This window comes from Balaenoptera ricei, chromosome 7 (assembly GCF_028023285.1).
Source record: "Balaenoptera ricei isolate mBalRic1 chromosome 7, mBalRic1.hap2, whole genome shotgun sequence".
NCBI lineage: Eukaryota > Metazoa > Chordata > Mammalia > Artiodactyla > Balaenopteridae > Balaenoptera > Balaenoptera ricei.
Window position 1 is genome coordinate 119374195 of NC_082645.1, and position 141025 is coordinate 119515219.

Consider the following 141025-nt stretch of genomic DNA (forward strand, 5'->3'; position numbering starts at 1 on the left):
TTGAAGAGTGGGAAAGGCCTTTGGAAAAGGAGGGTTTTCTTTTTTTTTTAATTAATTTATTAATTTATTTATTTTTGGCTGTGTTGGGTCTTCGTTGCTGCACGTGGGCTTTCTCTAGTTGCGGCGAGCGGGGGCTACTCTTGGTTGCCGTGCACAGGCTTCTCGTTGCAGTGGCTTCTCTTTGCAGGGTACGGGCTCTAGGTGCACGGGCTCAGTAGTTGTGGCATGTGGGCTCTAGAGCGCAGGCTCAGTAGTTGTGGCGCAAGGGCTTAGTTGTTCGCGGCATGTGGGATCTTCCTGGACCAGGGCTCGAACCCGTGTCCCCTGCATTGGCAGGCGGATTCTTAACCACTGCACCACCAGGGAAGTCGAAGGAGGGTTTTCTGAAGGCGGAAGCCACAGAGACAAATGAGCCAGGTGTGGGCAGTTCTGGGAGAGAGCGCTGTACTCTGAGTACCTTGGCTGTGGGCATTTGTTCTTCAGTGAGCATTGTTTGTGGCATATGAAGCCCCAGCCTTCCGTCTAAAGTGTCAGGAGAGAGTAGAACTTCCTCTCAGACCAGGTAGAGGGCCAAGGCTTTCCCGTGGGACATGAAACAGCAGGCGGACTCCAAGGCAGGTCAGCTGCAGCGGGCTCTGAAACCGCAGGGTCTGATGGGGGAGGCGAGGCTGGTTAGGCTCCGAAGGGCTAAAGGGGCCTGTAGAATCTCCCTCCATTTGTCCATTCTTCTTCCTGGGCTTTCCTGGGGACGAAGGATGGGAGGGAGGGAAGAGTTATGATCTGGTGGCCTGCAACAAACCAAGCTGCTTGTTCCCAAAGCCAAAGGCACATTCAGGATTTCCTACGTGCAAGTCACTTCTTTCCCTCTCCTGGGCAAAGTGTGTGTGCAGCTTCATCACACACAGATGCAAAGCGGAGCAATGCCAAGTTCATTAGGACAATCCTTCCCACATAAGTCCTGGCAGGCCCACTGCGTGCCGCACACTCCTTGGTGAGAGCAGCCCCTCCTGTTCCTCTGACACTGACACCTTGACGACGTACTCCCCGCCCCCTCCCTAAATACACATACACAAACCCAAGCAAATCCAGGCCCAGCTGCACCCTGCACACACCCAGAGGCCTTTTGTTTCTTCACATACGTTGACAACAGTGATGAGCTCCATTGTCCTGGAAACGAGAGAAAACAGACAGATCACTCACATCACACAGAGATTCTCCTCCTGCTCAGCTTTTCTTTGGTCTTGCTCCCTATTCAGCCTTCAGCTTAACGTCACGTTTCCTCCTTAAATTTAGCCATTTGTATTTCCACCCATAAATCTGGTAAAAAGTGAAATCCATTATTTTAGAAATTATCAAACATTATGGACCTCGAGAACTCTTTGGAATTGAATCTATTTTCAATGTCTCACAGCCAGTTTCTTTATTCTTGTTTCTGGAAATTTTCATTCACTCCACAAATATTTGTTGACACCTGAGTATTGGGGGGTGTGGAAAAATGCCTCTCATTGGATCCTTTGCTTGTAAGGAGTTTGTAACATAGAAGGGGTGACGAGGCAGGTCCGAAGGCAATTTCATCTAAGATGGGTTGTAAGTCCCAGGAGAACTGCATAGACCTGGGCGGAAGCGTCCACCCCAGCTCCAATAGGGCGCAAACCCCTAGTACCAGGCCAAGTCCATGATGACATTCTCACTGAACCAAGATGGTGGGTGAGTGTGTGTGTGTGTGTGTGTGTGTATGAGAGATTGTGTGTGTGTGCACTCAGGTGCACACATTAGTGCTTTCAGGTTGGAGGGGCAGGGGGGCATATATCCTTTCCTGGTCAGTCTATGCTGACCTGGAAATGTGTTCAGATTAGCCGTCACCTCTAGCGCAGAGCTCTTGGCAGTGGAGGAGGCATGCTGGCGAGAAGGAAGTCTGGGTGCAGGGGTGGTGAGCCAGGGTCCCCAGGTGCCTGGGGAATGCTGCCTGTGGAAGGAGCTGGCCTCTGGTCTCAGCCTTCACCCCGCCTCCCAGCCAAGCTGCTCTGCCCGGACGCCCGGTCCATTCCCAGCAGCCCGCTTCTTCCAGGGGGCCTGGCCCAGGTCAGCCCTGCCCACTCCTGCTGGGCCCTGCCTGGAGGGCCCCTCTGCACCTGGGCCCCCGTGCCCTTGCCAGGGCTCTGGCTCTCTCGTTTGCTCCTGCACCCAGTCGGCCAGCTGTTTACTGGGCAACTACTGTGCGACAAGCGCGGTGCTGGCCACTGCTTCCTCGCCTCCTGGATCACGTGGTTTGTGAGTTGGCAAGCTGGGGCGCGAGCTGGGAAGGCAAAGGACGGGGGCCGGGAAGAGAATTAGGTCTGTAAATGGGGAGGGGGCTATCATGTCCTCTCTAGGGAGATGGAGGGGACACTGTGGATCTTTCTGGCTCTAGGGACATTGGAGATGAGAACGCCGGACCCTGACCCTCCGTCTCCAGCCTCCCTCATGCTGGGCACTGGGCACAGAGGCAGCTCCTGTCAGGGACACCCTCAGCCATCTCCCAGAGGTGGGTCCAAAGGCAGGGGCAGCTGTGTCCAGGGTCTGAAGACATGGGTGAGACAAGGCCTACCTGCGCCTCATGGTTGGGAAGTTTCCTGAACCAGGCAGTGACCAGAGGGCTGGTGCTCCTCTCTGGCTGTGAGGTGGTCTGGGGACCAGTGTAAAGAAGGTGTCTTTATTGTGCTAGCCATCTACTGAAAATGTTTTTTTTTTTTTAAACTAAATATAGATGCAGGGAAGGCTGTACTTTGTTTTGGGGAGACGTGTGTTTGTGTTGCACGTGCACGACACACGTGTGTGCGCATGTGTGTGTCCATAGCCCTCCCCCGGGAAGTCGTAGACCGAGCCATCAACAGTGAGTGTGCAGCCAACATCTTTCTTCACCTCACCCCGGAGAAGAGACTTTGAAAATGACTGAGCGAGTCTGTACAGCATTACCTGGCCAGGAGCGCTGGCCCCCGCATCCCCGTGGCCCCTTTGCAGGTGACATCCCCAGCATGACAGTCCTGATGGCACAGGCTAGGACCTCCAGTACGACATAGAATACAAGTGGTGATGGTGGACACCCGTGCCCAGTTCCCAACTGGAGAAAAAGTGCTCAATAGTTCTCCATGAAGTATGATGTGAGCCTTAGGTGTTTAGTGTTTTACACGTGTCCTTTGTCACATAGATAAAGTGTCCTTCTGTTATATTATTATTAATATAATCATGTTATCTACTATATTACTAATGTAAATATTATTCCCTATTAGTATAGTTTGCTGAGAGTATTTTTCTTTTCTCTTTTTTCTTTTTTTTTTCCTTTGGCCATGCTGCGCGGCGTGTGGGATCTTTGTTCCCAGACCAGGGATGGAACCCTGGCCCCTGGCAGCGGCAGTGCGGAGTCCTAACCACTGGACTGCTAGGCAAGTCCCTTTGAGAGTTTTTTTTTAAGCTCATACATTGGTTCAATGACTTTTAATCCATGGCAATTATTATTATTTTAAAAATCCCCCCCAAATAAATCTATTTTCTTAGATCTGCAAATAATTTAAATTACCATAACTTTTTAAAAAAATCACCATAACTTTGTCTTTACTATGCAACACTGTGTATAGACTTGCTTACTTCATAATTGTGTCTTAAAACAAAAAATATTAATGAATGAAAAAATTAGTGCCTAAGTCTCTGCCTTTTTCCTGTTGTCAGTTTCTTCTTTTCCTATCGGAACCCGATGATTAAATGCGTACCCAATGGAATTCTCTTATTATCAGTTTTGTAAATAAAAGTCATGGTTTTAAGGGAAGCCAAAAAACTGTTTGCTGTTCTGTCACTTGAGAAGGGATTAAAACGTCAAACTTCCTGATCACGAGGCCATTAAAAGGTAACCTGAGGGTTTCACTGAGGTGAAACCTGTGCCCTTTGGTGAGGGAGAGGGAGGTGGCAGTGGGGAGGTTGAGTCTGCTGGTCGGATTTTTGCCTCGCGACTTTGATGGCTGATTTATGGGTCAGATTTTCTGGTCTCTGGAAGCTTGAGCCCCTTCCTAGAGTTTCTGGGCCACTAATATCCCTCACTCTCCTGGAACGGCCCAAAGAAAGACAGCTTACCAACAAGGCCCCCCACGTCCAAGGTGACCCCCATGTCCGAGGTGCCCCTTTCTTCAGAGGGCAGAAGGTCTCTCATCGGCTGGCATGCCGTCCAGCTGGTCTTTGGGGCCCTGGACTGGACCGGGCAGGCCCCTGGGGCGGAGTCTCTCGCCCTGTCACACCCTGCCTGCTGTGTGTCCCCGAGGCTGGTCCTGCCAGCATTGCTGCGGTTGGTGCTGAAGGGTAGTCCAGCCGGTACCCCCGCAAACATCCACATCCTGGGCAGAGTCTGGAACTGGAAGGCTGCGTGCTTCGGGAGGCCAGAGGGGCCCTCCCGTCAGGGCGTGTGATTCTTCAGGAGGCTGAGTGAGCTCCACGTTCATGCCTGAACCTCAGGAGGCCTCTCACCCTGCGGACGAGCTATGACTTGGCACGTGCTCACCACTGGCAGCACTTTACGTGAATGCTCTTCCTTCATCCTCACAGCTCTGTGAGGCGCGTATCCAGATCCCCACGGTCCCTGCGCAAAAGACACCCTCGACGTCAGGACGCACTAAGGAATCGTGCAGAGCCGTGTCTCATGTCATCAAGGAGAGACGGTCTTTGTCTGCAGGACGATCTCGTGGCCGTCCTCACTGCTTGCTCCTGCAGAGCCTGGGAACAAGGCGACCAAAGTCCAAACTCCAATGTCTCTCTCGTCCCCAGAACATTAAGCCCACCCAAAATCTCCCTCTGTGATGTGGCTGGCCAGGTCCCTGCACCCTCCGCACCCGCCTTTAAATACATAGAGGCTCACGGTGGTGGGGAATGGGGGGCGGGAGTGGCTGGAGCTCAGGTCCCCCTCGTGGACCACCACCCACCGCTGGCCCTGCCACCCGCAGGGCCTCCCTCGATGGCAGGGCCCCTGCCTTCCGCCTGAACCTCTAAGTTTCCCCTCCAGTAAACTGCGGCGTGTCTCACCTGCGTCACCTGCCGTGTTGGTCCTTGCTCACCTGCTTCTCCTTGCTGCCCAGCGTGGAAAATATACCGCTTGTGCCCGGACCAAACCTTCTTGGAAGCAACAAAGGGGTTTGACTAGACCACTCGCAGGATGGGCAGCGCCGCCTCTGGGGATGGTGACGGGTCACCTGGCTGAGTTGCCAAGACAGGAGCCCAGGTGACTTAGCTGTGGAAGGCAGCAGCCTTGGGGCGCATGGTGGTCCCATTGTGAAAGAGACCCTTGGGGGGAGAAGGCCGCTGTGTGCCCATCCCCCCACTCCTCCTCAACAGATCAAGCCCTGCGAGGGAGGAGGCAGGGAAAATAGGAGACCCCCACCCCCATGGCACTACTGAAGCTTCTGGGGCCCCGTGGTGCAGGGAGAAGACCACGTGTTGGTGGGATATATGTGGGTGCTCATTAAAGAGATGGGCTCCCCCTGGCGTTGCTGCCACCAGCACTCTGGACTCTCAGGAAGCCTGGAGGGTTCGTCTGCACAATGAGAGCCAACAGTGGTGCTGCCGAGTGAAGCAAAGGGCAGGGGGCGGGGGCCAGTCCAGGACCCCTGCCTCGGAGTCTGCGGTCTGGAGACTGGCATTCCCACCTGCGTCTTGGAGTGGGTGCTCAAGGGCATCTGTCATACCCCCTCACTCTACCCGGGGGAGCTCCTGAGACCTTGGGATAAACTAGGACACCCCAATGAGGCCATGGGGTCACTGAGGGAACTCGTGGGAAACCAGGAAGAACCCCTGACTACAGTTTCTGGAGTCAGAAAATGCCAAGTGATTTAACGTTGTGAGGCCTCCAAGGGGGGATGTCCTTGGCTTTGCTCCTCCAGCCCCGAGGCAGTGCCAGGGATGGAATGGTCCTCCCAGATCTCTGCCTGAGATAGGAAAGGGGAGCAAAGCGGGGGAGGACCTGCCCCCCTCCCAAACGGTGTGGCTATGGCTTGGGAACAAAGGGTGCTGAGTAGGGAAATGGTGGCCTGCCTGACCCTACACCGTGGAAGGCTGGTAGATGAGGAAGAAGGACAAAGGGGCCCATGGCAAGAGTAGGGAAGGGACCGCTGGAAAGGAAGTGTGTGGACAGGGGTGGGGAGATGGTGATGAAAACTAGGAAGGGAGGGCAAGAGGAAGACTGGGGCTGGGGGGGTCCCTAGGAGAGAGGAGCCCATCACCCTCACCTCTGTGGTCCACCCTGCAGAGCTCCTGCGCCTCTGAAGGAATCGGGAGTGGAGCCGAAGAGCTGCCATGCCACATTCTGACAACATTGAAACGCATTCCTGAAGGGAAGGCTTGTGGCTGGAGGGTCCACCCAGCCAGACCAGCCCTGGTCGGACCTCCCTACACCCTGAGTCCTTCAAACCAGAAGAAGATGAGGACCGAGGCCCTGGCCCTCTGCTCCCTTGGGCCTGGGTGGGGATCGAAGACTCTGTGTCATATACGCTGGAAAGGGGAGGGATCCTAGGCCTGGGGTCCCCCATGGAGCCCAAGAAAGGTCACCGTGGTAACTGCTGTCCTGGTTGTTCCCATGTCCCTGGTGGGACTGTCGAGCCGGCCTCGCACTTCTCCAGTAAGAGGCAGGAGAGGGCCAGCTCACCAGTGCCTCACCCTTCGCCCTCCAGGGAGCAAAAATCCCAGCTGTTCCAGAGAAATTCATGGGCTGAGCGCGTGAACCTGCTAACTGTCTGGTGTGTCTCACGTGGTTCATTGGGAAGCAGAGGTGGCCACGGAAATGCTGCATCTCGCATTTTCTTCCCTATTCCTTCGCGCTCACTGCCCTGGGATCGCGCCTCCTGATAAAGTGTGAGTTCTTAAGCCTTTCCTCAGGCTCTGTTTTCCAGGGAATCTAAACTAAGACACTGGAGACTGAAAATGGTTTTAGAAAGCAGACCCTCAGGGTTTCATTCTGGAATTGAACTGCCCACTTGTCTTAAAGCCACAGCTTTATCCATTCCTAGGGGTAAGTGGGATTGTAACAACCAGGGTTTGGCCATGGCTTGTTTTGTATGGTCCTTGAGCTAAGAATGGTTTTTATTTTTAAATATTTATTTATTTGACTGTGCCGGGTCTTAGTTGTGGCATGCGGGACCTAGTTCCCTGACCGGGGATCGAACCTGGGCCCCCTGCATTGGGAGCATGGAGTCTTAACCCCTGGACCACCAGGGAAGTCCCAAGAATGGTTTTTATTTTTTAAAGGGAAAAAGGAGGAAAAAAAAAAGTCAAAGAATATGCTACAGAGATCACACTAGGCCCACAAAGCCTGGATTATTTACTATCTGGCCATTTGCAGAGAAAGTTTGCTGACCGCTGGTAGTAACTTGCCAGGCAGGAGCATTGCAGTTCCTTAGGTTTTCACGGGTGGTCAGTTATGATGGGGGGCAGGCAGAGAGCAAGGCACTAGGAGATCAAGCAGAGGTGGTACTTCATCGGAGGGGACGATGGTAATGATATTGATCGTGGAGAAGGGTGGTTCCTTACGCTGGTGCTGGAGACCTTGGAAAAAGAAAATGGTGGGCTTAGGACAGCTCACTGCCAACTTGACCAACTCTGTAAGCCTGAGGGCCCCTTTGCAGCCCAGCAGATTCACATCTCCCACGGACACTGGGTAGACTGGTGGAAATCAGGCCTAGACTCTGATTACGAGGTTCCCAGAGCTACAAAGGAGACCAAGTCACAGGCTTGACAGGTCCCTTATGTCAAGGTCAGGAGTCAGATAGGGAATGATCCTGGGTCATGGATGAGCTGAAATTTTCAAAGCCCCAAGTTCCCAGGAGTCTCCTCGTCGGCAGAAACAATCACTTCCCCCTTCCAGAGAACTGACTGTCCTTGCTGGATGCCTCACCTGGAGCAGGTGCCCTGAAAAATGATGCTTGCTCTGCTCAAGACCTCCTCTCAGCTTGCCTCTTTGATTCCAGCCCTATGAGGGGGATCGGATTTCAGCATAGCTGGAGCAGGGAAGATAAGCCCTGCCCTGGCAAGAAACAGCCCACACGCCGAAGGAATTGCAAGCCTGGTTGACATGTACCCCCAGGACCTGAAGTACCTGTGTGATGGTGGGTCTTCAGAGTGCTGCAGGGGGAGGACTGCTAGGCTAGGTTGGTGGCTGGAGAAGAATTCACTGGCGTGGGGCACTCTTCTGTGGTTTAGAACTTAACGTTTTGGCGAGAACACCGGGAACTGGCTCTAATCATTTCTTGGGGGTGACTCCCGTGGTGTGCTGGTAAAAGTTTAACACCTGGGTCTCTGGAGGGAAAAAATGTTTGTCATGGTGTAAATGTCCCCACTGTGGCCAATTTCCAGCTACCAATGTGACTCTCTTAGGAAAGTGGCAATGCCCACCAAGGCCAAACCGTGAAGAGAAAAGATCCACACCAGACGCAGTCCGGTACGGCTGACAGAAGCGTTTCTTTAGAAAACAGAGTGAATTCACTCAGTTGCAAGGAGAAATGGGTCTTCCAAAGTTCAAAACCTAAAAGACTCTTTTCACAACTCTTTGTTTAGAAGATTTAAAAAGAGGCAAGTGTTGCCAAATAATCTGAATAAAGTGTTCATTGTAAAAATATTTCTCAGGGTTATTGAGGCCTCTGGCCTCTTGTAGGAGGATTCTGCTGTAGGTCAGTTCCCGCTGGACTTGTAATCATGGCTCTTGAGACGCTGTTTGGGACAAGGACAGGCCAGTCCGCCGTCACGGCACTCCTGCCCTTCACGGCTGTGCAATCTACTGTAGGCCCAGAGGAGGCGGCCCAAGCGTCTGTCCTGAATGAGGGCCCAGGTACTGGTGTAAGTCATCAGGGCTCCAGTGAAGGACAAGTGGCTACCGGGCACCCTGTCTCACCCCCAGGGAATGACCCCTGCCCTCTGGGACGTTTCCTCCCGCCCCTGCCTCTCACATCTGAGCCAGCCCTCGGGGTCAAAGGTCAGGAGGAGGTCACCAGAAAGTCTCAGTGTCCCTGACAGATTGTTCCTCAGTGGTGGGGGGTAAGCATGGCCAGCAGGGGATGAACTGTGCCCAAGCCCCCCGCCCTTGATGTCGAATGTTGGCCTGAGAGAGCCAGACTTGCACTTTATTGAAAGAATATGGATTTACGTTCCAGATGAGGTGCACAATTAACAGCCTATGGTTTTTTTTGTGTTTTTTTTTAAATTTTTGGCTGTGTTGGGTCTTCGTTTCTGTGCGAGGGCTTTCTCTAGTTGCGGCGAGCGGGGGCCAGTCTTCATCACAGTGTGTGGGCCTCTCACTATCGCGGCCTCTCTTGTTGTGGAGCACAGGCTCCAGACGCGCAGGCTCAGTAGTTGTGGCTCACGGGCCCAGTTGCTCCGCGGCATGTGGGATCTTCCCAGACCAGGGCTCGAACCCGTGTCCCCTGCGTTGGCAGGCAGATTCTCAACCACTGCGCCACCAGGGAAGCCCCAACAGCCTATGTTTTTAGGGGCGTGTGTTTGTGTGACTGTGTACATAGAGGAAAACCAAAAAGGAACATCAAAACTCTTACAGTGATTTTTCCCTGAGTTGTGGAATATGGGTGACGTTAGTTTTCTTTTTTATACCATACTTTTCAGTGTCCTTCATATATTCTATAATAAGCATTCATTACATGTTCTATATATTTGTGTAAATTCTAGATAATCTACATTTATATATTATAATAAGAATTCTTATAATTAGAAAAATATAGTTTTAAATGTTATAAACTACTAAATATAAATCAAAAATTAATTTTGAGTTTTTACCATGAATGGATGGTGAATTTTATCAAGTACTTTTTCTGCATCTATTGAGATGATCATGGGGTTTTTGTCTTTTCTTTTGTTGATGTGGTGTAACACACTGATTTGCAGATGTTGAACTAAAAAATTAATGTTGAATAGGATGCTTAGTATCAGTTTAAAATGGCTGGCTTTGTAACCCCAACAGAGATGAAGAATTGGGACCAGAGCAGTAAAAAGCAAAGACACTGAATTCTTCATGTTGTGAAGTTACTATTTTTGTTTGACTTCTCTTCATTTCCCAGTTTTTGTCTTCAATAATTACATAAATATGAGTTTCATGGTGTTTTGAACAACCACTGCTAGAGATTTACCAAGCATATATTTATTGTCCAAACCTTTGCAGAAATGATAAACAAATAAAATATTCTACAGAGCCAAAGTCAGATGATAGAACAATAAACAAACCACAGAAAATAATGTGACAGGCATAGGTCAGGCACAGCCATGAGTGCAACAAACGAACAATGGAAATAAGAGCAGTGGGCTTTCAGGTGGGGCAGAAAACACCTAATATTTGGGGGCTTTTAAGAGTCAGGCCAAGACACAAATGCTACAGAAAGGTAAAAAAATAAAATAAATAAAATGATGAGCTTGGCTATATCTGTGAAACCAAAAAATGTAGATGTGGCAACATTGCAGAAAGGCAAAGCAAAATTTGTGCTTTTGGGTGTACGTATCTTGCATGTACAACCATATGAAGCATTTGTGCCAATGGGGAGTGCGGGGAGGGAAAATGTGAAAGCAATACGCTTCTGTCGGGTGGGTGGAGTGGAAGTGGCTTCCTCACTGGTTTTCCAAGCTCTGTTTTGCTTGTACAAACAAACAGGGGATGCTAATTCCTGTGCTTTCTCAGCTAGATTTTAAACAAAACAAAACAAAACCTTCTAAGCATGTTTGCTTAAAGACCATGCATCTAGCACAATTTATAATAGCCAAGACATGGACGCAACCTAAGTGTCCATCAACAGACGAATGGATAAAGAAGATGTGGTACATGTATACAATGGAATATTACTCAGCCACAAAAAGAATGAAATAATGCCATTTGCAGCAACATGGATGGACCTAGAGATGATCATACTAAGTGAAGTAAGTCAGACAGAGAAAGACAAATATCCTATGATGTCCCTTACATATGGAATCTAAAAAAATGATACAAATGAACTTATTAATAAAACAGAGACAGAGAAAACAAACTTATGGTTACCAAAAGGGAAAGGGGGAAAGGATAAATTAGGAGTTTGGGATTAACAGATACACACTACTATATACAAAATAGATACCCAATAAGGACCTACTGTGTAGCACAGTGAACTACATTCAATATCTTGTAATAACCTTTAATGGAAAAAAAACTGGAAAAGAATATATATATTCAGTTATGCATATATATATAAATATAAATTATATAAATATATATCACTTTGCTCTACACCTGAAACTAACACGACATTGTAAATCAACTCTACCTCAAAAAAAAAAAAAAAGACCAGGCATCTCTCATGAGTGGGATTTTGGGGAGCTAAGGCGGAGATGTGGCAAGAGGCTCTTCCTGGAGTGGGTCAGGGCAGTGCGGGGGAGCCCTGGGGGCGGGCGGGGGGTCCCCCTGCCGCTGCCCGCCGCCTGCTCACAGCTGGACCCCCGAGGCTTTAGCGCACCTCCAGGTCACTTTTCAGCCCCTTCCTCCTCCGACCCCCTGAGGCTCCGGGTTGGAACACGGGTTGCCTGCTCGTGCTTCTCCATCCATGAAGACTGGACGTGGCCCTGGGTGTCATCTGGGTGAAGACATCAGGCCCCGACACGACGGCGTCGGTCAGCGCTGGGTGAGGGCGGATTTGCATCCTGGAAGTCGCCCCGTGCAGAATCTGTCCCCGGCTCTCACCTTCCGCCGGCCCTGACGCGGGGGACACTGTGTGCCCATGCCTGCCACCTGTCCCCGACTTCCTCTCTGTCCTCACCCTCGGGACTCCAGCGTTCTTCTAACACTCGGAACTCCTCATCCAACTGCCGCTTTCAGGAAACATCTGATGGCGTCCCTGCCAGGGATCATGGAGCCTTTTTTATTCTGAGGGACTAAGTTCTCGCCACCCTGGCTCTAGGTTTAAGGGCGCTCTTCTCCAAATCTGTTTGGAACTCACTCTTCTTTCCAAGGACAAGCTTCACCTCATCCTATCCAAATGTTTTTGCCTTTTAAAAAATAATTAATTAATTAATTTTATTTTTGGCTGTGTTGGGTCTTTGTTGCTGCGCGCGGGCTCTGTCTACTTGCGGCGAGCGGGGGCTACTCTTCGTTGTGGATTCGCGGGCTTCTCATTGCGGTGGCTTCTCTTGTTGCGGAGCACGGGCTCTAGGCGGACAGGCTTCAGTAGTTGTGGCACGAGGGCTCAGTAGTTGAGGCACACGGGCTTAGTTGCTCCGCGGCATGTGGGATCTTCCCGGAGCAGGGCTCGAACCCATGTCCCCTGCCTTGGCAGGTGGATTCTTAACCACTGCGCCACCAGGGAAGTCCTTTGCCTTGTTTTTGTTTAACTCTTTTGTCCCCTACCTTGCCTTCAATATTCTCTTCCCTCCCCCTCGTTGTTCAGGTCCCCAAGATTTCAGGCCACATCTGTGTCACTCCAGAGATGAACTCTCCTCTGAGACACCCTTTGCCGGCCAGTAAAGGAGCTCCTGGCAGGCTTGTACGTGAAGCTCCTGACTGGGAATTGTCCCTCCAGGTCTTTGGAGGGTGCTCAGGCCAAGGCTGCGTGTGATACCTGGGAGAGCCATGTCTGTCCCTGGGGCCTCTGGGGCTCCGGCTGCATGGCCCAGTGAGGGGTGTGTGTGTGTGTGTGTGTGTGTGTGTGTGTGTGTGTGTGCACGCGTGCGCATGTGTGTGCGTGAATGCCTATCATCAGGGACTAGCGTCTTTCACCGGCATCAAAAGACTGACCCATTTTCTGCAGCCACCTTCTTGCAGCCGACGAAGCCTTTGTTCAGTTTGTATGGGAGAGCGGAAATGTGTCTCCAGTTGGGCCGGGTTGTTTTTAAGAGAAGTGGTAGGGGCTTAGCAGGTGGGAAGGAAGCCTGGCCATGGCTCTCCTGTGAAATCTCACCTCCTTTCTTTCTGGAAAATTTACAAGACTCTGGTTTCCTTTTGCTCAGTCATAATGGAAGCCTCTCTTTAGGCATAAGGTCAACGGGGCGCAATGGAAATACCCTGAAAACATCACCCCCTGTTGGTACCTGGGATTCAGGCCTGTGAAAGCCCCCATTCCCCGTGGTGATGGACGCCTCACGGGCACCAGGCTCGGCTCTGGCACACGGCTGAGCCCTGAGTTTGCAGAGAGCTTCAGTGAAAGGAAAGCCGAGTGCACTAAGCATTCGCTGAGAGCCTACTAAGTCCCAGCAAGTGGAATTGGTTTTGGTTTGTTTGTAAAATTTCATTGCACTTACAATAAAACCAATTGCTTTAACTCTTAAACTGTTCCATGCTCCTCCTGCGTGTGGACCTCCCAGGAGTCTCAGGGGTGGGCCTGGCCTCACTTAATGGCTCCGTACAATGATGCAGCCCTGCTTTCTTCTAGAAGCTGGCATTATGCCTAGTGTTAGCAGTCCTAAATTTGTAACAATTGATGGGCACATATAAAATTCATCTGTTTGGACTGCACAAAGTGAATGGACAAGACTAACGTTTAAATTGTTAGCCAAATTCTGCCTTTTGAAGAAACACATCACGCCTGGACCTCTGCCTCAGCTTTTTGTTTGCGTTCAGTGAACATTGTGGGAATTGATATAAATGTTATTTTCTTGTTTCTCTGGCTTGTGTTATTTTTGTTTTTACAATGTTGATTTGATTTGAAGGCGAGTGCATCAGAGGGAAATAAATATCAAATCTTGTTCAGATGGTGGTAAACAGGCTTGTTTGGGGGATCAGAGACCAACTTGATGGACAAAGTAAAGGAAAAGGAGAGGGGTCGGTGGGGAGGGGACAGTGCAGGCCTTGCGGGACATGGTAGGGGACGGTTGAAGGACATCTGGGGTCTGACCATCAAAATGATCCCCAGGACGTGGCCTGAGAAAGGGGTTGGGTGGATGGGCCCTGGGGACCAGCTGAGGTGGGAGTCGAAGGTCTCACAGGAGATGCAACCTTGGGCATCCTTTGGTTTGTTTTTATTTTTTAATCTTATCCAAAAAAAAATATGTTGTATATAGTGTGCAGAACAGAGGCTTGGGTTTCATAATTCATGTAGCCGGATTTACAGCTTATTTAGAAGGTTATTTAAAAACTCAACCACATTCCCATTTGTTTGTGCTTGAGGAGGTCTGACCTTACATTGGGACCCCACCTTCTGGTGGTGACTCCTTTTCCTGCCTGCCGGTCTCTGGGCACAAAGAGCCCGAAGTGACTGGTGACAGCCATGACTTACAGTTCAGTGGCACTCTTACTGGGTACCCTGGTGGAAGTGGTCTCCCTCTGGAAGAGAAGCACAAATTCTCCCAGTGAATGCCTGGAAGTGAAGGAAAGGGCACTGCTTCTAGTTTTACTCCTTGGTTCCCGGACCTATGCATTTTATCAATTGGAGACAGCAATTTATAATGATTTAGGGTGCATTCTGTGTCCTAAAGGATGGAGTCGCATCCTTATGGGGTATGTTCTCCCACCTGGGACCTCAGCTGAGCCTTCAAGAGGAGCGCTCCATCACTCACCTGGGCGCGCAGCTTCTGGGTGGAGAGGTGAACAAGAGACCCTGTGGACCCCACGCTCATGGGCCTAATGCCACACCCCCTTTGCTGTCAAGTGGGTCCTTTGGTCTGGAGCAGTATTATGTGCTGCTCTATACCTGACGATCGAACATTCTTATAAGCCCCAGAGAGTGACCATACAGGCAGGAAGAACAAATCCACACTTGGAATATGCGTTGATTCAGCCAACATGAATCAGCCAACATGAATCATTGCCCCTTTTAGGGTTTGAGGGTTTAGGTTTAGGGTTTTAGCCTTATGGCTAAAGGGAGTTTGCGGATGTCATTAAGTTGAGGATTCTTAGATGAGAAGGTGATCTTGGATTATCTGGGCAGGCTCAATTTAACTATAAATGTCCTTAAAAGTGAAAAAGGGCGGCAGGAGGGTCAGAGTCAGAGAGGGAGATGTGACGATAGAAGCAGATGTTGAAGTGATGTCATTGCTGGAAAGAAGTCACGAGCCAACGAACTCAGGTGGCTTCTAGAAGCTGGAAAAGTCAAGGAAGTGGATTCTCCCCAAGAATCTCCAGAAAGAACACAGCCCTGCCATCACCTTGATTTTAGCCCAGTGAGACCCATTTTGGATTTCTGACCTCCAGGATTATATGATATTAAATGTATATTGTTTTAAACTCCTAAGTTTGTGGCAATTTGTTGTAGCAGCAACAGTGAAACTAACACACCAAGTTTCTCCTCCCTGGGAGCTTGGGAAGATTTCATTTCACCTCTGCCTTTCAGGGACACCGAGTGAGGCTGTAGTGTAGCGCTGCTGTTTTTAGGCACATTTTGTGCCCCACCCTGAGCCAACCCATCCACATAGGAAGCTCAGCTCCCTTCTTCCTCTGTCGGCTGGTCACAAGTGCCACCCTAACCCAACACAGCAATAGGTGGAGGTGAGGGGCAGGCAACTGGGGCAACAGCAGCAGGTGATACGAGGGTCTGGGCTTACGAGGTTTGCTTTCGTCCTCTGGCCCTGCTCGTGCCCGATCCTGACGTACTACTTTCTTCTTCCAGTGGATCGCAGTTGGCTGTGCCTGTTCTTGCAACTTGGAGGGTCTGGTGGAACCCAGCTCTAGTGGCGTGGTGACCACTTGGTGTCTTGCGGTCAGGCACTCCTCTAGGACACAGAGGCGTGCCAGCAGCTACTGGTCTTTGCTGCAGGTAGTGTGTGGCCTTGCTCCAGAAACCTAGGGGTCTGTGTTGTGATTCTCCTCCTGGGGCTTGCCATAAAATTACCACAGGTTTAGTGGTTTAAAGGAATATGGCACCGTTTCCCAGCATAGGTACCTCTAGAACCACAGAATCTTCTAGATCATATGGTCTAAGTGGCAGGGATGCTTGTACCACAGCCTGCACCTGCTAGAGTTCTTTGCTGTTCTGGGACCTTTCCCAGAGCCACTTGGTAAGTACAGTGGGACATTATTCCCAAGTGTGGCCACTCTGCCACCAACATCCGAAGAAGCTACGAGGCGTTGTGGGTCTTTCTGAGTGGTGAGAAGTGCAAAATGCAGTATTTGTCCTTTCCTTTGGAGCAGATGTCCGTTATGCTCCAAACCACTGGACTCCTAAACATTGGTGCTGCAGGCCCCTGAGTCTTCATAGGGTTTCTCTCCCGCCCTCTGCAGCAGGTATATCTTTTTTTTTTAAAGAATAATTCCCATTATTATTATCATTTTAAAATTTATTTCTTTATTTTTGGCTGTGTTGGGTCTTCGTTTTTGTGCGGGGGCTTTCTCTATGTGGCAAGTGGGGGCCACTCTTCATCGCGGTGCGCGGGCCTCTCACTATCGCGGCCTCTCTTGTTGCGGAGCACAGGCTCCAGACGCGCAGGCTCAGTAGTTGTGGCTCACGGGCCTAGTTGCTCTGCGGCATGTGGGATCTTCCCAGACCAGGGCTCGAACCCGTGTCCCCTGCATTAGCAGGCAGATTCTCAACCACTGTGCCACCAGGAAAGCCCAGGTGTACCTTACCAAAGCCTCTGATGTGTTTTCCTCTTGTTCATCTAGTTTAATTAATATGATACCACTAATATGCTGGACCAATATGGTGTCATGCAGAGGTCCCAGACAGTCCAGACTATGTTAGGACAGAGGGAAAAGAGTTAACATAACCCTGGGGCAAGACCATCAATGTGTCCTCTGTCCATCCTAAATGAATGTAAACTGCCTCTGGTCCTCCTTTTTAGTAGGGATGGAAAAGAATGTATTGGCTGACTGCCACGGACTTGAGAATGTGTTGACCTGCTCTGGAAAAGATACAATAATTGGGACTACTACTTGTTTGGGTTTGCAGCACTCCACTGTCATTTTCCAGGATCCAACTGAATTTTATAGGAGTTAGACTGATGAATGAAATGGCTATATGATGGGGAAAACTATCCATCTTAAGAGTGGGGCAGATCCCATTCTTATAACTGCTGTCATTCTCACCAGTATACAGTATCGTTTTGGTTTATTCTCCTGGCCGAGGTTGAGCAGGGGCTCCCACACAGCCTTCCCCACTTCTATAGCTCTTATTCCACAGTCCAAGGACCTGGCCAACACGGGGCTTATCCCACCTGCTAGGTATGTCCATTTCAACTATGCGTTTAAGGGCTTGGGAAATGACCACCAGGTGGGTCCATAGACTCAGTGGACCTCACAAAATCTAAACAAACCTACAGCTAACTGAAGCAAATCTTGGCCAGGACTTTATTTATCACTCGGCCCTGAATGCCCTCCCTCTAACAGGGGCCATGATGACGTTTCAGGCCCCCAGGACCCTGCGTCCAATATTCCTTGAAATGGTTGTGTATACCCCGACCCCGTCCCCCCAGTGTAGGGCTACCTGGATGAGTGAACTTAGGTCCCTTTGGAGAAAGACTGGGCGAGATTATGGCTGTATTCAGTGGCAGTGATGTTGGGAATCTGGGCTTTCCTTCAGTCAGTGGGGTCCAGGTCTGAAAAGTGAGTAAGGGATAGAGGCATTTAATTGGGGACAGATACGCTCAGCCTCTGGATTATCTTTGATTTCTTTGGTTGCTTAACCCTCACTGGCTGCCTGTGCATCTGGCCCCTAGGAACACTGTGTTCTATCAACCATCTTCATAGCTGTCTGCATGTCGGCTCCTGCTGCTTACCACACCAGCCTTGCCACTCTTTACTGTAATTGTATCTACCCTGTTTCTGCTCATTAAGCACCGCTACTTGACCTCTATTATTCTGAGATCCTGTCGTCCCCATTGTTATCAGGGAGCTCAGACTCACAACACCATCTCCCTACCACGAGCCCCCGCCGAGTGCACTTCTCACCAGTCATTGCTTTGGTAAAAGAAGTGATCCACCAGGACTTCCCATGGAAGCAAGTTGGCTGGTGGGTTTGCTGGCGTTATATACTATATCTACTCTAGCAGGACTACTTCTCTGAGCCTTTTACCCTTTTCTCCACCATATCCCGTGGCAGGGATGGCAGTTTTCCTTCACTTAGTGAAGGCCACAGCGTTTTGCAGGCTTTCAAGAACCATACTAACAACTAACATGAATGGGACTGATATTTGAACAGGACATCTGGATTGATGTGCTCAAAAATCTAGAATCTCCACATTCCCCTGAATCTTCTGGGCTTACAGAAGTGGTCCACTCCTCCCCGTCCATTCCTAGTCCCGTCTCCCTGAGCCCTTGCCAGGGTTGTAAATCCTATACTGTATGGCAGAAGTCCTCCCATACTGACTAACTTTCTCTCATCCAACTTTTCATTCTATCCCCTGCTGATCTAGCATGTTGGGATGCCGTCCCAAATACGGTCTCCAGGCTCTGCTGGGTCCTGCAGCTCCTGTAGGGTCTAGTGCCTTCTTCCCTTAGCGGGCCCAGCAGGCCCAGACAGGTCATGTCGTGACTTGACCCTAGTGACAGCTCTGGGGCCAGGAGGAGGTTAATGGGGAAGATCCCGAGAAAGGCGCGTGTTGTCTTGCATGCAATGACCTCTATATTGTCTTCGAGAAGGGGGAATGATAGCCCTTTACGGGGAGGGGTGGACCACTTCTGGAAGCCCAGAAGATTCAGGGGAATGTGGGGATTCTAGATTTTTGAGCACATCAATCCAGATGTCCTGTTCAAATCTCGGTTCCATTCCTCCCCAATCAGATGTCTCATCTTGGCACAATAGACTTCCTGGAGTTGAGAAATAAACCTTCTCTGGAGCTCCACTGCCCTTAAAATTAATGTTGGACCCGATCCTCAGCTATTTCTGATCTTTGGCTGCAAGAGACAAGAGTTTCTTTACGACCTGCCAAGGAGGTCCTCTGACCCTCAGCCTCGGCCTTCATTGTCTTTATCCACTGCCCTGGCAACCCCACAGCCACCTACTGACCCCATGGTTCTTTCAGATGCTGAAGATAGCGCCCTCTTGCTGGACTTCCATCCCTCCAGCGCTGGGGAGATTTTTCACAGTTGCATCCCTACTGCACCAGATGCTCCGTTCTCCCACTCTTACATTAATCATGGGGATTTCAGTTCAGCTGCCCAGTGGGTGATTCCGCTTCAAAGTCTCAGGTTAGGGGCTGCTTCCCCAGACCACTCCTGATAGCAACTGTATTAGGTGGAGGGCCCTGAGAAAGTGGGTTTGTAGCCCCAACTCGAATGGGGACTCCCCGGGGGGAGGAGGGGGGACGTAAGCCGCTTTGGTTGAATTTCCCCAGAGAGGAACTTAGCTGGGAGCCAACAAGGACCAGTACTCTTTGTGGAGTGGGCTTTGGTCCGAGAAGCATCTGGGTGGCCGTCCACAGCATCTGTGACGGTGGTTTCAGACTTTGGCTCATTTAGCCAAGATGCACCGTGTGTACCGAGGAGACAGCAGAGCAGGCTCCTGTCTTCCTGGAGCTTGCGTTCTAGTGGGGAGGAGACACCGTACATCCCTTTATACAATTCTCGTTTAAGTGCAGCCCGGAGGAAGCCGATGGGCGGCCGTGGGCCACCCGGCGAGGCACCCGGAGGTGCAGGTCAGGGGAAGCTCCCCGAGGAATGACCCACAAGCCTACAGGGCTTGCAGGGGTGGTAGGCTGGCATAGTTTGGGTGGAAAACTCACAGACAGAAGCTGTACTCTTAAACTCCGCTCTGAGGCGTGGATGGTGTGGCTCACGCTGGTAGGCGCTCCGGAGGGGCTGGGCCCAGCGAGGCGGAGGGGCAGCGCTGAGCTTCCTCAGGCCTCGGCACCCGCCCGCCTGCCCTCCTGTGACACCTACTCTAGCAGAAAGCGCCACGTCCACGTGTGTGCCTTGTCCTCGTGCTTTCGGGCAAACCGTGGCTGACTTTGGACACTAGTTAACCAGGCTTTCCTGGAAAGGGCTTGCTTGGGTCTCTGACAGCAGATGATTCTTGCCCTTTGTTTGAGAACCAGCCCCCCTGTTCAAATAAGAGGAAAGCCATGGACGCCCCCCTCCTCCACTCCAGGAAGGTGCCCTAAACAATTATTCTGTCTGTGTTGTCATGGATGTAAGGGCCCTCCGTCAGATCTCTAGGTCCTGGGGGACCCCGGTTTAAGAAAATCCTGGTGGAATCTGGCTTGGCCCGGATTCTTCCGCGGGGCGTTGCTCCAAGGGCTTGTCATTAGGGATAATTATTGGAGGAGGCGTTTGAGCTTATCTATTTCAAATCCCTCACTTTCCCGGTGAAATAGATGAGGACCAAAAAGGCCAGAATTGACCAAAGTCACACAGCTGGTTACAGGTAAAGTGACAGCTGGTCGCTGCTAATTTGGGGAGCTCACCACAGTACCAGGTAAACTTCAGTCTCCTAAATGATCCTGTTAGATGCAGTTATATTTGAATGGGGTATAAATGGGCACCCAGAACATTCACCAACAAGGCATCAATACTGTGGTTTTTCCTAAGTGGGGGCTTCCTCTGACAACTTTTAACTTTTGTTTATGATTGAAAAGTTATTATTTATTGAGAAATAAATCTAAATTACAATGAGGTATAAAGAAGCAGAGAAATGTCCCATTATCCCAACTCCAAGATCATCTCTGAAACCTTGGGACTGCTGGACTTATTCACACACTCAAACACACTCACACAAGTACACATTTAACATGACTGAGATCATATTGTCCACATAACATCATAGTTTGATTTTTTCATTTAAACTTGCGGTATAAGTGAACCATGTTACTAAGAGCCCTTAGGAAAGAGCAGTTCTACTAAGTGCATAAGCTATTCAGCGTTTGGCAAATAGGTATCGAGTATTGTATGCATCTGACAATGTTGAAGGTATAGGGGATTCAGAGGTGAGCAAATCAACCTGTACTCATGGAACTCACTTTCTGGGGGGCATCTGGGGTGGGAGAGGAGACAGAAAATGAAAAGGCAGATATGAATTTTAAAAATTACTTCCAGAGAGTGATAAGTACTTTGAAGAAAATAAAGATAACAGGCTGGAGAGTTCAGATGTGGTTTACTTTTGACATCTCTGAGGATGTCACATGTGAGCTGAGACCCAAATGGCAAGGATGCAGCCATATGAAGACCTGGGGGACCAGTGTTATTCAGCTGAAAGGACCAGCAAGTTCAAAGGTCCTGGGGCAGAAATGATCTTAGCAAGTTTCGGAACAGATAGAAGGTTTTGTCTTCTAGGCTCACTTGGAGAGGAGGGGACAAAGCCTTCTAGGCAGACCCCTCAGGTTTCACAAAATGATGTCAGTTACCTTGTGGCCTAGATGATGGAGTATACAGCAAGGCACTTGACTGGCCATACAGACTGATACCTGCCCTTCTGAGGCTGTCCCCAGGCTCTGGCCACTTCTCCTTCTCCTGGTGCCTGCCTCCCAGCCCGTCCCTCTGGCTGACCTACATTCTGGGCTCTTCTCAGATGTGGAGCTCAGGATTGGGCCTCCCCAGCCTCTGTGGGCCTTTGTCTCTAGGAATGTTTGCCTCTCAGGCAAGGGAAGGTAGGGCCTGGAAGCGACCTTGCTTTGTGGACTTTCCCTCCTGGGGTGAGTCCTGGCCACAGTTACTTCATTCATTCATTCAGAAACTGCCGATTTCAAAAGCATCTCCTGCCAGGCTTTTATGTTTCAAACACTTTCTTTGCTGTGATTTTCTCTAGTTATTTAATCAATTATCTTTTCTTTATGAATGGCACTTTTTTTATGTTCTCTGCCTTTTTCTCGAATCCTTTCATGACTCTGAGGCGCTTAGGGGGAATTCAGGTTACAGATGACCCACTCCCTGCAGCCCCCAGAACTGGAGGCCCCAGGCTGGCACCCCCCTCCTCACGCCCCAACTCCTGAGGCCCTGGTTCCAGGTCTCTTTCCTGGAGTCAGGAATCCTTAGCTGCATCCACTAGCCCTGCTTTCCCAGGGCCCAGAATGCCGGCGCACCTGCCTTCCGGGTGGGAGGTGAGGACTCATGTAGGGACAGCGTTAAGGACGTGACCTATGGAGACGCATGTCCACTCAACGGTCACCTCCGCCCAGACAGGCCCTCCGTGTGGGGTGGTGACCCTGCTCCCTTGTCCCAGATCTCAGATCTCACACCCCCTCTCACGGTCCCCCAGGGAGGGGCCAGGCCTGTGCCCTCCGGCCTCCACAGGGCCTCCTCGGCCTAGATGTCCCCCTGCTCACCACAGCTGTGGGAGAAACACGATTCCTCCTCACGCGGCACTGGCTGGGGCCCTCGGTGGACCCTCGGGGCCAGAGGACTCTCCATAGCCATGCGCCCTCCCCCACCGCTCACAGACAAGCCGGTTACTGGCCACAGCTGCCCTGGCTGCTCCGGGCCCAGAGGAGGATTCTGCCCGGCGTGAACTTTCTGGGCAGGAGGCTGGGGAGGCTCTGTTGAGAAGGCAGGGCACTTGGGGTCAGAGGCCAAGGTCAGTGACCTCCCTGAGTTCCTCCTCTGCCCCTGCTCAGGCCAACCCCAGCCAGTGTTCAAAGCTCACAGGTGGGTGCTCCTGATGGGAGGCTCTGGGCTCCCCGCTTGGCTGCGGTGGGCAGGTGGAGGGAGGTCCGGGTGGGACGCGCCAGCTCTCAGACTCCACCGCATGTGCTGCATCTGGTGCAGCCCCGAGGGGCTCCACCTGGCCGCCGTGCCGGTGAGTTCCCCTTCCTTCTCGCCCTGACACCTGGAGGGCAGGAAGCGGGTGCATCCTCATCTAAGGGCTGAATCACCTCAGAGCTTTGGGCCAAGCTTCATGAACTAAGGGCCCAGCCATGGAGAAGTACGCAGTCCCATTATGGCCCCCCTTTTAATAGACTTCCAGGGGGCCTGAGGTGGGGTCGGTGGTGGACGGGGAGGGGGAAGGGAGTGAATACCATTCTCCATCGTGATGTGAAATACTAGCACCAGCGTGGGTGAGGATACTCAGAAATGATGAGGCAGTTGGGAAACTGGTTTATGCTTCTTTATGGCGTTTGATAGACTGTGTAAGAATGAATGTTTGGGCTTCCCTGGTGGCGCAGTGGTCGAGAGTCTGCCTGCCAATGCAGGGGACACGGGTTCGAGCCCTGGTCTGGGAAGATCCCACATGCCGCGGAGCAGCTGGGCCCGTGAGCCACAACTACTGAGCCTGCGCGTCTGGAGCCTGTGCTCCGCAACAAGAGAGGCTGCAACAGTGAGAGGCCCGCGCACCACGATGAAGAGTGACCCCCGCTCGCCGCAACTAGAGAAAGCCCTCGCACAGAAGCAAAGACCCAACACAGCCATAAATAAATAAATAAATAAAAATAAATAAACTTCTTTATTAAAAAAAAAAAAGAATGAATGTTTGTTCTTGGGAAACAGGACACATGTGTGATAAAGATAAGTGTGTGGACAGCAAGGAGAAAAACAGGAATGTGAGAGCCCTGGAAGGAGCCTGCTTCACAGTGTCCACCATCACCCAAGGGACCAAAGCGCCAAATGCCACAGGGGACTGTCCTACCAAGACCTTGGGTTGTGAGTCTGGACGGGAGAACCCAGACTCTGGGAAATGTACTGCTGGGAGAAAGGGAATGGATGGGAAGACAAAAGCTCCCATGGGTAGAGAGTGGGGTTTCCAGAAAGTCAGGAAGATTTGATAAGGCAGGGGTCAGAGGATGGAGGTGCTCTGGCCGAGGGGTGGACTTGGAAGTTGGGAAGCAGGGTTAATAACCGAGGGCCACCCGGGAGGGAACCTCTCTGAGAGCACGATGCTCTGGGGGCTTTCTTCCTCATGGACCGTGGAATAGCTCTACACAGGGAGTGTTATCAAATGCCTTCCCTCACAGCTTGTCACCTCTTAGGCTTCTCTCAACCTCTCAGTAAAGTCTCTTACAGCCAGCCCACCTGCATGGTGAAGTGTGGAAAGAAATGAGGTTGACACTGCCGGAGGGAGATGAGCTCTGGCTGTTCACCTGGCCTCTGGCTAGATAACCAATGCTCACATGGTCCTGGATGCAGTTAGCAGCAGAGAGGGCTATGGTCCTAGGAGCAGTGAACAACAGTGGATGTTGTGGAAATTGCTTACTAGAAGGTATGTAGTTCCACAGAAATCCCCAGCACCTAAACAATACTCAGCACCCAGCAGTGATTCAATAAATGCCTGAATGATACTCTGTAGGCTATCTTCACCAAATATATATGAACGTCCATGAAAATGAAAAGTGTACATGTACATGAAAAGTGCTTGAAATCAGTAATTACCAGAGAAATGCAAATTAAAACCATAATAAGATACTATTACATACCTATTAGAATGACTAAAATTAAAAAGACTGACACATCAGGTGTTGCCAGGGGATATGGAGCAACTGGGAATCCCATATGTTGCTAGTGGGAAAGAAAACTGATGCAGCCACTTTAAAAACAGTATGGTTGTATCTTGTAAAGTTAAGCATAGTCTTACCATATAATCCAGCAATCCTATTTCTAGGTATTTATCCAAGAGAAATGAAAACTTACGTTCATACAAAGACTTATATGTGAATGGTCTTAGTGTTATTCATAAATAATAAGAAACTAAAAGCAACTCAAATATCCATCAACTGTTGAACAGATAACCAAATTGTACTACGGAATACTACTCAGCTGCAAAAAGGGATGACATATGGATGAATCTCAAAACATTATAAAGGAAAGAATTAAACACAAAAGACTATGTACTGTATGATTCCATTTATATGCAACTCTAGGAAAGGCATGGTTATAATGACGGTTGCAGTTGCCTGGGGCTGGGGTGGGGGAGGAGATGAACTGCAAATGAGCAGGAGAAAATGTTTTAGGGTACAGGAACTGTTCTGTATCTTGATTGTGGTGATGGTAGCATAATTGTGTAAAATTACCAAAATGCATCAGGCTGTACACTTAAAATGGGTGAATTTTATTGAATGTCAATAATAATCAGGGACATCCCTGGTGGTCCAGTGGTAAAGAATCTGCCTTCCAATGCAGGGGACATGGGTGCAATCCCTGGTCGGGGAACTAAGATCCCACATGCCGCGGGTCAACTAAGCCTGAGCGCCACTACCGAGCTCTCGCGCCTCAATTAGAGAGCACGCGTGCCGCAAACTACAGAGCCCCTGCGCTCTGGAGCCCAGGCCACAAATAGAGAGGAGAAAACCCGCACGCACGCCACAACTAGAGAGAAGCCCGCGCGCCGCAAGGAGCGCCGCAACGATAGATGCCACATACCGCCAACGAAGATTCCGCGTGCTGCAACGAAGACCTGACGTAGCCAAATAAATAAATAAATAAATATTTTAAAAAATCAAATATAAATTTTAAGTTAAAAAACTCCACATCCAAATACATCTTGAGCAAAGAACACATAAAGAATGTAGCGCACTGAAAATGGTAAAAATGAATGTAAATAAAAATCATAAAGGTATCCAATAGAAGAACTAAAAACAGACTACAAAGCTTCAAAATTGATAGAAGGATCTGCAGTGAGCCTGTGCGTGGTGGATGGAAGACAGATGGGACAGAACCACAGACACCTGGTAGAACAACAAGGGAGCGGCTTCATCCTGGTTACAAAGCCCTGAAGCATCGTTTGGTCCTCATCTCCCTGGGAGTTAGGGAGTCGGGCACATATTATCCCTGCTTTATAGGAACAGAAACAGAGCCTCAGAGAAAAGGAGTTACTCTTCCAAGAAGCCATATTAAGTAACATACAGGATAAGGTATGTGTCTTTCGGGAAAACTAAGTCCAGTCCCCCTGAAATGAATCTTGGAAGCTGCGTTGCCGCTCTCCAGCCCTCGGGCGGTCTCCTCTAACGCGGGGCGAACAGCTTTTTCCCGAGGCTGCTGAGCGGTGGAGGGGTTCGGCGCTGTCACCGGGCAGGGACGCTGAGGCAGCCCCACCGCAGACGCCGCCCGCGTGCGCGCGCAGCCGGACAGGGGTCGGGGCGCCGCCGCGGGTCCGTTGCTAAGGCCGCGCCGCCCTGGCGACCGAGGGCCGCGGCCCCGCGCACGCGCCTTGGCGGATTCCGGTGCACTGTGGGATGGAAACTCGAGCGGCGCGTCCAGGCCGGACCTGGCGGCGGCGGCGGGGCCGGCGGCGGCCGCGGAGCGGGGCTTAGGCTCGGCGGCCGGCGAGACGCGGGCGGCGCCGCCATGAACGCGGCGGTGGTGAAGCGGACGCAGGAGGCTCTGGGGAAGGTGATTCGGAGGCCGCCGCTGACGGAGAAGCTGCTGAACAAGCCCCCGTTCCGCTACCTGCACGACATCATCACGGAGGTGAGCCCCGGGCCGGGGCGGGGGTCGGGGTGCCGGCCGGGGTTCATTGGGGTCGGGGCCGGGGTCCCGGTGCGCTGTCTGGCTGCGGGCCAGGGGTCAGGGCCCTTGTGGGGGTCGGGGTGAGGGCCGGGATGCGGGTCGGGGGTCACTGCCGGGTTGGGGGTCGGGACCAGGGCTGGCGTCAGGGTCGGACCTCTCGTCGCTGAGCGCGGCCCCTGCCCAAGGAGCCGGGCTTTGGCCGGATTCCGCGGCGCCTCTGCTCTCACCCCTGCGCTCCCCTTCGCGCCAACCCCCTGGGCCCCCTCTTCCGGGGAGACTCCCGGCCCCTTGGGGAGCATTCTTATTTCTTCCCATCCTACCCATGTATTTCTTAGAGCACATCTTCCACTCTACCTGGCAAAGCTGTTTCTGTGATTTTTTTTGCTGCGGTGTCTAGCATGTGGAGAGTGCTTACAAATCCCGGGAGAATGGAATCATTCTTTTTTTTTTTAATAAACCCCCTCTCCCCAAGTTTCCCTCCACCTGCTCCACTGTGGTCACTACATACTGGATGCTTAATCAGTACCTGTGGGTGAATTGATTGAAGGTGGTTTTAGGGGACCTGAAAAGAAGAAGCTATAAAAGAGCAGGTCAGTATTTGCTGATAAACGGCAGAGCATGTCTTGAGATTGGTTGTCTGTAAACTTTTCCCCACTGGCTGGTGAATTCCTGAGTGACGCGGACGGTAGCTTGTTTGTTGGCATATCCTGGGTACGGTACACAGAAGGTGCACGACAAACATTCATTGTTGAATGGAATCGGTCAAGGTTCCTGTAACTCAGGGTGGCAGCGCCCATTTCCGTGGTGCACCTGAGTGCAGTGTTGACCTTGGGAACTCGGGCATGCTCTTGGGGAGTTAGGAGTCAGCTCGAACTTGCAGGTGTCCAGGGGCTCGGGCTCCCACTCTTGCCCCATGTTTGTCCTTAAACTTCACTTCTCACTCTTTCCAGCAGGTGCGGCGTCTTACACAAACTTTGCTTTGCTCGTTTTTGCTATCTTACCTTAGCTTACAATGTGTGCCTCTCTCTGTTAAAAACCCTAATTGTGCTTACAGCTCTCTTGAAACCCACCCACATCCCAAGGGCTGCCTTGACTGGCCTCCCCCTCCTCCTAAGCTAGTGCAGCACTTAGACCTGCCCTGGACAGTGTTTGGGGAAGGGACGTGGCTGCGTGGAGAGGCTGGTGGGAGCCGGGCCTTGAGCTGCATCACCCCCGCCCTGTGGAGTAGGCAGGTAGCGTCCTCTAACCCAGGAGGGGTCAAGTCACTTAGCCAGGAGGTGAGTGGCCAACTACAGCGGTTGCCGCCCAGCTTCACACTTTCATTTTCTGCGTTAGTCCCATCTCCTCACTGAAGCAGAGCCAGGAAGGAGGCTGGGGGCCACACCTCGTCCTGTGGGTCTTGGTGTGGCCCTGGGCTCATGGTGGCTGCTGTCCCCACCTCCTGGAAGGTCGGAAGGAGGAGGAAGTTTCGGGCAGGAATCGACTTGGTTGGCCAGGTAGCCAGGGTGTGGGGAAGGAGTTCCGTGTTCCCAATCGGGACCCACTGGTCTGCTTTACTTCCTCAGGTTTTTCCTAATCTAAGGTCAAAATTAATTTCTCTACCTGTGTAAAGATAAATACGCTAATTGTCACCTACTCAATAAAGATGTTAGGACAATTGACATCTGGAAAGCATTTTCAGATAATATGTGCAGATCCTCGTACGAAAATTCTTCACTGCCCCTGAGTATTGTATTCAAATCTCCGTGTTAGTATTTTAGCTACTGCTAAACCAACTCTGCCTCTTTCATAAATTGAAGCACTGATCCTGCGAAATTCATGTCTCTTGTTGATTAAAATGATTGCTCACAAGTTTAACTGTGAGCACACTGGGAAAACCTCAAAAGGTTTTTCCTTTTGAGGATGCAAAAGTTCCAGGAATATTAAATGCAGGATACTCTTAATATTCCACCTGTCTTGTCAGGAAAAAAAATAGCACAGCTGTTCAGTAGTTTGAGGAATGAAAGCTAGCTTAATTAATAGCTAGCTAGTTGTAGCTTGGTCTCAGAGAAGGAGCCTAATATTAGTGTGGGACTGTCTTTTTTTTTTTTTTAAGGTAATAAATACTCTTTATATCTGACCCAGGACACACACACGTAGGCAATATTCATCCTTACTACATACAGTGCAGTCTGATATTTTCTTATCTGTTTTATTTAAAAAATGCTTATCGCTACCCATTACATTGACTTTATAGTGACCTGCCGCATTTTGAAAACCTCTGGTCTGAGAGAAGCCAGGGCCCTGGTGTGTCTGGAGGTGGGGAGGAACGGAAAGCATCACCACCCCCAAAGCCTGACTGAGGGGTAACTGGGAGGTCCAGGTTGACTGAGGAGAGGAAGAGGTGGGGGGAGAGCAAAAGTGATGTGGCACAGAGCAGCCCTCTGTCCCAGGAAGTGAGTGACACGGTGGTGAGGAGAAACCCAGCTGGGAAGTTCCTCTTCTTCCCAAAATCCATGCTCTCCACTGCCCTGAGCCGTCCTCGCAAGAGGCCGTTTCCTGTTTGTGGACCTCTCGGGGCCTCCTCGTGGTAGTGAGGCTAAGTCCATACTCCTGATGGCTTCGAAGGCCATCCGGTCAGGCCCCTGCTGACTCCCTGGCCTCAGGCTCCTCTTGTCAAACTTCTTCTGGCCCCTTGAACAGGACCTAGTTGGACCTTGTGGGACTGTTTCTTTTGCCTGGCACGTGCTTCCTCAATACCTGCTCCCCCAGTTCTTCTCCCGTAAGCTTCTGGTCTTAGTTTAGATATGATTTGCTCTGGGAAGTGTTCCCTGACTCCCCGGGGCCTCCTGCACTTGGATTAGGAGTGATCCTGTCCCCCCTTGTAGCCCCGCGGGTCCATCGTGTTTACCTGTTGTCACAGCCAGGCTGAGTTCTGTGAGGACCAGGCTGGCTTCTGCCTGGGACGAGGCCTTGCACGTGGCAGATGCTCAGTGCTCGTTGTGTCAGTGGGTGAGTGACATCCTGGGGCGTAGACAGATCCAGGCGGCCCTTAGCGTGGGCAGTGGGCGAGGCCAGGGCACGGGCCGTCCCGTGGGGTGCTGACCACAGCCTTGCTTTATCTTTTGCAGGTGATCAGGATGACTGGCTTCATGAAGGGCCTCTACACAGACGCCGAGATGAAGTCCGATAACGTTAAGGTAGGTTTGAGGCGCCGTCCCTGCTCGCCTTCGCGAACAGGGTTTTTGTGAGCGGCGCGCTGTGCTGGCCCCTCGCTCACTGCTGACCTGTGGCTGGCATGCGAGGCCGGTGGCTCTGGGAGTTGCCACGCGCCCTTCCTCACTTCGTGGTCTTTGCGGCAGCCGCCTAGCACGGTAACGTTATCCTGGAGAAATGGAATGAGTGTTCCAGAGGTTAATGCTAGCCCACCACCTAAAACTAAAAGCTTTACCGAAGATTTTATTTTAGTGGTGGTTGTTATAAAGAGTCGGGATTTCTAAATTTGACACACATCTAAAAATAGCTTTTTATCTAAACGGGAACTGTGCCTGTTAGACGTACTGAAGATAATGCAAGCTCTTTTTGAAGTATTTTAATATTTGTGTTTTAAATGGAAATCTTTCAGGATAAAGATGCCAAAATTAGCTTCCTTCAGAAGGCCATAGACGTGGTGGTCATGGTCTCCGGAGAGCCACTGTTGGCAAAACCGGCTCGGATCGTGGCCGGGCACGAGCCTGAAAAGACCAACGAGCTGCTCCAGAGAATCGGAAAGTGCTGTCTCAACAAGGTAGCGCCGCCCCCGAGCTGGAAGCTGCCGGCACGGGAGGGATGACCAGACGGGGAGGGCAGGCCACCCAATGGAGCCAGAGGTGTTTAAGGAGGGGGTTTTAACCCTGTGCTTGCAATCTGATCCCACCTCTCCTGGAGCCTCAGAGTTGCAGAAGTAGTTTAAAGCTGTATGGTGAAACAGATAAGGCAGTGCTACGCACAGGGTCTACGAGCTGTCAGTATCACATAGGGACTCCGCAGGCACTTTGCTCGTGGGCACGTGGCTGGAGGCTGCGTGCCCAGCCTACTGAGCCCTGCATTCTTTCTCCTTTTGGGCCTCCTTTCAGGGCAGGTGACTGTTTCCAACCGGGTGGCCGGAGCAGCTGCTTTTCTTCGTCTTTGGGGCTTGTGGGACGTCCCTGTTCTCTGCCTGCCTTTCCAGCCTCTTGGGTCTGCTTCCCTCCCTCTTTCCCTCCTTCCCTCCATCCCTCCCTCTCCCCTGGTGGGTGTTTGCAGAGCTGTGCTGCCTTCAAAGAGATTCCATTTCACTGCTGCAGGGACTGGATTTCCTGGGATCCTCACCATGGGCTAGAATCTTGCCTTCTCTGGCCTCAGAGTCCAGCCGGGGCCATGGGAGCAGGTCATCCCCAGGGCCTGCCTTCTTTGTGGGATCTGAGTAGCCCCCAGGGGAGCAGAGTTGGACCTCTATCAAGGGCGTGGCTAATAGAGCCCTTCATGGACCTGATGGGCTGGCGGCTAACCTTCCATGTTACCAAGATGGGAAAGGTGGGTTTTAGCTCACACAGCAGCAGTGGGAGATGGGGAGTGGGATCAGACTGGCCCCCAGGGCCTCAGGATAGCCTCGCCCTGGTGTGCTGGGTCCAAGGCATGGAGACGCAGAGGCTGATCTTCCAGTGCTCTGGCTTCTGTCCCCTGCCCCCACCCCCAGATCCTTCTTGTTGATCATCTTTCCAGAAAGCAAATCTGACTAGTCTTCCTGCTGAATCCCTTGCCCCCAGCTCCGTGCACCGCTCACGAAGCCCCTCTCCTCTGCTCCTTTCCTCTCGTCTCTCGCCTTGTGCCTGCACCCCTGAGGTCTCCTGCCCTGGTCTCACTCCCTCGCTTGTGCTGCTGGTTTCTCTGTGCGGAGCTGCTTCCCGGGAGCCGTGTGGGATTGGCTGCTCTTGCTGGAACCCCCGTCGTGTTCCCCCAGCGCACTGACTTTTGCTTGTTGTATTTGGCCGCCTCGCTGGTGTGCAGCGCGTCCTCGGCCCAGGGTCTAGTGCCTGGCGTGTAGCAGTCACTCAGCGCAGGCTTGCGGAAAGCGGGAGTGTGTGGGCCAATGGGATTCCTGACCCGAGGTGTTCAGAGACTCTGGGGGGCGGTCAGGGATGCTGCAGAAGGGATTTTGGCATTTGATGGGGCTCCAGGTAGATCATTCCTTAGGCCCTTTCGGTGCTGGGCCTCTGTGGCCCCGTGAGAAGTGAAGGGTGTCGTAGCGTCGTGTGGTCAGCTTTGGTGTCCTTGAACAGCACACACGTCCACGCTTGGCAGCTCGGGTAGAAGGGACCCAGGGTTCATTTAGCTTGAGCGGACTGTGCTGTTAGCGCAGCGGTGCTGGAGGGGACGGTGAGAGGAGATGCTGTACGTTGTCTGTGATAACGTTCATTTCCTTTTAATATTTTATCCTCTGAAATCCATTAGGAGACAGAGGTTCCGTTTAATGAGCCATCTTTGAATGCTGACATCCATGTTTATTAAATGTACTAATTTCATCGCAACCTTGCATTTTATTTCCTCACGTGGGGACAAGCTCTCCAGCGACGATGCGGTGAAGAGAGTGTTAGCTGGAGAGAAGGCGGAAACAAAAGGAAGGTCCTCACTGACGTCGAAACCTCAAGAATTGGATAATAAGAACGTGAGGGAGGAAGCGTCCAGGGTCCCTAAAGATAAAGCGGTGAGTGCAAGTCATGTGCGTCTGAAAATGAAGTGATGAGGCTTCTTGTGGTTCAGGTAGACAGTTATAAGTGATATTGTTATCCAGCTTTTTTTTTTTTTCCTAGGATAGAAGAAACTCTGAAATAAACGAGAGAAATACAAGCGGAGGTCGAAAACAGAAAGAGGAATTAAAGGAAGAAAACAAACCAAGAGAAAAGGAAAGGGACAGGGAAAAGCCCAAGGAGAATGACCGAGACAGACACAAAGATCCCGAGAGAGACAAGTACCACGAAGGGGAGAGAGAGCGGGCCAAGAACAGGGCCCGGCCGGAGAGGGACAGGGCCAAGGACGCAGAGCGGGAGAGGGAGCCGAAGAACGAGGGCGGAAAGGAGAAGGAGAAGCGGAAGGAGAGGGAGAGAGAGCGCGAGCGAGACGGGGGCCGGGACCGGCAGAGGGTGCGGAACGGGCAGCACGGCGGGGACCCCGACAGGGAGAAGAGCCACGAGCGTGATAAGCCGGAGAAGAAGGTAAGTCCTGTTGGAAAACCTCCGCCTTTAACTTGGAAAGGGTTCGTGGTGTTCTCCAAAATGCCTTTGGTCTTGGTTGTAGTGTGATTAGGAAACTGGATTTCTTTGTCACCAATTGAAAATTCTGACAGTCGTGGATTCCTAGGAGAACCTTAAAGTGACACTGGGTTTTGCTTCTCCTGTCTGCTGTGTGTGTGTCTTTGGGCGTTCCCCTGGAGACTGGGGCTCAGTGGGTCCCGTGGCTTTGTGAGCAGCGTTTCCAGGCAGCCTCAGTGAGTGTGGTCCCCCGGGGTGTGGGCAGGGCTGCGTTTATTAAGGATTAGGGCTACTTTCTAAGTCTCTGAAGCATTAGCAGATGAGTAAAATGAGACCTCAGTTTACTGAATTTTGTTTAATTAAATTTTCAGGTAAATTTAGGATTTTCCAGAAAATTCTTTTGGTTTCAGACACTGTTTTTTACATGTGCAGGTTATTTCGGACTCGCTGTAGATAGGGTAAGTCTCCTGGCAGGGCTGGCGTTGCAGATGCTGGTTCTTGTGGGGACATCATATAACTGTAAAGTGTCCTGGGCAGGTCCTGGAAATCCTCTGGTCTCCAGCTGCTAGAAAGGAGGAAGCTGAGGTCTGGAAAAGTACAAGGTCTGCTGGGTGAGGCGGCCAGGCGGTGAGGGGCCAGCTTGCTCTTCCCTGCCAAGCCGGCCTCTGGTTTTGTGGCCTTGCATCCCTGGCACCGGGCGGTGAGCGGGCCCCGTGGGACAGACTGTGCGCCAGCCTGGAAGCTGGCCTGCTCGGTGGTTCTGTTGGCTGTCAGTATGCTACCTGGGACCCTGGGGTCTCCCAGGGACACCCCGGAGTCAAGTAACCCACCACGGCGTATGTGTCATAAAAGCCTGGTTTCCCATAGGGGTTTTAGAAATAACAAAGACCTTCCCCGTCTTTTGCTTCTTTTTAGAGGTCTAAGAAAAGTCTTTTTCACTGAGCCGGGTTTAGTGTGGTGCTCGGACATTCTAGCGCACTTTACTGTGCACGAGGCAGCCCCTGCCTGGGGCACCTTCTCAGCCCTCCAGGCCTTCAGACCCAGTGTCCCACCCGTGATGTTCACTGAGGTTGCTGGTGATGTGACTGGTTTTTTAAGTAGAGAGACAGTTCCAAAGAGAACTTTTATAGGTGGATATATGGGACGTATTGGAGCCACGAGCGAGTGACGGTTTTGTTTAACGGTGTGTGAGACCAGGGTGAACGGGCTGCGTTCCTGCTCCTAGCCAGCCCTCGTTGGCCGAAGGCAGGTGTTCAAAGACTTGTCGTGGTGATTTTGCTGGACTGGCCCTTCTGTGTCCGTCTGGGGCTCCTTTGTGGAACAGGGCTCGGGCGCAGGCTGCTGTCTCCCCCAGGAGTGGTGGGGCCCCCAGAGAGCCGGGCCTCGAGGCTTCCGGGAGGGCGGCCCCGGGGAAGAGCGACTCGGCTCTCCCGCGGGCCCTGCTGGGCACTCTGCAGCCTCCGGTCGAATCCCACGGCTTAGAAGAGACGGTGGTGAGACGTTCTCAGCCTGTGGAACAGCAGGTGCGAAGGCACTCTGAGAAGTCACGGGTGTGTCCCCGTGTGGCGGTGGAGGATGAGTGAGGTCAGAGTGACCACGTGTGGGTGCTGCCCTCCTCCCACATCTGCAGGGAACTGAGCACTCTGGGCTGGGGGACCCCGGGCACAGAGCCCGGCCCGCACAAGAAACTACTTCGGATACGGTCTGCTACCTTCATAATTAAGTTATGAGGACAGTTAATTGTTGGAGTATTCAACAGGCATCCATTGCTTTTCACGGAGGAAAATCTCAGTGATTGTGTCTCTTCTACTTCTTATGTCGAGATATGTGTTTCTGAGAGTTGATTTAAGTGTGAGATTTTTTAAGGTGTTGATTTAACATGCTTACAGTTTTCACGTCATTTTTGTTTTGAGAGTGCTTTCCTGATGTAGCGTCTGAAGACTTTGCTCAAAAAGAACCGCTCCATTGGGAAGTGAGAGTGGTTCCTTCACAGAAGATAGGAGTGGGGCGACTCCCTCGTTTCCGGATTCCCTGTGTGTCCCTGGAACACCTCCAAGGAGTCTGGCCTGGTGTAGGGACCGCGTGGGCCTGGGAGACACTGCCCCCTACAGTCCCCTGCGAGGCCCCGCCTCTGATGCCCTTGGCCTCCTGGTCAGCCCCCGGTGGGCAGAGATCTTGGATGGGCCTTTGGAGATCCAGGCCACACGGCGACCGCAGGGGGTCGGGGCTGGGATGTGACGTGGTGCTCCCGTGTGAAGGGTTATCTTGTTGTTGGTCAGTGTTAGAGGAAACATCTCGGTGCGTTTTTAGATGTTACAGACTTGAATAATTCTAGAGTTTGAAAAAAAAAATTTTTTTTTTATAGTCCTCAAGCTCAGGAGAGATGTCTAAAAAGTCGTCAGATGGATCTTTCAAAGACTCCAAAGCTGAAACAGAGGTAAAGTTGAAAGAATAATTTTGAGAGACGTAAACCCGTAGCTGTGTTGAAATAGTAGGTGCTGTGTGGTCCTCCCCCCGTCCACGGAGGCACGGGGCGGGGCGTGGCGGAGGCTCACACACAATAGGGCCATATTTATTTTGTTGTAAAAGTACCGATTTAAATGGTTTACTGCCTGTAAAGTAGGTGGAGTGTGTTTATCGTTTGTTTCTCTGCGGTGGACTCTTGGGTCTCCTCGTACCTTTATGCGACAAGTATGATGTACGGTGTACGGAGGGGTAGGGCAGTCATTTGGGAGAGGATGGAGGTGGCACTTCGGAGGAGTCTGGGAGAGGATTAAGTCACAAGGCAGACAGGGACCGGAGGGCCGGCTGGAGGGACCCGTCCAAGCTCCGCCTGGCCCGGTGGGACCCCGCAGTGCATTTTCTGTGGGTGAGGTACAGGCCAGGCCGGGCTGTCTTGGGGAGGTTAGACTCACCCCAACTTCATCGTCCAGTCTGCATTTTCAGAAAGTGTATCCGGGCAGCCACAGGCAAGATGGACAGGCGTGGAGTGGAGGCTGGGAGGCTAGTTAAGAGGCCCTCATGGCAGGTTGAGGGAGGGGTCGGGCCAGGGAACTGAGCCAGCGGTGGGAGGGACGGGATGTGCTGTTTTCTCTGATTTGCACTCTGTTTAAACACATCGTGTACGTTTTCACTCTCAGAGTCGTTCACAAATGCATTGAAGTAATTAAGCATGTAGCGACACAAGTCGAGTCCTCGTAAACTCATCTGACGAGACAGTGATTCTCAAGGTGTGGTCAGTGGACGGCTGACCTTTTTAGGGCTGTACCAAAAAGTGGAATTCTGCATTTAGAGTGAAAGAGCTTTCAGCTTCCTTCTAATTCACGCTCTTAGGTCTTAAGTGCTTAGCTGCACTGACTTGGAGTCAGTTCCCCTTTGAACGCGTACGGATATTGTTGTGTTTCCTATTTGTTCTTCCTTGAGCTTGAATAATAAATCTGCTCATGATGTTGCTCTGTGATGCATCAATTAATTTTTTTTTTTCATTCTCTTTTCTTTAAGACTGAGATTTCCACTAGAGCATCCAGGTCAGTGACGACAAAGACATCAAAACAGCGATCCAAAAATTCAGTGGAAGGTACTGCAAAATTTATCATACAATGTAGCTGAAAATACTAGATTCTTTTTTTTTTTAATTTATTTTATTTTTGGCTGTGTTGGGTCTTTGTTGCTGCGCGCGGGCTTTTCTCTAGTTGCGATGAGCGGGGGCTGCTCTTCGTTATGGTGCACAGGCTTCTTATTGCAGTGGCTTCTCTTGTTGTGGAGCATGGGCTCTAGGTGCGCGGGCTTCAGTAGTTGTGGCACGCAGGCTCAGTTGCTCCGCGGCACGTGGGATCCTCCCGGACCAGGGCTCGGGCTCGAACCCGTGTCCCCTGCATTGGCAGGCGGATTCTTAACCACTGTGCCGTCAGGGAAACCCAATACTAGATTCTTTGCTTTAATCACAACATCTAGTAGGAAAAAGCTTCTGTGACTAGAAAGCAGATTTGCCTTTGGAAGGAATGAACAAAGACTGTGTGAAAACGATGAAGATACATGGCTTTCACACCCACATGCCTGTGCATGCCCTTGCACACGTGTGTGAGCTCACGACACCAGGGGCAGAGTACACCTGCGTGATCTGTGTTCCAATCTAAAAGGTGTGATTGAATGTTAATTTTCCAGAAATATTTATCAGTCATGCGTGTCTCACTGACTCTTCTGAATGGGTAAAGCTGGTTTAGTCCTGATGCAAGATGGACATCAGGAGCACCCTGCCCTTAGACAGGTGATGTTTATACATTTAAAACATAGCAGAAAATGTCACTGGCAGTCATGCTAAAAGCTGAAGCTGAAGCAAACGGGCCTGGCCTGGGTTTGCCCGAGGATGTGCCTCCTTATGACAGACCAAAAAGTAGGGAAAGAATGTCAGTCCAATGCAGGGAAGTACAGTTGGAGGCCGGCAGTGTCGGAGGCTTTCAGTGGAAGCATGAAGTTACTTTGAATGAGCAGTACTAGTTCCTGAAAAGTCATCCTTTTCCTAAATTGTAAAACTTAAAGAAGTATGGCAAGAATGTAGTAGTTGGAATTTTTCACTGAGAAATTGAACTTAGGTGGTAAGTTCCACTCTTTGACATCGATAAATGCTTTAGTGAACTTTTTTGTGCCAGAAACTTTCTCTCCCTTTTGGGCGATCTCTGTGGGATAGGTTCCCAGGGTATAATTACTGGCACAGAGGGCCATTATGGACATTTAAGGTTTTTAGCTACAGTGGACACTGTCTGTACCCTCTACCCCACACCTTCTCCGGGGATTTGTTTGAAAGGCTTGCTGATTTTGATAGATGGAAAACACTCAGGGTCTGAGTGTTCTTAATTTGCATTAGCTCCCTGTACGTTAAGGACATCTGCCAATTTTTTTTTTTAAGTATTTATTGTTTTATTTTTTTTATTGGGGTATAGTTGTTTTACAATGTTGTGTTGGTTTCTACTGTACAGGGAAGTGGAGTTCCCTGTGCTAACAGCAGGTTCTTATTAGTTATCTATTTTATACATATTAGTGTATGTATGTCAATCTCAATCTCCCAATTCATCCCACCACCACCCCCTGCTGATTTTAAAATAAGTATTTGTTTCTTATATTTTTTTTCCACTTTTTTTATTCTAATTATGTTTGGTTTCTGACTTGCCTAGGTGTTTAACTTTTATGCACTGGAAGCTGGTAGTCTTTTTTTTGTAGTTTGTCCAGAGATTTGAGAGATGAAGGTTTGTGTTTTGTCATACGTTTTAATATTTAATCTTTTTGGTTATCTCTTCATTTTAATTCATGGTGTAAAATGAGGCTCTGAATTTATTTTTTCATAATAACTCATCAGGTATTCCAGGGTCACTTACTAAATAATTGTTCCCTTCCCTCCTGCTCTGTGATCTCCCCACATGCCTTTTGGAGTCTGGAGTCTGGTGTTTCTGTTTTTGTTTTTTCTCTACTGTTTTCTGTTTCACTACTAGTTCCCTATCATTTTTCTTTTCAAAGAAGTTTTAAGCCCTTTTATTTGCTATTCTTCCAGATGTATTTTATAATCAGTTCATGAGTCAAAGAATCCCACCTCCCACAAAACAAATGGATCAGGATATAATTGGACTTGGGTGAAACTCAGGCTTTCATTATGCTGGGAAGATTGGATACCTCTACTTTCAAGTTAGACAGGGGTCTCCTCCTCTGTCGAGACGTGTGTTGGGTGCTTGGGTGTGTCTGTCAGTCAGGGATTGCTCGAGTGTTTGTTTTGTTTTCAGTTTTTTGGGAAATGGTATCTTTCTTCCCCTCATTAATTTTTAGTGATCAGTGTTGGAATATAGAAGCTTTATTGATTTTTGTAAATGTATCTTAAATCTAGCTTGTATTGGATCTTAACCCATAATTGTTCCATTGATGTTTTGATTTTCTAAGCTGATGGTCGTATCATCTGCTTTTCTTTTTTAATAACTCAGGATGTTTGCATCTGAGTTAACCGGTAAGATTGAACTGTAGGGTTCCTTTTATTTGATCTTTAAGAGATTTGGTTATCAGAGAGTTGCCAGCTTTATGACATTAAGGTTTCCTGAGCTGTCGACAAGTTGGTGAACTCTTTCTTCCCTGCCTGCTAGTCGGGCACTGACCTCACCCCGGGTCCTTGCCCAGCAAAGCTGGCACTGCGCCCTATCCTGCTGCCTTGCTTTAGCGGGTAGCATTAGGGAAAGGGTCCAGCACCCAGGAGGTGTGCGAGACACAGGCCCTCTGTGCTCCCGCCGAGGAGAGAAGCCTTCCCTTTACTAGAGAGGGAGGGCATCACGTTTGTTAGACATACTTAGAATCTTAAGGCCATACTAGAATCCCTATAGGATCCAAAAAACATTCTACATAAGAATATGATCATTTTTGCTTATTCTTAACTAGTGGAGACTAGCAGAGCAAATCACTTTGAGTTAGTGGGTGCATTTTAATTTCATTTGTTCGATAAATATGCAGCATCACAGATTAAGTTTAATACGTATTTTCATTGTGCAATTTCCTGTTAGGAAGAAGGGATTCTAGAACCAGTGAAAATAGTCTCTCCCCTGAGAAAGAACGTAACTCTTCCAGCAGTAAAGCTGAGAAGGAACACACCGGGAAACAGCTCGGTAAGACTGAGTGAACCCCGGGAGGCTGCGAGGGAGGGTTTGCGACTCGAAACCTTTAGCCGCCTGATGCCTTGCTTCCGTCTGGTCATTAAACAGACGGAGCCCTGTGGGTGGTGCAGAGGAGATGCGCCCTGTTTGCCGCGGGCCCGGGCGCCAGAGCACTGTTCTCGGCCCCACGTGCAGCAGGGGCAGGGGGACTGCGGGCCCCCTTGTCTGAGCCGCAGGGCTGCCCCCGCCGTGCGCGGATTCCCGTCCGTGACTCCGTCACTGGCCGAAATCGTCCATGTGAGCCTTCCTTTCTTAATTCTGCCAATATCTGTGGAGTACCTGCCCTCGTGGAGAGTATGATCTAGAAGGAGAAGACAGATAATAAAGAGAACTCAGGGTGTATACATTCGTGTTCGTTAACCATGAGTCTTTTGAAGGGAGATGAAGCCGAGAGAGGTGGAGGGGGGGCGTAGGCAGAGAGGGCCCCTGAGGAGGGGGTGTCTGGACAGAGTCCACTAGCGTCACAGAGCACATGACCTGTGGGTGTCCAGGAATGGCCAGAGGCCCCGAGCTGGGAACAGGCCTGCCTGTTTGAGTGACTGGAAGCCGGGTGGTGAGGCTGGAGCAGAGAGAGGGCAAGTGCCAGGAGAAGGGGCTTGTGAGTGGGCAGGCTGGGGGCATGGTAGAATAGGTGGGAGCGAGGTCCCGGGGGGCCCAGCAGGAAGAGACAGGCTCTGGCTTAGGTTTGATAAGCGCCCCCGTTAAAACTGCAGGGGCGGGAATGAAGGCCGGAGAGCAGGTAGGTGGTGCTGTGGCGTCCAGGTGAGAGGCCGTGACGGCTGGGACCCAAGGTCACTGCTGCGGAGATCGGTGGGTGGGGTGGGGTAGGCTGCTCTCACGGAAGGGGCGACAGCGCGCCGATGGACTGCACGGCGCCTGTTAGAGAGGAATCCCAGGTGGGGTCAGTCGGGGGGTGTCTGGCACCTCCGTGATGTCATTTACTGAAGTGGGGAAGGCTTTGGGAGAAGCTGGTTGGCGGATCGGTTCTAGAGGCCTTAAGTTCAAGATGCCTGTGCTGAAACAAGCAGGTGGAGGTGTTGGGACAGCGGGCGGGCGTGTGGGCCTGGGGTTCAGGGGGAGAGCTGGAGAAGCTGACGTTGAAATGAAAAACTTGGGGGTTCCCAGATTAGCGTGTGGGCCTTCATGCAGTAATGGACTCCGGGGAGCGTGGAGCCCAGGATTCGAGGGTCGGAGAGGAGGAGACGGCTCTGACAGAGGAGACAGAGGCCAGCAAGTTGGGGGGTTTGGAGAGCCGGCGCCCTGAAAGCCAGGGGGTTCCGGGAGAGGGAGGGGCTTAACCAGCGCTTCTGAGACGGGTCCCGTGGAGGCTGAGAGTTGACTGTTGAGTTGATGGGACAGTTAGTTGGTGACCTTGGCATAAAGCCTTGTAAATCCCAACCAAAGCAACCAAACGCAAAAACCTTTGCAATAGTTTAATCTGTTGTTAACTGTTTTATGTCAGGAAGAAAGGAGGATGATATTTCAGCTAAAATTTTAGACCCCATAGTGTCTGGATTAAATAATGAACCAGATCAGGAAACTACAACTTCAGAAATAGGTAAGAAAAATATATTCTTTAGTTTAAATTCCTCGCCACTTTGGTATGAAATATTTACATCTCACTGTGGTTATCATTATTCTTTATTTTTCTAACCACTTTAAAGTTCATCAGATTTTTTTTTCCCACAGTGTACCGAAGAACAGAAATGACTTGATAGTCTGTTTGCTTTAATTTGCTAAGTTTTATGATAAAGAAGATTAACTCAGCTTTAAGTTAACCTTTACATGCTTTATTATGTGTAACATCTTTGCATCTAAGTCAAAATGCTTTCTTTATCTTACTCCTGGAATTTTAAAAAATGTCTGGATAGTTAGAGAAATTATCTTTCATTTCTCCTGCGTGCTCTGCTGTGTTGTGTTGAGAAAATGCTCCACAAGAAATATTTTAAAGTGCTTGCTCGGCGCGGCCGGGGAAAGTGTCCCCGTGGCTCCCCTTTTACACTCGAGGCTGGCGTGTGTGCACCTCCTCACCCTGCTGATGCCGTGTGATTAGACGCACGGATCTGGAATTTCGGTGGGGTGATCCAAGACCGTAACTGTATGTAGTCTTCTGTGATGTTTAACTACATTCTTCAGAAATATGGCAATTCTTGAGTGACATTTGAGGGGAAAAATAGTGTAAATCTTGCCCCCAGGGAAAGATAAAAATTTGTCTAGGCTGAACTTGCCTCGGATCTATCTGGTGTTTTAACATTCTGTAACTGTAGCTAGGATAACAATAAGCCCATCTTTCTGTACTCGCGTTCTCCCTTTACTAGTTTTTGCTTTTCTAAGACGGTTGTGTCTGCAAGCCGTCTGCTCCGTCGCGGGCTCAGCAGTGATGGTCTGTGGTTATTCTGTTCCAAGCAGGTCAGCTCTGTGTGGCTTATCTGGGTCTTGAGCAGTGTGGGAGGACTGAATGACCTAAATTGGGACAGAATGAGTTCTTACGGATGAAAATGCTTTTCTCAGGGGCCACGCACGTTGCAATTCAGCTGCGTCTTGTGATGGTTTATTTCATTTCCGCGGGAGCTTTTCTCAGCCACAAGCGGATCCTGTGGGGGGCGGCACGGGGCAGTCCTGGCACCGCAGGAGAGGGGAGTGGGTGGCACGAAGCTTGAGGGAGGGCTTGCCCTCTGCAGGCCCTGGATGGCCCTGGTGGGCACACCTCGCATTCCAAACCCAAACCTGCGTACCTGCTGGCCTGGAACGAGCCGCACAGGTGTGCTCTCTGAGCCAGGGTCTCCTTGTGGGTACACGGGTGTGAGAAGACCTGCCTTGAGGGTAAACGAGGTGATGTTCGTGAAGTGGCCGGCTTGTCACAGACGTGTCGTACACCATTGCTTTAGTACCGATCACGTTATGTATAAAGTTTACCGAGAGCCCCGAGTCAGGGTGAGTCAGTGGTGTTCTGAGATGGTATGATGGATTTAAAATAAATTGGGGTAGTTCTTTAGACGTATGTTAGACTTTATGGATCTTTACAGATCTTTATCTGCATGTGTGAAAATAATAAAAGCTCAGTGTTTAAGAAGCACAGAACATTGCAGCAGGCGATTCTCAGTTGCGTGCTTTGCGGAGATTAGAAGGAAGCCTGGTGCCACCTGCTGGCCGCCAGCAGAGTCCTGTGTGCTCCGTGTCCCTGGGTGGTCCCGGTGAGCCTCCCTCCCCGCAGACCCTTCCTCCCTGCACACACCCCGGGTCCCTGTCGTCACAGACGTCGTCCTGCACTGGCAGTCATTTTACTTCCGGAATTCAGGGTTTGCCAGCAGTTGTTAGGGCTCCTTAAGTTCCCAGACTGATTGTGGCTTCCAGATCCAGGCCACTGGGTCTGTCCTCCCGGTCCCCTTCCTCTCCTGGCCAGCACTTCAAACCAGCGCCTGGCTGTGTCGTGCTGACCGCTCCAGGGCCTGGCTGGCCTGCGTTATTACCATTGGGGTGCCCGGGAGAATGGGTGGGCTTGGTGGTTCTCGTTTGCCTTTGCAGGTGGATTGAAGAATCCAACAAGGAATTTATCCATTTCTTTTCAAAACATGAACGTCTCCTTCCCCTGCTCACATCGTCACGCAGGCTGTCTGAGGAGACTCGCTCCTTCTACAGCTGTTTGATCGTCTTATGTTTTCCCGGAACCTTACACCATCCATGTCTTCAGTTTGCTTGGGTTCTCTCATTTCATTTTGTTTTATTGTTTAGACGTTTTCATTATGAAAAATACAGAAAATACATAGAAAGAATAGAATGATTTGCACCCATGTACCTCTCACGTAGATTCAGTAGTCCTAACATTCTGACATACTTGCTTCATCTGTAGTGACATAGTTTTATGAAATATTTCAGAGTATTTAAAAAATATTTTAATACTTTATCTGTAAATAATTCCATTTAAATACTTCAGCATACACCTCAAAAAAAAAATGAATGTTCCTACATAGTCGTAAAATTATTGTTGCACCCAACAGACTTGTCATTCCCCAAGAGCTTCTAAAACCCACTCTGCATTCTTATTGTCTCAACGATGTTATTTTTTTAAAAACCAGGATCTAGAACACACTGTATGGTTTTTATTATTCTTTTGGTCTCTTTAACCTCTTTGAATCTGGAATAGCCTCCCTTCCCCCACCTTTCGTTCCAGAACATTGACTTTCTGGAGAGGTGAGGTTGCTTGTCCTGTACAGCGGTCCCTCCTCTGTGTTTGTCTGATTGCTTCCTCGTGGTGTCATTTAACTTATGGCACACACACACCCCCGCCCCCCCGTATTTCTGTTAGATCTAAAGGCCTGATCAGATTTGGGTTGAAGAGATTGCTTCACCCTCACCCCTACGTAGGTGATGCTGTGCCCTTTACCTTATGTCCTGTCAGGGTGCACTTAATGTCTCTGCATCCCATGATATGATGCTAAGGCTGGTCACTGGGCCAGGCAGATCCGCCCATTTTAAACCCTGGTTATTTGCATTTACCCTCAGATGTAGTCAGCACCTCTGTGCAGCTGAACTTTGCACAGAGGCCTGGCAGAACGGCAAGCTGCTTGTGCAGTGCTGTGGGCTCTGCGCTGCTTGGTGAGTTTCAGGGAGAGTGACTGGTGCAGACACCGTGGCCCCAGCCGGTGCCCCCAGCTTTGCGCAGGTGATCTTATTGGGGTGAGAACCCCCTCAAGGTGTGGCGCTCTGCCCACGTCCTCACCTGCGGGGCTCAGTAATTGCTGCTAACTCAGACAGCAGATTGTGCTAATGCACTGATTTTTTTTTTTTTTTTCCAATTCATAGTAATTTTAATTTCTTATGGGTGCGTTATTTTTTTAAAAGCTGTTGCTTGGCAAGCTGGTTAACCTGCCCTCTGATTAAGAATCGATTGTAGTATTATTAGTGAATGATAGTCTGTTTCTATGTTCTTTCTGTTTGTGTGAATTTGGGGTCTAGTAAACCTTACTTAAGAATACCACTAGAAACGTTAAAACAACCATCATAGGCCTCTCAAAAAAGTAAAGAAAGAAAGAGCTTTGAGGAGATAAAATTGTGCAGAGTGTCATTGGTCTCCTCAAGCTACGGACAGAAATAATGCATTTGTAATTTACTTACTGTGCTGGTGGGTTTTGTACAATATAGAAAATATTTGATACTTTCAAATAACATATGACAACTTAAAGTTATTGGGGTGTTTTCTTCTAAAATTGATAATCTACAGCTGCCTAGCTTATACTTATTTTTAGATTTGTTTGTTTTAGAACTTAATGGTATTTCTTGTTGGTCCTATGAGATATCATAAATAATTAACTATAGACTTGAATCAGACTGTTTAAGTCAGCATCGTTTTTGCAGATCAAAAAAAAAATTTCCTCAGAAAATTATATGTTGTCTATTTTATGTAGTTCCACTATATAAAATCAAGCAGTTCTTTGATAGTTAGTGACAGTTTAATTCTGATATAAACTATTTCTTTGAGTACTTTTAAGAAATTATAAGATCGTGTTTCAGGAAAGGGAACATTTTCCTAATTTTATTTTTGTCTCCTGATCCATTTTAGAGAGTGTGTGGGACCCTTTAGTAACGGGTCAGGTTTCCTCCCTGGGTCCTGCCACAATTCAAAATCTGTTCCCACAGCACCGCTCCTTTTGTTTTTACTAGGAAAAATGTTTTATTTCTCAGGTATTTGGTGTTTTTTTCTATTTTTATAAACATTCGCACATCAGTCAGTTATCAGGAGGCAAGTATTTGGGAGCTTTTGACACGTCTAGGGCTGTGCACAAGGCCAGAAATATTTTTCCTTTTCCTCCTGCTTTCCTGAAGTTGCAACCTATTTGCAGCTTGTGACTCCCAGGCCTGGCTGTTGTGGGGAGATGAGAGGAGACTGGGAGTGTCGGGTGGTCCTGGAAATGGGGGGCCAGGTGCTTTGGCTGTGGGAGCCCAGGCCTATGCCTGGGCCACGTGGGCGGGGTCTGCTCACGTCTGGGTGCCCCTTCCCGCTCTCCTGATCCCAGAGCCAGGCCTGGGAGGAGTGTTCTAGGTGCGTTTTCTAGAAGCTGCCCTGGGTCATCCTTGGGAAGCTTGCGGTGGGGAAGCATAGATAAGTAAGGTGCCGCTGATGACCAGTTCCCTCTTAATAACACATTTAACTGTCTTACATCAGGAACAAAGGAAGCTAATACTCACTCAGCTAGTGTTTCTGATGCGAATTCATCTAGCCTGCAGCGAGAAAGTGCTGAGCCAGAACCAGCAGTAAAGCAGAAAGGTGAGAAGGGGGCCCCTTGTCAACCACTCCTGTCCCGTGAGGGAGACCCAGCACCCCAGATGTGGCGCTGCTTGTGTGGACGCCTCTCATCCCAAGGCCATGGCTGCAACCACAGGTTCCCTGGGTCTTTGACGCCCCCAGAGAGTCCAGTCCCTTGTTCTCCACACCATCAGGACAGAACGTGGCAAGTGGCTCACTTTTGCCTTTTTACAGAAACTAGAAAGCATGTTCTAGTCACTGCCTGATGGCAGCAGACTCTCCTGTGTCCCCAGTGTTCCTTCTGAGGTACTGTGGCAGAGCCCGGGGTGTCGGGACGACAGGAACAAGCCTCAGTTGCTGCTGGGGGTCCCAGAGGCCGAGCTGCATCCCCCAGGTTTCAGGTCCAAAGAGGACTTTTAAGCAGCTCAGAGCGCTGTCACGACCGTGACTTTTCTGTCTGTGATGTTCTCTGAGTGTCTTAAGTCCTACCTCAGTGGGGTTCTGCTTTTGGCATAATTTTTCTCAGCAGTAAAAAGAAGTCGTGGTAAAGTCCACGTTCAGCATTTGCTTTTTAAGGCCCTGGAGCTCCTTTGAGCATGGAGGGGTGCACGTGCCCCGTGGCACGTGAGTCGTGCCCCAGTGCCAGGCCTGGTGCTGGGTGTTGGGACCGGGGCAGCAGGGGCACGGCCAGGTGAGGGCCGACGTTTGTCAGTTTGTTCCAGTAGAAAATGTTGGTTGAAGGCCTATACTATGTGCTAGGCCCTAAGGCAGTGAGTGCATGAGTGGGCAGAAGCCAGTAGGTGCCCTAAGGGGTGCTGGGGGTGGTCTGGGGGGAGGGACTCTGCACCCTCTGGGGGAGGGTCAGGGAGAGCCTTTGGGCAGGGGCAGGGGTGAGAGCTGGGGCCAGTGGCCACGTCAGGGAGCTTCGCAGCAGGAAGCCGATGGCGTTTTTACGATGAGTGGCTGAGCCCTACTCAGATGGCCTCCACGTGGGCAGCGCAGCGCGTGGTCCAGAGGCGAGAGCGGCCTGGGCTGTGGCGTGGCGGGGAGGGGGGAGCGGCCGAGTCTCAGGCGCGCAGACACCTGAGGGCAGGCTCCCCGAGCTCAGGGGGGGCGCGGCCGGCTGTGAGGGTGCGCTCACCTGGGACGAGGGACGAGGGGGACAGAGCACCTGCACGGGCCGCCTCGGCCCCGGAATCTGGGGAGGAGGTGGAGCCGCAGAGGACCTGGGCATCCGCGAGGACGGGGCGCCCAGGGCCCGGGCCGATCTGTGGGCGGGGCTGCCGTGTGCCCTCACCACCTGGGCATCAGCTCGTGACTCAGCCACCTTTCCGGGACCCACGGCCTGTCCCCAGCGACGCCGAGGGCATGGGCTTTGAAGAGAGTCTGGGGGTGTGGCGTCGGGGCCCCAGTGGCCCAGCGGCTCTCAGGCTGGTCTCTCCCCCGCACACCAGGCGACAGGGCCGCGAGGAGGGCGGCTGCGGCTGCTCTGCGTCCTGCTGGGCAGCCCCCGTCACCCCGTCTTCCAGAGGCTCCGTCTGGAGCCACGCTCCCCAGGCCTGTCCTCGCCTTGTCCCTCTGTGGGGCGGGACCTCCGGGAGGCTCTGTGTCCCACGCAGATGGGGTCCTGGAGGGCTCCCGGGTCCCCCCGATACCCTGAGCGGGGGCCCCCCCACCCCTAGATCCGCCCTCTTTGGGGCAGCGTTTCTGTGGCTCTGACCACGGCGTCCACAGGCCACCCAAAGCGCTCGAGGTCCCTCCGCCGGCGCACAGCTCCGGGGTCTGAGGGACGCTTGTCTGTCACGTCTGTGTGTCCCGAGGGTAAGCTGGGCCCATCCCTGGGGGGCGTCTGTCCAGGCCCTCACCTGAATCCAGGGAGTTTTGGGGCTTCTGCACACGCGTTCATGCATTTTAGGAGTGTAACACAGAAACCTTCCTGGGTCCAGCCACCCCTGCAATGCTTCACTCGTTGACTGTGGCCGCGTCGGTCACGTTTGTCCCCATAAAGCGGCACTTGAAGAGAAAGGGTCCTGGGGGAAGAGTGCCAAGGCAGGCCCGTGTGGGGCAGAGACACTTTCTTCTTATTTAGGAGCCGATGGAGAAACACTCGCTGCTGAGTTATGTAAGACGGGCTCTTGTTTGCTTCCATCCAGAGCCTTGAAAATGCCCCAAGGTGTGTTCGCCAGTTCACCCCTGGCTCGTCCCACACACGTGGAGTCAGTCCGTCCGTGGCTTCGAGGCTCTGGTCACCTTCTCCCTCTTCTGTTTCGTTCATTCCTCTCTTTGATGGATACGCTTTCTTCTCATCGCTGCTTCCTGTTTTCATGTATAACATGTTCTGATTCATAGTTTTGTTTGTTCTTTGTCTTTCTCTCTTTGAAAATAAAGCAGTGGCAGTAGGAAACTAGAAAAAAAGCTATGAGGAAATGACCATTTTTTTCCCCAGTAGACATCCAAAATTATTAATTATGTTTTTTTTTTTTTTTTTAGGTGATTCTCCTAGTGATGCAGGTAAGGAATAGCCTTAAGTAAATCTGTTTGGTATCAATTGTGTACGTGTGTATAGATATTAACATGTACTCTCAGACTTAATGTTTTACAAATTGTATAGTGAAAGTAACTTAAGGAAACTACACCAAGTTAAGATTTAATTTTCATATTTTATGAAAATATGTTTAAAAAGAATACATTTCAGAATTTCTTCCTGAGTGTAAACTGTATTTCCAATAATCAAATTCTGATTTTACTATTTTCTAATGTATAAAGTCCTTTTACTTTAAATAGTAAGAGTAAATTTAATTGTCTTAATATTCTAGTTTGGGCTTATTGTTTACTGATTAAATATTTATCAAAATGAACAAAACTTTATTCAGATTATAAAAATAATATGGTACGGAGCCAAAGTAAAAAACCTTAAAAATGCAGAAAAATATGAAGAAGAAAATGAAAAGCACTGGCAATCCTCCTGCTCATAACTTGAATGAATGTCCTTCTAGAACCCCACCTATGTTTAGGTAATTATCAGATATGTTACCCTACTCTGTTGATTATACATACATTAACATGATGACTGTTTTATACGAGGGTCTCACAAACCGCAGTTTCCTGAAGTTGCCTAGTGTCTGTCACTGTTGTAAATGCTGACGGGTGAGCGTCTTGACACGAGGTTACACGTGTCCACTTCTTTCCTTAGCTTGTATTTCCTTTAAGTTCAATTGCTGACTTGATTAACCTACCTTTTGAATTCTGTTTCTTGAGAAGTTAAACCAGTTTGTATTCCCAGGGTTTGAGTGTGCCCGTTTCCCCAAATCTCCCCCCAAATTTAGATATCAAGTGTCTGTTTTAACTTCATCAAAATGATAGATGAAAAAAAGCTCATTTATATTTGCAGTTGTTTGATTGCTGTCTCTTCACATATTTACCAGTTGTTTGTTTCTTTCTTTGTGAACTGCTGGTTGGCTTGCTGTCCGTGCAGAAGGAGACATTGGACCTTCTGGCCAGGAGAAGTGTGAGGTGCCGGAGAATTCCGAGCTGCCAGGCGAGCTCCCAGCCGCCGTCAGGTTCGTGTGCTCTGGTTCCCGCCCGGGCAGGTGCCCTGCTCCTCTCTGTACCTTCCACAGCTCATTTAATGCTTGAGCTTAATTGTGAGGAAGTATGTGTACAAAGAAAGCAAAAACTGTTTAATTTTCTTGTATCCGAGGTGTAACTAACTCACATAGAATGTTTTAGAGATTTAGGGAAATTCGTACTTGAGGCTAAATTATGTCATGGTTTGATTCCTGATAGTTATGTTACTACTTTTTGTACCTTAAAATTAACGAGAATGTAAGATTGAAAGATGGATACTTTTAGACTTGTCAGGTTAATGGAACGTTCTTACTATTCTGCAGACTATGTCCTAACTGGCATATTGATGGTGGCCTGGAAATTAGCATTAACATTAATGTGGGTTTTCATCTGTCCACTTTGAAATGTGCAAGTGTTTTGTATCCCTTTTTAGGAGGATACCTCGGCCCGGGAGCGCACGGCCCGCGCCTCCCCGGGTCAGGCGGCAGGAGAGTGCGGAGGTGCTGACGTCGGACAGGTGAGGCCCTGGCATTCGCGTTGGCACCGAGGGGCAGGGCTTCCCTGGCACTGGTGGGACAGGGATGGGTGAGGATCGTGCGTGTGCTGAGAGGTGGGGGCGGAGCGGGCAGCAGACGGTGCAGGGAGCACTTGCTGTTGAGTAAAAGAGAACCCGGGGTAGACCGTGACCTCAAACCTCGTGCCTCCACACACTTCAGATAGAAGTGAGGGAAATCACAGGTGTTCGTGCTCGTACGGTTATGTCTTTACAGTTACGGGGAAAGTGGATTGCCCCCATATCTAGATAGAGGATTTTCTAAGCATAAAAACAATTAGGGGAAAAATAGGATAAAAAAATTTAAAGGCTTAATTGCACAAAAATTAAAAAACAGAAGGTGGTCAGAAAGTCATGAGCAGTATAAAGACAAGCCTCAGGCAGGGCTTATAAATTTTACAAATCTACCTGTGGATCCAGTACAGAAAATCAAAACAAAAAACTAGGAAGACGAAAACAGGCTGGTCGGAGTGGGCTTCAGATGGAACGGGAGGCGGGGCCTGGAGGCGGCGTAGCCGTGTTTTACGTGTGGTTGCCGGGGAAGCGGAGGGATGTGCAACGTCAAGGGAAGTTAGGGGTCTCTGTTTTTAAGACGAGACGGCTCGCACATTTTTCTGGTGCGGGGGATGGTCCAGTGGAGAGGGGGAGGCTGGAGATGCCGGCGTTGCGGGGTGGGGAGAGGGGACTGTGGGAACAGAGCCCCTGGGTGGGCCAGGACATGTGGAGGGAATGGCCTCAGAGAAGGCCGGGAACTGGCGGGCGGGTGAGATCCCGGGAGGTGAGACCCTGGCTCTTCATCTTTCTCCTGAGCCAACAGCGAGTCTGGGGGAGGAGGAGCAGGGCTCAGAGGAGAGAGGACGCGGTGGACAGCGTCCTCCACGAGAGGGGCTGGTGAACGGACGAGGGCAGAGGTCCTCATCCGGGGGCCGCCCCAGCCCGGGGCCACGTCTGGGGACGTTTTGTAGCATCGTGACCGGGGAGGAGGTGGAGGGGAGGCCCTTGGCATCTCGTTGGGGCTTGGAGCCGAGGATGCTGCTGAACATCCTGTGGAGGGCAGGCAGCCCCAGCCCAGAGGTCTGTGGGGTGCCTCCCGGGGCACGTGGGGTGAAGTGATGGGTCAGCATCGCTTGGACGTTGTTCTCCAGCCGGAGTTGGGAAGATGGGTGGGGGTGGTCACAGTGTGGGTGCTTGGATTTGCGGTTAAGCATTTGCTGTCAGTGGCAGTGACAAGGCATCACCCTGGGAGTGTGGCTAAGAGACGGATGCGGGAGAATCTGGGGACCCTAGAGCCCAGGGACTGGGAAGGATCATTTCTCAGCCCTTGAAATCCTCAAGAGTGAAGCCAGGAGCCTGGAGTGCAGGGGTGAGGCCCGGGGTTGGCAGATGGCGGCACTCATAGTGGGGTTCAGGGCGAGACTCTGATTCTCGGGGAATCTCTGACAACGTGAGATTCAGAGTTGGGAGATTTTAGGGAGAAAGATCTGGAAGCCTCCATAAGCACAAGGAAAACCTTGACCCTCCTCGGGACCTGGCGGTCGGAGGCCAGAAGGAGGAAGGCCTCGCAGGGCAGGCACGTGGCGGCAGCATTCGGGGACGAGGGTGAGGATGGAGAGGGTTTGCTGAGGGGAAGGATGCGGGGGAGGGTTTCGGGAGTTGGAAGTGGTGGGATGTAGGCCGACGGGGTGTGCAGAGGGTGTGGAAGACCAAGGACGAGACAAGGTCGGTCCTGGTAGGGCAGGACGGGCAGCTGGGAGTGTCTGAAGACCCTGAGGATGGAGCTGAAGGTGTTATTGGGAAGCGGGTGTTGCGTTGAGAGCTCACACCCGAGTGCAGGGACTCCTTCCGGACCTCCCATCCCACTGAAGGGTGTGTGTGCACGCGTGGGTACGTGTGCTGGAGAGATAGTGGCAGGGGGTGAAGGGTATTCGTTGAAGCGTGACTGTGTCAGGTTGGTAGGGAAGAAATGAGGGCAGGAGGGGCTGGTGAGGAGCCATGGAGTGTTTGAGTCTGGGGGCTGTGGTCCAAGTGCAGGCGCAGCAGAAGTCAGTGCCTAAGCAGCAGGCAGCTGGCAGTGGTCTGCAGCGGGGTGACAGTAGGAGGGGCAGTTCCAGCGGTGGCCACTGGAGGCAGGAGAGAGCCCTTGGATGGAGGCGGTTACCAGGGAGACCAGGTCAGGAGCCCGTGGACATCGGACTGGTCCAGAATGATGGCAGGCCTTTGGGGAGAGGAGGTGTATAAGTGAGGGTGCTGGGCGGGGGCGTAGGTCAGGGACAGCGCCCAGCAGCCAAATGAGGGGCCTCGAGGAGGCTGCTGTGTTCCCGTGAGAGGCCAAGGAGCGGGGGTCTGGGGCGGCGCTGGCCAGCAGGGCCACCAGTGCCACCCCTGCCCTGAGGTTTGCGACTTGGGAGACTGTGCCTCGCCTGGAGAGGGGCTGCAGGCCCAGGGCTGGTGCCGCAGCGAGCCCAGCTGGGAAGAGGGCATGGCGTGGGGGCGGGGCAGCACGGGGGGGCGGGGCCTGGCGGCTTTCCCCAGACTTCACGTTTGCAGACTGTGTCTCAGCTCCGGCCTCCTCTCAGGGAACCTCAGACACAGTTCCAGACGCTGGGATTGATGAGGACGTGTGACCTGGAGAATGTTTCTGATTTTATCTAATTTCTTTTCATTTAGGACAGGAAGTGGTAAAACCATCTCAAATGTGATCGTGGAGTCACAGAATTCTGACAATGAGGACGACGATCAGTTTGTGGTGGAGGCCGCCCCCCAGCTCTCTGAGGTGTCAGAGCTTGAAATGGTTGGTCAGCCGCAGCGTATGTGTTACAGTCACACTCAGACAGCACTGGAGTTAATTCTCCCACTTTGAGATTTGTGTAGACAGAATTTTCCGCCAGCGTTTCAGTTAGTTCTCTGCCATCTTTAATTCTGTCACCTCTGCTGAGATGCATGCAGGCATGAGTTTGAGATTCCAACAAATCTGAATCTCCTTTTCTTCTCCTTCCTTTCCTGCTCAGGTACAAGCGGTGGAATTAGAAGATGAGAAGCACGGTGAGTCGTGGGGTTGTGTGTGCACACGTGTGTCTGCTCCGTGTGTTTTGAAAGGATCTGGTGAAATGAGTTTTGCCTGCCAGGGTTTGGTCAGGGGTCTGAGTAGCAGTAGATAGGATGCCGTGGGCACGGATGCCTCCTCTGTGTGTGGTTTATTCTGGGAGGCGATGGAAGCTGCTGCGGGGTGGGGCGTGGCCAGGACCCCAGAGGGCAGCCGTAGGCAGTTGTGGGGATGACATCACTTCTTTTCTGCACGGTTAGACTGTGGGATTGGATGACCCCTGAAGTCCTTCCCAGGTCGACAGTTCTGTCATATTGTTTTCTTCCCAAGCACAATGTCTTCTTTGATTTCAAACGTTTATAGAAGCAGAGAGAATAGTCTCGTGAACCCCTGACTGTCGTGCAGCTTTTGCGGTGAGCGGTCATCTGGTCTTATCTCAGTCTCCACCGACTGCTCTCAAGTCCTGGAGAGCATCGTTTCTGCCATAAACATGTTCTTTTTAAAAAAGCATAACCATAACTCCATTATTATATATATAAAAAGCAGTCATTCCTTAATATCATCAAACGCCTGTTTTTTTTTCCAGTTGTTTTGTGTTTTTTTTCTAGTTTGTGTGAGTCAGAATCCTAATAAGGTCCCTGTGTTTGCAGCTGGTGGATCTAACTCTGAATCCTCTCTTAGCCTGTAGGTCCCCTCCCACCCCATCCCCCTTGTAATTTATTTGTTGAAGAGGCTGGTCGGTTGTCCAGCAGAGTTCCTCACAGTTGGGTGTTGCTTGTCACACCCTAGTGTTGTGGGTTTCTTCCATGTTCTTCGGTTCCTGTAAATTAGTTCTAGAGACTTGGTCAGATTCAGGTTTTTCGGGCAAGAACACTTGACAGGTGGTGTTGGTTCTTCATCACACCTGCCCGCCTCTGTGCTTGGAGGTTGGTCTCAGTCCGTTGTTTCATGAGGGTTGCGGGGATGGTGACCATTCTCGTCCCGCCCCCTCCCCCCTCCAGCACGTTTTGGTTGGCAATCTCCACACTGTGCGGCTTTCCCTCTGCAGGAATTTGCCGCTCTGAGGCCCAGCTTCGTGCTTCCCCTTTATTGATCAGTTTTCTTGATAGTGCATTTGTCTCCTGGCACCTTCAGGGGTGACTAATGAGGGCTTTGGTGGTGGTGGTGGTTTTCTTTTTTTTTTACATTTTTATTGGAGTAGCTGATTTACAAAAATATGGAACGAATTTGCATGTCATCCTTGCACAAGTGTCATGCTAATCTTCTCTGTATCGTTCCAATTTTAGTATATGTGCTGCCGAAGCAAGCGCTTGATGTCTGTATGATGTCATGGTTTTTAACACACTTGACGTGTTCCATTTCAGTCCATCTCAGTTTTCTCCTTGATGTCCTGTTGTCCAGTGTTTGACCGTGGGGGCCTTTTGACGCGTCCCAGTGGACTTTGTAGCTTCCTTGTTTATGGTAGGACAGAAGTTTCAGGCTCCTTTCGTGTATTTCCTGCCCTGTGTCTCTAAGGGGCCTGGCTGCAGCTTGCTTCTGGGTTGGTCATTGTTTCTGGGGGTTTTCTAATTTTTTTTGTAGGAAAGTATATCCTGAGTTTGTACTGGTATTTCCAACTTAGATTTATGATTGCAGGGTTCTTCCTAAGTTCTTTGATTTTTGCAGGTACATTCCTGTCTCGTGCCCCAAAATCCTGGCTTCCAGCAGCAGTAGCTGTTTGTTTCTTTACCCTACATTGTGCACTCACAGCAATTTAGAGCAACGCCACTGGTGGTTAACAACAACGTGATTATTGGAAACACCTTAGGATCGTTTTTGGCAGATCTGCTTGCCCTTTTGTTCTTAGTGCATATCCCATTAGGGATGTACAACCAATTCTTCTCTGTTCGGTTATGCTTGCCAACATGATACTGTTATGTTTATTTATTTATTTATAAAAAATTAAGAAACAAAAGCAAAAAAACCAAAATGAAAAAGTCACCATCACTTCTGTCCTCAAGGAGCAATTAGAAGGGACTCTTTGATGATATTTGCTTCATGGTCCCTCAAAACTGGAAAAAGGGAGGCATTTGCTCCTGTGGGTTTTCTCTGATGTACCTCCAGGGTCTTAGGGCTCTGGTTGCAAGGCATGATGGGAGAAGGTGGACGTGGTGATAAGTGTGTTTGCCCTGCAGAGCTGTAACGGGGGGTGGGGCGGGAACAGGGTCAAGGGGAAGGAGGCAGGTCTGATTTCAGGGTTTCGGATGAACCTCTTCTTCCTCGGGTCTCAGTCCTGCAGAGCATGGATTGTGGTACTGCTCCAGCTTCTGATTCAGTGGAGACACGATTTCAGATATGAGCTGACAGTTCATGATGCTTCAGGGTTTCGATACTGTTACGTTTATAGTTTCATTTTGCTTTCAACTTTTAGACTTTGAAATTTTTGATTTAATTTTGTTTTATTTATATAAAATATTCCCTTATGTAAAATATTCACATGGTTCCAAGGTCAAATGTACCAAACAAGATATATTCAAATGGTTTTTCATATGATATTTACCCCACGAGTAATCCTTTTTAAAAAGAAAAAAAAAAGTTGATGACTTGTCCCAATATAAAAAAAGTATTCGTACTTAGTCTACAATAGGCTGAGAGAATTGCTTTGATCTTTTATCATATAATGATTATCTGAAGCTGTTTCAGTATAGAAAGAGAAAGAATAAGAACTTAGTATTCCTCCTCACCCCCAGCCCCCCACCCCTTTAGAACAGGATAGCTTCTTAGGGCAGAGAATCACTTTAACATAAAACCACTGGTTTTCAACAGGAGGACTTGTCAAAAAAATTTTGGAGACTAAGAAAGATTATGAGAAGTTGCAGCAGTCACCCAAACCTGGAGAGAAGGTAACAAAATGATTTTTGTAAACAGTGGCATTTTAGCAGTCTGTTTCACACATTTACATTTAAAAATTAGAAGCATCTTTCAAATGTTGTGATTATCAGTAATGTCTGTTTACATGTTTACAAGCCTCTTCCCGTCTCCCCCACCCTCCAGTTGGGAGGATAGAAGATTTGGGGCTGTTGGGGTGCGACGTTGCTTCCCTGGACCCACATCCAGTCCCGTCCCGGGTGGGGCAGTGGCCTTGCTTGGGAGCTCAGGAGTCAGGGTCCAAGGCCTGTTCTGCTCTGACCCCATGTTGACCCCTTCCTGCCTGGTGCATCCCTTCTCCCTGTGCAGAACGGACAGGCTGTCCGCATGGCCCTGGCTGATGACGAAGGAAGAGTCGGGGCAAGTTTTCAGGGCTGGCTTTTAAATACACGTGCTATTTGTATCTGGCCTCCAGCCGTCTCCCTTACAGGTGTGTGATGTGGCTTTGTTGGAACCCACGGCCTCGTACCAGCCACTGCCCTTGGGCACGTGACCTGGGGTGAATACCTGCAGGCCGGGTAGTGTGCCTCAAATGCCACGGTGAGGTTTCCGTTATCGCGCCTTAAAAAAATAAGAATAAATCTTCCTTTTGGGGTTTTTTAACAGAAGTTTCTTGGTTAGTTAGCTTTATCAGCAGCCAACAGTTCCAGTAAGTTTTGCATACACAGACACCTTTCTTTCCTTCCAGTTGAATGAACGGTTATTTGTTTTTGATAATTTTGCTTAAAATGTCCTGGTTTGGCATGCAGATACGGCCTGCAGTATTAATAGCTACTGAGGAGAGCCGCACGGTAGAGCCCACCGTTAGAGGGCGCCCTTTACAGCAGTAACGGGAGAGTAGCGTAGCCCGAGTTCTGCCGGCAACACCACCGCCAGCTCTTCTGAAAGGAGAAAAACTCTTTCTGCCATTTATTGTCTATTGCTGTGGAATTTTAATATGTCATAGTCCTTTTCATAGGCCTGAGGACTTGTCCTGGTGTCCCTGGCAGTGTTTCTACAACCCTCTCGGAAACCTCCAGTGTGGGCCTCGGGCTGTTACTGTAGGTAACCTTTGAAGCTTCAGTTGGTTTAAATTTTATAGCTATGTTTTTCTGCAAAGCACACTAGGCCTGTGTTTCAGTTTCCTCTGAAGAGTAAATTTCAGATTAGTAGATCTTCTGACTTCAGAAGATAAAAGGGAAAAAATTCCCTTGTTTGGTGAACACTTGCTGCTTTAAAGAAGTACAGTTAATGAGTGTTCTAAAGTCAGGGGCGATGTGTATTACAGTTGAGCGGGAAAAGTCAGCAAGCTTCTCTGCTTTTTTTTCTTTGGTATGTTATAGACATCAGATTTAAATTTAACTTGTGGGTCTTCTAAAAACATTTTAATTAGATTTTCAAAAATAAGTTAAAATGTATAGGAAAAGTTGAAGTGCTTTCTGTCCTTGCTCTAATCCTGTTCTCACAAGGGCAGCCACTAAGATGCATTTGGTGTGCTCCTTACTTTTATGTGTATCTGCATTGCTTTATGAGCTTGTAACTTTATCCTGTTGTTGATTTGTTGTGCAAGTTGCTTTCTTCAGACAGCGTGATGTTTCTGAGACCCTGCCTGTTTTGATACCGGTAGATCCAGTTTATTCATTTTAATTGATGAATGGTATTCCAGTGTTTGTCAGTAATTAATTCCTTTACTGATGGATGTTTAGGATTCTTCAGCCTTTCGCTGTTGTGAACAGTGCTTCCACGGGCTCCTTTGCATGTGTCCTGGCACACAAGAGCCAGTGTCTCTCTCCAGCAGTGGTCAGGACGCGTCTTCTGTAAAAGGCCAGGGAGTAAATATTTAAGGCTTCAGAGCCGTGCAGCGTCCGTTGCGACGTCTCATCTCTGCTGACGAGCTTGCAGGCGGCTATAGCATAGATACCAGTAAACAGATGTGTGGCTGCGTTCCAGTGAGACTGTATTCACAACGGCAGAACCAGGCCTGGGCCTGTGATTTGCGACCCCCCTACTTCACAGGCCGTGCCAGGCCTGGAATTGCTCTGCCAGAGCGCGGGCAGAGCTGCAGTTTCACCAGGTACTGTCACAGGCTGGACCGATTTGTCCTCCGAATGGAATGAAAGTCTCTGCTGCCACACATCCGTGCAGCCACAGCCAAGATAACGAACATGCCCACCGCCCTCAGAAGTGGCCCTTGGGCATCCCTCCCACCCACTTCTCTCCATGTCCCCCCCGCCCCCCAATCCCCAGCAGCCGCGCATCTGCCTTCTGTCACTTTAGTTTGCGATCCTAGAACTGTGTATGAATGGACTCATTTGGTGTATACTTTTCATTGGGTCTGGCTCCTTTTATCCGTCCTGATTATTTTGAGATATCTCCACGTTGCATCGTGTATCAACAGTTCTCTTTTTCTTTTACCTCTGAGTAGTAAGTAGTTGGCGGTATGGGTGTACCGCCGTGCGCTTACCCATGTATCAGCCAAGGAACATCTGGGTTGTTTCCAGTTTGGGACTGTTGCAGACAAAGCTGCTGTGAACAAGTCTTTGTGTGAACAAATACTTTCATCCCATTGGGTAAGTACTTAGGAGTGGGACTGCTGGGTCATGTGGTAAATGTATGTTCACCTTTTTAAAACACTGCCAGACTGTCTTCCAGGGTGGTTGCACCACTTTCCGTTCCAGCCAGCAGTTGAGTTCCAGTTCCTCCACATCCTCATCAACACTTGGTATGGCCAGTCTTTTTAATTTCTTGTGGTTTTGATTTGCATTTTCTTAGTTGCTAATGATGTTGGACGTCTTTTCTGTGCTTATTTTTCCATTCTAATATCTTCTTTGGTAAAGTGTCCAAATTTTTTTGCCCCTTTTAAAATTAGGCTGGTTGTTTTCTTCCTGTTGAGTTCTGAGAATTCTTCTTATATTCTGGATACGAGACCCTTATCAGACATGATGTGCAAATATTTTCATCCAGTCTGTGGCTTGTCTTTTCCTTCTCTTAACAGCGTCTTTCAAAGAGCAGCAGTTTAAAATTTTAAAGCAGTCAGATGTAGCGGTTTGCTCTTTTTGTTGGTTGTGCTTTTGGTGTTGTGTCTAAGAAGTCTTGCCTAACCCTCAGTCATAGAGGTTTCTTCATATATTTTCTAGAGGTTTCATAGTTTTAGGTTTTATATTTTGAGTTAATTTTTGTGTAGAATGTGAGGTATATTGAAGTTTATTCATTTATTTTTGCATATGGTATCCAAATGTTCCAGCATCATTTGTTAAGCTGTCACCCTTAACGAATTTTTTGGCCAATCTGAAGGGTGTACGATTGTATCTTCTTGTTTCTTTAATTTAGTATTAATAGCAACACACATTTGTTGCCTCCCTCTGTGCGAGGGGCTTTGTGTTGATTGCTCTGGCCTCATATCAACTGTCTGGTGTCGGTTCAGCCACAGTCCTGTATGCAGAACTCCTGATGCCAGAAGTATTTGGATTCAGAAGTGTGATGTGGTATATACACTGTATATCCTCTAATCCCTACTGAGGTCAGAGGTAATCAAATGCATGAATAGTTCCACAACAGCCTGGATTAAGAGTACCACTAAGGGGGTGGGCAGAATGCTAAATATAACCTCACATGAGTTTTTGTGCCAAGTTTATGAAAAAATCTTTCCATTTTCAGCGCTTGTGGGTTTTGGAATTGACACTGTGGTTTCTTCTTGTGTGTTGCCTGTTCACATCTTTGCCCGTTTTCTTTAGTGGTGTTTGTCCTTTTGTTATTGGTGTGTGTGTGTGTGTGTGTGTGTGTGTGTGTGTGTAAAATGGTTGCATATGTCATATATCCTATAATAATAAATATCATATATGGTATATGTTATGGTTGCATATATTACATGTGTTATGGAATAATCCCTTGTGTCTCATGCTGTAAACATCTTCCCAATCTGTTACTTGTCTAACTTAATGTCTTTTTATATACAGAACTTTTCTATTTTGATATAAAATTTAATCAGCCTTTTTCTTTGTAAGTTGTTTTGCTCTTGCCTTAAAAAAAAAAAAACTGTCCTATCCTGGTAATAGAGATGATCTCAGTAGTTTTCTTAAAATAGTTTGTTTTCTTTTTTACATCTAGGTCTCTAATCTGGAGTTTTCGTTTATGTCGCGGGTAGGGATCTGCTTGTTTTCTCCTTGTAAGTGGTGCCGCCCTCTAGTGAACCCAGACCCCTCGTGTGTGGGTGTATTTCTGGGCTCTGGTGTGTTCCTCCTGTTTCAAGTCCTATGTTTTTATGTCTGGGAAAGACGTTCTAATTGTTCCCCTCCACTCCTCCCGCACCCCAGGTTGTCTTGGCTATTATTCTTAAATCTTTCTGGCTTTGTATGAATTTTAGAATCAGTTTGTGTGGCTCCAGGAGAAATCCTATTGTGATTTTGACTGGAATTGTGTTCATCCTTCTTGGTTTTGCTTTGGCTGCTCACCCTTGCTCCATTGCCTTGCCTCCCTGTATAGCAGAACTCCTTGGTGGAATTGGATGTACTCACCAGCTACGGTTCACCCCTTCCCATCCTCTTGTGGATGACTCTTCTGAGTTGCTCTTGTCAAGGTCACCTGCCTTCCTGGTTGTTAAAGCCGCCTCGTGTAATTCTCAGGCCTCATCTTACTGGAATTAGCAGCAGCACCTGATTCAGTGGGGCGCTGCTCCTTGATGTGCCTTCTCCCTCTGGCTCCCAGGACAGCAGCATGCCTCTCTGGTGCTCCTGTTCTGTGCCAGTCACCCCTGCTCCGTGCCCGTCACCCCTGCTCCGTGCCGGTCACCCCTGCTCCATGTTGGTCACCCCTGCTCCGTGTTGGTCACCCCTGCTTGGTGCCGGTCACCCCTGCTCCGTGTTGGTCACCCCTGCTTGGTGCCGGTCACCCCTGCTCCGTGTTGGTCACCCCGTTCGGTGCCGGTCACCCCTGCTCCATGCCGGTCACCCCTGCTCCGTGCCGGTCACCCCTGCTCCGTGTTGGTCACCCCTGCTTGGTGCCGGTCACCCCTGCTCCGTGTTGGTCACCCCTGCTCCGTGTTGGTCACCCCTGTTTGGTGCCAGTCACCCCTGCTCCGTGCCGGTCACCCCTGCTCCGTGTTGGTCACCCCTGCTTGGTGCCGGTCACCCCTGCTCCGTGTTGGTCACCCCTGTTCGGTGCCGGTCACCCCTGCTCCATGCCGGTCACCCCTGCTCCATGCCGGTCACCCCTGCTCCATGTTGGTCACCCCTGCTTGGTGCCGGTCACCCCTGCTCCATGTTGGTCACCCCTGCTCCGTGCCTGTCACCCCTGCTCCATGTTGGTCACCCCTGCTCCGTGCCTGTCACCCCTGCTCCGTGCCAGTCACCCCTGCTCTGTGCCGGTCACCTCTCCTCTGTCTCCATTGCTGGTTCCTCCTCCTCTCTCACTTTTCTTAGTATTGGCATCTCTGTGTTGCTAGCTTTTCTGTTCTCTCAAACTGGTCCTTTCTGTTTGTTTTACCAAGTCACTTTCCTAAGTGAGTCTATTCCATTTCCTATTTCGTTTTGAGTTTATTATGGTAATTAATATTTGAATCAGGATTAGGCTTACCTGTGGATGGAGGAAAGATCTGAAGCAATAGTGGCTTAAGTGAGGTGGAAGGTCATGAGTCAGTCTGGAGGTGGTGGTGATCCGGACCCTTCTGCCTCCTCCCCCCATGCGTGACTTCCATTCCTCAGGGCACCTCGTGGGCCACAGTGGCTGTCGGCTCTAGCCTTCACGACTGCGTTCCATCCAGCAAGAAGGAAAAAGGAAGTAGGAGAAGGGCCCACCTCTTCTCTTTTAGGCTATTTAATGGAAGTGATGCACACTGCTTCTACTTACATTATATTGGCCAGATCTTTGTCACGAAGGGGTCGGTGAAGTGACACCTTTATTCCAGGCATCCGTGTGCTTAGCTAGCAATCAGAGGTTCCATTAATACAGACGAGAACTTGCCAAATTTTCTCATTGCCTGGCATGGTCAGAAAATGATGATTTTGTAAGGCACTTGGGTAAGTGGCGGAGGCTTCCTGCCTGGCTAGGGGCCGAGGGTTCTGGAACCAGCACGGCTACCACATGTGGGCTGCACACAGGGCAGGAAGCTTTGCTATACGAAGGGAGATCAGACACGGGGGTCAACCAGCAGTCCCTTCCACGGTGCTTCTCTAGGAAGTTGCTTATTTCATGCACATTTTACAGAGTCACGGCAAAAAGATGTTTCAAGATACTTTTATGATTTAAAAAATATATCTATAGTTATAGTTTTCCTTATCTTCCAAAATTTTTGCATCTTTTTTCCTTTGATAAGACTTTGAAAAAACTATTGAAGGAGACACCCTCTAGCAAAGAATCAACTTTTGGTTTTGTAGATATTCACTTTTATTTTCATTTCATTGATATCTGCTCTTTATTCTTCCTATTAATTTCTTTGGGTGTTTAGTTTTTCTAGCCTCTTGAGTAAAAGACACAACTCATTTATTTTTAGTCTTTATCATTTTAAACAAATATATTTAAGACTGGACATCTCCCTTTAAGCATGCTTTATATCCTTAAGTTTAAAATTTTTTGAATACTAAAAACACCTTGAATTTTAATATGAAGTAGTTGGTTGTTATTTCTTCTTTAACATGTGGGCTATTTAGGAGTCTGGTCTTTAGTTTTTAAACATAAAGGTTTTTAAAAAGTTTTGTTTTTTTAACAGTGTCTAACATAGTTGCATGTTCAAAGAATATGGTCTGTCTGATGTTGATTATTTGGAATTGAGACTTTCTTTGTGGCCTCGTTTGTGGTCAGTTTTTATAAATGTTTCAGAGCAGCTTGCAGAGTATGTTTACTTTCTCTTTGGTGTCCACACTTCAGTGCACACTGTTGATTTCAGGGAGAGGCGATTGGACGACTGTGTGCAGACCGTATCTATCGATGATCATTATTGATTTATATGTATTAATCATAATATTAATTGCTGATCTTCTCTCTCTTATTCAAAAATTCCAATAGTAGGTGTTTTTTCTCTGCTCTCACATAACTTGTAGTGTGCCCTTAGTTTCGGTACTTTTTATTTTTTTGGAAGGAACATTTTTTTCAGTGCTAAGGAAATACATATTTGTAATCTGGGCATCTCTCCAGCCTGTCTTTGAAGTTGTGTTGGAAGAAAAGCCGTTTCTTATTGTGCTAATGGACTTGAGGAATACATTATAGAATAAATATGTGAGTCAGATTGCTTTGAGCATTTTCTTCATCATCCTGACTTACTTGCTCTCTTTTCAAGAGGAAATATAAACTTCGTTAATAGTAAGATATTAGCCCATGCCAAGTATTTTTTTCCTTCAGATTTATGAAGTTTTTGAAAAACAACCAGAAAAACAGTTTTATTACAGTGTTCCTTATGCTTTAAAAATGCTTGCTTTTTAAGCTTTACAAATGAAGATGCTTTGGAGAATAACCAGCAGTGTCAAAGATGGTTCACTTAGTTTAAAGTTCCATTTAAAGATTTCTCACTCCTAATTTTTCAATCTCCTTTTATATAGTCTTCTCTCGGGTGTTTTTTCATTTTATATCTGTTCTGTGAATGTTAAAGTTCAGATGCTTTTTCTTTTCATTTAAATTCTTTATTTTGAAATAGACTCAGAGAGTCTATTTCTCTTCGTAGATTTCTTTCTCTTCGTTTATTTAATGTTTTGGTGATTTTATTACTCTCTTCATCTTCTCGGTCACATAAACCATGTATTGTACTGGGACTGCTAGAGGTCATACATCTCTTCAGATGAGAACCTGAGCATGTGTTGAATTGGACCTGCATGTATGTATTTCACTGCCCCTCTGAAGGAAAGCTGTCATAAGGACCTAAGGTAGCACCCACACGTCTTAGAGATTATGGATGACTGTCTTAAAGAAGCACTTATTTGGGCATATGAGAACCTCTTGTATCTTGAAATGCCTCTTGATGGATAAACTGATCTTATCACAAACATGTTATATTTTAATTGTAATAAGTAGAATATAGCTAATAGTAATTACCTAAATTCTTATATGAAAGTCAGGGGTTTCGGTCGTATTCTCTTTTACTTTGGTGATCTGAATAGATCATCAAGTTATTTCTTATTTTGGTAGCTAGATGGTGCAATTTCATTACAAATTCCTTAACTCTGTTAGAAAAATGCTATTCCAAATCCCTGCTTAACTGAAATTCTGCGCCTGATAAATACATTCTTAGTTTGGAAGTTCATGGTCCTAGTATTATTGGATGTTCTTTTGCTAAGAATATTGTTCCTCTTTAAATTGCTATGAAAGAAATAAAGGGGGACGTATGCTACGATATTTCTTCACTGGTGAGACTTTAATAGCTAAACTGGGGAACCACTGAAATTGATTGTAATCATGAAGAGTTATAGGGTTTTTGTATTTCTTTCTTTCTTTATTTGGAAATAAGGTGATAGTTTTATGTTCCCAAGTAGTGCAGTGTTTTCCAATACACAGGCTGGGGATTTGGAGTTTTAGATATAAAATTAAAATAGAATTATCAATAGTATCACTTCAAAATACTTACAGATAATATACCATGGATATATTATAGACCACAAAAGTGGTTTAGGAACCATCAAAACATTATATGTATCTGAACTTTGTGAAGATAATTATGAGGACATAGGCCTTCTCTGTATATCCTGTGATGTGGTTTGTTATGTGGATCAGGAAACTTTACCTGAAAAAATATATATGTGACTTAACAATTTGGATTATAAGAATTAGCTATAGTCTTATAAACATTTCCACATTGAATGGTCATCATCTTCTCTTTAACATGTTTACTCAGTGAATGATAATGTGACAAATAAATATTTTATTTTTACTCAAAATGTCAACTTAAAATTCATATCATATATCTATACTTTCCTAGATTTTAGTTCTGTCGCGATAAGTAATTTTGGCCTCAATTCCAAAGTTCTCTGCTTTGCATAAAAAATATCTTTAGTTTGATTGATTTTGACAGCCTAAGTCTGTAGGTGGACATTCAGTTACTAAGTAGTATGGAGCCTGGGGTTTAACTCGACTCACTGTGACACGTTAATGAACGCAGGAAGGGACTGTGCTATGGAAGCCACAGGGTGGACGTCAGTTGTTTAGGGTTAGGATTCAGCGTGAGTTTAGACAAACTGACTGTAGAAAAGTTCAGGGGGTAGTCTGGGGAGCAGAAAGTAGACAAATAAGAGAGATTTCGTCACACGTCACAGAAGCTCCAGCTGCCAGATTCTGGCTCCGTCGACAGGAAGAGACTGCAGGTGCGCTGCCCTGACTGAAGGGTAATTCTCGCTAGTTTGTGGAGGTAGGAAGACTAGAAAATATCCATGAGATGTCATGAAACTGTTTTTTAAGGAAAAAAAAAAAAAAACATGAGAAATCAAGGCTTACAAGGAGTGGCGTAAAAATGATCTAGCTGAGCCACTGCCGGCTCAGCCTGCCTTGGCTGACCTGCTGGTGCAGGTCTGGCCTGGTCCCCTGAAGCCCGGCACAGAGCAGCCTTGCAGGGCGGGTCCCCAGGTGTCTCTGCTGGTCCAGGTGGACTGCAGGTCCATGGGTGACGGAGGTGGGAGAGCCACGTTCCCCATGCGGCATCTGCTGTAATCTCATCACCTTGCTCAGAGCCCTGCCCGGTACCATCGACGATTTACAGTGGGCCCTCTGCACCCATGGGGTCTGAATCCACAGATTCAACCAACCTCAGACAGAAGATATTTCGAGAAAAATTCCAGAAAGTTCCAAAAAGCAAAGCTTAAATTTGCAGTGCTGGCAACTGTTTACATGGCATTTACATTAAATTTACAGCTATTTACATAGCATTTATACTGTATTAGGTGTTACAAATAATCTAGAGGTGATTTAAAGTATACGGGAGGATGTGCCTTGGTTATATGCGAATACTTTGCCATTTTACATAAGGGACTTAAGCATCCGAAGATTTTGGTGTCTGGGGTGGGGGGGTGGTCCTGAACCAATCCCCGGATACTGGGGGAGGACTGCATTGCCGAGGAAGTTGGGGTCCGGGCGTCTACGTACCTTGCCGAGGTCTCACGCCCAAGGCCTGGGGCCCACCTCTTATTCCACTCCTGGGCAGAGGGTCTTAACGCAGTAGGGCCCGTGGGCTGCTTGGGGACACATTTCAGATTCACCAGAAACCGTGCCCCTCCCCCCCCCAGTTTGCAGGGGCAGAACCTGTGCTGTGTGGATTGGGTGGAGCTGCTCGTTCCTAGAACTGGTTTAATCCTGAAATCCCATATTTCTTTGTCTTCACTTTAAACAAAGACATTTATTTCCTGGTAACTATTCTTAGTTATTTTTGTCCATCCTAAAACATACCCATTTGTGCTTACTGTTTTAAGTGAGAAACATGTTTATTTTATTTTGCTAGTTCCCATCTCTTTATTGTTCCTGTGTGTTTACTTATGACTTGAAAAGCAGCTTCCAGTGAAGCACTGTTGCTGGAGGGACCAGACCTGGATGAATAAATTAGGTTTCCTTGAGTTTTTAATGTAATCTGGGCCAAACGGCCATGGCACAGAGACTGAGATGGAGGAGCCAAGGGCACGGCTCTGTCACTCTCCCGGGGTCCAGGTCACAGGGGTATTGTAGAGTCAAGGAAAACTGAAATGCTTGGCATTAAAATACTTTGATTTCCTACTTATAGCAGTGATGCATGTATAATTTTTCATATTGGAACATTATCAAGGTTTTCTGATCAAATCTCTAAAACATTCCTTCTGGCCGAAGACCTCTCCCCACCAGGCGGAACCCTTTAATGACTAATAAAGCCTTTCCATAATCCTTGTTGTCACAGAGGCCAGGACTGATGGCCACTTAGTGAAGGGCTTGTTTTATGTCAGGGTTTTGCTTTACAAAAGCTATAAATTTTAGAGAATATTCTTAAATCCCTTAAAGAAAAAAAGTTCTTAAAGTAGAAATGTGTATTTTTTAGACATTGCTATTTATAAATTATTTACAAATAAATACACTGTATCCTAATACTCTTACATGTGTACTCCATATTACAAACAAGATGTGTTATAAAAGTTTTATTTGTTAGGTTTTGAAACTCAGGAGTAATTTCCGCATATTAATATTTTTGAGACTGATTAGGTTTCCAGGTAGCTTTTAAAAGCTTTATCATACTACAAATAGAGTCACTTGCAGTGAAAAATGATAGACAATTATGTTGTAATAGTAACAACTAAACACGGCAAAGAAAATACTTTTAAACAATTTTAAAAGCTACTTTTGAAGAAAAGCAGATTTAGAAGCAGGTCAAGCATTGAAAGTTGTGAGGACCACTTTTGAGCACTTTCAGATACTTCAGAGATGACTGATTGGGATGTTTAATGTGAAAAAGGAGCGTGTGTCGTGGTCCTCCTTCCGGGGCCCCTCCCGCTCTGCTCCTCTGGTTACTCTTGGCTCCACATTCAGCCCTCGAGTGGGTGAAGCCGGCTTAGGTTCTAGGGAAGGAAGGCCTTCTCCGAAGCCCATCCTGGGGTGGCAGCAATAATCATCGTGTCCCAGAGTTGGTGAGCTTGTGTTATGGGCCAGGCCCTGAGCCCCGTGCCTGGATATGTTGCCACAGTTATTTCTCACAGTAATCTTACACTTGGAGAGAAGTTGCACGTACAGTACAAAGAAGTTTCCCCTCTGAACTCTCTGAGAACGAATCGCTGGTATCACTCCCGGGTACTTTCCTGAATAAGTTCTCTGGACAAGGGCGTTCCCACCACTGCAGCAGGGCCGCCTTCCCCAGGGCATGAGCGCTGCTACGCTGCTGCCCTCGTTGCCGTCCTGGTGGGAGTAGCCCAGCAGCGAGGCCCTGCTCTTCCCACTGGGCCCCGTCACGGGGCATGTGGTTCAGTCTGTCCCGTTACTGTTAGTGCTGCCTCGGTCTCTGGTGTCTGCCAGGCTTCTCCACTGTCAGGTTACTTTTTGTAATAAATAATACTTTGTGGGGAAGTGCTTTGGAACCACGTAAGTATCCTGTTCTTCACTAACTTTCAGTTTAATTATTTATATCACTATGGGCTCACGGTTTCCAATTTAGTTTTATCATTATTTTAACGCTCACATGGCCTCTGATTTGGCCAGTGGGGGCTCCTTCAGACTGGCTTCTGTGTCCTTTCATTCTGCCCCTGTCATTCTTTGAGTTCTTCCTTACTTTCTGGTTCACCAAGATGTCCTAGGCCTTGCCTGTACTTTCCCCGCCTCAGCCCTGGCATGAGCCGTTTCTCCTGGTTCCTTGCAGTGGAGAAGGGTCTTTAGAAACCGAGATCTGCTCACTAGGTGTGCTCGCTGCTCTTGAAGTGTTTCTGCTCTCAGGCCCTCTCGCTGGTCAGAGCTAAAGAGAAAAAGTGTGTGAGTGTGTGTGTGTGTGTGTGTGTGTGTTCCAGTTTTCTGTTGCTGTATTTGTACTTCTCTTTTCCAACAGTGTGAAACCTGGCTCTCATTATCCTTTGTAGATGAACTTGTACATGAGTCCCCCTTGCATGTAACCGGTCCCCGTTGCTGCTGTCACCCCTGGCCTGTGTGGCTGCGCTCTTCACCCACCTTGGGTTCCAGCAGCCCTCGCCGGAACACCAGTGTGACCGCTGCGCTGTGGACGAGCTCCCCGTCACTCCTGGGCTGGCCAGTCTCCCCGCGTGGGTGCCCCCTCTGCAGCCTGCGCTGACTGCTGCTCTCTTCCTCCCTTTCCCCTCCCCACCCTGGGCCCCCGAGGCTTCCCACCCCGTGCAGATGCTTTCCTTGCTCTGCCCACCTCATGGCTTCAGGGCGGAATGGTTCGGGGGAAAGGGGCCGGGAAAGGCCACTTCCTGACGTTCCCTCGGAAGGGAATCTCCTAAGGTGAGGACCCGTGCGTCTCATTTCCCCCTCCCGTGGCTCGCATAGTGTTGGACATAAGTGATCGTTACCTGTTGACTAGGTGAATTTCAGAGCTACTGAACAAACGTTAGAAGAGAAAGAGGGACAAGGAGGAGAAGGAATGCTGACGCGTGAGGAAGCCCTTGGCAGAGATGAGATAAACGGGAGGGGCAGCGGCCTCGGGAGCCCCACGCTAACCGCTGGCTGGTGCTTCCAGCCCCTCCCGCGGAGCTCTCCTGGTGCGAAGCCCCGGACGGCCTGGCCGCGGGCCGCCGGGTGGTGGGGAGCCGGCACAGCCCCCTTGCCCTGCGGTTTTCTGCCACAACTTGGAAGTTCGTGGTTTGAACAGTAATTCAGATTTCCGAGTAGAGTGTGATAGGCATGACGCTTAAATGGTTTTCTGACCTAGATTAGTGTGATGTTAAACATAAGAGTGCGCTTTTTAAGAGGTGCTTTGGTACTTTCACAAAAGCAGGAAGCTTAACCTGCGGTGGGCCTGCACTTAGAAGGGTTTTTATGTTCTGGGGAAAAAGAGAACTCACAATACTGGCAGTATTGTTGGGATTGAGGGTTGTTTTGTTTGTTTGTTTGTTTTTAACTATTCTATAGGTATACCGTAGGGCAAGAAACAGTAGGTTCTTTTCAAAGGAACCAAAGTCAGATTTGCTTCTACACTTCTCAGCAGCCCTAAATGCCCAAAGAAAATGGAATAATAATAGTGGTTATAGCATTTGGAGAGAAACAGATTGACCCAAGATTCTTATTATTTAGTCAGGTTGGCGTCTCATATGCAGAAATAATGAAAGGCGTACCCAGATAATGCAAGGGCTCAAAAAATATTGCTCTTGGATTCTTCTTGGAAAAAAATGATTGCCTAAAATACAGTCTTATCTAGATAACTAAGAGATCAAAAAAAGCAGCCCAAGCCCACCCCTCTGGAAAGGGGAAGGTAGGCCTGGCCAGTGCAGGAGCTACTGGTCAGATGCATTTGGGCACCCGGAAGTGGCTGGTCTGAGCTGAAAAGTGTGCTGTAAGCTTAGCAGACGCAGCGGGTTTAGAAGATGTAGAAGGAAAGAAGACAGAAACCATCTCGTTAGTAATTTTTATATTGACTGCATGTTGAAACAAGATTTTGGACAATGTTAATTAAATTGAAGTTAATTTCACCTATTTTCCCTTTTTTAACGAAACTAGAAGAAAATGTTAAGTTACGTATGTGGCTCACACGTTTGTAGTGGGCATCATTGGTGTGAACAAAATGAATTAAAATTGAACATTAAAACCAGTTAAGCAAAGAGAATTTGAATGGGCTACAGAATTAAATGTGAAATCCTTAAGACGGCTTTCAAAACATCAGTTTTATAGAAAAATAACACGATAGCAGGTAGTGGGGTAGAGAGTCAAGGGAGGTCAAGTCGCATGAACGGCGTCGTTTATTCACAGCTTTTCCTTGTCCTTCTTCAGTGTCTCTTGATTACTCACTTCTTAATTTTAATCTAGTCGAATTTCTCAGTCTTATCCCTTATCATTAGTGCTTTCTGTGTCTTCGTTAAGAAATCCTTGTCTCTTCTAAGGCCAGAAAGGTATTTATTCTCTTTAAAAAACTAACGCTTTGTTATGACATTCAAGTCCTTGATCCATGTGGAGTTGATTTTCCTGTATTCCTTGAGGTAGAGCTACAGTTTTTTTCCCCCCAGTTTTTCCTCCTTTCCACACTGATCTGTGATGTTGCCTCTGCTGTATATGAAGGCTCTTCCTGGATTCTCTACACGAGAGGCTAGCAAACTTTCTCCGTAAAGGGCCAGGTAGTAAATATTTTCGGCTATGAGAGCCGTGCGGTCCGTGCCCAGTACTCAATGTGGCCATTGTAGTGAAAGCAGCCGTAGACAACACGCACATGAACGTATCCATAAATAAACTTTTATTTGTGGACACTGAAATGTGAATTTTATAGGAGTTTCGTGTGTGTCACAGAGTATTATTCTTTAAATATTTTTTCAAGTGTTTAAGAAAGTGAAAGGTCACCATTCTCAGCTCATGGGCTGTATGAAAAGCAGGCGGTGGGCCAGCCTGCGGGCTGTGGGCTGCACTGTCTCGCTGGCCCTGCCCTGTCCACCATGCTTCAGTCCCTGTAGCTTTATAATAAGGCCCCACATCTGGGAGTTTGGCTATTACTGGCCCTTTCCACTGCCATGTAAACGTTACGACCAGCTTCTTGAGTTCAGTGGGCGTGTTCATGCACAAGATTCTGCATTTATTTAGCCTTCTTTTGGGTCTTTCCGTAAATGCTGAGGATCTTCTCTGTAGAGGTTGTGCACATCTCTTGTTAGATTCTGTCTGGGTACTCCAGAGTCCGTTCAGTTATTGTAAGTGCTGTATGTTTAAAAACTGTTTTCTGTTTGTTGCTGGTAGGTAGGAGTGCTCTTGATTCATAACCAGCTTCCTCGATAAACTGATTATCTTCAAAATGCATCTATTGATGCTTTTGTGGTCTATGCTGTAGTAGCCACTGGATACTAAGGTAGATGATATTGAGATGCAGACGGGGGGCTCCAGGAGGCTAAGGGACTGGTCAGCACGCAGCGGGGACTCCCACGCAGGCCTTCTGACCCCAGCGCATGCGCCACCTCGAGTCAAGGCGGCTTCACCTCCTCCTTTCCGGTCCTCACGGTTTTCTTTTTAGGGTCTAATTGCTCTGGCTGGGGTAGTAATGAAATAGTAGTAGTGAGAGTGAGCAATCTTGTTTCCTTCCTGATTTTTAATGGACATGCTTCTAGAAGTTACCCCTTCCTGATATTGTTGTAGCAAAAACAAGTTGAGAAAGTACGATTTTTCCCCAGTATGGGGCTTTTTTCTTGAAAGGGTGTTGATTTTATTAAATGTTCTTTCCGCATTGATTGAGATGATTCTATTGTCTTTTTAAAATTTGATAAATATCATTTACAGCTTTTCTCATATTAAACTATTCTTACATTCCTGGTATAAAACCAGCATTGCTATGATATGCTATCTTTTTTATCCACTGCTAGATTCTAGTTGCTGATTAGTATTTTTCCACTTATATTCGTGGGTGAAATGGGCCCCTGATTTTCTTCCTCATGTCGTCTTCGTCTTGTTTTTGTCCCCAGGTTAAGAATGAATTGGGGAGTGTCCTTTTCTTCTCTCTGGAAGAGACTGTAGATGATGGAATGATATATTTCCTGACAATTTGGTGGGACTCACATGTGAAACCATCTGAGTGTGGTGTTTCTTTTGTGGGAAAAATTTAAACTACTGCTTTTATTTTTGTATTAATTATGGGCGTATTCAGGCTTCTATTTCTTCCTGAGTCAGTTCTGGTTATTAATTTCTTTTAAACTATCAAGCTTATTGCAAAAAAGCATTTTTAAAAAAATTTATTTATTTTATTATTTTATTTATTTATTTTTCGGCTGCGTTGGGTCTTCGTTGCTGTGCGCGGGCTTTTCTCTGGTTGTGGCGAACGGGAGCTACTCTTTGTTGCGGTGCGCGGGCTTCTCATTGCGGTGGCTTCTCTTGTTGCGGAGCACGGGCTCTAGGCATGCAGGCTTCGGTAGTTGTGGCACACAGGCTCAGTAGTTGTGGCTCGCAGGCTCTAGAGCACAGTCTCAGTAGTTGTGGCACACGGTCCCAGCTGCTCTGTGGCATGTGGGATCTTCCCGGACCAGGGCTCAAACCTGTGCCCCCAGCATTGGCAGGCAGACTCCCAACCACTGCGCCACCAGGGAAGCCCACAAAAAAGCTTTTGATAGAACTCTTAAACATTGCTCTATTTGTAGTTTAGGTTGTTTTTTTTTTTTTTTTTAAATTTATTTATTTATTTACTTTTGGCTGTGTTGGGTCCCCGTTTCTGTGGGAGGGCTTTCTCCAGTTGTGGCAAGCGGGGGCCACTCCTCATCGCGGTGCGCGGGCTTCTCACTATCGTGGCCTCTCTTGTTGTGGAGCACAGGTTCCAGACGCGCAGGCTCAGTAATTGTGGCTCACGGGCCCAGTTGCTCCGCAGCATGTGGGATCCTCCCAGACCAGGGCTCGAACCCGTGTCCCCTGCATTGGCAGGCAGACTCTCAACCACTGCACCACCGGGAAGCCCTAGGTTGTTTTTTTTTAAATTAATAATATTACTTATTTGTGCTTTTTCCTTTTTTATTTAATCACATTTTACAGAAATTTGTCTGTCACTCTCTTAAAACCACCAAATTGTGGCTTTGTTGATCTTCACTTCGTATCTTTGATTTTACTTCTTGCTGATATTTCAAGTTTTCTTTATTTCCTTCCTTCTACTCTTTGAGTTTATTCTGTTTTGTTTTGTTTTGTTTTTTAATTTCTTAAGTTGGACACTTGTCACTAGTTTTTATTTAGCCTTTTAAAAAAACCTTAATTTAAACTTGTTTTATGATTATAAGTTATTTTGTTTTAGAAGTCAGTATTCGGGACTTCCCTGGTGGTCCAGTGGTTAAGACTTCGCGATTCCACTGCAAGGGGCACGGGTTCATCCCTGCTCAGGGAACTAAGATCCCGCACAGTGCACAGCGCAGCCAAAGAAAAAAAAAGTCAGTGTTCATTCACTCACCAGCCATTTATTGATCACCTGCCATATCCTGGGCACTGTTCTAGGCATCTAATCAGAAATGGATGTTAAATGCTGTCCAATATCTTTTTGGCAACTGTTGAGATGATCATATATTAATAGAATTCCTAATGTTGAGCAGTTCTTATTACATTCCTAGAATAACCTTTGCTTGGTCATAGACTATTATTTGTCCACTGCAGAACTATATTCAATTTACTACTATTTTAAAATAGAAGTTTGTATCTTTATTCAAGTGAAATTAACCTGGAGTGTTTGTTGGAATGTGTCTCTGTATTGTCGTTAGGTGTTACGATCAAGATTATGTTGGTTTTATAAAATTCGTCTTTTTCCTGTGCCCTAGACAGTTTAAGTCAGAGGAGTGATCTGGTTCACAGAGGTTTGATGGAGCCTTGAGGCTGGGTGCCCTTCCTTCCTCTCGGACAGAGGTTGGTCCCCTCGGGGGCTCCTCTCCCCAGGGCTGCTGTCAGAAGCAGGAGCTCACTTCTTATCTGACGACAGCCTGAGAACCAGTAGCTCGGAGCTCACAGGGTTCCCTGGTCCCCAGCTGCTGACGGTCACAGGTTGCCATGCTCTTGCCTGCGGGGCACATAGGCCTGGGTAGGGGTCCTTCTCCTACACACGTGGGTCAGCTTGCCCTCCCCCCCACCCCCGGGAAGCCCTGGGAGGGACACTGGGTGCAGCTGCCCTGCGGGGGCTCGGCGGGATCCCGGAGCTGAGGTTTGTCCCCTCTGCGCTCCCCCGGTCTGTCTGTCTGTAGGAGGCGGGGCGGGGCTGTTGTCAGGGTGTAATTAGCAGCTTGCTTTCCTGCGGGCAAGCCGCCTCCTACCCTGGGTTGTGCTGCTGGCCACGGTTATCTGCAGGCGGCTTCTGGCCTCTCGGGCCAGGTGGCCAGTGTCAGGACCTGTCACAGAAACCCCCGCTCAAGTCCCCGCTCACATGTCGCCTCTTCAGAGAGGCCTCCCCTGCCTGCAGGCTACACCAGTCCTCCCTCCAGCCCCTCACCCACGAGTGTCCGACCCAGCTATTTTCTTCATGGCATCGGTGGCTAACTGGAATTGTAGGATGTGTTTTTGGACTGACTTGAGTGCTGGAGGAGCGAAGAATAATGAGTCCCGGCTTCAGAAGACCTAATGGTGCCGTCTGTGTCCGCAGGGCACCTGCAGCCCTCTTGCCGCTGTCCTCAGCGCCCTCAGCGGGTCTGGGACCTGAGCGTCCTTTATTTGAGTTTCCTTTGCTCCTCCTAGCCCAATGCTCATCATTAATTCTGTGACGTTTATTTTCTGCTGAAGACCTCTGATATCCTGTTACTTCCAGTTACAGGTTTGAGTGTTGGTTTCTTCTCCATTTCACATGCCAACCGTGAAATTCACTGGGGTCTTAGCCCAGTAACTGCCTTTGGGGTTAATGGTTAATTTGGGTGTGATTATTTTATCTGGTATTTTTAGAGCCATTAAATATGGTAAGAATTTAGAAGTCTAAATATAAAAAAATAAAACTGGAGCCAGAATGATAAGGACAGATTGGAGCAATAGGCTCAATAGAAAATGATAAATATTTTAGCAAGACATTTAAAGTAGCAAATTCAGTTAGTTAATAAAGGGATGGAAAGGAAAAGCAAAATAATTTAATAATACTAATGGGCATTTCCAGAGACGATAGTGAAAAGAGAAAAACACTTTTAAAGTATATTTTTAAACTTAGATTCATTTGCTGCCACTGCCTACATCATGGGAGGTGATTATAAAGTATAAAGCAAGTGAACTTTAGAACCCTGTATCCTTTGAAATTTCCTTAAGGTACGTCTGCTCAAACAGTCTGTGCGTTAGCCCTGTCCAAAGGGTCTTGTTAAATATTGGTACTGGGTCTGCCCCAGACCCATAGGTCAGTCTTTGGGCAGGATCCTGGTGTGGGTATGTTTAAAAACTTCCCCAGCTGATTCTGATGCACAGCCAGGAATGAGACGGTGCCTTCAAGCTTCTGCTCCAGGTGGTCGTTGATCCCTGGAGGGATGAGGTAGGAGTTGCTTAACCTGCGCGTCTGGTTCCTGTGCACAAGGGCTGATCCCATTAAACCCTTAGAAGACCTGGGGTCAATGCTCGGGGAGGAAAGAGCCCGTCCACTCCCTCCATCCCTGGGTGGTAGCAGTGTCCTTCTTGGACCTGGCTCATTTGGGTGGGGGTGCTGTGGAGCTATGGACTTGAGGCAGGTCTAAAAGCATCGTCCTAACCAGTAGGGAGCGTGCACTACCTCCTGCCTGGTGGCCTGTGTGCTCCAGCTATAGCTTCTTCCTCTTGCTGACATGCAGGGAGTGGGGCCTGTTCCTCGCCGGTGCGTCTGCCCAGGTTGCTGTGTCAGGAGCAGGCACTGTTTCTTGTTGGCCCCGGCTTGCATGAGCCTAGCCACTCCAAGCTTACTCACTTACCCCGTGGCTCTCCCCCCTTCCCCAAAGTGAGATCATCCTAACAATATTTTACGAGAAATGCCTGCACACACCTTTTTAATCTTTGAGCTCCTGAGAAATCTAAATAACAAATACAGACTTGTAAAGAGATGAGAGGAATGTGAGATGTAATGAAAATGACATAAAAGGATGTTAATAACTTTGATGTCCCTGAAGACTTATTAGTTGATGCTTAAATGTGAATGCTGTAGCCATGGAGATGCCATGGAGATGCCTTGGATGGAAAGCAAGGGCCCGTCCTGGGAATGTCTTCTCAGATTTAAGTTCCTCTGAGTGCTTGATACCAGTTTTCTCCATCTGTTGAGCCTGGCGCTTCTGGTCTGGTCGTCTGAGGGTTCTCCCAGAGTCATCCGTCCTCTTTACAAAATGGCCACTGGTTTTCTTGTCTTGATGACAGGACTCAGTAGGAGGCTTGATACTTTTTCAGAATTCTGTTTCCATGGAACTTCTAGGGCAGATGGGGCAGCTTGAGCCCAAGAGTTTATCTTCCTCTCTCCTATTAGTATTTGCTTAATATACCTAGGTGTGCCGATGTTGGGTGCATATATATTTATAATGCGTATGCATATATATATGCATATATATTTATGGTTGTTATAATCTCTTGATGAACTGACCCCTTTATCATTATATATAATGACCTTTTTTGTCTCTTCTTACAGTTTTTGGCTTAAACTCTATTTTGTCTGATACAAGTATAGATACCCCTGTTCTCTTTTGGTTTCTATTTTTGTGGAATATCTTTTTCCATCCCTTCACTTTTAGCCTATGTGTATCTTCAGAGATGAAGTGAGTCTCTTGCAGGCAGCAGGTACTTGAGTCTTGTTTTTTTTTATCCTTCCAGCCACGCTATGCCTTCTTTCTCCCAGTTTTATTGAAATATAATTGACATATAGCACTGTGTACTTTTAAGGTATACAGCGTAATGATTTGACTTAAATATATCGTGAAATGATTGCCATAACAAGTTAGCTAACATCCGTCCTCTCTTATAGATACAAAAAAGAAGAAATTTTTTCCTTGTGATGAGAACTCTTAGGATCTATTCTCCTAACGACTTTCATATATACTGTACAGCAGCGTTAGCTATAACCATCGTGTTGTACATCACATTCCCAGTACTTATTTGTCTTATAACTGGAAGTTTGTACCTTTTGACCATCTTCCTCCAATTCCTTCTCCCCTTACCCCCATCATACTGTATTTGTCTTTCTCCGCCTGATGTATTTCCCTTAGCATAATGCCCCAGGGTCTACCTGTGTTGTTGCAAATGGTAGGATTTCTTCCCTTTGTGTGGCTGAATAATATTCCACTGTGTATAACTATCTATCCATCCATCCCACAACTTATTTATCCATTCATCTGTTGATGGACACTTAGGTTGTTTCCATGTCTTTGCTACTGTGAATAGAGCTACAATAAACATGGGGCTGCAGATGGCTCTTTGACGTGGTGCTTTCATTTCCTTCAGGTATGTTCCCAGAAGTGGAATTGCTGGGTCCACTCTATGCTTTTTGCTTGGAGAATTTAATCCATTTACATGTAGGGTAATTACAATAAGTAAGGACTTACTAATGCCATCCTGTTGTTTTCTGGCTGTTTTCTGATTCCCATGTTCCTTTCTTCTTCTCTTTCTGCCTGCCTTTGTGAATTCATGATTTTCCATAGTGGTATGCCTTGATTCTCTTCTCTTTATCTTTTGTGTATCTACTGTAGGTTTTTGCTTTGCTTTTTTTTGCTTTTTTTTTTTTTGGCTTTGTTTTTTTCTGAGGCTTACATAAAACATCTTATAGATATAACAGTCTATTTTACACTGGTAACAGCTTAACTTCAATTGCATACAAAAACTCTACCCTTTTACTCCCCCTTATGTTTTTGATATTGTGATCTGCCTCTTTTTATATTGTGTATTTATTAACAAATTATTGTAGCTTTAGTTATTTTTAATACTTTTTTCCTCGAACCTTTATACTAGAGTTAAGTGGTTAATATCTCCATCACATTACAGTACTAGAGTTTTGTTGTTGTTGTTGTTTCGTTTGGCTTAAGCAGAAACGCTAGACGTGGATAAGGCTTTGTGACATTTCTTCTCTGTCTGTGACACTTTAGAAGGCACGATTTACACGGGATTGTCTACAGTTAACAAATATGCTATTTTTGAGACTTTATGGCTTCTTATTTAACGGCCATAAATCTAAGAGTAACTATATGTCATGACATAAGAACTATGAGGTCCCATCTTGAGATTGCTTCCTTCAAAATCAGCATTTTGTTTCAGATGAAATGTTTTGAATTTGGTTAATACTACATTTCAAGAAAAATAATTGTATTTATATATACACCTATTTATTTATCTATTTATTTATTTTTAAAGTGAAAGCAGGTTTATTCAGGGAGATACACACTTCATAGGCAGAGTGTGGGCCATCTTGGAAGGCAAAGGGCCAGTATTAGAGTATTTTGAATTTGACAGTATACTTATCTTCACCAGTGTGTTGTATATTTTCATGTTTTCATGTTACTAATTAGTGTCCTTTTGTTTCAGCCTGAAGAGCTCCTTTCAGCATTTTTTATAAGGCAGATCTAGTGGTGATGAACTCCCTCAGCTTTTGTTTATCTGAGAAAGTCTTATCTCTCCTTCATTTCTGAAGGACAGCTTTGCTGGATAGAGTATTCTTGGTTGGCAGTTTTTTCATTCATCTCTATGAATATTTTGTCCCACTCTTTCCTGGCCTGTAAGGTTTCTGCTGACAGATCTGCAGATTGCTTTATGGGGATAGCTGGAAGTTACAAGCTGCTTTTCTCTTGCTGCTTTAAGAGTCTCTTCTTGTCTTTGATTTTTGACAGTTTTATTATTGTGTGTCTTGGAGAAGATCTCCTTAGGTGAAGTTTGTTCGATGAACTGTGAGCTTTGTGAACTTGGATGTCCAAATCTTCTTCCAGATTTGGAAGTCCTCAGCCATTATTCCTTTAAATAAGCTTTCTGCCCCTTTCTCCCTCTTTTCTTCTGGGACTCCAGTAATTTGTAGATTGCTTCTCTTGATGGTGCCCATTGATCACGTAGGCTTTCTTCACTCTTTTTCATTCATTCTTTTCCCCCCAGACAGGATAATTTTGAAGGTCTTGTCTTCTACTTCACAGATTCTTCTTCTGCTTGAACCATTCTGGTGTTGATGCTCTCGTCACATTTTTCATTTCACTGGTTGTGTTATTCAGCTCCAGAATTTCTGTTTCTATCTCTTTGTTAAACTTCTCATTTTTTTTTCTATATTATTTTCCTGATTTGTTGAACTGTCTGTGTTTCCTTGCAGCTTATCGAACTTCTTTAAAATAGCTATTTTGGGTTCTTTATCAGGCAAATTGGAGCTCTCCATGTCTTTGGTATTGGTTACTGGAAGAGTATTGGTGGTGTCATGTTTTCTTGATTTTTCATGTTCCTTGAGTCTTTTTTTTTAAATTTATTTATCTTATTTATTTATTTTTGGCTGTGTTGGGTCTTTGTTGCTGCACGCAGGCTTTCTCTAGTTGCGGTGCGTGGGCTTCTCATTGCGGTGGCTTCTCTTGTTGCGGAGCACGGGCTCTAGGCATGTGGGCTTCAGTAGTTGTGGCTCGCAGGCTCTAGAGCGCAGGCTCGGTAGTTGTGGTGCACGGGCTTAGTTGCTCTGCAGCATGTGGGATGTTCCCAGACCAGGGCTCGAACCCACGTCCCCTGCATTGGCAGGCGGATTCTCAACCACTGCGCCACCAGGGAAGCCCCTTGTTCCTTGAGTCTTATGTTGCTGTCTTCAGGTCTGAAGTAGCAGCCATCTCCTCCAATCTTTACTAACTGACTTTGGGTGATAAATATTTCCACCAGCCCTGCTAGGGATTCTGAGGCCTTCTCATCTCCTATGCGTACGCTCGCTCCATGTTTCTTGCTTCCTCCTTCAGCAGAATTCCTCAGCTTCTATGCTGTCTCTCCTCCCTGCAGCTCCCGGCTGGGTGATGACAGCCTCCCTCTCTTTTCCCAGGAGTGGAGCTCAAGCTGAAGGTTGTGGGCTCTCCCTCCACAGACTCAGGCTGGCTCTCTGCACGTGCTCAGTAGCCGTCCATCAGAGCTTGCTCTCACCATGTGGGGGTCACACACAGGAGTGGCCACAGGGTGGGAGTGCGTGTGGGTGAGGCACGCTGAGCGCTGGGGGGGGCACCCATGGGCCAGCTGGGGGTCCGTAGGTGAGGCGTCCCCAGCGGCTCGTAGGCGGACTTGTTGGTGGAGTCTGCAGTGGGGGTAGTAGGATCTGCATCAGTTTAGCTACCTGCCACTCTCCCAGCCACTCCGAGCCCCCCCAGGCGTGCAGCTCACGACTCTGGCTGGGGCGAGAGAGAAAGGAGCCTCTTCGGCAGCTTCCCGCACAGCTGGGGAAGCGGAGTGCCCACTGCGGCGCTCTCACTGTCCCCCTCGGGAGAAATCACAGGCCGTGGTGGTCTCTCTTGTCCCTAAGCTGTTCCGCCTCGGGGAGGAGTGACACCACGGGTGAAGTCAGGCTGTTTCTCTTTCTGTCTCCAGTGCATCCACACTTGGATTGTTTTGCTCTGGTGGTGTGCCAGACCTCTCCGCGGAAACCTGGGTTTCCACAGAGGCTCCCATCGTGAGTGATCGCCTAAGACGGCCTTCTCCAAGGGCTCGCTGCCTGCAGAGTCAGCACATCCGCTGCCCTGTGGTGGAGTCCCCAAAGCTTGGTGGCCCCTACTCTGTGCCGCAGTCGGGAGATGGTCCCCACGTGGAGAGCGGAGCGAGAGCGGGGCGAGAGCGGGCTGGCGGCCCGAGTGTCCCCCTGTCCGGCTCTGAGCCGTCCACTGCCTTCGTCCGTCTCCTGAGCATGGGTGCCCCTGACATTGTGTTCTGTTTTATAGTTGTTCCCTAGTTCGGTTTCAGTTTTGTTATTTGGGCAGAATCTACTTGGTGTAGCTTAAAAGAATTGCAGAATCCTAAAAATCTCCAGCTAGAATGAATTTTAGAGATTTAAACAAAGATAAAGAAATACAAAAATAAAGGTTCATGGTTACGAATTCCTAATCTTATTTTTTTCTAAAGCATATGTTTTATTATATGATTAATAGTGAAATAGAATACACTCTAGGAATGGAAACTCTATTCCCTAGTGGATAAATATATTTTTGTCCATTTTCTTTAATAGTCAGTGTTTCTTCTTCTTTCGGGCTGCCACATCCAGGAAAGAGTCAGTTGTTTCAGTTAAAAAAAAAATGCAAGTCAGCGGTTGTAGCATCCTTTAAACTTAGCTTACTTACCTTACATTTAACCAAGAAATTATTCTTGAACCAAATAAAATCACTAGTGAGTGTGTTGTGTCTCAGGTAAAATCACTAGTGAGTGGGTTGTCTCTCAAGAATAAATGGCACATATAAAATTCAACGTCCATTATTGCTACAAGCTTGCAGTGAACGAGGGGCAGGAAGGTACCTCTGGCCACAGGAGGAGGAGTACCTGCATCGAGCAGTCTGCATCCTACACAACAGGGAGGGGCTGCAGGTGTTTCCATGGAATTCAGGAACAAGGATGGCTGAGATATTCTGGAGGGTCTAACTGGTGCAAAAAGAAATGAGGTTGAATTCTGGAAAGGAGACAGGGTCACCATCATCTGAAGATGACAACAGTCTACCAAGTCAATCAACCCCCTAAAAGTTAAAACTATTTAAAAAATTTATAAGGTGGCCAGTGACAAAATAAATACACAGAAGTCAGTATTTTTCCTATATGTCAGCAATAACCAGTTGGAAACAATGTATATCAAGTCCCCCATCCAGAACTGGAAACAAAAATGTGAGTTTCCAAGGCATGTGTGCATTTAATAAGAATTTATAGTAACTGTATTGAGAAGCCACAGAATTTTACCAAGAAATATAAAAGGTCTGGAAAAAGTCGAGAGAGACGTTGTGGTTCTGGATGGGAACTCAGTAGTATAGAGATGTCACTTCTCTCAAGTTAACTTGTAAGTTTAATGCAATTCCAGTAAATATTCAATGGATGTTTTGGAATTTGGCAGGGAATATTCTAAAGTTTTTCTGAAAGCATAAATATATGAGAATAGTCTTTCATAAATATGTTTGAAAGGACCAGGTTTAGGCCAGTAATGTCATATTCTTAACTTACTTTCATTACTTTAAGTAGAGAAGGGATCATTTTAGCTGGGGATCTGAGTTCTACATTTCCCTGTTGCCTGCTTTGTTAGTGTCAGTATGGTCAGTCCTCCACGTGACAAGATGATTTTTAAATTCTTTCCATTTTCAGGTCAGTCCGAAAGGCCAGGCTGAAGGTACATCTTCTCTGTTCTGTGCGCTAACCTTTGGCTTCAGCCGCAGTGACCCCACGCCAAGCCTCCGTACTCTTATCTCACACACCAGCCTTCCGAGAGGGTTCCTCATTCCTTTCCAAGGACATTAATGTTTGTAGAAGTAGCTAACATTTAATGATCTTTTGATTTTTCTCTGCACCAGGTCCTAGGTGGTTCCTTATATGCATTTCTTCTCCTGTAGAAGCTTACCCATCGGATATTCTCAGTCGTAGACAATATAATAATTATAACGACAGCTGACATTGATAGAGCACTTACTATCCCTAAGGAATTGCATACATCACTTCATTTAATCCTCACAGTAATTTATGAGATAGGTGTCATCCCCATTTTCTAGGTTAGGAAACTGAGGCACAAGAGTTATCTTGCCCAAGACTATGTAGACAGTCGCACAGGTAGGACATCAGTGAACCTCACACTGTGTAGCTTCTCATACATACGTTCTAAAAGCTTCCTGCTCGTGTTTATTTCTTATCCGTAGTGGCTGCAGTGAGCAGATTTTACCAGCTGGGAGGTTGTTTTGAGCAGCATGTCCCTGACTTGGACCGGTGGTTTTCCCTCTGCTGCCAGTGTTCAGTAGTTATACCCGCAGCTGTCAGATTGTGGAAATGCCATCGGAGTCGATGTTCTTGTATATGCACAGAAGTAAAATACTGGCTTGTGAAAAATATTTGATGTAAATTGGTACAACCACTTTGGAAAACTGTGTGACATACGTACCCGTTGACCCAGCAATGCCACTTCTTGTTGCATGCCGTGGAGAATCCTGTGCCTTTGTGTGTTAGGACAAATGTAATAAGATTGTTCCGAGTTGCCTTGTTTGTCATGGCCCCAGACCAAGAATCACCCAAGTGTCCACCAGCAGTGGAGTGGTTGGATAAATCATGGTGTATTCATATGATGACATAGCCATTCAGCAATGCAGATGAACAGAACGCATGTGCTCGTAATTACGTGGTTGATTCTCAAGTACAGCTTTGAGCAACAGAGGCCAACGCATGCAGATACATGTGTGATTCCATTTGTCCCGTGCACATAGGACAGGCACACGGGTCAGCAAACAGCAGAGCCCGTCATGCAGACCCGGGACTCGAACACCAGGGACGGCAGACTGACAGTGACTTTGGGCTTTGGGGACCCTGGCAGGGTTTGCTTTCCTCACCCAGATGATGGCTGCAGGTGTCACTTTATCATTTTGTTAAACCGTTCATTTATGTCTTAGGTGCTTTTCTGTGTGTGTGTAAAGGTTAAAGTGTTTGATTCCAGACTGTTTTACTGTGCGTTCAAGATACCAGTTTGACCCACACTAGAAATGAATGTGTGGTTTACAGAGAAGTTTGGTGATGGAGTATTTCTGGATGAACAGGACGCTTGGAATCATTATTCTGTGGGTCTCTGCTTTTCTCATGTAACTTGGATGCAGGCATTCCTCGGTTTATGAAGAAAATGAACTTTTGACAGGTTGTGTATAAATTGCTTCCTGAAGTCATGGGAGAGTATGTTATTTAAAGCAAATACTCACACTCTTTGATTTTTTTTACCCCCCTCCGCAATTAATCAGGCCTTTGTTTATCGGGTTGGCTTCACGTAGGGTAGAGCTCTGCTCAGGAGTGTCCGTGACCCCTCAGATCAGCGGCGGAGTGGAGGGCAGTGTCGTACCCCAGATCCCGCTTCTGAGAGACTTCTAGCAGAATCTAAGGGTCAGGCTTTCAAGCATTATTTTAACAATAGTACTTTTTTGCCCTGAAGCATTGCAGTTGAAATTTAAAGAAACAAATCTCGGAGGTCAGCAGTTTTTATGTGTATGACTTATAATAATAAATCATTATAAATTTAAAAATCACTGTAAACACAAATGCCCACAGTTCTGGGGACAAGTATGTGTGTGGTAAATGCAAATAATGTTAAGTCCCAGGAGTAACTGTTCACCTGAAAACTCTTGGAAAGTCGCTGTCTCTGAAGCGCGCGTGCGAAGTGGCCGGCCAGACGCTGCCAGCTGAGCAGATAGTCTGCAGCCTGCATCAGGAGGAGGGCCAGCCAGGCGGGAGGGCGGGTATGCGTGCCCGTGACACACAGCTGCCGCCCCTCTGTGTCACCTGTAGCAGCTGATCCCGGGGCAAGCCACACGCAGGAGCTGCAGGCTGTGCCGCGTCGCTCAGAGCGGATCTCCGAGCTCAGCACTGCAGTCTTTCGGTAAAGATTTTTAAGGGCTAATTTCATGGTTTGGGTTATTTATAAAGTGGCGATGGGGAAGGGGATGTGTCAGGAAGGAAGGCAAATGATTTTTCGGTGAAAGAACTTGTCTGCCTGAAGCTGGACGTACAGCTTGTTGGTTGGTGCTGACAGTATGCCAGCATATTTGTCGGCCTTCCGCCGTGCCTCGAGCTGTGGCGCCTGCACTGAAGCGGGACCTCGCCAGCTGCGCCTGCAGGCCTCGCAGTTTCGTCCTTCATGGTGGAGAAATTTATGAGAATGGTTACCGTTCATCGAGGGCTCACTCTGTGCGAGGCACTGAGCTGCTTATTTTATGTTATCCCATTTAATCCGACCTGCAGGGTAAATATTATTACTTCCATTTTATGGTGAGGAAACCGAGGTACAGAGAGGTCACGGCAAGCTCCCGAGGCCGTAAAGTTGGGAGGCGGTGAGGCGGGCTGGGACGGGCTCGGGCCCCGCAGAGCACACGCTCCCGACCGCTCGCGCCTCGCCCACGGGCCCTCCGGTGTTCTAGGCGGTTTTAGGTACTATTTTGGGTCATGATACAGTTTTGTTATTTTTTGCTCTTCCATTTTCAAAAATTAAGCATAGTTCATGTGACTAATTCCTGTGTGGTGAGTATGGTGGTGGATTCTCAAATTCTACTGTTGTACATATTAAAAGTCTGTAAAACAAGGGTTTGTAATGGTTGTGTTTGTCTGGAAAGTTGCTGATACAGCAGTAGAAGCTATGTGTAAATCAGAGGCTGTCGTCGGTGGAGGGTGCTTGTACAGCACATGATCAGTGCTTGACTTATCCACCCCACCTGCCACTTTAATTAAGTGAAAGTTAGAAAAATGCCAGAATTTTGATATTTTGCAGCAATAATAAAAGCCTCTCCCGACTATCATAAACCAAGCCCAAATGTATCTTGTTTAAAATTCTTAGGCTCTTAAAAGTAAAATTATGACTTTTAAGATTAGTGCTCCAAATCCTGCTTGGTTCTGTGCCACAGAAACATGAAGGACTTTGACAGATGACCCCTTACTGTCTTCATCCACGTTGGGACTTTTGCCGATTTTGCAAGACGTCGTGCCTGTTAGTCTCCATCCTAAGTTCTGTGCCCTCAACGGTTTTGTGTTAGAGACAACGTGATGCCAGATACATAGGAATTACTTAATAATCATTATGAGTGGGTTTAAATAGAATTTTAAATGTCTCAACTAAGTCAGTAAGTAGTCAATATAATAAAGACAACACAGTTTTTCCTGGGAAGTCGTTTGTCATTGTACTGATTCATTTTAGTCATTTAGCATTTTAATTTAAAAGCATTTTTATAGCTACTACCTTTTTTCTTTAATTAAACTTATTTTGAGATAACTGTAGATTCAGATGCAGTTGTTAGAAATAATAGAGAGATCCCAGGGATGCCTTACTCAGTTTTTCCCACTGATAACATCTTACAAAACCGAGTGCAGTATGACACCCAGGATGCTGACCTTGATACAGTCAAGATACAACATCTCCATCATCACAAGGATCCCTCTTGTTGCCCTTGTATAACCACAGTCCACCCTCTACCTTCCACCCCACCCCGTCCTGAACCCCTGGCAACCACTAATCTGTTCTCCATTTTTATAGTTTTATCATTTTAAGGATGTTATATAAATGGAATCATGCAGCATGTAAGTTTTTTTCTTTTTTAATTTTTAAATTTTCATTTATTTATTTTTGGCTGTGTTGGGTCTTCATTGCTGCGCGCAGGCTTTCTCTAGTTGTGGCGAGTGGGGGCTACTCTTCGTTGTGGTGCGCGGGCTTCTCATTGCAGTGGCTTCTCTTGTTGCGGAGCATGGTCTCTAGGCGCGCGGGCTTCAGTAGTTGCGGCACACGGGCTCAGTAATTGTGGCTCACGGGCTCTAGAGCACAGGCTCAGTAGTTATGACGCATGGGCTTAGTTGCTCCGCGGCATGTGGGATCTTCCCGGACCAGGGCTCGAACCCGTGTCCCCTGCATTGGCAGGCGGATTCTTAACCACTGCGCCACCAGGGAAGCCCGCAGCATGTAAGTTTTGAGACTGGCTTTTTTCACTCAGCATAACTCACTCAAGGTCCGTCCACGTTGTTGTGTGAATCAACAGTTCATTCCTTTTTATTGCCAAGTAGTATTCCATGATACAGATGTAGCATAGTTTATTTAACTACTCACTCCTTGAAGGGCATCTGGGTTGTGTCCAATTTTTGGCTCCTTTGAATACAGCTTCTGTAAACCTACCTGTACAGGTTTTTGTGTGAACATGTCTTCTCTTCTCTGGGATCAGTGCCCAGGAGTACAATTGCTGGGTTGTATGGCAGTTGCATGTTTAGCTTTTAAAGAAACTGCCAAACGGTTTTCCAGAGCAGCTGTACCATTTTACATTCCCACCAGCCGTGAATGAGGGATCCAGTTTCTCTGCACCCTTCCCAGCATTTGGTGTGGTCGCTGTTTTTTGTTTTAAACATTCTGATGGGTGTGGAGTGTTATCTCATTGTGGTTCTGATTTCCATTTCCTTAATCGGTAATGATTTTGAACATCTTTTCACGTGCTCGGTGGCCTTCTGTATATCATCTTTGGTGAAATGTCTGTTCTTTTGTCCATTTTCTAATTTGATTGCTTTTTTTGCTGTTGACTTTTGAGAGTTTTTACATTCTAGGCACTAGTCCTTCACCAGGTCTGTGGTTTGAACATATGTCTTCTCACTCTCTAGGCTGTCTTGCATGCTCTCAACAGGGTCTCTTGCCCAGCGACAGTTTTTAATTCTGATGAAGTCCAGTTTATCAGTTTTTCCTTTAATTGATCATGCTTTCGGTGTCAGGTCAGAACTCTTTGCCTGGCCCTAAATCCCAAGGATTTTCTTCTAGCTTTTTTTCTAGAAGTTTTATAGTTTTCTGTTTTATATTTAAGTCTGTGATCCATTTTGAGTTAATTTTTGTACAAGATGTGAGACTTAGATCAAGGTTCATTTTTCCCTGTGGATGTCCAGTTGCTCCAGTGCCTTATGTTGACAGGCTATGTTTCCTCCACTGGATTGCTTTTGCACCTTCGTCAAAAAATCAGTTGGGCATATTTGTGAGGATCTGTTTCTGGATTCTCTGTTCTGTTCCATTGATCTGTGTGTCCATCCTGCCAGTACCACCCTGTCTTGATTACTGTAGCTATCTGGGAAGTCCTGAAATTGGGTAGCCTGATTCTTCCCTCTTATTTCTTCTTTTTCAAAATGTTTTAGCTATGCTAGTTCCTTTGCCTTTCTGTATAAGTTTTAGGATAATCCTGTCCATGTCTACAGAGAATTTGGGACTTTGGTAGGAATTGTATTAAACCTATATATCAATTTGGGGAGAATTGACATCTTTACTATGTTGAATCTAGCAATTGATGAACAGGGTATGGCTCTCTCTTTTTAGATCTCCTTTGATTTATTTCATCCACATTGTGTAGTTTTCAGTATACAAGTTCTATACATATTTGGTGAGATTTACACCTAGTATTTCTTTTTTTTTGAGCAATTATAAATGGCATTGTATTTTTAATTTTGGTATCCGTGTGTTCATTGCCAGTAAATAGAAACACAGTTGATTTTTGTATGTTTATCTTGTATCCCGCAACCTTGCAGAACTCACTTATTAGTTCTATGAGCTTGGCCTTTTATTTGTAGTCCTGCGTACTTAACACTTTCTATGTGCCAGGCATTATGTTAAGGCTTTCCATGTGTTTGCCAAAGGCCAGGACGTGGTGGGGCTAGGATCTTGACTCATAAATTACTTGTTCACTTCATCTGTTCATTTGGCAAATATTTAAGGAGCACTTATATGGGCCAGACGCAGGGTTCCTGCCCTCCTGGGGCCTACGGTCTGAAACCGGAATTAGAAGTGACACAAGCGGTTATCTAACTTAATAAAAGAAGTTTAAAAATAAAACAAGACGTTGATTAATTATAACTTAATGCCTCTGACTCATAGTGTCAGTGGGTAAAGCAGGGACATTTAGTCAGCCTGTGTGGAGTGGGAGCACCAGGGGGGACTTGCTAAACAGTGTTCATTTCCCCAGGAAAGGTTTCCCGAGCCAAACTGCTTGTTAATTCTTTTTTTTTTTTTTTTAATCAGTCATCAATTTTATACACATCACTGTATACCTGTCAATCCCAATCAGTTTTTGAAATTCAGAGATGTCTGTGGTAAAACCTCATATGAAGGGAATTAAACATTGCTTGTCAAAGAGCCCAAGAACTCCTGGCCAAAACTGAATGAAGCTCCCTGCTCACCTCCATCGTCACCTCCTTCGCCTGCTGCTGCACGAGCCCCTCCCCCGCCCATCCTGCACCCTCGATGCCCACCGGGGCCCCAGGCCCCATAACCTCCGCACCAGCCAGCGCAGGCCAGCCCTCCTCGACCTCACCTGCTGCCCCCGCGCTGCCGTTGGCCGCGCCCTCCGTCCGCACACCGTACCTCCCTCTCTCCACCAAGCGGTCCTGCTCTCCTCGGCTGGTGGCTGCCCTCCTCTGGCCTGGCAGGCTGGGTTGCAGAGTCGTTTGAGCTGGGAAGGTGGTGCATCGAGGAGTGAGATGCAGGGCCAGGTCCCCTTCCCGCCAGACGGTTTGGGAAGATCATCAGTGGCCCTGCCTGAGCTTTTGTAACAATAACGGCAGTAAGTTTCTGGTCAGTTGGGAAATGAAAATCGTACCCTACAGAAATGTGCCCCTCGGACAGCCTTCCAGGGACAGGCCCTTACGGGGCGCTGCTGACGTGCTCACACAGGGCTTGGCACCCCGGGGCCACTGCTGGCCTAGCCTCACGGTCACAGGCGTGAAGCAGTGCCCCACAGCCCGGTGGGTCCCGAACCGGCGCTGTCCCCACGCCCATGCCCCTTCCGCCCTTAGCAGGCCCTGTCCTGCCTTAGGAGTAAGGATGTTGCTCTCTCTTCACTCTCCTCCCACTGACCGTAGGAGAAGCTGCTCGTCTTTGAGTCGGCGTGGAAGAAGGAGAAGGACATAGTCTCCAAGGAGATAGAGAAGCTCCGTGGGTCCATCCAGAGCCTGTGCAGGAGCGCGCTGCCCCTGGGCAAGATCATGGACTACCTCCAGGAGGACGTGGACGCCATGCAGCAGGAGCTGCAGCTGTGGCGCAGCGAGAGCCGCCAGCACGCCGAGGCCCTGCAGGCGGAGCGGAGGTGGGGGCCGGGGAGGGGCGGGCCGGCGAGCGGGCCGGGGCGCACGTGTGCCCGCAGCCCAGGGGGAGCGCTCCGAGAGCCCACGGCCTCTCGACCCTCGCTTTCTTACCTCCTCCCCCGAAGGAAACACGTTGCTTTTTCTTTTTCGTTCATAGCCTAACGTGCATTTCTTTGTAGCAGTTAGAAAAGATCTGCAGTCAGTGTTCAAAAACGAGATTTAGACATTAAAACAGACAGCAAACTTTGCAGTTTGGGTACCATATTTTTCATGTATCTTATCGAAATCCCCAAAGCCTTGTGACTGTAATTTGAAACTATTAATTTTTCACTCTAAAAGAGTACGTTTATATTTTTACCCTTTTTCTTTGGATGCAATGACTAATTCACTTTTGTTGTCGTCCATTGTTTTAATTAAGAAGCAAATGTAAAATGAGAAAGATATTTATGAGCCACTGGCTTTGTTTTCCGTCAGCATCACAGACTGTGCCGTGGAGCCCTTGAAGGCGGAGCTGGCGGAGCTGGAGCAGCTGGTCAGAGACCAGCAGGACAAGATCTGTGCTGTGAAGGCCAGTATTCTAAAGAATGAAGAGAAAATTCAGAAAATGGTACATAGTATCAATTTGAGTTCCAGAAGGTGAAAGCTCAAACGTTTCAGAGACTAAAGGTGGTCCTCAGTTTGCACGTAAAAAGGAGGCTAGAACATCCTTACTCCTTACGTTTCAGTTTGAAGACAATGAACAGTTTACAAGGTTATCCAACTAATTTTCAGAGCTTTACAGCTTAAGGCATATTCAGTGTATGAAAGACCATGTTTTCCTACCTTCCTCTGGCTAGAATACTTGCTAGTTATAAATAGCTCTTGCAAATGCCTGCGTGAAAAGTTTCTTTACAAGCCTGTTCTTTGTATTTCCGCCGTAGGCTGTTCAGTTCTGTGCCAGATTCTCCAGCAGGTAAGTGGTGCTGGCACAGCCAGGGATGCAGGAGTCCGTGATTTCAGACTCTTGAGTCTAGTGACAGGACTTCTGTGAGTCAAGCACTGAGTGAAGGATGGCTGTAGTTTTTGATAGGAGCTTCATAAATCCAATGAAGCCTGAAAATGAATGAATTATATTTTTAGCTCATTTCCACTTGAAAAGGGTTAATTTCGGCCCATATCTTTATAAGGTACGCACGAACTTTAATTTTTAACCTCTTTGTAATTGCATACACTTTATGTAATTTTCTTACTGGTCCCTTTTATCTTTTGCTTATATTTCCAGCCCTTAAAGTTCATACATTTAAAAAGATTTGAGTATGGCCTTCATGGACATCGTCTGGACATGAGATTGTCACAGGCTGTATCCTCACTTTCTTCAACATTTTGCCCCTGGGTTTTTGCCACGTGCACAGTTGTGTCACTTGCCTCATTCTCTCCAGAAGAGGGGCTTGCTCTCCGAGGCTTCGGCATCATGCCTTTTCCTTCGCACAGGTGTAAGCACCTGTGCACCTGAGAGACAGGTAGCTTAGGGAAAACTGCAAAAGGAAGACTTAAAAGGATACGTGGATTTGCAAAATTTTTTAATGTTAGCATTTTTTTGGAAATTGTTTTTTTAAAGCAAAAGTTTTTTTTTTTTAAAACATGGTTTATATTTTGTTTTTCACTACATATAATATTGTAAATACTAAAGTCTTCAATTTGTGTATAAAGGATTTCACTGTTTGGAGACATACTTACGGGTCTTAAGGTCTGGATCCTGATACTTTTATTTCTAGACACTGTATTTATTATGTAACCCAAGGAGGGCCATTTTAAGTGTTAGAATTTGCCTGAGAAAGTTTTGTTTCTTTAAAAGACTAGCACAAATGGCACAGTTAAGTTTTTCCTAGTGTAATTTCCAAAATAAATCTGTTGCAAAGGTAGTTCTATGATTTTCGAAGCTGAGTAAGTTCAAGGTCAGATTATTAAGATCTGCCGTCGTGAAACATTGGTCTTCTTCTCCTTTCTGTAGTTTACCGTAAAATTCTGTTTGGCGAGGTCCCACTAAACGCAGCATTGGCGGAGGGGAAGCGTGTCAGTCCCCAGTCCTCCACACGCTCCTAGGCTCTTTTCCACTGACTTGAATGGCAGCCACCATCCTAAAGGGACCCTGTTTTGCTTCAGGTTAAGGTGTCCACCTTTAATGCATTTGTACATAAGACTAGAGATTTTGTGTTGCAAAAAATTGCATACATTGTATTTGAGTAAAATTTTGTATGAAGTAGTCTCTCAAATTGTATCATAAAATTTACTTTTCTTTTATACATAAATCATTAAAAATAATCAGATATTTTTTCTATCAGTGTATGGGTTGTGCAGTTCAGTTCACACCTGGAAGAAAGCATGTATAAGCATTTGGATTTTTTTAGTTTTCAAATGTGTGCAGTTTGTTTTTCTTTGAAGAAATTTCAGGGAAATTTATATTTTCACTCATTGTGCCACCCCTTTTCTGTATAAATTGAAGTCTTATAAGGCAGGTAAGCATTTATCAGAAATTTTAAGACCATTCAGGAAGTTTTAGAAAGTCTCTGTATGTAGTTATTACTGTATCTTATCACAAACGAATTAAATCCTGTTATTTATTATTTTGATAGAATACACAAATGGGATTATTAAATGTTTTTCTCTGCTTTGGCTTGTAAGTTTTCAAGAAGTACTGGAGTCATACTTCAGAAATTTTAATTTAAGGGACTTCCCTGGCGGTCCAGTGGTTAGGACTCCGCACTTCCACCTCAGGGGGCACGGGTTCAATCCCTGGTGGGGGGAACTAAGCTCCCAATGCCGCGTGGTACGGCCACAAAAAAAAAAAAAAAAGAAATTTTAATTTAAAAGTTGAGCTGACATATTTATATTTAAAGGAAATGCATAAACCTTTGAAAAAAATAAGACTAAAATTCGAGCTTTCTACTTTGATATTCATGCTTATTTTTCTTCTCAATAAGCAACTTAAAAAATGATAACTGGGGGCTTCCCTGGTGGCGCAGTGGTTGAGAGTCTGCCTGCCAATGCAGGGGACACGGGTTCGAGCCCTGGTCTGGGAAGATCCCACATGCCGCGGAGCAGCTAGGCCCGTGAGCCATAATTACTGAGCCTGTGCGTCTGGAGCCCGTGCTCCGCAACAAGAGAGGCCGCGATAGTGAGAGGCCCGCGCACCACGATGAAGAGTGGCCCCCGCTTGCCACAACTAGAGCGAGCCCTCACACAGAAACGAAGACCCAACACATCCATAAATAAATTAAAAAAAAAAAAAAAACTGGAATCTGTGAAGAGAGATGATGTTATTTAGTGACAATATAAGTGCAGTTTAGGATTGGGGGGTGTCTGGAATTCTCAGTCTGTGACAAGTGCCCCTGAAATATTCCCAGACTTCTTTTCCAAGCTGCCCTGAACTGACCGGGGTGTGTCTTCTGCTGACGTGCGCAGCCCTGGGGCACACGAGCAAGAGGAGAGGTGGCTGGACCTTTACGGCTTGGTGTCACCAGTCACAGGCTTAGGACGACCAGTCTGCTTGAGTTCCCACAAGAATCGGGTTCAGGGTGAGGCTGCACGCAGGACCCTGTGCTCAGGCGACCGCCCTGAAGGACGGGTTTCTGCACAGACCTAGACCCCCTCCCAGCTCCGGGGTCTTCTGCCCGCTCCCAGGGGGGCAGAGGCAGAGCGCCTCGCTCCTCATGCCCTCCCCGCCCCCAGGAGCCCACCGCCCGAGCTGGGAGGAAGCCCCAGGCCTGTCCACTCCCGGGATGAGCCCTTGCGGTGGCGGGGCTGTGTTCACCTCTATCCTGGGATGCCCTTCACTAATCACAAGGCCTCATGTTTTCCTAAGAAGTGTTTGGGTGAGTACGGTTCACACAAGCTCTGCAAGAGGGCAGAAGGGGGTCCCTGGAAGAGTCCCCTTCTGCCGCTCATGTGTGTTTTCATAAAGGGAGTTTGGGAAGGACTTTTTTTTTTTAATTCAGCGAGAGAAATGACATTTAAATGGCTTTTTAAGCTATAAAACTAGTGTTTAAGTCTATATTTAGAGCCGAGTTCCAGATTGATTATCAGCTTCTTAAATCAAGCAAGTTGGTCTTTCTGGTGAGAAAATGGGGTTCAGGGACTTCCCTGGCCGTCCGGTGGTTAGGGCCCCGCGCTTGCACTGCCGAGGGCGCGGGTTCAGTCCCCGGTCGGGGAACTAAGATCCCACAAGCTTCGTGGTGCAGACCCCCCGCCCCCCCACCAAAAAAGAAAACGGGGTTCAGAAGGAAGTCAAGGCCGTAAGTCAGGGAGGCTGTGCCGGCCAGCCGAGGCGGAACCAGGGCTTGGTAAGCGAGTGCGGTGGGTGCGCTCTGTGTGCGAGCTCCCCCGGCAGCCCCGCCCTCTGCCCCCCGCGCCGCCGGCTCAGCACACCCCGCGCGCGGCCGGCGAGTCAGGGCAGCTCGGAGGACGCTCCGCCCGCACCAGTCTTCAGCCACCGCTCGTCGGCTAGTTCACAGCGTCTGTCTTGTTCCTCACTGCACTCTCGGACTTGCCGTTCTGTTCTCGGAAAAGACTCTCAGCGTTGCTGTCGCCGTGACGTAACAAACCAAAAAACACTTCGGTCTGCCGTTTACGATCCCCGTCAAAGCCAGCACTTTGCCGGGTGATGGCGGTCGCGGGCCTCGCTTGCCGGACCCCGGCCTGAACGCCGGGTGCGCGGTGCCTCTTGCGCCCTCCTGTACTTGGGGCGCGACGCGCACCCCCCGGGAGCGGAGCCATAGCCCCGATCTGCTCAGGACGGTGGCAGCCGTGCCTTTTCTTGAGGCATAATTATCAATACATCCCTTCCGCGCCTGCACGAGGGTCCTGGTTTGGATGACAAATGACCTGCTCCCTCTCCCTATTTGATACCCAGGAGTGGTGACACATGGCCGTGAAGGGGTGACGGGGCCCCTCTGAGCAGCAGGAGAGCCGTGTGGGCCCCACTGTCGCCACAGCTCTGCCGCAGGTCAGGGGGCGTTCGTGACACGTCCACACTGCAGACAGGTGACAGGGCCTCTGCTTGCCCGGGACGAGACGTGGATGTGCGTCTTGGATTCACGACTGTGGCAGGGCCTTTCCCAAAGGCTCCCGTCTGAGCTGGCGTTGCCTGAAGGGAATCGCAGGGGGCCTGTTGGACGCCCTTCCAGCCGTCCGGATGGAGCTGCAGGAAGTGGGTCTGTTCCGTGCGCAGCTGGCATGACCTTGGCCGGGCAGGACAGAGGCCCCGGAGGACCTCCCTGGGCCGCGGCCAGATGGGACCAGGCTGACCCTGCCTGGAGAGGAACAGCAGGAGGAGCCCCGGGGCTCCTGGCACCGCCGTCAGGACGCGACGGGCGCGTGGAGACGGCCCCACCCCGGGCGCTCCGTGCTGAAGCCGGCACAGCGCGACCTCAGGAGGTGCCCGTGGGGGCGAGGCCCGGCTGGTCCGCGTGGACGGCAGGGCTGGGCCATGTTCCCACGGAGCCCGGCGTGACACCCGGTGACAGTTTACGTGTAAATGTCTTTTTAAAAAAGAAAATGACCGTTAACTGCTCTCACGTATCAGTATTCTTAGTCATTCCACATTTTTGTATGTGGCATAACTATAATTTTAAAAATATGGCTTCCATATTTTTTTTTAAAAGAGATTGGAGTTTATTTATTTATTTATTTATTTTTGGCTGTGTTGGGTCTTCGTTTCTGTGCGAGGGCTTTCTCTAGTTGCGGCAAGCGGGGGCCACTCTTCATCGCGGTGCGCGGGCCTCTCGCTATCGCGGCCTCTCTTGTTGCGGAGCACAGGCTCCAGACGCGCAGGCTCAGTAGTTATGGCTCACGGGCCCCGTTGCTCCGCGGCATGTGGGATCTTCCCAGACCAGGGCTCGAACCCGTGTCCCCTGCATTGGCAGGCAGACTCTCAACCACTGCGCCACCAGGGAAGCCTCCCGTTATCATTTTTTAAGTTGCTTATTGAGAAGAAAAATAAGCGTGAATATCAAAGTAGAAAGCTCGAATTTTAGTCTTGTTATTTTTTTCAAAAATAACAGCCTCCGTTCCCCTCCGCTGCTCAAAGTTTGCCGGGAGAGGCCTCGCCTTGCCCTCCTCCAGCCGGGGTGGATGTCATCGTTCTCTGCTGAATACAAACTGCCTTTCAGGAGGTTTCATCGCGGCCCCAGGAAACGGGGCGATGGGCAGGCAGCTTCAGGAGGATGTGCCTCTCAGGACAGAGACCGATTGGGACAAGAGCATTTGCTAATTTTTCTATTTCACTTTCAAGTAGCCTGAGACCCTTCCAGGGTGTTCCAAAGTTTTCATTTAAACCCCGGGGAAAGTTGTCCTCTGCGATCGCGTGCCTGGCACTGGCTCTCTGGGTTGGCTGTAGCTGCCTTGCGGGTTTCCAGGGCTTGGCACCTTGGTCAGGGCCTGGAATTCCCTCTGTCAGGGAAGCCCCTTCCGCTCTTTTGTTAGAGCTACGGGGGAAAAAGAAAGAGCCCTCCTGGCATAGAATTGTTTACAAAGATCTTTCCCTCCCACCTTCTCATGTGAGCCTCTCTGGGGCTGGGAGTCAGGCCTTAGCTACCCATTTTACAGATGAGAAAACCGAGGCTGTGATAGCAAGTCTCAGGCCTCTGCCAGGTCTAAGCCCCAGGCATGTTGTCCGGCTGCCTTTGGGGTGAGCAAACCTGGACTGAGTTGAAGAGCATGAGGCCGGGTCCAGGGCTGCTGGCCTTTGGGCTGAGAACACATCGCTTGCCGGTCCCCGGGGTGGGTTCCTTGTTCTGTCATCTGGGTGAGCACACAGCTAAGAAAGGGCGAGTCAGTGATTTCTAAAAGCCCCTGTTTGTTTTGGCTGGCGCCCCAGCAAGGACGCCTCCCCGCCCGAGTCTGTAGGGTGACGGTCACCCCCTGCCCATCTCAAACTGCACACCTGAGCCAAGACCTTGATACCTGGCCCATCAGCCCGAGGGCCACAGCCACTGGGCTCGTCGGCAGGACCCACCAACCCACCGGGCACAGCAGGTGCAGCACTTTGAGGGGCCCGGGAAAGTGTTGTAACTTTTTATAATAAAACAATTAACTTCTAGGTCAGAGTAAATGTTTGAATATATAATATTAATACAACTGCCTTTATAACAATGTGGTTGTAAAATAGAATTTTTAATATTTTTTGTGAAAGAAGGGCCCACAAAGGCACAAGTGCCACGGACCATCGTGCAGCCTGAGTGCCGCCCGGCCGCTGGGACTCACTCCCGTCCCGTCCCCAGTGTGGCTGGACCCACCTCGAAGGTGACCTCACTCCTCACTTTACCCGGACGCACCCAGGGAGTGGAGCAGAGCTGCATTCTTCCAGTGGGTTTTCCATTTCCAGGGATTATGGTTCTAAAGGAAAGCATCTTTGGGGCAGTTTCAGTACGAACACCGGGATGCATTTAAAAATAGAACTTGCAAATAGAAGCTCTTAAACCGTGGCTTTTAGGCAGGCATTAAGCTCTTTCGGATGGATGCAAAATCAGAACCTCATATCAGCGCGTGGACGTGCCTCTTGCAGCCCACAGTGCTGTGGAAGGGAGCTGTCCCCTTAGCAGTGGCTTCTGTGTCCCGCTGCCAGCACAACCCGCAGGCAGGGCTTGTGGACCAGCCTCCAGCCCTCCACAAGCCTCCCGCCAATCGCCTGTAAAACTGCACACCCATCTCAGTATTTCCCCTATTTTTACAGCTGCCGAAACAACCATTTGTGGTTTTAAAATAAAACTCTTATTAGACTCCTTAGCAACGGAATGAAAAGGTCACAGTTTATAAAGAGAAGAATTGTCTCTGGGGTGAGCATTCCCCCTCGTTGTCCCCCCAGGAGGAGCCTGGCAGGGCCCTGCCTGAGGGGCACCTCCAGACCTCCAGGGCCACATGCCCCAGACACTGGCACCCCGAGGGCCAGAGCACAGGTCGAGGGGTGCACGGTGGTCTGGAGCTGCTCGTACGAGCGATTGTTAAACTTTCCGGAACTCTGCGAGCTGTTGTGTTAAAAAACAAAAGTAGTGGATACTGAAAACGCATCGCTTCTTAATTATTTTATCACTTTCTACTCTCGTGTCTGCCTTTGGGGCTATCTGTATGGTGGAATACTACTGTTGTTGCATCTCTCCCTGAATCCAAATTCAGTTAAGTCCCTTTTGGCCAAGGTTGAAGTATTTACACCATGGAAACTGGCAACTTTGATAGAGTGAGAGTGATAATAAAGTATGCGTATCTGTAGCCATTACATGGTGAATAGCACAAAAAACGGAGGCAATTCATTCCAGTGTTCAAAAATGATTATTCAGTTCAGCAACCTCATCACTCGTGTCACTGCCAAACAAGCGAAGTTCCTCTGCAGGAATTGTTGTATTTCTTTCCTCTTACTTGTTAAAATAAATGAAAACGTTAACCGACATTCAGGTCAGAACTACACTTGTTTGTCAGTTACAGCCATAGGTTGACTATGAACACAAGAGTTCAGCAAAAATCCACAAAAGCATTCTGTGAGAATCGATTATGACCTCTGTGGAATTTATAATAGAGTATTGTATCTTATTGTTTGCAAGTTGTGTGCTACACATATTTATACCACTAATATTTTGAGAATATATTATTATGTATTGTCTCATTGTTGATATTTATAATTCCCTTCCCTCCGATCAAGGGAGGAGACGTCTTCTGTTTGGATCTCTGGTTCTGGCTGGGGGCTGGAGGGCCTCCTGAAAGTTCTGAGTCCCCTTGATTTAGCAGGCTCTGGGGTCACCGAGGTGCTCCCCGGGGTCTGGCATGGTCGGCTGGGGATCCAGGATGAGAGAAGAGCCAGAGGACTTAGGGGGGAATTGCAGACAGAGCAGAACGGGCCTCATCCACTCCAGGGGTCCTGCCGGTGGCACCCCTCACCTGGGAAGGCAGAGGATGGAAGCGGGGGTCTCGTGTCCTTCTCTGACCACCCAAGGCCCTTCCATTGATCCTGCTTGAGTGGCTGGATCAACACCCAGGGGACCGAAAGGTGGGTGCTGGGGGTTCCTTGTGCTCTGCCCACACAGCTACTGTTACTTTCTCCCCAGTGACATTCATTGTTTCGGTTTCCTGCTTACTTAATTTTTGTTCAGTTAGAAGACAGCTTCAAGAAGGAGATAAACATGACTCATAATCCCATCTTCCAAAGTTAATGATTTATATGCTGGTTGCTGGTATCTGTTTTCCTATCTTTAAATTTTTTTTTTTTTTTTACAGTCGCATCTATTTTTTATGTATATGCTACACATACACCTCAGCACATATATTTATACTGTTGAGACAATGTGACTTATATTGTTATGCAATGTTGACTTCTTATCTTCAGGAAAGAATTTAGTGTATTTCCCCCTTGTCATTTTGTTCTCTTAACTGTCATGTTGATAGCTGAATACTATTTCATTGAATGGAGGGCTTATTTTGGTTCAGTTGCAAATATTTTCTCATTCCATAATCGTTTCTTCTTTGGCCTGTTGTCAGATGCATACTTCCCCCTCCCCTGTTTTATCTTTTTGTTCTTGATTTCTGGTTTGATTGCATCACATGAGAGAATGGGACCAGCCACACCTTTGAGCTGCGTGGAGGCTGCATATGGCCTAGCATGTAGTCAATTTCGTAAAATGCCATATAACTTTTTTTCACAATTTATCACTTTATTGGGCTTAACAAACAACATTTTGACATGTCATTATCCCCCCTTTTATTCTTATTGTGGTAAAATACACATAACATAAAATTCACTATCTTAACCATTTTTAAATGTATATTCAGTGACATTAAGCACATTCACATTGTTGTGCAACCGTCACCACCATCCATTGCCAGAAATTTTGCATCTTCCCAAACGGAAACTCTGTCCCCATTAAAGACTTAACTCCCCATCCCTCCTCCTCCAGCCCCTGGCGACACTCATTTTACTTTCTGTGTTGATGAATCTGAATCTGACTCTTCCAGGGACCTCATATAAGTGGAGTCATGCAGTATTTGTCTTTTTGTGACTGGCCTCTTTCACTCAGCACAGTGTCTTCAAGGTTCATCCATGTCGTAGCCTGTGTCAGAATTTCATTTCTTTTCAAGGCTGAATAACATTCCATGCTATGGATGGACCACATTTTGTTTACCCACTCACTTGTCAGTGGAAACCTGGGCTGCTTTCACCTTTTGGCTATTGTGAATAATGCCGCTATGAGTGTGGGTGTGCAAATATCTATTTGCATACTTGCTTTCCATTTTTTTGGATACATACCCAGAATTGGAATTGCTGGATCATATGGTATTTCTCTGTTTAATTTGTTGAGGAACCACCATACTTGCCTACACTTGCTCTTCTCATGTTATTTTGAAAAGAATCTGTACTTTCAAATTGTTGCATACGATGTTGTATCTATATTTGCCCATTCTGTCAAGCTTATTTTGAGTGTGGAAGTAACCCTGCAAACTCACTAAAGGTTGCCCAGAGAGTGAGTCAGTGGGAACCACTCTGCCCTCACCTACTCTGCCTTCTTTTCATGGGGGGCAGGCTGCACGCCCAGTATCCCCGGTGTCCCAGGCCACGACATCACCATCTCTGGGGCTGTTGGCAGCCTTCTTGGGCCCCCTGGCTTTGTAAAAAGTTGTACTCAGAGTGGGACTTAAACTAAACAGACTTCCTCTAGGAAACACACACAATCACACTGCTGTGAAAGTTGCTTTTATGGACATTTCCCTGAGAAATATTTCTCTCTGGAAAAATAAATTCACAGGATGTAATTAAAACCATTACATGTGTATGTTGGCCTGGGCGCTTCTTAAGTGCTTCACCAAATGGGCCACCAAATAAAGAAATGAAGGCCGGCTTTGTTCACATCTAGTAACAATGACCTTTATTAATTGTAACCCAGGACGTTCTTCTGTTACTTTATGGATTCAGAAGTAGCCTTTCATTGGCCCCTTGTGCAGGGCATGCACCCTTGGTCCTGACCCTGGTGTGACCAACCACTGCAGGGAAAAGTAGAGCAGGCAGCACTGTGTCACCTGGATGAAGGTGACCATCTCAGGGTCCACTGACAGTTGAATGGCATGTGTTTTCTGGCTTTCGACCTTTGAGAAAATAAGATAAATTCATGTTGTCTTCAAACATCATAAGTTCTGAGAAGGAAAGTGACCAAAGCAAGGCGCTTTGAGCAGCGCGGCTTAGAGGAGCTATGTGCTGTGTTGGCTCCTTTGGCCACCTTCTGGCTCTCCTTTTTCCAGTTCTCTGGGGAACTCCTCCTTCACCCCAGTGCCCTGGTGGAGGACCCAGCCACGGGCTTGCACTGGTCTTTGTGTCAGCACGTGGCCCAGCAGGACAGTCAGAGTACTCTTTGGGATGGACATGTGATGTGGGCTGAGAGGTTTCTCCTGCCGTTACTGAGTGAGGAGCTTGAAGGCCTGTGGTGATGCAACACAGAAGAAACTGTCACAGTGGAGACTGCACATGGAGGAAAGCAAGTCTGGAGGTGGGTGAGACCTAGGGCCAGACTTTGAGCTCCTGGATCCAGCTGTGCCTGAAGACCATCCCACCCTTGACATCCCATTCTGTAGATGTCTTGGTAGGTGTGATGGTTCAATTTTATGGGTCATCTTGGCTAGGTTATTGGTCAAACACCTGTCTGGGTGCTTCTGTGAAGGTATTTTATAAATGGAATTAGCATCTACAATTCACTGACTTTACTTTAAAGAGATTACCCTGGATAATCTGGGTGGGCCTCAGCCAGTTGAAAGCCTTAAGAACAAAACCAGGTTTCCCTGAGAAAAAGGAATTCTGACTCAAGACTGCAGCATAGAAACCCTGTCTGAGCTTCCAGCTTGCTAGGCTGCCCTACAAATTTGGGGCTCAAGATGACAACACCAGCTCTTGTCTGAGTTTCCAGGCTGCCAGCCTGGATTTCACACTTGCCAGCTTTCTCAATTACATGCGCCAACTCCTTGTTCCCTGGGCAGACCCTAAGGCAAGGGTTTGTGTGCAAGTGATTTATTAAGGCAGCGGCTGCCTGGGGAGGGGGGCGGGGAGTGGCAACGGGGGACATGGAAGAGTGGAAACAGGTGGAATCTGATTTCGGGCCTCAGCTGGATCCCGTGGGGGGCTCTGAGGTATGAAGTACAGTCAGAGTTTGCCCTGCCTCAGGTAAGGGCTGCAACTCCCGGGTCCTTCTCTCTCTCACCTCCCTGCAGTGGTTCCAGGGCACCAAGAGCTTCTGCTACAACAGGCCAATAGATTCTTCTTTCCTTTACTGGTTTGAGTAGAGCCTCTCCTGACAAATCATCAACTCACTGTGATGTTCAGAGGGAAACTCTGAAACCGAGCAGGACCCTGTGGGGCTCCTGGGCACCGAAGCCTTTCCATGTCCCCTGCTTCTTGTTTGTAGGGACAAGACTCCAGCCCCCATGACCCTCCCTGAGTTCCAGAGGGCAGGTTCAAACAGCTGCTAATCAGGGAAGGGAGGGGACGCAGAGACAAGGCAGGGGCAGCCAAGAAACAATAGGGCAGCCTCGGGCCAGGGTCCTGGTCCCTCCTCAAGGGACACACATAACAGTGTATTTGAGCTCTTTACAGAACTAAAACCCCCAACAAATGGAAGATGTCAGCATTCTTCATTCCAGAGAACATCACAGTTTGATAACCTCATCAAAGGACCACCTGAGGCCAGATGAAAGGAACCAGAGAAGCTCATTAGGAGGAGATCACCTGAGGCCAGATGAAAGGAGTGCAGGCCCTGCACACACCCTGATCCTTATCAGCAATCCCGCCCTTGAACCACTGCGATAAACTCCTCACCAAATCTTCCTGGGTTGGGACACAGTTTCTGAGGGGCATGTGGCCCTCTTTGCCTGGCAAAGCAATAAAGCTGCTCTTTTCTACCTCACCCAAAACTCCAAGGTCTGATTCAGCACCGGTGCACAGAGGCCGAGCTTTTGGCAACAACCCCTCAGCTACAGACCACAGCAAAGGCTTTTAATTATCCAGGTGGCCAGACTCTGCTGGTCGACACAGCCTGTGGAGTCCAGGCTTGGAGCAGGGGCTCCTGGGCCAGAGGAAGCTGATCATGGCCGACTGGCTGGCCAGGGCTCTGTCCCCAGAACATGAATCCAGAGACCCAGGGGGAGGTGGATGCCTGAACTGACTGATGGTCACGTAGGGTCAGGCTGGAGTTTCTGACTCAGTGAGACTGAGGGCTGCCAGGGGCAGAAGCTGAGAGACGGCCGGGCCGAGGAAGTCCATCTGCAGAGAGGGGATGGGCACACGCACAGGACAGGCAGGGAGAGAGACAGGGAGGGTGCTAAAGAGACAGAGAGAGGGAGAGAGAGGGACAGAGAAACACCGAGGTTCAGGGAAACAGTGAGAGACCAAGGCAGAGACAGAGAGAGATGGAGAGAAAGGGAGATTGTATTACTCAGAATAGCTGCAGCAAAATATATCCCATCTCACGTCCTTTCTTTGGATGTGACATTGATGTTCCTCCACAGAGAGATGGGTGGGGTCCATGCTGGCATCTTGAACATGGGCGGACCTTTGTAACTTCTTGGACCAATAGAACACAGCGGGAATGATGCTCATGGCTTCCGAGTGTCGTAAGACATGCATCCCCCTCCCTCGCTCCCTCTCTCCTCTTTGTCTCCCCTTCTCTCTGGATGCTCCCAGTGGAATCCGGCCACCACGTTGTGAGGAGCCCTAACCACGTGGGGAGGCCACATGCGGGTGTTCCTTCCGCAGCCCCAGCTAAGCCGCAGCCAACAGCCAGCATCAGCCCGTGTCCCTTCAGATGGCCCACCCCAGCCTCGGGGTCTCCCGGCTGAGACCTCAGCCATGAAGCAGAGCTAAGCCATTCCCGCCGTGCCCGGTCCAGGTTCCTGCTGCACAGAAGCCATGCGGGATGGCACACGACGACACCTGGTGATTATTGAAGCCACTGCTTTGTCGCCTGGCGACACAAAGAGACACACACGGCAGGTCAAGGAGAGAAACGGAGCAGAGAGGCTGCCGGGTCCCGTGCAGCCGGCCTTCCGAGCTCAGCTTGGCCTGACGCCCTGGCCACCCCGTGTCCCCAGACCAAAGCAAAGGCTCCTTGTACTTGAACCAGCTTCCGGGGACGTCTGGTCTGTGTTTGTTTTGCCGCCTGACCGCCTCTCACAGGACACACTCTTAGCTCACGGGGACGCCCAGGACTGTTCAGTGCCGGACGCGGGGGCAGCGGCCCCATGAAGGCCAGCGTCTTCTGTCCCCTCAGCCGGTGCGGGGACGGGGTCGCCCGGGTCTCTCTGGAGCCCCGCGCCCTTTTCCCCTCGATTTCCCACACACGGGAGCCAGCGTGGCTCTGTCCAAACCTGGGTCTGATCACACTACTTGGTAAAACCCTGTTGACCTCCTGCGACACAGCACAGGACCCGGCATCACCAGGCCCACAGGGCCCCCCCTCCCGGGCCCCAGAAGGGCCTTTGCCCGGCGACCCGGTGCCTCGGTTGCGATGCGTCCTCTCTCGTTGTGGTTAACGTCTCGCCCTCCCTGACCCTGCAGACGTCCTCCCGCTCGCCGGCCCCACTCCATCCTTCGTGGCCCTCACTCCGCGGGTGATTTGTGATCCTGGTCCGTGGCGGGGTGGGAGTTTCCTGTGGCTGCCGTGACAAATGGCACACACGCTGGGAGGCTTCAACCAACGGACACGCACTCTTGCTCAGCTTGGAGGGCCGAGGTCTGAAATCAGGGTGTCGGCAGGGCCACGCTGCCTCTGGAGGCTCTCGGGCAGGACGCTTCCTGTCTCTTCCAGCTTCTGGTGGCTCTTAGCTTGTGGCCGCATCCCTCCAGACTCTGTCTGCTCACATGGCCTTCTTGCTCTGTGTCTGAGTCTCAAAGCTCCCTCTTCCTTTCAAACCCAAAGATCTGTCATTGGATTTAGGGTCACCCTAAATGCAGGATGATGGAGATCATTTACTTAATTACATCAGCAAAACCCCTCTTCCCAAGTAACGTCCCATTCATCGGTTTCAGGGGTTAGGAGGTGGACTTATCTTTTTGGGGAACCACCATTCACCCCACCTACTGGACCACAGGCTCCATGGTCACCCTGCACTTTGGCTCACCCTGCACCAGGCTCAGTGCCCAGCCGAGGTGGCTGTCACTTCTGGCTGTTTGTTCAATATCAAGTCCCGAGCGAGCTCTTGTGAGGGAATCTAAGTATCTTTGGGGGCAGAAGCAGGTTTCGAGGAAGCTGCACGTCTGCCAGGAGAGATAAGACAGCCCCTCCCGCAGCTGCAGGTCAGGGTGCGAGGAGACGGGGCCCAGAACGCAGGGTGGAGGCTGGCAGGGAGCCCAGGTGCCCAGCTGGTCGGGTGGGGATGGGGGAGGCATCGGCTGAGCTGGGAGGTAGGTCCCCTGGCTGAGGGTGTGGGCGGGCCTCCGGGTGTGTGCAGACATTGGGTTCTAGGTGGGAGGTGGGAGCTGCAGGAGGGGAGGAGGTTGGAGTCTGCATTGTAAAGGGCCCCAGATGCCCAGCGAAGGAACATTCAGGAGTTCTGGGGACCATTTAGGAGTTTGTCGGTCAGAGCGACAGAGCCTGAGTCGCAGGGCACAGAATCAACCTGGTGGGGCCCGAGGGAGGGAGGGTGAGGCAGGATGGTTGGGAGCAATCCTGCCGGGGGGCGGGGGAGGGTCCCAGCTCACTCTGGTTTGAAAACTAGGGTCCTGCATTCTGGGACCCCCTCAGTCTGGGGCAGACTGGGCTGGCCTGGGATGGGGGAGTCATTCTCCAAGAGTCTGCCCCTTCTGCTCCCTGGGGACTCAGGTTCAGGCTTCTCCCACCTCTGGACCCCGCCCCCCACCCACAGGGACCAGCCGCGCGGTAGGTGCCCCGGGCCAGTGTTGCGTGGAGGACGGAGCAGGCCGTGGCACCGATGCCCGTTTTGCTCTGAGGCTCTCTCTGGACCCTGAAGCGAGTGAACTTCCTGAGGAATTTTGTGTCTTTACAATAATCCTGCAGACAGGGCTCATCAGCCCCATTTTACAGGAGACCGAGGCCTGGAGGAGCTGCCCCTTGAGCTGGTTGCTGGGCCAGAAGGACGTGGCCCCCCGCTCCTGGCGGACTCCAGGCTCCGCTCCCCTTCGGAGGGTGGGCACCTCGGCTGAAACCAACTCCCCGACGGGGGCTCTGAGGGGCCGAGGCAGGGTCTGCAGAGCAGGGCTGGTCAAGTGCTTGCAGGGCAAAGCCTAGAGTGAGGGCTGCCCTCGCTCGTGGTCTCCTGGGTAAACGTGGGGAGTGGCTTCCTCCTTGGAGGCCAAGGGCAGGAGGGGAGGGGAGCGGCAAAGGAGATCTCCGAAAGGGGGTTGAGGCCCGAGGCCCTGAGAGGAGACGCCCCAAACACAGGCCCAGGGGCCCAGGTTCAGGAGAGCTGCCCGTTTCCCACCCTGTGGGGTGGCCCTCTGCCGCCCCGTCCTGGGCTGGGCTCCGGGGGTCGAGCTGCCCGCAGCACCAGCGCCCCCAAGCCCGGGGCAGGAGCCCTCCCCCCGCGCAGCTTGGGGCTCTGGCTTCTAGCTGCCCCAGCGCCTGCAGCGTTTCCAGAGGTCCTGGCTTCCTGCAGGGGGGAGGGCACCAGGGGCTGATTAAGAGAGGAGTCCTTGCCCCTTCCCGGACCTCCTGAGCCAGAAAGCTACTGTTGGACATTTTTTGCTATAAACATTATGCTTAATGAGCACCGCTGTAGCAACATCTCTCACGCATCTGATTATTTCCCTAGAATAAACGCTTAGAAGAGCAATTTCTGGTCAAGGATTATGAACATTTTATGCCAAGCTGCCCTCCAGAAAGACTGGTCCAGACTCCAAGGAGGGATCATTTGGGGACATTGGGTGTTTTGTTTTGGGGACACAGATAAGTGGGCTGCTGTGGGGCAGGCCTGAGCTGTCAGATGGCAGCAGGAGGCGACGGGGGATTTTGGGGTAGGAGGAAGTGATGGGGTGGGAAAATGCCAGGGTACCCCTGGGACTTGGAGGGGGGCAGGGACAGCCCCCTACTCTGCCTGAAGGTGGCACTGGCCCTGTGTCTGTCCAGGGCTGGTGCTCCCAGAGCTGTGGCAGCACCAGGGAGTTCCTGTTGGGAGGGGGTCGCGTGATCTTATGAATTCTGTCTGTTCCATTCACTTGCAGCCCTTTGTCGGTGGGTGTTTTGGGCTTAAAGGACCTGGAGGGAAGGTGAGACCTGAGGAGAGCGGCTGCAGGGCTGGACGGTCCTGGGTTTGAGTCCTGACTGGGCCACTGTGTGTTGTGGGCACGGTACCAAGACTCCCTGACCTCAGGGCCCTGAAAAAAACAGGGCGAGCGTTAGTGCTACTTCCAGTACCTGCTGGTGTTGAGAGCATTGACCCATGCCCAGCGGGCAGTTAGGAGGAGGGGTGGGATACCGCTGACCCAGTGGGGCCTCAGGTCTTTCTCGAGAACAGACGGGATCCCCAGGGCAACATCAGAGCCAGGCACTGGCAGGGAGCGACACGCTGCTCAGGCCACTTAACCTCTGGATGCAAAGCCCCTGATATTGGGACGGGGGACAGTGCAGCTGAAGCTGGCTGGGGCAGGTGTCTCAGCTTGGCTGCATTCGAATCACCTGGGAGCCTCAAAAATCCTGACGCCCAGGCCACATCCTAGATCGCCTGCATCAGGATCTCTGGGGTGGGGTGGCATCAGGCTTGCTTTTTTTAAAAAAAATAACTGTGGTAAGATATACATAATAAACTTTACCATTTTAACCTTCAGGGCACAGTTCTGTAGTGAGTACATTCACACTGTTGTGCAACCAGCCGATCTCCACAACTTTATCATCCTCGCAAACTGAAACTCCAGGCCCATTAAACAGCTTCCCGCTCCCCCTCCCCCAGCCCCTGGCACCACCGTCTACTTTCTGTCTCTATGACTTTGACTTCTCTAGGAAACTCATGAGTGGAATCAAACAGTATTCGCCTTTTGGTGACTGGCTTCTTTCACTCAGCTTGATGTCCTTAAGGTTCACGCATGCTGTCATATGTGTTAGAATTTCCTTCCCTTTTAAGGCTGAATGACATCCCACCGTATGGGCAGACTACACTGTTTACCCACCCATTCATCGCCGATGGACACTTGGGTGGTCCAGGTTTCTGAGTTTTTCAAGCTCCCAGGTGTCCCCGAGGTGCAGGTCTGGTGGCGGGCCAGTGGGCACGGCAAGCCCTTGGCTCTCTGGAGGGCACGTCACTCCTGGCTTTCCTGCCAGTGGTGGTCTCCGCTGTTATCAAGCCCAAACAGAGCTGCAGGAAGCTCCCTTCCCCAAGAGACACCCCTGCAGGGCCTGCTGCCCAGGTGGTGCCACCCACTGCACTTGAGCACTCCTCCTGGGGATGCGAATCCCCTCCGCGTGGCTCCGCCTACGCCAGGCCGGTCCTGTGATTACAACACAGGCCGGGCCCGCGGGTCACACGCACGCTTGTTGGGGGGTCTCCAGCCTCACACGCATCGGTCCCCTGCTGGAGCTCCTTTTCTCCACCTGTAAAACTCGGATCCCGCTCTTCACCTGTCCTCAGTCCCCCCTCCCCGCCCGCCTGCTGGAGACTTCCTCCTCCTCCTCCTCCTGCAGAACCCTTCTCCCCACCGGCGGGGAGCGTGGAAGGAGCCTAAGGAATCCACGCTGACAAACCAAAACTCAGTACACATGGTCCGACATTATTTTAATAAGCGAGTGGGCAAGAAAAGTTATTCCTTTGTTCACTAATTTATTCAATAAACGCTTTGTGTCAGGCACTGGGCTATAGTAATTTGATAGACATGATCCCTGACTTCATGGAAGGAATTTCGGGGGGGGCATTCATCTAATGCCACAGTAATACATGCCCAGCCGTGCCGTGCCCCTCCAACTGAATCTGTTGCAAGGAACAGAGCTGGAAGTCCCCCACCTTCACGTCCACGCTCTCCCGGGGCTGCTCCCGGCCCCCGGCTGAGCGCGCGGGGACACACTGGCGCTGAGCCATCGCTGCCCGCCGAAGGCCTCCTTTAGCCGGCACTCCCAGGGGACGCCCCAGCAGGCAGGCTCGGGTGGGATTCAAACCCCGGCCCGAACCTCCCGCGGCCCCGCCCACACCCGCCCGGCAGAAGGCCTCGCCCTTTCCGTGGGGGCGGGGACGGGCCCGACCAACCAGAGTTCCCAGAACATGCAAATTAGCTCCGTCCCCCAGGTGAGCGTGTTTTCCCAGACTCCTCTGCTTCTTCTGCGGAGAAACACAGCCCCTGTGGGGCCCGACGGCGCGCGCCCCCGACAGCCCGCGCCCCCGACAGCCCGCACCCCCGAGCACGCGTCTCCGACAGCGCGCGCCCGCCGCCGGCGCTCGTTCGTCCTCACATCCGGAGCGAAGCGGGAGGTGGAAGTCCTGGCGCCCTGCTAGAGGCGCCAGAAGCCCCTGAGGGAGGCGCGCGCCCGCCGGAAGCCGCGCCCCCGACGCGGCCCACAGCCCGAGGAGCCGGAAGTGGTCGCGGTCGCGCTGCTTCCGGCCTGCGGGGGGCGCTCCGGGCGGGGGCCGCGGGAGAGGCGGGCAGCCGACGGGCCGAAGGCCGGCACCCATGGCGGAGGGCGGCGGGCGGGCCGGACCTGGGCCCGCAGGTAACGTGCGCGCGGCCGCCGGGCCGCGGGGCGGCGGGGGGCCGGGGCGGCTGCCCGGGCCGGGACCCTGCGTGTTGGCCCGCGGCCGGCCGGGGCCCACGGAGCTGCGCCCCGCAGCCGGGGGTCGGTCAGCGCGGCTCGCGGGGTGCCCGGCTGCCCGGCTTCGCGAGAGCAGCCCTCGCGCCGATTTCCCCTCCTGTGGAGCTTGCACCGTAACTGCCAGCCGGCTGGCCTCTAGGGCTGGATAGGACCCCAGCTGTAAAGAGAGGACATGGGTCACCCTCCAGCTCTGAGCGCAGCGGTCGGGAGAGCCCCCAGAGGTCAGCCCCCGGGGGGGCGGGTGCCTTCTCTCCAGCCTGGCATCGGCCCCTCTCAACAACCGCCCCCCTCCCCGCACAGGCCAGGGACAGCGATAACGCCACCCCCAGCGAGCTGTCAGTGACACAGCAGGTCCAGGGGCCCTTGCCCACCGGCAGAGGAGGCAGCCGGGCCATAGTTTGGTTTAGGCGGCTAGAAAGGCCCGTGCCCAAAATAGTCATCTGACTGAGGGTCTCCACCTTGAAATATTCCTGCCAAACAAATGTGAATTTGCGGGGAAGTGCGTTTGCCCGCCTTCGGGAGAGGCTTCCTCTTAACCTGCGGGGTCGGGGGTGGGGGGAGGTTCCCTCCTTGTCTGTCGTCTCAGTTTGCCCCGGGCACCAAGTGCTTCTATGTGCTCTGGACTTCACACGCTCATCTGTGTCTCTGGAGCGAGAACCCTCCAAAGAATTTATTAGTTAGTAATAAACTAAGGAGCTTATTATTCTTAAATGTGCCAAAATTTAAGATATAATGTTGATTTGGAGACGGGTGCAAGTAGTGCCTTTCATCCCTCCCTCCTTCCATTCATTCATCCAACAAACGGTTTATTGAGGATCTGCTATTGGCTGGACCTGTCTGGGGCTGGGGATACTGCAGTGAATAAAAATACAAACAAAGCCTCTTCCGTCCTGGGCTTTGGTTGGTATTGACTTTGACCCCAGAGACAGCCAGGACCTTAGGGTCTGGGACATTACTTCATGTGAGAGTGCGGGATGGACTGAGAGGTGTTCACTTGGGGGAAGAGGACTGACAGCTGCTTCCCAGTGTGGAGAAGAGTCCTGTGGCAGGAAGACTGGCTCTGCCTTACACAGAGGCACTCTTGTCAGTATCCAGGTGGTGCTGTTTTACTATTTAGTGTGGTGTTGCAGGCCTGGGAGTAGAGGGGCCACAGTTAAAGCTGAAGTGCTGTGTCGAGTAATTGTGTTGTCATTGGAGAAGCTGATCAGAAAAATGCAAACAAAGTTATCTTGGAGCTGGAGCTGGGGAAGAGGAGGCTGTGTTGAGCTGGGCAGGTAGTGGGTCAAAAAGAGGCCAGCAAAGGGAGGCCTAGAGGAGAACTTAGCAGAAGTTTGTCAGTCTCCTTACACCTTCTGAATCTTACCCCTACTTTGAACTTTTTCAGCCTGTGGAGTGAAACCGGGGGATAACTACAGTGGAGGATAGCTACCGAAGGAGGATTGGCACAGGGGCCCAAGGGGTCCTTGATGCCTGCCTGTTGATCTCCTGCAGGTCTGGCTGTGGCATGAGCTCGAGTGACCCATGCGTTTGTGAACCCTCGCTGCTCTGCCCACCTGCCTGTGGCCTTTGTGTCTTACCTCTGCCATTGAACTATCAAATCCTGGAGTGTAAGGAAACGTACGCATCACCCCTGTTGTCCTATGGCCCAGCCTTGTATACAGTAGGTACTCAAAAGAGATTTGATTTGAATATAAAAAGCAACTTCGGCATTGGAGAGAGTCCACCTGTGGCAGGGTGTGCTTTAAACTGTGCGTGGTCACACACTAGGACAGCTGGCACCGTGGGGACTTGAATGAAGGCCGCCTAAGTTCATGCTCTTTCCTTATGCCCCTGTCTGTGCAGTTATGTTTATAAAGCTCTTAATTATCTAGAGATATTTTGGGCTCCAGTGTGAGGTGAAGAACTCAATTACAGTTGACCCTTGACAACACAGGGGGTAGGGGTTGCCAAATGCCTGCACAGTCAAAAATCCTCGTAAAACTTTACAGTTGGCCCTCCATGTTCGAGGTTCTGCATCTAAGAATTCAGCCAACTGTGGATTGTGTAGTGTAGTATGTAGTGAGAAAAATCCATGTGTGAGTGGACCCACATAGTTCAGACCATGCTATTCAAGGGTCAGCTGTAGGTATCTAATTGTACAAATTTGTTGACTACAGTTGACTATTGAACAACTTGGGGGTTGATCTGCATATAACTTATAGTCGGTCCTCTGTATCTGAGGTTCCTAGGCATCTGTGGATTCAACCAACCACAGATCGTGCAGTATTGTGCTATTTACTGTTGAAAATATCTACATATAAGTGACCCCTGCAGATGAAACCTGCGTTGTTCAGTGATCAGCGGTACTTGTTATAGTCCATGCAGGATGTAATAACAGAATAGACTGGATGGCTTATAAACAACAGAAATTTATTTCTCACAGCTCTGTGGTTGGAAAGTCCAAGACTAAGGCACTGGCAGATTTGATGTCTGGTGAGGGCCTGCTTCCTGGTTCCTAGGCGGCTGTCTTCTCACTGTGTCCTCACATGGTGGAGGGGATGAGGGAACTCTCCAGGGTCTCTTTTTATAAGGACACTAATCCCATTCATGAGGGCTCCACCCTCATGACCTAAAGGTTCTACCTACTAAAGGTCCTACCTCTTACTAATCACCTTGGGGGTTAGGACTCCCAGCATATTATTTGGCAGGACATTTTGGGGGACGCAGACATTCAGTTTATAGCAACTACTCCTCCCATTCCTCACTGATTTTGTTGCCCATTTCTCACATACCAAGTTTTTTATACTAAGCTCTTTTCTGAGCAGTTGATTGTTTGATTTATTTATCTTTTTATTCTGATGAGAGATAATTTCTATTATCTAGTAGGGTAGATCTCTTCTCATACATACTAAAAAAAACAAAAAGTGATTCTTATTTTTATTTCCAAATAAACTTCTAGAAGATTTTTGTCACATCTCATATAAAAACCCCAAAGAGATTTGTTAAACCTCTTAATTTATTTGGTATTACTTAAAATTTTCTTAGCATTGACGCTCACTCAAGTACATGGTATGGTTTTCACCATTTATTCTAGTCTTTATTGTTTTTCTGTTTTCTATCTTCATTATATAGGGCTGGCTTTCTATCTGTATGCATGTATTTAAAATTTTTCCTTTTTACTGCGGTGCAGCTTATATTCAGAAAAGTACACCCATCTTAGGTTACCGTCAGATGTGTCACTCACGGGGACTCCCGCGTGGCGAGGCCATGGCCCAGATCACATGGCAGAGTCATTTATGTTACAAGCAGCAGTGTTTTTCTGGCTGTTGAGTTTTGCCAAAGTCAGGTGTCCTTTTGTAACGCAGCAGCTGATTATATGGTTTTTCCCAATACTAAGACATTCTTGGAATAAATTAGAGTAATTTTATGGTGACTTTTTTGATACATATCTTAAATTTCACTTTGTTAATATTTTATTTAGGATCTTCTCTAGCCTTAAGTAGTTTTGGCTTATTATTGCCCACCCCATCAAAGTTTTAAAACCTTGCCAGGTTTGGTGTCAGGAGTGTGCTAGCTTCATTAAGGGAAACTTTCTACATTTTTCTGGCTCTGGAAGTTTCTGGAGCAGGGGAATGATGTGTTCTTGAGAGTTGGAGAGCACCCGTGTGGGGGAGAGGCAGGGCTGGCGCCCGAGGGCGGCCCCTCACGGTTGGCGCTGGCAAGGCTTCGCTGAGCTGACAGGCGCCCCTCTCTTCAGTGCAGGTCCGAATCTGAAGGAGTGGCTGAGGGAGCAGTTTTGTGACCATCCGCTGGAGCACTGTGAGGACACGAGGCTCCACGATGCAGCCTACGTGGGGGACCTCCAGACCCTCCGGAGCCTGCTGCAGGAGGAGAGCTACCGGAGGTGAGCGCGGCTGCCCGCCCGGGGGCTGCCCGCCCGGGGGCTGCCCAGGGCTTGGCCTGTGGGTCTGCACGACGCTAAGGCTCGGGAGCTGTGAGGGAGGCACAGTGGTCTCCGATTTGCAGGTGGAGACCCTGAGCGTTTCCACTTTCGGAGGATGGGAAAAGAGGGGACTGCCGGAAGCGTGGTCAGACTTGTAGGCGACACCCTGATGGCGAGGGCAGAGAGACCTGAGTTCAAGTCCAGTTCTGTCGCTGACCATTATATTTTCCAGCAACTTCTGGTGCTCTCTGGGCGTCAGCTTCCCTGACGTTACCCTTGACGACAGTGTCATTACTGTCTTCTACAGTGGCCCTGCTCCCTTGCGAGTCTCTTCTGGCTCTTTATCCTAAGGCACATGCATACATTCTCCTCCCTTAATTATTGCATCGTTATCCCCCTTTGGGTCCGGACTTCCTGATGGACCAAACCTGTACAGCGTTCCTGATGCGCTCTCCTCTGGCTTCTCAGGGCCTCAGTCATCTGCCTCCAGGGCCTGGGGCTCAGCCTCTGGCCAGCTGTCTCATTACCCAGGGACATGCTCCTTTTGTTGGTAGCGCCCTGCCTGTTGCCTTGCCACATCCTGCTAGCTCCTCCAGACCGGCTCAAGCCCCTCATGGCATCGGAGTCTTGCTGTTACTTTTCCCCACTCGAGACACCCGGGAAGCACAGAGACTCTGCCTGTTCTCCGTGTGTCTAAGATTCGAGTCTCAAGTAGACTTGAAACTCAACCTGCAACCAGAAACTCCTTCAGGCTCTTTCTGTGTTTCTGTTTCCCCTTCAGGGCTAGGATGGCAGTGAGTTGATAGAAGAAATGCCTGTGTATTGATACTGAAACTTATACCACTTTTCGTGGACAGTTCCCAAGAGAAGGGTTTCTAACAATACAAGAATAGGTTTCTTTCTTCTTTCCCTTCTAATGTCTTAGCATTATTTCATTAGAACAGATGTTCGTGTTAAAAATAAAAAAGCTCCAAATAGCCAGAAAGGATCGTCATAAAGAGAAATTAGGTGGATTGCACATGAATATTTAACATGAATGACTCAAGTCCAAAGAAAACCTTAAATTTGCAGATATAACAGTAGAATAAAGTAGAGTTAAGCTACTAAAATAGACCAAGTATGTTCATATTGCTTCTTCAAGTACCATTTTTCTGTCTTTCACTCGGGTTCAGTGAATCTCTGGTTTCTTGACGATATTTTTCTATTGCTGTGTACTTTGGTGATGAGTCCTTGGAGCGTTGCTTGGCCTCCTTGGCTAGTGGAAGCTGTAAGCAGCTGAGGGAGGAGCCCTGACCTGCTGCATGTTTCTGGGTCACTGCCTTAGTGATCTGTATTCCTCAGCTTCGTTCAGAGCTGCGCTGGGAGCTTGCGGTGAAGAGCCTCAGCTGGTGACGTGATGGGTCCGTGCACCGCATGACCCTGGCATCCCTTGATGGGGAGTCGTGGTCTGAGTGTCACTTGCAATGAGGGCTGAGCCTGGACGGTTTCCCTCTGCTGCTGCTGGCCAGGAGTGTGGTGATTCGTGCAGGCTGTCATTTGTGCTGTGTCAGAGGTAGAGGGACCACAGTGGTCACCTAGCCCCGGTGAGGATACCGAGGCCCAGAGAGCGGTCCAGCCTCAGGCCTTCACAGGTGGTAGCTGGTGAAGAGGGGCCTCGGGGCCCTGAGCCAGGTCCCGAGCAGGTATGCTGTCCTCCATCCTGTGCCGCCTCCCGGGCAGGCCCTTCTCCCCTTTGTGGAGCAAAGAGCTTTGGACCGCGAGTCAGGAAACTGGAGATCTTAGCTCTAGTGCTCAACAGTCTTACCTGCGCCTCGCACTTCCTCATCTGCAGAACTGGGCTCTTAATGTATTGCCTGTCTCGCCTCAGGCGTGGACCCAGCAGGGTGGGTATGTGAAAGCATTCCATGAAGCAGGGCACCTGGGAGCATCATTAGAGCGAAGGCTGCCCTCCCGCTCCCCGCCTCCGGGTCCCGCCCGAGAGGAGGCGGGGCGGCTGGCCGGCCCCCCGCGCCCCTCGCAGCCTGGCTGCCTGTGCTCTCTCGCAGCCGCATCAACGAGAAGTCCGTGTGGTGCTGCGGCTGGCTGCCCTGCACGCCGCTGCGCATCGCGGCCACCGCCGGCCACGGGAGCTGCGTGGACTTCCTGATCCGGAAGGGGGCCGAGGTGGACCTGGTGGACGTGAAGGGGCAGACGGCCCTGTACGTGGCCGTGGTGAACGGGCACCTGGAGAGCGCCCAGATCCTTCTGGAAGCCGGCGCCGACCCCAACGGAAGCCGGCACCACCGCAGCACCCCTGTCTACCACGCCTCCCGGGTGGGCAGGGCAGACATCCTGAAGGCCCTCATCAGGTCAGTACCACAGGGGCCGGGCCCCCATTGCCCTGCGATGGCCGCCACGGGGAGCGTGGCCGCGTCGGCGGGTTCTCGCAGCCCCATGCTCATGTCTTGTGTTCTGTATTTGCCTTTCCTTTCTCTCTCTCTCTCCAGTTAGACTTGTTAGAGGATTTGTCTGTTTTGTTAGTCTTTCTAAAGAGCTGCTTCTTAGCTTTATCAGTTTTCTTATTTTTTTTACTTACTGATTAATTTCTATTTTTATCTTTATTTTTTCCCATTTTCCTTAATTTTACTTAATTTTTTCCCTAACTTTTTGAGTTGCATGCTTATTCATTTTTTTCTTGATTAATAATGTAAACTTTCAAGGTTATTAATTTACCTTTGCCTATAGCTTTGGCTGTGTCTGCTAAGCTTTTTCTCATTTTTTGAATCAGTATAATCGAAGTTGATTTCCTCTTTGTTCTTATAGTTATGGAGGAGAAAGTTTTAATAAAAACTTTTGTGAACTTCCAGTTTTATTGTATTGTGCTCAGATAACACAGACCATATAATTTCCATTTTGAAGATTCTTTGGGCTTTTTTTAAATTATTTTTTTAATATCCAGCTACGTTGTTGCGGATACTTGTAACAAACTATATAACCACAGGGTTTTATTTGTATAGTACAAGATGACAGCCTCAGTTATGTTATTCAGACTCCCTCTCTCTTTTTTTTTTACATCCTTAACCATTGGATCTGCCCCACATTCAGAGAACTCTATTGGTCTGTAATTACTGTTGTGATTTGTCAGTTTCCCCTTGTATTTCTAATAATTTTGCTTTACCATATTTTGATGCTCATTGGGCTCATGAAAGTTCTTGCTTATGGATTGTGCCCTTTATCAAAACAAAAGGAAACCATTGGTTTCATTGAGGGCTCATTTATGTAGCTTTCTGTAACTTTTAGTTTTAATCTTAGTGGGTTTAAGTAATTCTTTGTGAGCTCACTTTTACTGTTCGACTGTCTGGAATTCTTTTGTTTTTTTAGGTGATGCAAATGAACTTTTATTTCACACTTCAGGAAGTGGATAGTCTCCGAGAACTGCAAAATGGGGTGAAAAGCAAGAAGCTTTTGTAGGATAAAGGGATTCTTTGTTTTTTAATACAGTTAACATTGTTACCATAGCTGATGTTAGGTCTATTACTGTTGTCTTTCTGTGTCTTAACTGTACCTTTATTTTATATCTTTTTTCCATGATCTGTGTTTTCTTTGCTTTCCCTTTCTGTGGTTTTAGACGGTTTCTGGTCTTATTTTAATTGTACTAACGGTTACCTTTTTAAAAATTTGAGCCAGATTGCATTTTCAGTCTCATGTCTCCAGTGACTTCTTTCTACCAAAGATGCTTCCCTGCCCAGCACCCGGCTCTGGAGGCCGTTTGTTCTGTGGCTGGACTGAGTGCAGTTCAGGTAGCCGGTTGTCGGTGTGGGAAAGTATTACAGGAGAGGGTTACAGCATTGTTACGGGCTGCATTGGGGGTGTTCTGAGGAGCAGGGACCTGGCATCCCCCTCGCCCAGTGCAGGACATGGTTTTTTAAATTAGGTACTGAGAATATATTTATTATATCAAAAGGATTTATATATTAAATGGCTATGGAATTGACTTTTGGAAAGATAATTGAGGGTGATATGGTGGTTATACTGGAGGGTGATAAAGATGTGATGATGCTTTTTTCCCCTTCTTTTGAAAGGTTTCTAGCCTGATAATCTAAACCACCTCAGTCCCGTATCTTTGCATCTTGGAGAATGTAAGTCATTAATTTGGAAATGTTTTTCAGTAGGATCAATCCATGAAATTTCATCTTGGTTCCAGAAATCCCATAGGGCATTTCAGTCAATTCATGATGCACAACTGCTTTGAATTAACTGCAGACTTGACTTTCAGATATATTTACAAGTGCCCTTCTTGAGGAAACGTTATTAAGACATTTTGCTGCCCCGCTGGAGCACAGGACATTACTTTTACAGTGAGGTACCAAGAGCATATATTATTCTATTGAAAACTTTTCTGGATTCTAAATTACCAGATAATTGACTTTTGGAAGATGGGGTTAAGTTACTGAACAGATAATACAATCTAAATACAATCTAAACACAACTCCTGCCTTCCCTGTGTCATTGTCCCTCATAAGCAGGGCTCTCTTCTGTCACTGTTGTGATTTGGTGTCCCTCTGCAAGTAACCTCCATTTTGTTACTTCTCATTTTCCTTGATATATATTACTGATGTTTTTTTAAAAAGGTAAGGAGTGGTATTTCTGTATGTGCAAAAGTTATACTGATCTATTGAGTCGTCCTGGTGGTTCCTTGCCAGTGATATTAAAAGCAGTAGGGGAATTTTGGAAAATATTCAGGATTAAAATTAACTGGATCCCATCCAGTATATTTTTATGAGTGGATGAACTACTGTCTTTGCCACAGCTCAGCTAATACCAGATTGTCATATTGCCCAAAATTACAAACATTCTAGAAGACATATCCGTAAGAATAAGGAGGAAAAACAATATCACTGCTTGAAATCTAGTTCTCTTAATTGGTTGAGCGTATGAAATGAAATACCGGCTTCTGCTTGGTTTGGTGCGTGTTTTAGAACGTCTCTTGTCACTCCTAGGGTATCTTGGAGGGCACTGGGTGACGGTTGCCTTGTAGTGGCTGATGCTGCCGCACGGCATCAGTGGGGAGCAGATCGTCACGTGGGCTCATTGGTCTGTGCGCTGTCCTTCCTCTTCCGCAGCTCTGTGCTGCTGACAGGCACCAGTGTCACTTCTAGGGGGAAGTTCCTTTGGATGCTTGGAATAGTGCTGAAGAGACGGGTGATAAACCATGATAGCTGGCTGTGAGTGTTGGCCAGCTATTTTTATTAAGGCGTGGAAAACGAAGCTCTTCCCTCCGCCCTGGACCCCTGCGTGTCAGGCCCCATCATCATTACTTCCTACGTTTTGTCATTTCCTAATTCAGATGAAATATGTGATGACAACATTTGTGAGGCATTGCAGGACTGTCTGGGGCAGTGGAAGCTCAAGTACACAGGTGCTGGCTGTCTGATGTTTACTCACGGTAGAGTTGGGTAACGCCATTTGGGCAGCAGTCTCACAGAAGTGAGGCTGTGCTCTTCTCATTACATCCTCTCAGGTTGCACATGCTTTCCGTTGGTCCCAATACTGCTGATGTTCACTTTCATCTTTGGATTAAGGTGGTGTCTGCCAGCTTTTTCCATTGTAAAGCTCCTCTTTTTCCCTCTGTAATTAAAAAGTATTTTTGTGGCTAGGTACTTTGGAACCATGTATATATCCTATTCCTCATCAGATTTTTAATTTATTCATTTATTTATGTTAGACTCATGGTTTCCTGTGGAGTTACAATTATTCTAGGCTCTTGTGTACTTTGCCTGATTCATCCCTGGAATTAGTCATTTCTCCAAGGAATCCTGGTTTCTTTTTGTGGCGAATGCTGTTTAAAAGCCAAGATGTGGACACTAGGAGTGCTGATTGCTTATGGGGTGTCACTGTTTTCAGGCTCTCCTACTGGACAGAGCTGAGGTTACTTAAAATGTTTCTGTCTACGTTTCTGTATCTGTTATACATTGACAGTCAAAGAGTTCACCCTGATGCCTCTAATCCGATCCAGCACCACAGGGTCCATCCTACTTTCCTCCCTTTCTAAATTTATTATTCTTCTGCAACACTGAGAGACCTGGTTCCCTTACCTTTAACATGTTAGCTTATTTTGCCAGTCCCCTGTACTGAACCAGTCTCCTACGCTGCTGCCCCTCCCACACATGCCTCCTCCCCCGCTGTGGGCTCTAGCACCCTTGCAAGGCAGCCTCCTTAGCAGGCACCCTCTTCACTCGGCCAGGACTCCCACAGCTTGAGCAGGCCACCCTCCCTGCCGTAGTCAGCGGCCCCCGCTTAGTGTAAGATGACCCAGTTGGTAGTTAGTGCTTGGCCTGGGAGAACCCTAAATGCCCATAGAAAGCCATGTATTTGGGCGTCCTTGGGTGCAAGGACGAGGGCAGGTCCCTTGAGGGGATCCTGAAGGCTCTGCCTGTAGAGTCGTTTAGAGACTGGCTCTGGTGGAGAAGGAGGCTTCCGGGTCAGGCGGCCCCTGCGTCGGCCTGTGTGAGATGCATCCGCACATCTGGGCTGTCTCTGGGAGTCGGGAGAGGAGGGCTCCTGGCAGCGATGCGGGTCAGCTCGGGGACCGTCGCGAGTGCCCCCACCTCTGGCGGCTGCGCGAGGCTGCCTCGCTGTGCTTCCTGCCCGAGGCCCTTCTCGGTGAATCTGACGCTGGGACTGGTCCGGCTGCTCTGGGTGTTCAGTGTGCCTGAAAAGAAGAGCCACCCTGGCGGGCAGGACGTGATGGCACCAGCTGGGTACACAGTTGGGTTAAAGTATTTCTTTTTGCTTGCAATTTTTAAGGATTGCTGTTTAATTTTTTTTTTTAATTTATTTATTTTTGGCTGTGTTGGGTCTTCGTTTCTGTGCGAGGGCTTTCTCTAGTTGCGGCAAGTGGGGGCCACTCTTCATCGCGGTGCGCGGGCCTCTCACTATCGCAGCCTCTCTTGTTGCGGAGCACAGGCTCCAGACGCGCAGGCTCAGTAGTTGTGGCTCACGGGCCTAGTTGCTCCGCGGCATGTGGGATCTTCCCAGACCAGGGCTCGAACCCGTGTCCCCTGCATTGGCAGGCAGATTCTCAACCACTGCGCCACCAGGGAAGCCCCGCTGTTTAATTTTTTACAGTATGTATTTACATGGTTCCAAAGTCAAATCTATAAAACAAAGTATATTAAAAGCAGTCTAGCTTCTATCCTCATCTGCTTCATCCCTGCCCTATAGATGACCATTTAAAAGCTTTTGTGGTTCATCCTTCCATCATTAAAAAACAGGCAGATATGTGTATGTGTCTATGTGTGTGTCATGTACACATTGGTGTTGCAGCCTCCCCCCCAGGATAAACAGTAGCGTACTTCACGTTCATCGTCCTGCTTTTCTCACTTATCAGGGTGTCCTGGAGGTCACTGCAGGGCAGTCCTTAGCCCTGCTCCTCATTCCTTTTCAGATGGTACAGTGCTCCTTTCTGTGCACGGGCCAGTCCCTCTTGACGAACCTGTGACTCGTTTCCTGCCTTTGGCTATTACGGGTACTGTTTTAATGAATTGCCTTGTGTATGCATCTTTTCAGAGGTTTGCAAATGTGTCTTGGGACTAGATTCCAGGAGTTGTGATTGGTGAGTCAGAGGGTACATGCATAGGTAAGTTTGCCAGCTATCACCAGATTTCCCTCTACAGGGATTGCTCCATTATGCCTGGCCCCCAGCGATGAATAAGACTTCCTTTTTCTTTAAAGCTCCGTCAATAAGTTTTTGGATTTTTCCCAATCTGATAGGTGAGAAGTGGTGTCTCCGAGTAGTTTTAATTTGCATTTCTGTTATGAGTGAGGCTGAGCATCTTTTCATCTGGTTGAGAGCTGTTGGCACGTGTCTGTATCCATCTCTGGCTCATTTATCTATAGAGCTGTTGATCTTTTCCTTTTAGAAGGTCTTTATATATTAAGGATGTCAACCCTTTGTAACATTTCCCCCAATTTGTCACTTATTGTTTTACTTTACTTATGTTAAAAAAGCTTTGTTTTTATATCTTTTCCTGATGTTCCAAATCAACTTTATAATCTACTTATGTAACTCCAGGGATGTTATTTTTATGTACTTACATTTATAGTCAACTTACTTAGTTCTGGGGAGGGTATTTTCATTTATATAATAAACTTAGGGAAAATGACATCTTAATGATATTGAGTCTTCTTATCTAAGACTATGGTATGTCTTTCTATTTCCTTAGGTCTATTTATGTGACTTGCAGTAGTATTTTATAATTTTCCTCATGCAGATTTTGGACATATACTGTTAAGTTTATGCTTAGAAATCTCACTTTAAAATTTATTTTGCTATCAGAAATGAGGTCTTTTTCATTTTATCTTTCAACTTGTTTTTGTTTGTATATAGAAGGCTGTTGGTTTAAAACTTGCTACTTTAATAAATTCTCTCATTGCTTGTTAAATGCATTTTCATTAATTATTTAAGGCTTTCCAGACAGTTATATCCTCTGTAAATAGGGAAAGTTTTACCTCTTCCTTTCCCATTTTAGTCAGCTAATTGCTTTCTCTTGTCTAATTGCACTAGTACTTAAAAAAAAAAAAAAGTCTTTAAAACTAGTGGGCTAGAAAGTGGGACTGTGTGCCTTGTTCCTGGCAGAGCTGCTGTTTGTGTTTCCCTGCTAGGCGAGAGGCTGACTTCTGGGTTGAGGAAATATGTTTTATCATGTTAAAGAAATATCCATTACTTTCTTTTTTTTTTTTTTTTTCCACACACACACACACTGTATTTTATTTTTACAAGAGATAAATAGACTGACACCAAGCATTGTACATGGATGACCACAACAAAAGCAACAATGATTGCAATTACCAAACATGAAACACACTCATACTATGTCATAATATTGACATTCAGTCCAGTAATCCTCCACTGTAACAGCTCCTTTACTTTGCAGTGAAAATTGATTTGTATATTCTTTGCCTCTCAGTCCTTGTGGGATTTTTTTTTTTTTTAAATTCAGACAGAAAGTCACAAAAATTATACTCATCCTCATCAGTTCACTCAGTCCCATGTAATTAATTTTTTTTTTTTCATCTTGATCTTTTGTTAGCACTTTTATGAGTTCATCAGTTTTTCATTAGAGTTCTGAAAATGCTTCTTCATTCAGTTCAGCAGTACAGTCCGTTACCAGAAACCTGTACTTGTCAGAGTCTTTTCCATGAATTTCTTGAAGATGAAACCCTTTTATAGGAACATATTTGCAAAATCATCAGAGTACACCCAGAACTGTCTGTAAATGACAAAAGACTTAAAAATGACCACGGTTAAAGATTTGATGAAAGTTCATAATAATGCAGTTGACAAGAAAATTAGTTATTTCTGAGATATACATTTTAAAGTAATAACTAGGATTATTACTTATAACATTATACCAGAACATATAAGATTTTTAGAAATTTCATGTAATGTCTGAAACATTTATATTAACATATTTCCATACATGTTTCCATACAAATACAAATATAAGATTTTTAGAAATTTCATGTAATGTCATTACTTTCTTTTTTATTAAGTATTTTCAAACATGCTTAAGTGTTGAGTTTTGTTATATGCCTTTTTTTTTTGCATCTATGGAGATAATCATGGATTTTCCCCTTAGTTCTATGAATATGATGGATTATGTTAATAGAGTTTCTAATTTAAGAACTACCCCTGGAATAACCCCCATGAGGTCATTGTATGTTGCTTTCTTAATGTTTTTAGATTCTCTTTGCTAACGTTTTATTGGAGATTGTTAAGTTGATATTCCTAATTGCAGTTAGTTGGTAGTTTTTCTTCATGGTGTGGCCTTTGTCAGGTTTGGAGATTGTTGTTTTGTTAATTTCATAAGCTGAATTTGGAAGTTTTCCTTCTTTTTCTTTGCTTTGAAACAGTTAAAATAGCCATGGGATTGTTGGATCTTCAAAGGTTTGGAAGAACTCCCTTACGAGTTGTTTTGTGTGAGTGGATTCCAAGGTTCCTGACTGCCTTGGTGCGTGCTGGTGGTCACGGGACCACTGTGACTGGGGGCCTCTCTGGTGCTCCCGGTGCTCCTGGAGTTCGGGCCCGTCTCCACCGGGTGCCGTGGCGATGCGTTGGCTGCTGTTGGCCCGCTGTGAGGTCTCACTGTCCGTGTGTCTACCCTGCAGGTACGGGGCCGACGTCGATGTCAACCACCACCTGACCCCTGACGTCCAGCCCCCTTTCTCCCGGCGGCTCACCTCCTTGGTGGTCTGCCCCCTGTACATCAGCGCCGCCTACCACAACCTCCAGTGCTTCAAGCTGCTCCTGCAGGCTGGGGCAAACCCGGACTTCAACTGCAACGGTCCTGTCAATACGCAGGGCCTCTCCAGGGGCTCCCCCGGCTGCGTCATGGACGCCGTGCTGCGCCACGGCTGTGAGGCGGCCTTCGTCAGCCTGCTTGTGGAGTTCGGGGCCAACCTGAGCCTGGTGCGGTGGGAATCCTCGGGCCCAGAGTCGAGAGGCAGAAGGAAGGTGGACCCTGAGGCTCTGCAGGTCTTTAAAGAGGCCCGAAGTAAGTGGCCTTAGTTGAATTCTGACTGGCAGTCTCTTTAAGGCAATTGAATGAACCAAGTTGTAGCAATTTACAAAAAAAACCGCCTCCAACTACGCACTTGGTCAAAACCTTCAGTGAGGACTAGGAATTTTCTAGAATGGTCTTCCACATTGGTCTTCTCTTTTTAAATTCCCAGACACTAAGATTTAATACCAAGAAATCTATCAAAGTGCATGTTCTCAGAGTTCCTAGAATTACGTTCTCTTTACCCCTTTGCCCTGCTTTGTGATCCCAGATTCTTTCACTGGTGTGTTTATGGCTTTTAAGTGTTTGCTTTACAACAAATTGCAAGCCCTTCCTTCTCTAGGGCGCCTCACTTCCCCTTCTTCAGTTCCACTCAAATACCATTGTTCTGCATTGTGTGCTAAGGATGATTTTTGTTAGAATAAGGTCTACAGTTTGCTTATTCATGAAGAAGGATTTTGCCAGTGAATTAAGTTGATGGCCAGGGAGTTTGCAGTTGATCCGTGGCTTGGTCCTTGTTGTCGTTCTCTCTCCAGGACTCAGAAGTTGACCCTGTGCGCCCTCTGACCTGCCCACACCCTGCCCCTTTCCCGTCTGGGTCTTGAGGGCATCTGAGTGACCACCTTTTCCCCAGTCCCTTACCTCTCGCAGAACTTTTGTTTGTTGTGTTCTTGTTATTGGCTTTCCTTAAACCAGTCATTAAAACATGCTGCTGTTGAGCCTTCCCCGGAAGAGTTGCTTGCTGGCCAGCTGGAGCCACACTGACGAGTCAGGCTCCCTGTGTTCATGCCTGTGTCACAGGCAGAGACACGACGAGGCTTTTTTGACCCAGAGCAAAATTGTCAGCCTGCCCTCCTCCTGTGTTGCTCGGCCCGTCCCCTTCAGACCCCCTTGGAGCTTCTGGGAGGGACCAAGAGCAGAGACCGACAGAGGGCAGAGGGCAGTTTCTCACACCTGCTGGGGCTTGCAGTGGTCAGCTCTGTTTCTCTGTCTAGGGAGTTCCACAGAGTTGAGCAGATGACAGGACCTTTCTCACCAGAGCCTGCTCTCCTCCGGAGGTGGGAAGGGGCAGCCAGCATTGGCGCGGTTCCGCTTGTCCTCACAGCCAGCCTTTGGTCTGTAGGGTTAGGAGAGGCATTTAACCTGTCTCCCTCTGTCTCTCCCTTTCTTCCCACGCGTTCCAGGTGTCCCCAGGACCTTGCTGAATCTGTGCCGCGTGGCCGTGAGAAGAGCGCTTGGCAAATACCGACTCCATCTGATTCCCTCGCTGCCTCTGCCAGACCCCATAAAAAAGTTTCTGCTTTATGAGCAGAATTCACGAGCAGTGGTTGAGTGCAGCGAGGAGGAAGCAATGTGCAGGGCAAGTCGACGCCGATTCCTGCCGCTGTGACCGCGTCCTGTGCTGCTGACTAAACCCTACCGGCTGCTGGTGAGGCGGACTCAGCCTTGTTCCATCTCAGGTGCCTGGGGTGTCGGACAGTCCTTAGGTCGGTATCGGCCGAAAGGCTCGTACAAAACTTAATTTTGTTCTTCCTCAGTATCTCTGTTTTGGAAATAAATGAAATGGGCCTTGAAATGTGAGCAAGTTCAGGCTGAGGTTGGAGGCCTGCTAACATCCCCAGTAGGGAGAACTAGCACTTTCCAGAAGTGTGCTTCTGCGTTTGCCTCTCAACTTGATAGCTTGATTAACGCGAAATGAAAAGGAGTCTTGGTATAAAAGTACAGAGATGCAGTTCCTGAACTTACTAGTTTGTTTTCCCTGCTCCTGGGGTAGACGTGTGACATTTATCATACGCACCCCCTTTCCTTGCCGCTTCACTGTTCTCTCCTTGTGGCGGAGGCGTCATGTTAATTGTCTTCATTCAAGGATGGTTTCCTGGCCACATGGTTTGGCTTTACTGCCTCAGAGTCAATACCTGCATTTGTTCACAGCCTCTTTAGGTAACGCTCAGAGTTCTGCAGCGCTGCGCCTGTTCTGATACCTACCTGTGCCTAGCATCACGCCAACAGGTCTCATGAGTTCTCTGCCATTTCACTTTGGGGAGCTTCCAGACAGTTGATTGATTTTAGGAGGCCAACGCTGAAATAGCCAGTAATTGACTGCCTACATTCGGACCAAGGACCGTCCAACAGCATTCACTGCCAGTTCTAAAAGAAGAAGATGCCTGTGGCGCTGTTTTCTAGTCCCTGCACGTACCGGAAAGTGGAAACTTGAGTCATCTTCTGGATGGTTCTAAGCTTTCAGTTGCTTTGTGTTCAGTGGACAAAACACCTGGTGTTTGGTTGATTGATCTTCACTTTTTTGGACCTAATGTCTTGGTAGTTGCTCCTAGAACCGTAGAAAGGGGATAGCAGTGAGGTCAGAGGTCTTCCCCTGGCCTGCTGGGGGTGCTGAGAAGTGAGAGGAATGAGCTGGCTTGTCACCTGACGGGCGGCTCGGCTGTGGGCAGGGCTCACTCTCACACGTGGGCTGCGCGGCCAGGTGTGCGGCCATGTCGGCACAGGTGGGCCAGCGGCTGCCTCTCTAGAGCATCCAGGTGCTGCTCTTTCCAGGGAAATCACATCTGGTAATTTGAGGCCTCAGGGCCATTGTGTGGATCCATGGTGATTCTGACCTTTAGAAGTGTTTAGAAACAGGCAGATTTCAAATCTGTGTTTGGATTTTCTGCAATAAGAGAAATCTAATTTGTAACAGTCGAACTAATGATAGGGGTTTATTTAATTATTAGCGTCATTATGTGTCTTCACCGACCAGACAGGCCGTGTCTGGTCCTTGTCTTCCGTGGCTCGAGGATGGAATTCTGAACCCCACCTCCTGTGTCACGGATGGACGGTGTGTTGGAAAGCCAGGCTGGCCTGTATGTGCACGTATGAGGTCTGAGGGGAGAACAGTCATCGATGATTTGGGGGGGACCACGTAGCCGCTGGAGGCTTCACCTCATTACCAGCGGTGGCCGAGGCGTAAGTGTTGGATGGCTTCTGAGGCCCGAGACCGGGCTGTGTGCTGCCCCTCAGGACGGGGAGCCCGCTTGGCCGGTCGCGTTCAGAGCTGGCAGTCAGGAGAGGCTTCCCGAGAGGAGAGGCGCTGCGGTGGGTGGGTGGCCGATGTGGTCCTTTGCAGCCGGAGCCAAGCGCTGCCGGGCTTCAGCCCAGGCCGGGGTCAGCTGTGTTCCTGCGGCCCTTGTGGTGGGACCACACCACAGCTGGGCTGCGGCTGGGCCAGGAGCTCTGGGGAGCTGGGGCTCTGCCTGCGTTTAGGGAAGGGTTGTATGGAAGCTCGAGCCACCCAGCGGTGGACTGGGCCACTGGAGGGGGCTTCGTGTCGCTGGGGGCGTGTCAGCACTGGCTTGTCGCCTCCTGGGTCGGGCTGAGAGAGGAGTATCAGGAGTGGTTAGCTCCCCTGACTTTTAAGCTCTTGCAGCTGCCCTATGGCTAGGGTTCCCTGCGGCTGAGCCATGCTGCAGGCTCGCAGGCCACTCTGGGTTCGCCCTGCTGGGTGTTTTCTGCAGGGGTCTGTTAGGGACAGAGCCTCCCCAGCCCGGCCCCGGGTAGGAGGGTGGCTCTGTTCTCAGACCTTCTGGAAAGCAGCATCTGGGAATGCTGCCAGTGCGGGGGTCCCAGCCATGCCGGTGCGACCCTGGGGCTGCACCAGCAGAGTGGGCGTCAGCCTCCTTTGCAGGTGAAGTGAGTGCAGGGCTTGTTTCTGGGGGATGGAACCGTTTTTCTGGGGTCTCTCTGGAAGGAGTGGACTGAGTCGCCGCTCACCGTTGGGCCTGGCCCAGAGCTGGCCGGGGAGGCAGTGGGACTGGGGAGAGGTTGAGCCGGCGAGTGGGGCCCCCGAGCGTGCTGTGCTCAGGGCCGGTCCGCAGGGGCCAGGGCCTCAGCTCTTCCTTTGCAGAGACAGGTTGGCTTTCTCTTTGTGCAGCCACCCTTTAGAGCTTTGTTCACAATCCCAGCAACTTTGAGGTTCAGGCTCTAGTTTGACATTTCACAGCTGCCAAACCTGAATCCGCACATAACGTAGATCACTACTTAAGGCCATTCCTGCTTGTTTTGAGTGACGCTTTGCTAAAGCTCCCTTTTTCTTTTGTTGGCAGGGATAGGATACAGAATAGGCAAGAGTAACTGTCTCCATCAGAGCACTTTATAAAATCATGTTTCTAAGCCCTGGGGCACCAGTCCCACACGGCCAGGAAACGTGGTGGTACTTGATGAAGCTGCAGCCCCAGAGCCCTCCGCAGGGAGGGGCATGATGGACCCGAGGTCCCCCCAGCCTGGTCCCGGGAGTGTCCTGCTGTTGTCCCTGCTGGGGCGCCTGCCGGCCGCTGAACGGAGTCCTGTGCCTGGGCCTTGGCTGCAGCGGACAGGCGGTGGGGTGGGGGGGGGAGCGGTGCGGGGTGTGGTGGAGGCAGCGCTGACGCCTCTGAGGGCTCAGCTGTGGCGTCCTGGGTGGCGTTGCTGCGTGTACTTCCAGAGCCCATCAGAGTCATACATATCTGTGCCTTTTCGTATTACTTACGCTATTTATGTATTTATTTACTTATTTATGCCCTACCTTGTTCCAGAAAAGGGTTTAAGGCAGTGGTGCTTAGTTTTTGATGTTCTCTTTTGACATTTGGTAAGTTGTAGTCAACATGCACTTGTTGTTAAACAGGTAGTTTTCAAAAAAGAAAGGACAATTAGCAGTTTCCTGATGTTGAATATGTTTCTGTTATCAGGCCTGAGGGCCATCATTTTAATTTTTTCCTCTTGCTTCCATGAATTGATTCCTCAAATAAAAGGTTCACGCATAAATAGAAAGAGAGGAACATGCAGCCAAGGTCAGGCTGAGCAAAGGAAAATCTGCCCTAGAGAGAAGCGCTCTCCTGTGCTTGCTGCCTCCTGCCTGGCCTTGAGCAGGTCCTGTTCCCAGGGAGGCTGCTCTCTTACACGGGCCGGGTCTGGCCGTGCCTTTCCCACGGAGCTTTTGGCAGGACACGTGAGAGAATGTACGTGAAAGCACTTCACACTTAAGCCGTCCCTGCGACATGTACACTGCTGTCCTTGTGAGCGTGGTCCCTCTTCTCAGTGGACGATGGTGCTGGGACAGCCTGTGATCTTGGTGGTCGGCTGGGCTTGTGCCCCAGGGGGCAGCAAGAGTCACGGCGCCCACGGCATAGGCCTCCTGTGCAGGTCGGAAGTACAAGGACACATGTTAAATAATATAGGAAGTCAAGTTCATTCAACTTAAAGGGTTGTCTTTTATTCTGAGATTACGTCCTTCCTAATTTGGGCGACAAAATGTCCTCTTATGTAATGAAGGTGATACTAGAGGGCAATATTTTTATTTTAAAATGCTCCTGGTTGCAGAATAAAATGTCGGCTGCTCTTTTGTCGAAGCACAGAATTTCTTTTTGAGTTTTCCTGTCTCTGAAATCCAGTGTCGGGGACCCGCAGTCTCGCTACAGTGTATGTTTATGTGCCGAGGAATTTCTCTTGGAGTCTTGAAACGGCCTGTACGTGGTGGAAGGAGAGCCCAGCGTCTGCTCTGCCTGGTAGTCCAAGAACAAGCTCTGAGGTCACTGTGTGAGCTGTTAGGAAGTGCATGCTTGTGTCTTGCCCACGGCAGAGCAACGTCCCTAGGGTGATGGGCCTCTGGCCTCCCGAATCCCCTGAGGGACACTCCCGGGAGGTTCGCGTGGCCTCGTCAGCGAGGCTGCCCCTGACCTCAGGCCTGCGCACCTGAGGCACCCCCGAGCGATGGCGACGGTGCTGGTGGTGGGCCTTCTGGCGCCGGGGTCGCCGGCTTCTGCTTGTGCCCCTCTCAGCCGCTTGCCACTCAGCGGCCAGTCCCGAGTGGTCTGGATTCCCCGCCAGCTTGGCTCTCCCTCCTGGAAGTGCCTCATTTGGCCACATGACCTCTCTCTCCCTCGCTCGCTTATGCCTCACTTCCCTCCATCCCCCACCCCCAACCTGACTCTCTTGATGTGGAATAAAATAACTGATGTGCACACATGAGTGGTTAGTGGGATCACGTCCTAGGAGAATTCCACGGGGGGGGACGTGCAGAGTTTGAAGTGCAGTGATGTGTGGAATATATGCTATGAATTCTAGGAAGACAGTCCGATGGAGAAGAGAGGCGTGGGGAAGGGTGACTTCTGTTGCCTTAACTTGTAATTGCTCAGTGTCTGGAATGCACGGGGAGCTTTTCTTTTTAAAGTTGCTTGGATTTCAGATCTCTCCCAAGTGATGTATGCGTGTGCATACGTGCAGTTTAGTGTGGTATTTGTGAGCAAGGCTCTCCTGTGTGTATAACATCAGTTTGCTGCTGTGATTTAGCCGGCAGTGCCCCTGCTCCGCCCTGCGGTGTTTGCACAGCTCCCGCTGCTTCTGTTTGGTGTCGAGCACGTGAGGTGTGACACGCACTGGGGCCCGTGTGCCTGCACACGGGGAATGCTGACCATCAGCCCTCAGTTTCTCCTTCCTCCTTTGGTAATGACTGTGTGCTTGCCCGCAGCAGCTGGGACCATGACTATTCTTTGCACTTGTGCCTGGTTAAGAGCTTTCAGAAATACAATGGACATCTTTGATATGTTATTGTAACTTTAGTAAATGCTTTATTCCCCTTTAATTCCCCCCAGATGCCTTAATTTTGTGGACTGTTTATCTCATTGGATAGAAGAACTGACCATGTGAAATCTTTGTACATGAACTTCAGGTAGAAGCAGCTGGCTCTCTGGAGAGTTTCTAATGATTCGCAGAGAAGGGCTTATGTAACACAGGAGTTTTAAACTGCGCTCGGGGACCCCGGCGCTCTAGGGAGGCACCCAAAATGCTGCACAGGTTTAAACTGATGGGTGAGCCTGCTTTATGTGGTGGGGTTTCTAGTTTGCAGAGAGTGCACCCCTAAAAGTGTCCGTAACGCGTGGCTTTCAGTCAGGTGACACCGTCCCTACAGTGATCTGTTGGGCGGGGAGGTCGTGGAGACTGCGGGCCCCTGTGCTTTGTGACTTAGTTTGAAAGTGGGAGGGTGAGGTGTGAAGCTTTGGGAATGAATGAACTAAATAAAGCATTTATTCATCTCTCAGTGACTCCCTGGCATGTCTCTCTGTTTGCTGTTTCGGATGTTTTCCTTGTTCCTCACACTGATTCCCGCCCCCCTACCCCCTACCCCCTACCCCCATGTGTACACTTCTCCTGCTCTACTGAAAGATGGCCTCACTTTCAGTCTACCTCAAAACCAGCTGCATCTGTGTGGCAGAGATTGCTGGTTTTCCTTCATTGTCTCCATCCGTGATAACAGACCCACAGTTCTAGCTGGAGACTTGAATTCTCTGAATAGGTCTTCATTTCCCAGACTTCTTACAGCTCGATGTGGCCGTTTACCATAGCTCCTTCCTGAAATCCCATTGAAGTTACAGGGAATTTTAATTTTTTAAAAAGGCATAAATCCACTAGGATGACTATAAATAGCAACAAAATTTTGGAACCTCTCAAGAAAATAGATGAATGGTAACTGACTTAGAAATACCCGAGGAGACAATGTTGTAAAAAAGAATTGAGAGCATCTGAGAATCTGATTTTATTGCAAAGCTCCCAGAGGCTCTGGAATTGGCAGTTCCAGGTGCCTCTAGAAGTGGATGTGAAAGAGTGAAAGCAGGAGGGCTGGCTGAAGGCCCGTTTCAGAAGCAGTTACAACTCTCCACTCCACACAGTTGGGCAGTTGTTCCTGCCCCAGCCCGGCGGGAGACTGAGGGAGGTGAGACATCGGCCTTCAGTATGTAAAATCCTCAGCTCAGGAAACAGGCTGTATCCTCCAGGCAGGAAATAAAGGAGAAAGAGACTTCTTGAGAGATCTCACCAGCCTAAAAGGAAACACCTAAAGATACCAATACTGAATGTGGCCAAAGAAAATCACACACTTCTAACAGTGGATTCCAGTAAATAATTCAGGAAAATTCTGAGAATGAAGGCTATGTTTCCAAATTACAAGGACTGGCCAAGTACTGACCACGGCTGCTGACCAGCCACGGCACATCACTGTGGAATTTCAGAATGCTGGGGAGAAAAGATTCTATAACTTCTGGAGCGGATAAACAGGACACATACAAAGTATCAGGAAACAAAATAGCTTTGGAATCCTCAAATGTCACATTGGATAACAGAGGAATTGGGACCTTTCAGAATTCTAAAGGAAATGCATATAAAAGTCATGCTAAAAAGACTTGTAGTTTCTTTAAAAAATGTATGTTCCACACACCCTTTCTTAAGAAACTATTAGAGGATGTACTCTTCCAGAACAAAGGGGTAAACCAAGAAAGGAGAAACCCTGGTATTCAGGAAATGTGGATCCAACACAAAGAGGCAAGGTGACTCCCAGGAGCACAGTGAAAGCCTTGAGGATGACAGCTGTGCATCAGGCACAGAAGGCACCCAGTCTAGACTAGATGTGAGGAGCTGAGGCCCCAGAGGAGACGCCTTAATTATTAGAATACCTGTTGTCTCTGAACATGTTTAGATAGGAGTTGGGATTGATTTATTGACAAGTACCTAGGAAACCAAGGGACATAACTCCAAGGAAAACAAAAGGTTGGGCAAGAAAGAAAAAGTTACCACGGTAATACTAGATGCCTCAGCTGTGATTAGTATTTACACAGTCCTAATAACATGCACCTACTACCATAAACGCTATTGGGGGGATGGAGGGTGGGGAAGTGTGTGTGGGTCAAAGCTAAATAATAAAGAGCAGAATTCATTACAACCAACAGAGGGCAGCAACAAAGCCCAAAGCTGCTTCTTTCTAAGGAAAAAATTGACACATCTCCAGAGAGACTAATCAAGACAAAAAGGACATACAAATCATTTAAAAATTTAAAAGGGCAATTTTATAGGTCATATACAAAGATAAGAGGCTATATTATAAACAACTTTACGATAGTAAATGTGAAAATTTAGAGGAAATGGACACATTCCTAGAAAATAGAATTTACCTAATTTATGGAAGTACTCGGACAGCCGCGGGGGCAGCCACTGCCGGAAAGGAAGTGGCATTTGAGTACTTGACGCGGAAATCTTGGCGCGTCTCCTTTAAGAGGAGGTGAAGCCCCGCCCCACGTGCGAACGCCATTTCTCAGCGCCCGTTGTGATGTACGTCACGACGGTGGAGGGCCAATGAGGGCCCGGGAGGGGGGGCGTTCCTGTGCGTGTGGACGAGGTGGGGGCGGGACTTCCGGGACCGTCCTCCTGGGGTCCCGGTGGCTCGGGGGTCGGCACTTACCCGAAGGACCCGAGAGCTGGGTGGGGCGGTCCTGGAGGATTCTCGGCTGGGGCTCTCTTGGCGGCAGGGCCGCGTGGTCTCCGAGGATGTGGCCTGTGCTTCTCCCAGGAGGAGTGGCCCGGCGCCTGCTGCGTGGAGGTTGGATGTGGGGGAACTTGGCATCTGCGGCCCCGGGGTGGTCGGTGTGGAGTAGAGCGGGAGGCACCGGCCGAGCGGGGCGCTTTTGTAAGCGCGTCTCAGGTCAGGACGCTCATCGCAAGTCCATCTGCTTGGGCGCCTTCCCTGAGATGTGTGACCCAGGCTGGAAAGACGAGTTGCTCCTGGCTGAGCACCGGGGAGCCGCTGCGGGCAGAAGCTGCAGTGAGGAGGCGTGTGGGAGAGGCTTCGGCCTCAGCGCTCCCGGCCCCAAAGCAGCTCAGCCGAGAGAAACCCAGCAGAGGCGGGCAGGGTAGGGCCTCGTAGCGAGGCACGAGAAGCCCTCAGTGTGCGGGGAGGACGGGTCCCCGCCAGCGCCGGTCTCCTCCAGCACCAGGACGGGGAAGGCCGGCAGGAGCGCCCCAGGCTGGGAGGCCGCTCACCCCGGACAGTACGGCAAGTGGGAGGGAGCCTACGGCCGCCACACCGGGGCAGGTCTGAGTGCAGGTAATCCCCGCCTCTTTCAACGGCGGAGAATCTACGCTGGAGAAGAGCCTTATGAGTGCAGCCAGCGTGGGAAGGATGCATTCAGCGAAGGATACACGCTTGTTTGGCACCAGAAGGTTCACAGCAGAAAGGCCTGGGACTTCCCTGGCGGTCCGGTGGTTAGGACTCCGCGCTTCCACTGCGGGGGGCACGGGTTCGATCCCTGGTCGGGGAACTAAGATCCCCGCAAGCCAAAGGGCGCAGCACCGCCCCCGCCCTACCCCCCCCCCCCCCAAAAAAAAAAGCCTGATAAGTGCAGTAATATCAGAGAACCTTTAGCGACATCTCTAAGCTCAGTTGGCATCAGAAAGTTTATACTAGAGAAAGTCCCTTTGAATGCATGGAATGAAAGCATTTTGCCAAAGGTGTGCTCTGATTTACACTGGAAAGTTCACAGCCCAGGAAAGTGTTAGGAGTGCAGCAAACGTGGGAAAACCTCCTGCCAAAACGTCAAGCTTGTGCTGCATGGAAGTCTGTTGAGTATGCCCAGTGTGAGAAAGCGTTAAGCTGCAGGTCCAGCCTCATTCACCCCTGGCAGGTTCACCCTCGAGGAAGACCTCATGGATGCAGAGATGGGGGAAGGCCTTCCACCCAAGAGGCTTCTTCATTCAGCAGCAGAACGTTCGCCGTAGAGAGGCCTGTGAGTGCGGCCGATGTGAGAAAACCTTCAGTCAAGGGCCTCACCTCGTAAAGCATCAGGAAGTTCATGCTGGGGAAAGGCCTTAAGTGTGCAGGGGACGTGCTGTCTCCTCGTTCAGCGGAACAGGACGCGCGCCAGAGATGAGCTGCGGGAGCCTCTGTGAGGATACCCTGGGCTGGAAGCTGAGCTTCATAGGGTCGAACGGGATATTCCTGACGAGCGCTAGGTGTGTGGGGAGCTTTCGGGCGCTCTCACCTGCCCGGGGCCCTTGCCAGAGTTCTCTCGCTGTCAGTGCCCGTGGCAGAAGCCATCTCACCACTCTGCCAGCTGGGAGGGACTCGTCACCTGTGCTCGTTCCAGGCCCTGGAGGGACCCATGAGCAGCCTGGCCTGTTCATGGGCCTCATCTCCTTCCTGACTAGTTAGGGCGTGGGTGTGACCCAGCACTGGCTAGGAGGACCTCAGCTGGGCCCTTTCTGTGGCTCTCAGGGATGGTTTACCTTTTTTCAGGGACATTGTTGGCCTCATGTGACTCGATGGATTTGTCCAGCTTCCAAGTCAGACTTCCAAGGGAACTGCCTGCCTCCCATTATTTTGCTGGGTGTGGAAATAAAGGCCTTGTTACTGAAGCCACCTTGAACCTGGGGATTTCGGCTTACTGTGTAGGGTGAGTTGAGAACAGGATTGGGGGTCTGCCAGCGTTAAGGGGGCGGGTGGGGAAGGGGAGAGAAAATGACAGGGAAGAGCTCTGTCTCATTTTGGCTTAGTTTGTATTGCTGTCCAAGACCTTCAGGGAATGACTGAAGCTTAGTGGGCTTAATCCCATGACCTGGAAAGCAGGATTATTTTTGGACACAGAGATCACGCTGAGGAGGGGTGGTTGGTGTGACAGCCCCAGTGCATCTCAGAGCCGTATGAGTTTGGTCCCTTGTATCCAGGGGGTGTCCCACATTGCCCAGCACTGCTGAGGGGAAGCTTTTTCCCAGCACCTCTCTAGGAGCCTCGTCTCCTGAAGTTAAGAACCCGGTAGGCATGTGTCATCGACCATAAGACCTACAGGGGCCATGTAGGAGCCATAATTAGTGCAGAAACACTAGGCGTGATAGTAGGGAACAGGGGAGACTGTGGCAAAGTTAGGGGGCAGTGTGCCCCTTTTAAACACACGTTCACAGGTGTGCTGGTAACTCTGGCTCTGAAAAATGAGAGTGTACAGAAATCCTCCAGGCTTCCAGACGCGTGTCTCTCCAAGCTTACTGTCAGCACATAATCTAAAGGTTCTGTAGTGGTTGCACCTACTCTAGGGCCGAGAGGTTCACTGGGTTGCCCTGGGCTGCTGGGCCAAGGCTGGTGGGCAGGAAACCACCTGTTGGCATGCCAGAGAAATTCGCTGGGAAGCTGCTTGCAGGGGGTTCCGTTGAACCTGGTGGGAAGCTGGCGGGAGCAGGCTGGACTCCCGGGGAAAGCTGGGAGGCTGCCTGTGGGGAAGTTGAAGTTTCTGGGAAGCCCGTTAGGATACCTGAGGAGCTCAACCAGGAAGCTGCCTGCTGGGTGCCGCTGACACTGCAGCAGGTACGCTCCTCCGGTGTCTCGTATGCCAGCCAGATGCCTAGGGGGTTAGAAAGAGGGGAAGCACTATGGAACTACGAAGAGAAACCCCCCTCTTCCCAGCATCCCTCCAGCACCCTCTCCTGACCAGCTTAACATCGTCCCAGCTCCAGTATCACAGCTGAGCGGTGGAGCTGGGACTTGGGAAGGCTTGGGGGAGGGGTCTCAGACCCAGCCTCCCCTGCATTCAAGGGGTCTGGCCTGTGAATTGTCTTGGGTCTGAGAACCGGGTGAGAGGCAGTTCCTAGCCACAGTTGTGACTTAGGTCAGGGTTTTGGCTCTTAGGCCTAAAGGTTTTTTTTTTTTGTCCCCCTGTTTTATAGATCAGTCAGTGCTCTTATTCTTAGGGGCACCGTGTTCAGTGAACCACTGTTAAAGATCCCTGGGGACCAAGGTGTTTTGATTGCGGGTACACATCTGCTGTCTTTCTTGGTGGATGCACCCCCCTTGCCTTTGGTGGTCGATGCCTGCCGTTTGGCCTCTGCTCCCCTGGAATCCCATCGTCTCCATTGAAACCGGGGAGCCCACGTCAGTGGCAGCATCCCCACCATCACGCATGCCGTCAAGGAGAACAGTCCCGAAGCTTTCCAAGGAGGTGAGTGCTCCTCTCACTAGTGTGTTTCTCAGTGCCCGAGTGAAAGGAGCGTCTTCTGGGTCTTCCGGAAGTCCGTAGTTGGGACGGAGGTGTGCAGGTCACACGGGCTGACTCCAGTCCAACATTCCTCTCTCCCTAGGCCTTTGGATTCCCTCCTCCATGCCAGGGAAGCTCTGGCATCTCAACCTAGCTGAACGTAGGCCATTTTTGAGGATAAGCCTCAGTCAAACAGTCAGGTATGTTGTTTAGAAACACCTCCAGCTGCTCATGTGAGTGCATTAAATCTGGACTCTAGTCCCTTTACCACCATCCATCAATTTGGCCTGATCTAGTGTTATGTTCCACCCTCCGTGGTCTGACACCCTTAGAATCCACTTCACACGTGTTTCCCATGTTTCTGGTATATATTAGAAAAGGCTTGCTCATTTTCTAGGTGGGTAAGCTAGTCTTCCCGGAGCATTGTGTATTCCTGTCCCACTGGAGCATGCTGTGATTTGACCTTAGTCATGTGTCTGGTGGCAACGGGGCTAGTTGTGCTGGGTCTTGAGAATAGGTGTCCCTTTTCAAGGCATCTCCCCTTGGCAAGGGTGTCACCGGATTTTCAAGCAAAGGAAGATGCCACGGACAAACGACCTCTACTGGTGAGGAAGGCTTAGAACAACTTGGGGTTTTAGGATGATCGGTTCCCTGGATCTAACCAGATGTCCCCACTCCCAGTTTCATGCTCCCACCCTTTCTCAGTCAGTGCCTGACTTTCCCTTGAGGTACTGGTGAGACTGAATCTAGCTGTTCACAAGCAATACAATGAACTTTTCTGTATGATTTTTAGAAATAACAGCCCTATGACTGCAAGAAAAGAAAGAGGTTCTTTATTGAAGTATTCTGGTTCTGTTACTTGTCCTGAGAGTTAAGTCACCATGACTTGTCATTTTCTCTCTATATGCACTCCAGTGCACTCAAAGCTCTATCCCATACCGTACTTCCTGTAGTCATCTTTACTACCATTTAAAAAAAAAAAAAAAAAAGGTTCAGTAGCCACAGGCGCTCCAAGTCACTCGCTTCAGTTAGCACTTCACCACAAGCAACCAAAGGCGAAGGCTTCATTGATTCTGATGCTGGTGCATGGGGGCATGCCATGGATTACTAGCTTCCCGTTTCCCGCTGGCAATGAGCTCAACACTGCTTAAGCTTGAAATCACAACAGATCAATTCCCAGATCCCACTTTGCAAGTCTGTCTCCTGTGATCACTCCCGGTACCAGTTCTGTATCAGTCAGGGTCCAGTCCAGCAGACAGTAACCACACAATAATATGAGCAAGGAAGGTTTGAGATAAGGATTATTAACTATTTCCAGGGAGATGAAAGAGCATTTGAAGGAATACCCCAAGGGAGAGTACCCACGGAAGGAACAAATGTGGAAGGCAGGGAGCCCTCCCTAAGGCTGGATTGACACCTTGTTGGAGATGGTGGTGGTGTTTTAACTCAACAGACAGACGGCAGAAAAGTTCTCAGGGTTGATCTTGGCCAGAGTTGGTCCATATGACTGATGGGCAAGAGCTCTGAGCTAGTGGAAGGCGGGACCCTCTATCCCCAGCGCCCCCCCCTCCTGCACTGGGGTGCCTACGTGATTCACCTGGAAGCTGCCCTGGGGAAGGGAGGTGCTGTCAACTTTGCTTAGAAGCCTGCTGGGTCGTGGCTGGGCTTGCTGGTGAGCTGCTGAGAAGCCCTCCGGGGAGTGCCCTTGAACCCTCTGGAAACTGCTTACAGGGGTGCCACTGAGCTCCCCACCAGGAAGCCACTTCAGGTGCCCTGAAGCTCACTGGGAGGCGAGCTCCTGGGTACACGGCTCCAGCCAAGCACCCGGGGAACAAGGAGGAGAAACTTGCTCTTCCAGTGTCCCTCCAGCTCCCTCTACCGACAGAACCTGACATTGCGCCAGCTGCAAGGAAGACGTGGTCTGGACCAGAAGCAGGACAGTGGGAAGTGGTGTCAGGGCTGAGAGGCCACGCGTTTACCACCGGCACAACCGAAGTCGTGTTATGACGCTAGCCCACCCTCGATGGCAAAACCCAGCAAAGACAGCAGGAGAAAAAGAATACTGGTCTGTGTCACATGTGCATGGATGCAAAATGCTAAAGAAATCTCAGAAAACTGGATTTAGCAATATATAAACTATAATGCACTAAGACCACCTTGGGTTTATATTGGTGTCTGCTGGCTCTCCACCGAAATCTGTGCTCTTCTTTCATAGTATGGGGCTGTCACCGTGAAGCACCCAGCTGTGACCAGGTGACCTCCTCATCAGTGGAGTGCTGCCTCCAGGCTAAGGCTTTTAGGAAGAGAGCACGTGGGCCTCCTCCCCGTCTCTTTCCCGGTGGTGGGGTGGTGCGGATGATGACCGGCCCCTTGGGGATGGAGGAGTTACCAGGTGGTGGCGTGTGAGGAGCTTCCTGCCAATCCAGCTTCCATCCTGGGCTAAACAGGTGATAAACTTCTCATGTTTTGAGCTAGTGCTCACTTCGGCTTAGGTATGTATGTGTATGTGTGTGTTTTAGCCTTACCTAGCCATATTTATAAGTTATATAGTTCACTATATTTACAGCTTATTAAGGGATAAAAATGATATGATCATGTTAACAGATGAAAAAGTGTTTAATAAAAAACCCCTGACAACGAGGAGTGGAAGGGAATGTCTTTGTTCTGACACAGGTTATTTATAAAAAACCCACAGCAAGCATTATAACTAACTGTGAAAAATTTAAAGCTTTACTTTTGAGTTGGGTCCACTAAGGCAGTTAGCAACCAAACAAAATAAACAAATGATATAAGAATTAAAAAAGTGAAAACAGAACTTATTTGACAATGTAAGTGTAGAAAATCCAAAATTACTTACAGGTACATTTTTAGATTAATAAGGAAGTTTTTAAAGTTGTTGAATACATAATCAACTATAAAACCAATTGCATTCTGTGCACCAAAACCAGAAAATTAGAAATTAAGACTTAAAAAGGTGCAATTTACAATGGCATAAAAATCAAGTACACAGGAATATGTATAACAAAAGACACGTAAGAAAACTTTGGGAAACATGAGAGAAGAACCAAATAAGGAGGCTATATAAAAGATGTCAAATTTCTGCACATTGACCTGTAGATTTAATGCAATCCTGATAAAGATCCTTACATGTTTCTTTTTGAATTTGAAAAGACAGTTCTAATAATTATATGGCAACGTAAAAGGATGAAGCTAGTCAACAGGTTCTGGAAGAAAAAGGAGATGCTGAGAGATCTTGCTCTACCAGATTTCAAGACTTAGTATAAAGCTAAAGAGAGAGAATGGGGTTATGTACAAGGGGAGACAAATGGCCAGAACAAAGAACCAGAAATAGATCAATGTGTATGTGTTTGTGCTTGATTTATGATGAAACAGACCCTGCAGAACAACGGGAGAAATGGTCTGTTGAATAATAATGTTGGGACAATGGGGATCGATATTCACACACACACGAAAATGGATCTCCACATTTCACCATACTAAAAAGTCAATTCCAGGTGCATTTATTGATAGACACGAGAATGGCCAAAAAAAAAAAAAAAAAAAGCAGGTAAAATAGGGAAATCTTCATGACCTCAGAGTCTTAAAAAAGACACAAAATTCGTAAGCCACAAAGAAAAGATTGATAAATTAATCTGCATTAAAATGAAGAAGTTCTGTTCATCAAAAGACACTATATAAAGTGAATGAAAGACAAATCACTAAGTGGGAGAAGATATTTGGGATGAGACAAAGGTCTTACATCTAGAATAAGTAAATAATTTTCTACAAATCAATAAAAAAAGACTGATAACCAAATAGAAAAGACCTGAACAGGAACTTCATAAAAGAGGAAATCCAAATGGCCAACAGACACATGAAAAGTGTTCCACTTCAGTAGTAATCAGGGAAATGCAAGTGAAAACCACAGTGGGAATCCAGTACATAACAGATGGGCAAAAAGTCAGGAGTCGTCACTATTGGTGGAAATGTAAAATGGCCCTAGCACTTTGGAAAACAGTGCGGTAGTTTCTTAAAAAGTTAAACATACACCTACCATAGGACCCAGCGATTCCACTCCTAGGGATTTACCCCAAAGAAATGAAAACATTTGTCCATACAAAAACTTGTATACAAATATTCATATTTATTCGTAACAGTCCCAAATTGGAAAAATCTCAGTATCTATCAAGGAGAGGAGATAAACTGTGGAAAACTCATATAATGGAGTACTGCCCAGCATGGAAAGGAACGGACTAGTGATACTGCAACAACATGAACCGTGAAAACATGCTCGGCGAGAGAAGCCAGACACAAAAGGCCACATGTTGTATGAGTCCCTTTATATAAAATTTTAGAAAATGCAAACTATGGTGACAGAAAGCCGCCCAGCCTTGCCTGGCGTGGGGCGGTGGAGAGGTGCAAGAGAGAGGGGTCGCCAAGGAGCTTGTGGCTATGTTCACTGCCTGCAGTGTGGTGACGGGGTGCACGTGTGTCAGGTGTATCCATCTGTGCACTTTAAATGTGTGCAGTTTACTGTTAAGTCAGTTTATCTCTCAGTAGAGCTGTGAAACCAAACCCCTTGTATTCAGTCAGCAAGAAGAAAAATAAAGCCACACAATCCCATGCCTTCGGCATGATTGGAAAACTGAGAATAGTACAAACTGCCGATTACTTTTAAGTAAAACCCCACAAGTTTCCAGTGAACCTATTTCTCAAGTTCTGACTGCTGCCCCTGGTGGGTGTTCTGGCTTGCGGGGGGTCGGGGGGCGGGTGGTTCCAAGTCCTCCACTTCTAGCTCCATCTGCCG

At 48.9% G+C, this 141025-nt stretch overlaps 2 protein-coding genes, 1 long non-coding RNA gene and 1 pseudogene across 12 annotated transcripts; 3 read left to right on the top strand and 1 right to left on the bottom strand.

Moving 5' to 3' along the window:
- The first annotated feature begins 25977 nt into the window (after positions 1-25977).
- TRAF3IP1 (TRAF3 interacting protein 1) lies at positions 25978-90811 on the top strand. 7 transcript variants are annotated; one of them, XM_059929078.1, is made up of 18 exons: positions 25981-26224; positions 29374-29442; positions 29868-30029; positions 31824-31967; positions 32074-32475; positions 34877-34948; positions 36013-36088; positions 39045-39146; positions 40657-40752; positions 45358-45459; positions 47929-47949; positions 48914-48998; positions 49439-49522; positions 52226-52349; positions 52567-52600; positions 55407-55483; positions 88977-89200; positions 89673-90811. In XM_059929078.1, exons 1-18 carry the CDS (start codon positions 26102-26104, stop codon positions 89836-89838), a joined length of 2163 nt encoding a protein of 720 aa, XP_059785061.1. In that variant the 5' UTR covers positions 25981-26101; the 3' UTR covers positions 89839-90811. The 7 variants fall into 7 exon arrangements, with proteins under 7 accessions (XP_059785068.1, XP_059785061.1, XP_059785062.1 ...); XM_059929079.1 differs by having other exon boundaries at positions 52226-52331; XM_059929085.1 differs by lacking the exons at positions 88977-89200; positions 89673-90811 and adding an exon at positions 79995-80388 and having other exon boundaries at positions 25978-26224.
- Positions 53812-53911, bottom strand: LOC132369439 (U6 spliceosomal RNA; annotated as a pseudogene).
- Positions 90812-108712: 17901 nt separating the features above from the next.
- Positions 108713-130476, top strand: ASB1 (ankyrin repeat and SOCS box containing 1). Its single transcript, XM_059929086.1, has 5 exons — positions 108713-108844; positions 112685-112826; positions 114911-115213; positions 123015-123400; positions 124591-130476. The coding sequence occupies exons 1-5, from the start codon at positions 108805-108807 to the stop codon at positions 124794-124796; spliced, it is 1077 nt and encodes a 358-aa protein (XP_059785069.1). The 5' UTR covers positions 108713-108804; the 3' UTR covers positions 124797-130476.
- Positions 130477-132604: 2128 nt separating this feature from the next.
- LOC132369341 (uncharacterized) lies at positions 132605-138843 on the top strand. 4 transcript variants are annotated; one of them, XR_009504338.1, is made up of 4 exons: positions 132605-134649; positions 135911-136182; positions 136322-136418; positions 137537-138843. It is a non-coding gene; the product is annotated as an uncharacterized LOC132369341 (long non-coding RNA). The 4 variants fall into 4 exon arrangements; XR_009504339.1 differs by having other exon boundaries at positions 138104-138843; XR_009504337.1 differs by having other exon boundaries at positions 132605-132800; positions 133882-134649; positions 136322-138843.
- Positions 138844-141025: the final 2182 nt, after the last annotated feature.

Bases quoted from the DNA above. Each gene is read 5' to 3' on its own strand.
- ASB1 (XM_059929086.1), top strand. From the start codon at position 108,805: ATGGCGGAGGGCGGCGGGCGGGCCGGACCTGGGCCCGCAG. The intron at 115,214-123,014 runs GTCAGTACCACA...TCTACCCTGCAG, and splicing joins ATCCTGAAGGCCCTCATCAG to GTACGGGGCCGACGTCGATG. The intron at 123,401-124,590 runs GTAAGTGGCCTT...CACGCGTTCCAG, and splicing joins GGTCTTTAAAGAGGCCCGAA to GTGTCCCCAGGACCTTGCTG.
- TRAF3IP1 (XM_059929078.1), top strand. From the start codon at position 26,102: ATGAACGCGGCGGTGGTGAAGCGGACGCAGGAGGCTCTGGGGAAGGTG. The intron at 45,460-47,928 runs GTGAGAAGGGGG...TTTTTTTTTTAG, and splicing joins ACCAGCAGTAAAGCAGAAAG to GTGATTCTCCTAGTGATGCA. The intron at 55,484-88,976 runs GTAACAAAATGA...CACTGACCGTAG, and splicing joins CACCCAAACCTGGAGAGAAG to GAGAAGCTGCTCGTCTTTGA.